The sequence below is a fragment of the Phodopus roborovskii genome, unplaced genomic scaffold (genome assembly GCF_943737965.1).
Source record: "Phodopus roborovskii unplaced genomic scaffold, PHOROB, whole genome shotgun sequence".
Lineage (NCBI taxonomy): Eukaryota > Metazoa > Chordata > Mammalia > Rodentia > Cricetidae > Phodopus > Phodopus roborovskii.
The window spans coordinates 25,067,681-25,179,105 of NW_026125295.1; the positions used below are offsets into that span (position 1 = coordinate 25,067,681).

Sequence of the window (111,425 nt, forward strand, 5' to 3'; positions counted from 1 at the left end):
TTTCCTCCTCCTCTTCTGTAGGGTTCTCTAAGCTCCCAGGGAGGGATTTGATGGAGACATCCCATTGAGACTTTCTCTCTGCATAATGTCTGGCTGAGGGTCTCTGCATCTGTTCCCATCTGCTGCCAGAGGAAGCTTCTCTGATGGTGTCCGGATAAGGTACTGATCCTTGAGAATAGCAGAATATCATTAGGAATCATTTTATTGCTTTTTTAAAAAGACCAGTTTTGTTTGGTTTCACCCACAAGTCTTTGGGCTATCTAAGTCTATGGTTCTCGGTCACCCTAGCGGTGTCAGGTATGGGTTCCTTCTCATGGAGTAGGCCTTCAGTCAAATCAGACATTGGTTGGTTACTCCCACAAGTACGGTGTCACCATTGCCCTAGCCTATTTTTCAGGCAGGACAGAATGTAGGTTGAAGGTTTTGTGGCTGGTTAAATCTCCACGTTTCTCTTTTGGTAGCCTGCAGAAGACCTTCCTGCACCAGAGACTAGAAAGGAGGAGTAAAGGCCCCATGTATACACCAGCTGCATTTCTCCAAGTTCAGGGAGTTGTGTGGGTGTGGTCCTCAGCAATGGGGCTCCACTATCAGTCTGTGGAGAGCAACCCTTTGTCTAGCATCAGCTTGGGTTGTTTGGGATTTCCATGGGACCCCCTTGGCCAACAACTCAAATGCATGCAATCCAGTCCCTGCACTGGTAGCCTTGCCTGGCTACAAGAGACGGCCAGTTGAGACTATCCCGTTACTAGCAGTCCTCATAGACTCACCTTCATAGATTCCACTAAGTTTCCACTGCACTTGGTTTCCACACCATCTCCCAAATGCCTCCTAATTCCAGCTGTCTCTCCCCACCCTCTCCCTCCATCCCATCTCCCCCGGCCCCTGCCTTAACCCTCTCCTGCTCCTGTTCCCACTTGTCCCCAGTTCACCCATAAAATCTATTTTACCTCCCCTTCCCAGGGAAAATCATAAGCTCCCTCCTAAACCCTCCTCTTTACCTAACCTCTCTGAGTCTAAGTAGACTGGTTATCATTTACTTAATGGCTAATATCCACTTATAAATAAATACATACTGTATTTGTCTTACTGGGTCTGTGTTACTTCACTCAGGCTGGGTTTTTCTAGTTCCATTCATCTGTCTTCAAATTTCATTTCACTTTTAAAAGATAATTTAATTTTATTAGCAGTGATTGGCGTTTTACCTTTATGTATGTCTATATGAGGATGTCAGATCCCCTGGAACTGGAGTTAGAGACAGTTGTGAGCTGCCATGTGGGTGCTGGGTATTGAACCTAGAAAAGCAGCCAGTGTGCTTAACCATTGAGAGCCATCAATATAGCCCTGCTTGTGTCATTTTTTAAAAAACAGCTGAGTAATACTCCATTGTGTAAAGGTACCACATTTTGTTTATCCATTCTTCTGTTGAGGGGTGTCTAGCTTGTTTCCAATTTCTGGCTATTATAAAGTCACAATGAACATGGTTGAACAAGTGTCCTTGTGGTAAGATAGAGTATCCATTAGTGATATGCCCAAGAGTGGTATAGCTGGGTTCTGATGGTAGATCGATTCCCAATTTTCTGAAAAACCATCATACTGATTTCCATAGTGGCTGTATAAGTCTGCACTCCAAACAGCAGTGGAGGAGTGTTTCCCTTGCTCCACATCCTCACCAGCATGAGCTGTCACTTGGGTTATTGATCTTAGTTATTCTGACAGATGTAAGATGGTATCTCAAAGCAGTTTTAATTTGTATTTCCCTGATGGCTAAGGAAGTTGAACATTTGTTTTTCAGCCATTTGGGATTCCTCTGTTGTGAACTCTCTGTTTAGATCTATACCTTAATTTTTGAGGTGGGGATTCTAAGACAGGGTTTGTCCTTGTAGCTTTGGCTGTCCTGGAACTCACTTTGTAGATCAGGCTGGCTTCAGACTTACTGAGATCCACCTGCCTTTGCTTCCCAAGTTCTGGGATTAAAGGTGTGCACACCACTACCCAGCTTCTGTTCCCTGTTTTAAAATTAGTTTGTTTTGTTTTTTGATATCTTTTCTTTTATTATTTATATATTTTGGATATTAGTCCTCTGTTGGATGTGGAGTTTGTTAATATCTTTTCCATTCTGAAAGCTGCCATTTTGTTCCAATGATGGTGTTCTTTGCCTTAAATAATCTTTTCAGTTTCATGAGGTCCTATTTATTGATTGTTGATCTTAGTGTCAGCACTATTGGTATTTGGTTCAAAGTCATCTCTTGTGCTAATGCATTCAAGGCTATTGCCTGCTTTTTCTTCTACCAGGTTCAGTGTATCTGTATTTATATTGAGGTCTTTGATCCACTTGGACTTGTGAGTTTTGTGCAGGGTGATAAGTATGGATCTATTTACATTCTTCTACATGCTGAAATCCAGTTAGATCAGCACCATTTGTTGACTGTGCTTTCTTCTTTCTGTTGTGTCTTTCTGGCTTCTTTATCAAAAATCAGTTGTCCATATGTGTGTGGATTTACCTCAGGTTCTTCAACTTGATTCCATTGATCAACATGTCTGTTTTTATGCCAATACTACACAGCTCCTACCTGAGGGAACTACCAAAGGAAAAGCAAATTAAGCTTAAAGCTAGCAGGAAGGAAGGAAGAACAAAAGAAATGTCAAGTTGAGAACATAAAAATCAGTGAAACCAAAAGGTGATTCTTGGATTAAAATGAAAAAAAATTATCTTCATAGGGCATAGACAGAAGGTCCCATCCATCCAGGAAAGACAGACAAAGCGAAGGCTAAGGCTGAAAGGATGAAGGTCCTGATCACAGAATCCAGACCTCAGAGGGATAGGAAGACAGCATGTGGTATTGAGCATGGAAAATTGCAATGCAGGACACAGAGGTATCTCTGCTGGAAGAGGGAAGTTGACTATTTTACAAGCATTGTGCACAATACACACACACACACACACACACACACACACACGTTCCATGTTTATATTAACAATGGGAGAGTTATGACTATGAAAACCAAATGGGTCCATTCCCCTTTGGCTACAACAGACAGCACAAGCCACTATGATAGCTGGACTGCTGCACTACTCTACACTTCAGGTGCAAAAGTTGTGTTGTATTATCAATTGGGATTGGACCTCATAATTCTGCATTTTGATTGGTTGTAGTTTTTTTTTTTTTTTTTTTTTTTTGTAATGGTCTCCATCTGTTGTGAAGTGTAATTTCCTTGATTAAGGGTGAAGGCTATACTTGGCTGTGTAAAGGCAGATATTTAGGATGTAGCTAGGAATTACATTGGCTTGGTAAAGTAGTGGTTGTAGGTTTTCCTCCAAGATTTGTGACTTCACTAGCCCTGCGTTTTTGACTAAGGTTTCTACTACTAGGAATGATTTTCCTCTTGTCGAGCACTTCATAAGTCCAGTTAGAAAAACAAGGCATTCAATCCACTATTGCACTCTTACGGTTATTGTGTCAGTCTTGATGTTGTGATTTATAGCTTGGTAGTACTGTTTGGTGGCTTCCCTCCTTTGGAAGCTTGCATGGAATCTTCTGGTACCACAAAAGCTAGTCCTCAGAGAGGTTTGAGGGGCCTCAGTCACAGTGAGTCATGTGCATGATGCTTCCAGCAATAAGGACTTACTTTCTACCTCTGGGGGAAAACCAAGGGCAACTGAATCAACATCTAATATTTGGGGAGTCTCTTGGACAGCCCTGACCAACAATTAACTCAAAATAGGGTTTCTCATGCCTGGTGTTGGGGTTCCACTAGATGACCTCTAGCTCTTAGAGGGAATACCATCAGCACAGATGAAGAGAATCTTGTTAAAAGCATGCACACACACACATGCGCAGACTTAATGCATATTATAGGTACCTTTCTAATGGGACCCCCCACTTCCTCAATGTCCTCTTCAGTTCGCTTGTATTCTGCTATTACCCTCTCTGTCTTTGCCCCCCACCCCACCCCATGCATGCACTGGTCCTTGGCTTCTGCAGTTACTCCAGGTTATGTACTCACATCTGGAGATTTGGAGCTAGGAGCCTCAGATGAGAGAACAAGAGACTTTTCAGTGTTTTGGGGTCTTTTCTTGTTCCATCATTTTACCCAGGTAGGCCCTGGGGAAGGATGTCTGTTTCCCTTTTTTAGGGGGTGTAGCGTCTGAAACAAAAACTTCACATTATTTGATGTACTTATAAATAATAAGACGTGAATAATACCATCTGATTCTGTAATTCAGATCTCAATCAGCCACAGTGACTCAATTTACAATAATGGAGCACTGGACTGAGAACTAAAAGGATATCCAAGTGAGGCATGTAGCACAGGAGTCAGACAGGAGAATTTCATGTTTTGAAAACAGCATGGGAAATGAGACCAACTCAAGACAAGAAATACTCCAACCCCATTACGTATGCTGAGATAGAGACTCCACTTCCAGCTTCGTATGAATGCACAGAACAGTAAACAAAAAGCACATTTGCTATCACTCAGTCTTTAATGCAAAACACAGCTCATTTAACATAAACGTATGTCCAGACTGTCAGTTACTTCTGTATGTAGAAATCCCTTTGCACAACACTTTGAGGCTAACTCTGTGCTATGAATTTTTAAATGTACAACATAAAAATACATTTGGAGTCCATTTCATGGAAGTTTAAAATACTTTAAATATAATTGACATACAATGCAAATATAGTTAAATAAAAATTACAAAATGAGCACAAAGAAGTCTTCCCTTTGTAATTTTTAATAAAATACTGCTCTGTCTAAGATCTAATGAAAAGTTCCAGTTACTTACAAAATAGTTACATAAGGAAGGAAATCAAGGTAGATGTGTATGAAATCACACCATTTAAATGAGAAAACTGGTAAACACTTTGATATACAGCATTCCAATTACTCAAATGCAAAATGAGAATACTCAAAGTAATTTGTTTAGAAAAAAAGAAATAGAAGATACTTGAATTCCCTCCCATCCCAAGTTAAAAAATAAAATCCAGCTGCATGTTGATGGTACACATCTTTAATTCCAGCACTCGGGAGGCAGAGGCAGGAGGATCTCTGAGTTTGGGGCCAGCCTGATCTACAGAGTGAGTTCCTGGACAGCCTGGCTACACAGAGAATTCCTGTGTTGGAACACAAAACAAAATGAATACACACATAATATATGTGCACATGCACACAGAAACACATACACCCGTAACTGTAAAGGAAAGGCAGGATTAACAGAGCCTAAAGCACACTGGTCATGGAGCCATACTCTGTAACTTCAGAACTTAGGAGGTGGAGGCAGGAGGACTGAAGGGGTTATAGCAAGGGGGGGGGGGAGGGTAGAGGAATGGAGTGGAGAGGGGAGGAGAGATTGAACTAGGGGGAGCACTTAAAGCGAGCCCTGGAGTAAATTCTCACCCCTATCATTGTGAAACAGAACAAGAACTTGGTTTCTAATCCCTAAGCAGCTACACAGACCATTACTTGCTGCAATAATCAGTAGTAATGGGCGAAATGGGAAAATTAACTTTGCAGGTCCCATCACCAGCTGCACTTGAGACAGGTCACTGAAGAGCAGGGAGATTTTGCCCATGGACACGTGGATTGTCAACATTCTTGACACTTGAACTTTTCTCCTGCCCTTTCTTTCAAAAAGAAGAACCAGTGCTATCTATCTATCGCAGCCTGCTTGTCTGCTTTTTCCGGTCACCTGAGAGCTGCCATCCCTCTCTAGCTGACTCTTAACTGTGCCTGGCAGGAAACCAGGATGTCTAATGAGAATACAAACTGCCAGCCTGAAAAACGCCATAAACTTAAGCTTTCTTTTTTGCCAGCAAAGGGAGTGTCTGCAAAAAAGACTACTTCACTGAAACAAACAAACAAACAAACAAATGCACACAGAGAACTGCAGTTTGAATCCTGTCACTATCTCTTAAAAAATAATAATTTTTGGTAACAAGGTTTTAAAAAAAAGACACATAGTAATTTCTGACAGATTCTGTTCTATAGTAAAAGAAAAGTCTGGAAGCAAGATGGCACAAAGAAATATAACAGAGAAGCGTGTGAGAGCTCCCTTCAGTGGAGAGCCACGGAGTTGTGTCGTGTAAGGTAGAAACTAAATAACCACTAGGGAAAAATACTTATTAATACAAACAGAACAGACACATACAGGGGGAACAAATAAAATGACCTTATTGTTTATTTCCTTAAGATAAGAAAGTACACTGAACTCTGCAAATACTATTGGATCTTACCCAGCTCCTCTCTTTGCCTCCTCCCCCAAGAACCAAGACTCTAGAACTGTCTAAATACAAAGGAATGGAAATAATACTGGGAAAAATGGCATCAACACTCTTCATTGTGCTCATCAGGGGAAGGAGGGGAATAGGCTCAGTCTTCTTTACTTACTGCTTTGAAAAGGAAGGAGAATCTTTTCTAGGTAGTATCTCCATAGCCTAGGCTTGCCTTGAATTCCCAGTGTTCCTGCTGTAGCTTCCAGAGTGCTGGCATTAGAGATGGGCAGTATCACTCCCAGCAGAGGAAAAATCTTAAATTGAAACTAAGATTCACAGGAAATAATTTTTTGGCACAATTGAGGTTTAGATATCTAAGCCTTCAGTCTATGAAGTGTTTAAGTCAATTAATGCATGAGACTTACGGCTACTTACTGCACTAATGAGGCACCTTATCTGCCAAATTTTAAAACGAAGGTAGTGACCAGGTAAATCACACAACCGTGAAGAGAAACAATGGCTGAAAGGATCCATCTTTAAATTAACTACACTTACTTACAAAAGAAAGGCTTGTTGAACAAGGACATTTGCAATAGTTCTCAGTGGAGAGAGGAAGGCTTAATCAAGTGACTTCTCTAGTTACATGAAAATGGACAGTCTGGGGGAATCCTGCCTTCCACAGCATATGTCAGAAGCTTGAGGGCCAGAGGGGAGAGCTGCATGGCTTGTACAGCACAGCCATGCTGCAGAGATGTGCTAGACCCCTCCAGATGTGCCAACACAGCCTGTGTCCTCACTGCTATCCAGCTGTTAAGATAGCCATGTTGCACATATTCCAAGGGTTGCATGTTTCCTAGATATCAGACCTACACTGAGAATAAGGCTATGGGGGCTGAGTCCTCTCCTATTTTATTTTCTCTACCATCTTGACCCTTAGAATTTTTGTTTTTGTTTTTAAAAGGAAGGTCAAATATTCTTACTGGCTCTCCATATAAATTACTAGCTTGTGCACAAATTGTAGAGAAATACCTTCACGGGTTCAATGACACCGTGTTTACTAAAATCTCTCAAGGGGTTCCCAAAAGGAGCCCTTCCTCTGTGTTCTACAGGGAACATGGTTGTACACCATGGCGGGACCATCACACAGGAGTGAGTGAATGGCAGAATAAGTATCAGTGAGGTTCTCTGAAGGAGTTACCACAACACTGTCATAACTGAACAGTCCCTTGTGTTTCCAATGGATGTTTCCCTTGAAAATAGAGTTTGTGAGCAAGAAGACAAACACTGAGAATGACCTGAGCCTTACCCCCGAGTCCCACTGCATGTGAGGAAGTGCTGGGCACTGACAAACAGATGAACTTCTATTAACAGAAAACAGAGTTACAGGAAGTCACGACCATAGAAATGAAGATAACAACCATTTACTTCTTATACTAAAGGCACTACTAGGCCATCATTTAGAGAAACACTGAAATCAGCCGAGAAAGGAATTCAGTCCCATACCAGCATTTTAAAAAACAGTAAAATGATTTTAAGACTTACGGCAGCATTTTCAATGAGCTAAGGAAATCACAAACAACAATAAGCAGCTCCGTATAAAGACTGGCTTCTACTTTTTAAAAAGTATGTTCATTTTACTCCTTAAAAATATAAACATATCACAAAACTAAAAGATAAATATATGTCCATATATAAATGCAGGCCCTGATGTCATTGAGAAGTTTTCATAAAACTGAAATCATTTCAACAGTGTGAACACAGACATCCATGACTGACATGCAGAGACAAATGCGCATCACTGAGTGGTTCAGCAAGTGCTAAAATGCACAACTACAACAGGCCAGGCAGGAAATAACATACACATAAACATCTTGGAAGTTTTAAAAAGTTAAAAACAAAACAAAACAAAACATTTAAAATGTTATTAGTCCCAGGAAGCTGTACACATGGACCCATGATGAGCTCTCACATCAGTGAAGTAAGCAGAGAAGGAGCCACACAAAGTGGGTGTGGTGATGCATTGGCTGGGTCCCAGAACTGGAGGCTTGCCATGAGTACTAGGCCAGCCAGGACTACACAGCAATACCCCGTCTCAAAACAAAACCCAAGAAGCCTAAGCAAGAATAAAGTAATTAACATTCTATACTGTACTCTATTTGAAGACTGATTTGTAATTATGGTACCCTGTAGATTTTGAAACTTAATTTTATTAGAAATTCTTAATGCTGGCTCTTGAATAATCTAAAAAAGAAAAAAAAAACCCCATCATTTCTCAAATCTAGATTGCTATTCCTAGTTGGAAGCAGTCAGATGAATGATCTGGAAGGTCTTCTAAAGCTGCTTTGGTACAAGATTCAGAACATAGCAACACTGGCAGCACTGGCCAGTGCACTGGCTCCTCGGCATCCGGGGACTGACTCTGGCAACAGACTGATGTGAAGACAGAGTAAGGGCCACTCTCCCAGCCACGTTGCTACATCATTAAAGAGAAATAAAACCCACATTTAGGAAATTATGAGGCCTAATTCATGCTGCATTTAATTATCCCTCAATAATAGTGTAAAAAAGCTTATTATTATGATAATATAATGACGAATTTATAGTTCAATGATGCTTCTAATGAGGAAGCCAATGGTTAGTGGCACATTTCAACATTTAGCCCACTGATAATTTACTTTATTTTTTTGGTTTTTGAAGCAAGGTCTCAGGCTGGCCAGGAACTCACTGTGTAGTCGTATCTCAATATATGGCAATCCTCCTGTCTCAGCCTCTCAAGCATGAGGGTTATAGGCATGAATTTCCATGCCCAGTATATTTATTTTAATACAAGATTTAATTTGATCTTTTTTTTTTTTACAGCTTTATTGAGGTATCACTGATGTACAACAAATTGCACATATTTAAAGTGCACAATTTGATATATAGTCTTAAATAGCATGAAAAGTGCCTGATAACTTAAAAATAAAAAATATCCAATCTAAACATATTCTAAAATAGTACATTTCTGACACATAGATATCAATTTATAAAAAGGTAGATGGAAATAAAAGAAATTAATTCCCAGGTATCAAATTTATTCAGAAGGTTTAGGAATGCTAAAATTGACAGCCAGTTTCCTTGATTTCCTCCTTGAGGAGCTAGGTGCGGGTTTCTGGTGGGTCACACCATGGCCTTGGGAGGCAGTGTCGACTTGAGAAGACACAGGTTGAGCAGCTGGAGAGGACTTCAAAGAGACTGATGGGCTTTCTTGTGGAGTTATTTTGGTGGCTTCAGAAGACCCTGGCTTGCTAGTCTGAAGTGGTGTGGCTTGAGAACTCTGGGCCTCCTTATTCTCAAAATTCTTTCTGTTTGCAACCCTTTTTTTTGTAACCTTTAAGGAAGAAAAGCATCATTAACTAACAATGAAGGTAGAAAAAAAAAAACCCAAAAAATAAAAAACACTTGTGTCAGAAAACACAGTGAATCAGGCTGCTAATATTTGCCAATTGCTCCTGATTTTTGACTTCTATTTATTAATAGCAGCAAAAATAATTATAATAGGGGCTGGAGCGATGGCTAATGGATGAATGTTTACCTCTTGTGGGGAATCTGAGTTTGGTTCTCAGTATCCATGTCGGCTGGCCTGTGACTCTGCTTCAGGGGATCCAACACCTCTGACCACCTCTTGTATACAGTATACCCTCTCTCATGTACATAATTAAACCAAAATAAAATTTTAAAAATATTTATATTATTTGCTACAATTAGTATTACTTATTAGAATATAAACTCAGACCAGAGATCAGCTGAAGTGTATCACTACTGTGAGCTTAGTACAAAGGACTTCCAGTTAGTACTGGGAAGTACTGCTACATAAATTTTTACCACATTTTGTTCTGAATATTTAAAAAAAAGTAACTGTTAAAAACCATAATTTTCTTTCTAGCTCTCACCTGCAGAGGTATGAACTGATTGTGCACTCCGCTTGGCATTCCTCCAGCCAAGGGCATGGTTCCAGGATATGAAGGATGATGGAAGGCTTTTCCACCAATTGGCACTGGTGGTCTCCATGGCACTGAGCCAAAGACATGAGACGGTGAAGGCATTATGTTAGCTGTTAAAAGCAAGATCCAGAGATTAAACTTCTGTCTGCTAGCCTTCCACCTCATTTGGTAATTGTTACTGTTCTTGTCTATTACATCACTCATCCTTGGGGTCCTTTCTTAGGGTCATAACACTACCTACAGAAATGCAGTTATTGTGAGGCCAACAGTACCAAATACTGACATGTGGGAATTTGAAGAAGCTGGATTTTCCTGTGGTATCATTTCAGTGGCTTCAGAAGACCTTGGCTTGCTAGTATGAAATGGTATGGATTGTGAAGAACTCTGGCTCTTCCTTATTCCCAAAACTGTGTGTGTTTGTTTTCATGACCATATAAATGATCATGAAGCTACTCCTTGAGGAAGGTCTGAGAACAAAGAAACCATAAGGCTCTCACTTGATCCAAATGCTAAGTTGCATCCACAGTGAGCTCACTCACATACAAAAAGCCAAAGCTCAAGTCCGAAATATGATCACTTTCATGGTACAGGACTCTTTGTTGCTTATTGGAAACTTGGAAACACACTCAACTGGTGATTCCTAAAACTGTTTGCCTCTCTGAGCCACTTGGAGAGCTTGAAATGCAGACCCGTAAGTAGAGTAACTAAAATCTAGGAAGTCAGATCCTTGAGTTCTCAGGAATCTTGGTGTGCAGATCAGAGGACAATTTGTGGGGATCAGTTTTTTCCTTCCACCATAAGAGACACAGGAATTTAACTCAGATCTTCAGGTTTTGCAGCAAGCACAATTACCTACTGAGCCATTTCTCTGGCCCTGGTCTTTTTAATTTCAAACCAACCTGTTTCTTTTTATTACAATGTTCCTTTCAATCTAGAGATGTGTCTAAGTCTAGAGATGTGTCTAACTCTAGACATCTAGAGATGTCTCTAGGTCTAAGAAAATTTTAATCTTCCTTCCTTCTTTCTTTCCTCCCTCCCTCCCTTCCTTCCTACTCATCTCTTTCTGTGGAGTGCCTATAACATGGGTTGCAGATTTGTGCATTGTTACTCCAGAGCCTCGATGAGGAAGTGCGTCCCTGGGAACTAGCTTTGAAGAGTTTATAGCCTCAACCCTGTTCTCTTTCTCTGCTGTTTGAATATGTGTTCTCTCAGCTTTTGGCTTCAGTTATCAGCTACCATGTCTCTGTTTCTATCATGCATTTCCCATCTGGTATTTTATCCCAGCAACAGAAGTTGGTACCAGGAGTAGGGTGTTTCTGTAGAGAACCTGACCATGTTGTACTTTGGAGGAATGTGGAAGACTTTGCAGGTTTGGACTATAAAAGTGGCTGAATGCTGTAACTAGAGCTTAATGGGCCATTCTAGAAGACAGCAGGGATGAGAGTAATGCAGAAGATAGAAGCCTAGCTTATGATATTTCAGAAGGGAGCAAGGACGGTATTAACACTACTGGAGTAGAGACAGTATGGTATTTTTGTAAACAATCTCACTATTTTCTGTCTATGACCTGAGAATTTACATGAGGCTGAACTAAGAAGGCCAATTTTTTTGGGCAGAAGAACTTTCAAGACAGCATAACATTGAGTCTATGGCATGGTTCATATTGATAATGTATATACAGGTCCATAATAAAAAAAAAGGGCAAGTGAGCCAGAGATTAAAATGGACAGTTTGGAGAAAAAGAAATGGGTATTTGGAGATAAAAGGGGATTTGTTCTTTAGAACAATAAGCTAAAATAAACTATTTATAAGTTGCTTTTGGTACATTTAGAAGGTTAATGTACAGTCAAGGCATGTGCTAAAAGCGGCTGCCATTATTAAGGAAAGACCTGCTCTGCACTGGAACAATGGGAAAAATGCCATGAGGGAAGATCCTACCTAGCTAAGCCTCCAACTTGTAAAAGGAAAAAACCTAAAGGGCAGCTTCCTTGTAGAAAGCAACTGCTTCAGCTCATGATAGCTGCTACTAAAGTGATTGAAGGGGGTGAGGATCCAATCCTAGATGGCAGTCAAATTTGTTATTCTACCATCTTTGGAGGCATGAAAGATCTGGGAAAGGGGGGGTCATGGATTCTATCTTCATGGTTTCAGAGAGCCCCCGAGGCCAGACAATGTGTGACAGAGGAATCCATGTAAGGAGCCTGTGAGAGGCCATTATATATAGCTATGAAAATTAAGTCTGGGTTGCGGTGGAGACCCCATGATGTTAAAGATCATAGTCATGAGATATCTGCCAAAGAGAGCTGCATACAGGGAGTGGAATCACTCTGAGAGAGGTGGGGGGAAGGAGGGAGGAGAAGAATGTTGTGGGCAGCAAAACTGGAGTCATCTAAGTCATGAAATTAAAGTCCCAGACATTGGACACAGAGCTACAGGATTTTGCGTTTGCCCTGCTGACCTTAGGTCTTATCCTGGTTCACTCCTTACTATACCCTCATTTCTCCCTTTTGGACTAGGATGCATATTCTTTTGCACTGTATGTTGGAAGTATGTAATTGGCTTTCAGATTTACAGGGGGTCACAGTTAAGAGATTGCCTTGGGTCTCAAAAGAGACTTGAGCTTTGGACTTCTGCACAATGTTGAGACTTATAAAGACTACTGGGACTTTTAGGGTTAGATTAAATACATTTTATGTTATGAGATGCCCATGAGCCTACTGAGGCCAGACCAGAATGTGGCAATTTAAAATGAGAAATATGCCTCATAGGCTCAGATGTTTGAACCCCTGTTCTCCAGCTGGTGGTGCTATTTGGGGACTTATGGAATCTTCAGGAGGTGCACTCTTGCTGGAGAAATACATTACTGGGGGCAGGCTTTCAGATATATAGCCTTGCTCCATGCCCAGTTTGTGTTCTTCATTTCATGCCTGAAGTTAAATAGGTCATCTTTCAGCTTCTGGCTGCAAGCTTGTCCTCCCATTAGGGGCTCTCCTCTGGAACAGTAAACCAAAATAAACCCTTCCTATTTTTGGTCAGGATGTTTTATCACAGTAACAGAAAGTAACATATAACCATAAATCATTTTTCAATTATTCTTTTTTCATACAATCTTGGTTTTATTTTACTAGCTCTACAGAGCTAGAGATTAAGCCCAGGGCTTTGCACATGCCAGGCAAATGTGGTCAGTGAGGAGGATGAGGAGCTTTGTAACTTCCACTGCAGGGACTGTGATTTGCAATTTAACCCTGCTCTCTAAACTGACTACTTCAATGTTTTGTTCCCTATAAACTTTCCAAATTTCTAGTCTGCTGATATTTCTTCTATTTATTTCCATAGGTTTTGTTTTCAAAACTCATTATTTAATAGACTTCAGGCAGGAAGAAAAGGTAAACACAAGTTATAACTTTTTTGATTTTTAGTAATAGTTTTCAACTCGGGTGGTGGGTATACCATAATCTCAGTACCCACCACCCAGGAGACAGAGGAGGAGAAACTGGAAATTCAAAGCTGGTCTAGGATACATGCAACACTGTCTCAAAAAGAAATCGAATCCCAAAACACCAAAAATGGGACATATTGATGTTATGTGTACATATACCAAATGTAAATAAAAACAAAACCACCCCCCAACCCCCAACAATTTTTTTTTTTTAAGAATCTAGAGAAAATAATAACTCAAGGACAGTACTTAGAAAAGCAAAATATCTTACCAGTAGGTTGGGGGAAAATGGGAGGAACAGTTCCGGACGGTACAGCAGGGGGAAAATTTGGAAATATTGGTGGAGGCAAAGGATAATTCACACCAAAGGAGCCCTGTGGAAGCATTTAAAAATTACAAGACATTTCTGTAGAGACTAATTAAAAATCTAACAGATGGCTTTGGCAGCTGAGAGAGCTGGCCCTGAGGTTATAAGAGAATGGGAGAAGAGGCCCTATACCTCACTTGGGCAACACAGTAGAGCTAACCCTGTTAGCATGAGTACAGGTGAGCCCATCCAGAGGGCATGAGAGTAGGAGAGCTGACCCTGGCCCTGCTCATCCGTCACATGGTGGCATGGGTGAGGGAAAGACTGCCCTCCCCCTATCCCTTGCCACCAGTGGTAGGAGGGAGAATTAACCTTGGGAGCACAAGAGTAGGAGAACGGGCCCTGCACCTTGCCTGAATAAAACAGTAGAGCTGGCCCTGGAGGTTGAGGGCAGGAGAACCGGCCCTGTTCCTTGCTGCCTGATGTACTGAGTGAGCTACCTGGGGCAATGCTGGAGAGCTCTCTCTGATGGTGTCAATGAGGCAAAACTGGCAGGCTGACCAACCCCGGTGCCACCCATACTAGACCCAGGGCTATGAGTTGGCTCATCCCAACATCCACCTCATCTATGAGCTGCTGAAGTATGTGTAGGGGCTGGACATGCAGATCCAAACATGTAGCATCTCCATGACACAAGGTAGCCACAAGATATCCAAGAGGAGTCTCAGTGAGGGTAAAGTATCAAGGATGTAGCAGAAGCCAGAGGTCTCAAACCAGACCAACGACTCATTGCAATGAATACTTACAAGTAAAGATATACAGACTAAAGGGTATATTCTGTGATTACTGTGTCAAATTACAGCTTCCATGCTGAGACTTTTTAAAATATTATTTCTTATGTGCTTTTTTTTCTTTTTAAGTTTTTTTTGGGGAGGAGGTGGCAAGAGCAGAGGGTGAATATGAAGGATGGAGAGAAGAATTCGATCAGGATGCATGATGTGAAACCCACACACAATCAATTTACAAAGGAAAAAACAAAAACTGACAGGCTGGAGAGATAGTTTAGTGTTTAAGAGCACTTGCTGGTCTCCGAGGATAGAAGTTGGAGTCCCAGCATGCATGTAGGGCAGCTCACAAACACCTGTAACTCTAGATGCAGGGGATCTGACTCCCCCCTCTTCTCATCTCCCTGGGTGCGCTCCCATACACATACACACAAATAAATTAATCTTAAAAACTTAGTAGGAAACCCATGAATGATTCTTACCAGTTGTTGTAAAGCAAAAAGTGCAGCTCTCTCCTTGGCTTCATTTTCAGAGTGGCACTGTGGCCCATGGACCAGCAAACCATTAGAGAGTTTTACCTGACAAACTGTCATTGTCTAAAACAAACAAACAAAAAAACAAACAAAAAATATAGATGTCCATAAGATTATCTAGCAGGCCTTTTTAAACCCACAGAGACAGCTGACCTGAACTAGGGGGAGCTCATAGACCCCCCCCCCAGACTGATAAGTGGGAAACCAGCATTGTACCAAATTGGACCCCTGAACATGGGTCTCAGTTAGAAGGCCTGGGAAGTCTAAGGGACCTCGGACAGTGGAACCAGGATATATCCCTGGTGCACAAAAGGACTTTGGGAGCATGCTCCCCATGGAGGGATACTCCCTTAACCTAGACGCAGGAGGGAGGGCCTAGTCCCTACTCCAAATGACTAGACAGATTTTGATGACCCCTCCAGGAAGGCATCACCCTCCTTGTGGAGTAGGGAGGGGATGGTATAGGAGGGGGGTTAGGGAGCATGGGAGGGAGGGAGGGGGAACTGGGATCGATAAAAAAAAAAAAATTAAAAAATTATCATCTTAAAAAAAAAAAGATTATCTGTCTAGGAGCCAACTTGTTCTCCTAAAGCTTTGCTCGTCAAAGAAGACTAGTCTCATTTCATTTTTAGGTTTTCAGGAAAACTTTTTAGAGATGTACTTCATCTTTCTTTCCTTAAAAGAATAAAATAAAATAAAAACCTAGGGTCTACATAGTCTGGCTGTCCTGGAACTCCATGTAGACCAGGCTAACCTTGAACTCAGAGATGTGCTTGCCTCTGCCTCCTGAGTGCTGCTCAGCTCAGAGCCTTACCTTTTAACATTTACAAGATAGAAGTTCTCTAGAGCAGGCACTGAAGTCCTAGCTCTTTGGAAGGCTGAAGGGGAAGACAGGATTGTTTGAACTTAGGAGTTAGAGACCAACTTGACTACATGGTAAACAAGTTTAAAACAATAAAAGAACGAGTTGTCAAAATAGACTAAGCATCAAGTATTTCAATGAAAATGAAGGCTAACAATGCTTTTCTCTTCTCTATTCTAAGAACTGGCAAACTAAGCCTTTTTTTTTTAACCTTTTGCTAACAAAGTTTTACATTAAAAACAACAATAACAACAACTGGGCTGTAGTGGTACACCCTAGAGGCCAGCCTGGTCTACAGAGCAAGTTCCAGGACAGCCAGGATTGTTACACAGAGAAATCCTGTTTTGAAAAATGGGGGGGGGGGGACCCAAATCCATACCAAACCAAACCCCAGAACTGCTTATGAAAAACTCCCCACTACAGCAGAGATGAGAAATCGTGACAAAGACTGCATGGTCCACAGTATGAAACACTGGCCACTGTCAGAACAACTTGCATACTTACGTTTCCTACCACCCTGAAGCAGCATTTGGAAATATAACTGCCCAAGTGTGAGAAACTCAGAGGTTCCGATTTGGTTGGAGCATCCAGCTCACTCCTGTATGGTCTGGAAAACTCCCTCCCCTTTCTCCTTCCCTCCCTCTCTCTTCTCCAAACTCTTACCCATCCCCAAGGAAAGGCACCAAAAAGCCTAGCTCTGCATTCTTGGTGTCTCTTGCAGCTTCTTCTGCTAAAATTGCCAGCGGCCCAAATTCCTGCCTAAGCACTCAGCTTTTGACTACACTAGCTGGGCACAAACCCAGCTAGTGTAGGACACATCATCAGCCCCTGCCTACAACCTAAATCTCCCTGCTTTAGTTTGGGCACGTGACATCTCTGGCCTTGATCTCTGGGATTGGAGAACCTGCCTGGAAGTTGCTTTGCTCAATATACTTGTTTTATGTTTCAACTAGGCTTGATCTGGTTTACTGCTTTGGCAGAGAAACATTATAGGTGGGGGGGGGGGCACAGAAAACCCATTACTGTCTTTGAGCTTTAGTAGTGACCTTACATAGTCTGTTGGTACAGTATGTGTATATGTGGCCTTGAGTTCAATTCCTAGTGCTGATGAAAAACAACTCCTCAGACTACAAACAAAAAGCTTCACACTCACACAAATAAAACAAACAACGTTCACAGTATTGTGTTTTTTTCTAGCTAAAGATTTTTCAGCTACTTCTCAGTTAAAGGTTTATATTCATGTAGACATCAAATAGCATACTATACCTGTGTTGTTCTTAGAAAAGAAAAATCTGGTTGTGGCATTCCAACAAGGGAACAAATTCGAGCAAGTTCAGTTACTGGTGTGGACACAGGAGGGATATGGCCAGGCCAACACACACTCTCCACAGATGGAGCATTTTGGTATTCGTTGGTACCACGGGGCTTGTTCATAAAGCATGCTGTCAGGAGAGAAAAGGGAATAGCTATATTACTTAAAATGTCTTGGACTATCTAGTTTTGGTGGTTTGAGTAAGAATGGCTCCCATAGACTCATATATTTGAATTTTTAGTCACCAGGGTGGGGAGCTGTTTGATAGGTTAGACAAATTCAGAAGTGTGGCCTTGTCACTCAGGGTGGGCTCTGAGGGGTCAAAATTCCTCTCTGTCAGCCACTGCTTTAGAGCCATGTATGTGACCATGATGATGATGCACTAAACTTCTGAAACTGTGAAGCAAGCCCACAATTAAATTCTTTTATAGAAGCTGCCTTGGTCATGGGGTGTTGTCACCGCAATAGGAAAATGTGACCAAGATATCAGTTATTACAGGTTTATAGTAAATCAAACAGAAAATTGTTGAATGGTTAAAAGATGACAGGCTGACATGGTGGCTTGCACCTGTGACCGTGAGGCAGATGCCACCAGTTTGAGTCCAGACAAAATGAGATTCTGCCCCCCCCAAAAAAAAGGAGGCAGGGGCTCTTCTTGAACCTGGGACCCAGCAATCTTCTTATTTTCCTAATAGCCGGAATTACAGGTGTTTATGGGCTATCTGGCTTGTTATATGAGTGCTATTTAGGTGAACTCTGGCCGATGTAAATATGTGGCAAGTATTCTTAACTGCTGATCCACCTCTCCAGCCCCCTACTTTTAAAAAGAACAAATGGAGTTGGTGAGATGCCTCCATGAGAAAGATGTTCGCTGTCAAGCCTGATGACCTGAGTCAATCTCTGGGACACACACAAGGGAAGGAGAGAACTGACTCCTCCAAGTTGTCCTCTGGTCTGCATATGTGTGCTCTCCACATAAACACACACCAAACAGACAGGCAGGCAGACAAACATAATCAATTGATTTGGAAGAAACCAAACGAAACAAACTTTTGGAAATACTATTCACTATTAGCAACTGTACTCAGTTAACTCACCCAGCTTCTTATTTTGTTCAGGATGTGATAACAGTCCATGCTCATCTCTTCTATTGGAAGAAGCTGTGACTTCATTATCAAATTGTTTCCCATCATTCTTACTGGCTGTTGTGTCAGGGCTATCGATTTTTAGAATTTCTTTAAGCATCCGTGTTCCTTTCTTTTTAGAAAATGATTCATAGGTAGATGTGGGGGTGAGAAGAAAGTAAGTATTAGGCCCATGTAGGTTGTTCCTTTTTCTTCTTGGTTTTCTGAGGTTATTTTTTCTTTTGTGGTGTTGTCCTTATACATGCTACACAGGGGCTCTACTATTGGTCTATCTGCCCAGTCTGTGCGCTTGCTTTTGAAGAATTCTTGCTGTTAAATTAAGATGCTAACTAAATTCATCTAAGACAAATAGATGGTCACAGGCTGAAAAACATTCACATTTCAAGATACACAGATAATATTTATCCTATTTAACTTTTATCCCAGTCAACAGCAATGTTTAAAAAGCAGGGATCTATGGTCTAATGGAAAAACAAAAATCAAACCTTACAAAAACATCAAAACATAAAAGGGATGGTTAAATTGTTGGAAGCATCCTGGTAACAATGCTTGCTGACGACGGTAATACAAGAGCCAGGTGTTGGTGGCTACGCCTTTAACCCAGCACTCAGGAGGAAGGGACAGGAGTTGGTGGCCATGCCTTTAACCCAGCACTAAGGAGGAAGAGCCAGGTGGATCTCTGTGAGTTCTAGGACAGTTAGAGATGTTACACTGAGAAATCCTGTCTCGAAAAACCAAAAAGCCAAACCAAACCAAACCAAAAGTGATACAAGATACCATCCAACATGAGACAGGGTTTGAGCAGACTCATGGGGTAGGCATGCATGGCATCTAAAGATGCTGAATATACTAACCATAGCAAATGACTGTGGAGACAGATGCTCCTCATCTGGAGGTTCTCTGTGATGAGGTGAATGTACTTCATTTTGTTTAGAGACAGCCAAGGACGCTAAAAGGTTCTCAATTCCAGAGTGAGGCTAAAAGAGTAAATATTTATAAATAAGATAGAAGAATCAAGTAGTAAAAACCTAGACTTTACTTTAAAAATTCAACTTTAACTCAATCCTTTTCCTAGATGTAAAAGTTTGGGAAGAGACACCAAATAAAGCATTTCATTTACTTACCATATCAATAGCATTTGGGTAAGCAGTCACAACCTTCTGGGTCTCTGAGGCTCCTGGGCTGTCATTTCTTTTCAATAGTTTAATATTACATCTGGCAGACCCCCCAGAAGTCTGAGTAAGAGAAGAAAGAGTAAGATTTTGTGCAAGTAAACTTGTAGTTACGATTTTAACAGTTTTCTAAATAAACTGAGTGAAGTATTTTGTACTGCATTCTTTCTCTAGAGATTTATTCATTTTTGTGCATGTTTTACCTGCATGTATGTCAGCACACCACTGTTTGTGTGAGCTGCTGTGTGGGTGCTAGGAATTGAACCCGGGTCCCATGGAAGAGCAAGCAATACTCTTAACTAGTGAGCCAACTCTCCAGCTCCAAGTACTGCTTTCTTTTAATGACACAAGAAAAAAGGGGGAGGGGAGGCTTTCTTTTAATGACACAAGAAAAAAGGGGGAGGGGAGGCTATTAACTTGAATGGGGGAAATTATCTTTATTTTCATTAGTCTGTTAATAAGATTTAGATTCATGTCAATCTTGAATATGGACAATAACCACTGACATGGACTGTGCTTTTGTGCTCCCCAGACTCAATCAGGAGATAATCAGCTTTGTGAGGTGGCATTCTCAACAAAGGGGTTAGCAGTCATAAAAGGAGGAAGAAAACAGCGAGCTCTCTCTAACAACTCGTCAGAATGTAAGACAGGAGCCTCTAACTAAAGGCCAGTAAGAAAGCCCCTAGAGGACACAGACACTTACCAGATCCTGACTGAATTCCAGTACTGTTGTTTCTCTCAAACTTATGTATTTTACTTTACTATTAAAACCATTATTTTGGCTGGGTGTAGAGGCACAAACTTCTAATCTCAGCACTCTTTGAAGGTAGAGGCAGAAGGATCATGAGTTCAAGGCTAGCCTTAGCTACTTACATAGTGAGTTAAGAGGTCAACTTGTGTTGTGAGAAAAAAATCAGCATTTACTCCCAAGCCTGTCCACTTTTTTTTTTTTTTTTAAATGGTAGAAACTGAACCAGGGCCTTCCACATAGTAGAGAAGCATTTATCATTGAGCTTTGTTCCCAACCCAAGGGATCCACTCAAAAATGTGTAGTAAATCATGATACACACACATAAAAGTATACATAATCATGTATACCAAATTCTTTGAATCTTAACAGTGTACATGTTCTTTACTAAACAGTAGAGATTTTGTAAAACAAAATAAAATGTATGAGCTCAGCTCCCCCATTCTAACTCTATACAATTTGACGTTTAAAATATTGCTACCATTGTATATACAAATAGACATTCCTGAATATTTCATAGTATGTGAGAAAAGCTTTAAGTGACCAATAGTTTATTTCCATCTTAAAGATAAAGAACTTGAGGCTGTTAAGATTTGCTCAAGAACACCTAACTCTTACGTGGTAAAATGAGGATGACAGATGTCTGTACTCTGAACTCTAGACTACTGCTGTGTAACCATCCATCCAAGTGACTGTGATAATAGCTTTTGCCACATTCCTTACAGATTGTTGAAAGGGCTGCAAAATTCACTTAGTTGCTATACAACAGCCAAGTGCATAAGAGCACCCAACTTTTAACAATTTTATTTAAAGAAAAATTACCTGTTTATTGGACAATTTTTGTGTCTGGCACTCAGCTTTAGGACTCTTATATTCTTCCTTAACTGGAGACAAGAAAACAGAAATTTTGGGAAGCAAATGAGTTTACTAACCACCAGTTAAATCCATCAAGTATTTACCACAGCAAAACACTGTTGAAAGTATTTCAAGGAGGTACATAGTTTCCTCCTGTGTCTGTGCTCCCCCTCCCCATGTTGTCAATGCTGGAGATCAAACCTAGGTGCTGGTCCATGCCAGGCAAGTGCTCTTCCACTGACCACAGCCCCAAATGAGAAGATGCATGAACTGAAGAAACTTATAACCCAGGTGAGACAGAGAAAGATAATTGCAGATAATCAGAAGGGAAAGGAAGGTGGCATCTGACTTGGGCTTTGAGGAGTGCTAGGTTCTCCAAGAGGCTCAGAATCCTAGGCAAAAAATAAAAAAGAGATTCGAGAAAAGCAGAAAGGACTGTACTTATGCATTTCTAATGGGTTAGTTCTGCAGGAGGTTAAGGAGTAATACTGAGTTAAAGAGACAGGTGAGTCATATTGTACACAATGGGCAAGCAATCACAGAAAGGTTCTGAGCAGGAAGTAATCTGATTAGAATTCTAATTTTGTAAGATTAAATTATGAGCAATACACTATTGGCTAGGTAAAAGTAAGAGACAAATAAGAAAATTCTCAAAAATTTTATTTTTGAAGCAAGGTGGTGGTGGTGAACACCTTTAATCACAGCACTGGGAGGCAGAGGGAGGAGGAGGACCTCAGAGTTTGAAGCCAGACTGGCTTCAGGGATACACAGAGAAACCCTGTCTCAAAAAACAAAAAGCAAAACCAAAACAAACAAATAACCATTTTTTTGAGTTTATGGTGTGTTTGTGTGTATGTATGCATTATACACACACACACATATGTGTGTACATATATATATATATGTACACACATACACACATACATACATACATACACACACACACACACACACACAGAGGCCAGATGTAAACAAGGGGTTTCTTTTTATCAATTCCCACTTTATTTTTCTGGATAGGGCTTCTCACTGAATCTGTAGTTTTCCCATCCAGCTATAATGGTAGGCCAATGAATTCCAAGGGTTTGCCTGTCTCCACCCCTAGCTCCTCTAAGTGCTGGAAATACAGATAGCAGTCTTGGTCTGTGAATCTGAATTCAGGTCCTCATGCCTGTGCTACAAACAACAGACACATTACTAACTGGAGCATCTCCCTAGCTCCTAATCACTTTATTTTGAGACAAGGTCTTACTGTGTACCTTAGTTTGGCCTGGAAATCACTATGTAGCCCAAGGCTGCCCTTGAACATGTGGCAGTCCTCCTGATTCATCTTTCATAATGCTGGGATTATAGGTGTTTGCCATCATGCCCATAAAAAGCAACTTTTACCAATCCTGTTAAGGGGAAGCTAAGAGACAATAGGGGAAATAAGAAATTGAGAGATTACCTTTGGAAGATTTAGGGAATGAAAGGATATAGAGATGAAGGAGATGAAGATAGGAAAAGGACAGCAGTTGACATGAAATCTTCTATTGTATTATTAAGCCAGCGTGGAAAGGAAAGAATAAAATACTGGGCATGGTGACACATGCCTGTGATCCCAGCATTTAGGCAGTGGGAGCAAGAGGATCAGCAGCTGAAAGTTATCCTCAGACACACAACTGAGGTCCCAGCCAGTCAGGGCTTTGGGAGTTTCTGTGTCAAACAACAATAATGAAAACATTCTCACTACAACCAGCAGCAATAGCAGGTGAGGAGAAAGGGAGGAAAGGAGATACCAAGGGAAGAGCATGAAGACAGTAGCAGGACAAAGAAGGCTGAATAGAAAAGGGAAAAATAAGGAAGACAGGAAAGGAAGAAAATGAAATCACGAAGACATGCATGACTAGAAGCTTTTGTTGAGGAGAATATCTGCTCCTTTTCTAAAAAACAAAAATTGGCTGAGTGGTGGTGGCTCACACCTTTAATCCCAGCACTCAAGAGACAGAGGCAGGTGGATATCTGTGAGTTCAAGGTCAGCCTGTCTCTACAGTTCAAGACAGCCAGGGCTACACCCTGTCTTGAAAACAAAAACAAAACCAGAAACAAAACAAAAATAGCTTCATTAATAACAGAATAAAAAAAAATAGAGGAATAAATTTAACAAAAGAAAAAGCTTAAGGTTTCTGCACTGTAAATGATAACACATTAATGGAAAAAAGTATAAATAAATAAATAAATAAATAAATAAATAAATAAATAAATATATAAAAAAGGCATTTGTGTTCACAGGCAGGGAAGTGTAAGACACTGTATTCACCAATGTGATCTCTGAAAATTCCAGGCATGGTGTTTGAGGAAATAGATAAGATTGTGGAAAATTTATATGAAAATGCAAAGACCCAGAATAAACGAAAGCATCTTGAAAAAGGCAAACAAAGCTGGGGAACTCAAAACTTATTTCTATAAGAAAGATACAGTAAGGAAGACAGCATGCTGTTTGTATAGATGTGTATAAATCAATGGGTTGGAAATGAGAACCCACAAAGACATATAGTCAGCTGATTTTTTAATACAGGTACCTAGATAATGCAATGGGGGAAAGAATAGTCTTTTTGACAACTGTGCTGCAACAACTAGGTATCTACATGCAAAAGCATTAATAACCTACCCCTTCCTCATTACTGAAGACTTTATAAAATGATTGTATTTTGTTATTCTGTTTCTGTGAGTTTGTTTGTGTGGCCACGTGCATGCCATGGCATACATGTAGATCAGAGGATAACTCTGGGAGCTGTTTTTCTCTTTCCACCATGGGTGTGATGGGTATTGAACTCAAGTTGCTAGGCTTGAACCACCTCACCTGCCTGATGAATTTATTTTAAAATGAGTTATATTTCAACAAAGTTGCTCAGCAAACAAACAACAAAGCAGATAGCACATCAACACTTTTCTACCTTAAAACTTACATTTTCGGTGGGGGTCATGTTTTCTTTGCTGAATTTTAACACTGCTGTCATTAAAGCCAGATTTATGTGGTTGAGTTAGTTGACTTATTTCTTGAGGTAGAACTGCAACCTGAAAGTTAAAATTCTCAGAAATCAAATAAACAAAACCATAATATTTTAACTTAAAAAATTTTAAATTTAATTTAATAAAAATTACAGTTTATTAGAAAAACACAGAAAACTATATAGAATTTTAAAAACTATCCCCAAACCACCCTGGAATTAAGAACCATTAATCTAATGGCCACCACATCAGGATTCCTTTATGCGTTAGGAAGCAAGATAAATTCCCTAAGTTCTCTTTTCAATAGAAATAATTCAATCTAACTTTGCTTCAAGTTAACAAATACAGAAATGAAAGGAGGTGCTAATCTTTGAATGTTTCTTCATAACAGAAACTTCTCTAAATCTCTTTTGCCTGCATGTATATTTGTGCACCATGTATGCGCTTGGTGGTTAAGGAGGTCAGAAGAATGCATCAGATCCTCTGGAACTGGAGTAACAGATGGTTGTGAGCCACCATTTGGACAATGGCAACCAAACCTAGGTCCTCTGCAAGAGTGTAAGTGTTCTTAACTGATGAGTCAACTCTCCAGTCCCTAGAAACTTGACTAAAGATCTCTCTGGGTTTGCTTTCAAACAAACCCACTTTTCGTGTAAGTGGGAATAAGGAGTGAGCTGGTGTAGAAGAACAGGGTTGACAGGAGGGGCATGTGGATTCACCTGACTGATTATCTGGAGTCATTAATGTTAAAGGTTTTTCATTAAAGTTTTCAGATTAATAATTTTCTTGCATTTTATGAAAGTTGAGGATATTAACCCATTTACATTCTTTTTTTATGTTCCCTCCTCAATAGCTGATTTAAAATTAGTATTTATACTGCCAAATGAAACACATCTTGTAGCAAGATTGATCATGAAACTCTAATAATTAAGACACTTTATAAATAGACACAATAGCAAAAGAATATGATTCTGTTTCACATAAACATTTAACAAGCTCATTTTTCTAGTGTGTGTGTGTGTGTGTGTGCACGCGCGCGCATGCACTCGTGTGCATACTATTGTATGAATGTACTTACACCCTCAATCACTTCTCCACCCAATTTCTTGACTAGGTCTCTCACTAAAATTGGAGTTCACCATTTCAGCTAGACTTGACTGGCCAGCAAACCCATAGGAGCTGCCTGTCTTTGCACCCACCTAGAGCTGTGGCTACAGACATGTGACATTATGCCTGGCTTTTACTTGAGTTCTGGGGATCCAAATTCACATCCAAGCACTCTTTCTACTCATTGAGCCAACTCGCTAATCTTAAGATCCTTTGTTTTTTGAAAGGAAAGGAAAGCCTGAGGGCAAAAAGAAATAACTTGCTATAGCTGAATCTGTAAGAGGAAATAAAAGTACTAAAGCAGAGAAGCTTTAGTACAAAGTAATTTTCATCATTTTGCTCTTCGCCAAATCTTATTTATTTTCAATTCTGAGCACATAGAAATTCACATTGGATACAAAGGCATATCATTTCCTAGCAAGCACTGATCTTGTCCTACAAAACACTTGTGATATAGGGTGGAGTTTGGGGGGGGGGGAACCCCAGTGAGCTCACATGCAGAGGATCAGCCAGGGCTCTTTATTCATTACTAGTCACATAGCATGAGATTCTACCATCACAGCAAGAAGGCTGGTAGAGCTTTTGGGAAAGTAGTACTTTCTGAGGGGTTTGGGTGTAAGAAAGGGAATGAGAACATAAGGACCAATAGATAGGTATGAACAAATAAATATGTGCCTGTTAACTTCCAGGCATGTTAAATATATTTTGCTTTTATTATTTGAGTATCAGTACAGTAATGCTACCATATGTTATGTCATATTTTTATTTTGTTCTACATATAAATAAAATGAAGTCCACAGTGATAATTTCATTGAAGAATTACTGACATTTGAGCTCAAACTCCAAAATTAAAGTTTAAAATACATTGAAAAACAAATATTTTTAATGGGAAGCAAGTATAATAGTAGTGAATAGTTCTTTGGGTCATTTTTTAATTAAAAAACAAAACAACAATAACAAAAAAAAGCCTTACTATTTATGTGTGTATGTGCATGTGCTGGAGTTAATGGTGGATGTGAGCTGCCTGACATGGTCTCTGAGAACCAAATTTCAGTCTTTGCAATTAGCAGTATCCACCACTCTTAACTGTGAGGCACCCTCTTTGAGTTCTTCTGTTCGATGTCTCTGTAAAGACATTTGTGTTGGGAACACTGCTATATATTGCAAAGGAATGCCTGGATTTTTTTTTTTTTTTTTAAACTCTTGGTGAGTTCTCTAGAATTTGCTTAACCTCAGTTTCTCCCTCCTCCTCGTCTTGTTTTTTTGAGACTGGGTTTCTCTGTGTAGCTTTGGCTGCCCTGAAACTAGCTATGCAGATCAGGCTGGCCTAGAACTTATATCAGCCTATCTCTGCTGGGATTAAAGGCGTGTGCCACTATACCTGATCAAGTTCAAGTTCTTAATACTTCATGAGTTTAAAAGTGTTGATTTAGGTAGCTTACAATTCTTGGAATATACAGGAGACAGACAAAACATGGCTGTATTCAACTGAAATAAGTTGTATCTGATAACAGAAATTAAATACAGATTATGAAACAATATCTCAAGGAAAGAACAGGCTTGAGCCAGATCTAGAAGGATTTAGCAGTAAAAGGAAGAAAGCGTATTCCGAGTAGATAGAACAAAAAGAACACACAATCCCAAATAGGATTCATTTGTGGAAAACAGAGAGTAAAGAGTGCTATCTGAAAACATTATTTTGTCCAAGAGCTGAGCATACTTTATGTGAATTAGTATGGTTCTTGGACTAGAGTCCCCATAGGCTTCTGGTCTGAGAGAAAGAATTCAAAGAAAGACAGAGAAGAGACTCAATGGCAGGTTTGTCACAGCAAAGCACCAGTGACTCTTAAGACAGAGTCAGGCCTCTGGAGCCTGGGTTTTTCTTAGGGTCTTGCCCATGTATCCTAGATCTTTCCATACATCTAGTAGGGGACTGTTTTTTATCTTGAATGGCCCCACAAGGACTGTCACATCACATGTTATGTGTACTGCAAAAAGTCACAGATACACTTTTCAAAGCCAAGTTCTATGCCATTGTTTTTGGCCAGTTATTTAATAAGTCCCTACCTGTGTTCCACATCATTTGTGGATCACAAAAGACCTTCTGAGTGGGAGGACTCATGCTGGAATCCAACGGTACTGAACAGGGAGCCTGATGCATTCAAAATTATTAGAGCGACACATTTTTAGGTGTGGCAAAGATATCAGCAGTCTCCAATGCCTTTCCCATATATATGTGATCACCGAAGTCCAACTTGTATTATGAAACATGAATTCCAGAACTTGTATTATGAAACTTGTATTATGAAACCCGAATTCCAGAACTTGAGGTACAGTACTTACTACAATCTTCTGCTACAGGGCACAAAGTGCTTTTCGACACAGAAGAACCCTTACCCAATTATGCCTTGAGGCCAATACAGGTGAAAGGATCTCAGCAAGATTAGGAACTTTTATATATAGAGAACTCTAAGTGAAAGAGATAACATATGGGAGAACATAGATTAGCACAAAGGTGAGGCCTATGGAAAAATTTCAAGTCTAACTGTGGGGACTGAGCTGTTCAAGGATTTAGGAAACAGAAAGAAGACAACAACTAAAAATTTCTTAGGTGTGACAGCATATCAAAGTAGCAGTAGAAAGCCCGTGTGGACAGAAGGAGGACAGACAGGGACTCAGTCATATCTGTGGGACAAACGTTCTTGATTCCAAGCTTTTTAGATCAACCACCTGGGCAACAATGGTGCTAGGATTAAGAGAAAAGGTTTAGATGGGGTTAATTTTGGGATATCTTGAGGTTGATGTGACAGTGGAGTATCCATATACTCTTTCTCTACAGGCTGGCAATACTGGATTAAATACTTGATTGAGTGGCCAGAACCAGAGATTGTAATTATTTATATTTAACAGACAGGAAAGAGTCAAAGCCATTAGTCAGATAATAAGGCAAAAGGGAAAAGAAAACCCATTTACTTCCGTGGAATTGTTTGTTTCCTAGTCAAATGTTGGAAAAGCATTTAGTTAGTAAAGAAGGTACACACAAGAATCAGGGAAATGTTTGCTCTCACTTACCCACCCAACTCATTCCTTTTATGAAGCTGTGTTATGTAGGCTGGCCTTGAACTCCTGACTCCTGGGTTAAGTGATTCTTCTGTCTTAGCCTTCTGAGATGCAGAGAGTAGTTGGGACTACAAGTATATGCTACTGTGTACAACATGCTAACACTTCCTTTTAAGAGCAGAATTCTTTGAGTACAGCATAGTGACACCTAAAATCCCAGCACTTCGGAGTAGAGACAGGGGTCAGTAGCTTAAAAATGCCTGTAAAAGTCACCTATATATGTCACTTCCAATTCTTCCTTTCTTTATTTTAAAAAAGATATTATTATTTTTGTTTATTTATATATGTATATAAATGTTTGCCACATGTGTCATGCCTGACCAGGCCAGAAGGAGGCATTAGCTCCCCCTTAGCAACTCTTAAAAGTGTCTTTAATTGGTGCTTCAGGTTGAGAGAGAGAAATATAAAAGATACCGGGACAGGTGTGGGCTTTTAAAAACTTCAAAGCTCATCCTTAGTGACACACTTCCTCCAACAAGGCCACATCTCTATATCCTAATCCTATCAGGGAGTTCCATTGGCTGGTGATTGAACATTCAAATATGTGAGCTTATGGAGGCCACTCTTATTCAAAACATCGCACCAACTGAGCCATTTACTCAGGCTAATAGATTTTTTCTGTTCCTGTTTTCGATTTTTCAATTTGAGATAAGATTGCAGAGCAGCCTAGTTTAACCTCAAATTCCCTATGTAAGTGATTTTACTGTCTCTTTAGCTTGAGTGTTGGGATAACAGGCATATAACACCATGAATGGTAGATTTTGTGTGTATGTATGTACAGTGTGTGTATGTGTGTGTGTGTGTATGTGAATGTGTGCTGATTCATGTGTATGTGTGTACTAGGTGTTTTACCCACCACTTGATTTTTTGAGACAGGGCCTTTTGTTGAACCTGAGTTCATTGATTCACCTGGCTTGGTTGACCAGTAAGCCTCAGGTATCCTCCTATATCTGGCTCTGCAGCACTGGGATTAAATATAGTTACTGGTGCCCTGCACCTAGCTTTTCCATGTGACTGCTGAGGGTTAATTAAGGTCTTCATGATTTCACAGCAAGCACTTTGTCAACCAAGCCAATTTCCCAGTGCCTCCTTTGTTTTCATTTTTCAGCTGATTCTTTGTTCTCTAGGTATTGCTTCTTTTGTCATGGGAGATAAGGAAGCTCTGAAACACTACCTACAATCTCAGAACTCTTTGTAATCTCTCTAAATGTTTGCTCACTACCAGCTAACACTGTATATTCAAGTGGAAAAATATAAGTTAATGAGTGTTACTATGGCCTTCATTAAATTCAAAATGTAATTATTATAATTTTGTGAAGAAATAAAAATTATGCCAAAACTGATTATTCCCATTTACTGGCTCAAGTTTATGTATGCCTAAAAGGAATTGAAACTGTCATTAAATTTAGAGAAATATATCATTGCAAATGAAAAGAAAAACTCTTTTCTTTAACTATCAAAGAATGCTAACCTTTTCTTGTACCGTTGGCTGAAGGGGTTGAATTTTTCCAGATCCCTGTAGAGATTGCCAAATGTTGCAAAATTCATCATCACCTTTTGTAGGTACCTAATTAAAAAAAATTACAAAAATATGATATTAAAATAAAACTATTTATTAAAATTATTGAGTGATAAACAGGATACTTAGCTTTCACTATTTGAACTTCCCAGTTTCCCTGCTGTAGAGCTGAGTGCAGTGACTGCTAAAGCACTGTACTGGAATGTAACTAGTCTTCATAAACATATGCTCTCAATGGTCCAAGCCAACCATACTAAAAAGATGATAACAGGTGGAGGTGGGAAGATCGTGAGTTTGAGGTCAGTCTCAGCTATGTAATAAGTCTAAAGCCAACCTGGGCTTATGTGCGACCCTGTATCAAACTTTCCTTCAAAAGATGATAAAAATATCCCCACCAACAGATTTATTTTTTGTTTTCTAATATGTTAACCTATTAACTTACTCAATCTTATACCTAGAGACTTTATTGAAGACCTTCACCTTTGCTGACCTGGTGGTACACACCTAGAATTTCAGTATTTGGGAAGGGTTGTCAAGAGCACGAACTCCAGGCCAGGGTGGGCTACCCAATAAGAACTTGCCTAAAAACAAACAAATCTACACCTTACACAGAAATAATCTAATAAATTTTAAAACTATCTAGAATAGGTAAATGGTTTCATGCAGATTAAGACTGGAAAGAACATGCACCAAAACTTAACACTGGGCCAGTAGAGGTAGTGCTTCCCTTTAGGCTCAGCACTTAGGAGGTAGAAGCAGAGGCAGGCTGAGCTTTCTGAGGTCAACCTGATCCAGTCTATATATAACAAGTTTCAGGCCAGCCATAGCTGCATAGTGAGACGCAGTTCAAAACCAACCAACCAACCCCCAAGAAGAAAAACTCAATGTGGTTACTTGTGCAATTAGAATCTTGTTTGCGTTTCTTTACATCTAATTACCTGGTTTGTTTTTTTTCAAAACGCTTTATATAAACATATATCAGTTTTGCAATGATAAATGACACACGACATTGTGCTAAAAAATATGGTTAAGCCTAAGACTTGTGACCATGGAATTAAAACTGTTTCACAGACAATAACCTCATTTTTATGCTCAGAAAGATGAAAAACATGATCATGAAATACTTGGCAGGAACGTGGTTTTCACAGGAGGGCCTCAATCTCATGTAGGGAAGGATGACCTTGACGCCTGAGCCCCATGCCTCCAACTTCCAAGTAATAGGACTATAGGTCTATGTCACCACATCTAAGTTTGGAACTTGTTATTTATGAATATGACATAATTATCTTCCTATTATGGCTCAAATTTAGTGGCACTCATAAGAGGTATCATAGGGCATTTAAATTATATAACAAATTTAAGTGTTGTGCTAGTCAGTTTTCTGTCAAATGCAAAAGATGGAGTCATCTGGGAAGAGAGGTTCTCAATTGGGGAAACCCCTGGAGGCATTTGCCTGGAGGCAAGCCTATAGTACATTTCCTGTTTGACAATGATTGATGTGGGAGGGCCCAGCTTACTGTGGGCAGTACCACCCTTGGACTGGTGATCCAGGATGCTATAAAAAAGCAATGTGAGCCAGTTGGTGGTGGCACACACCTTTAATCTCAAAGGTCTGGAGGCAGAGGCAGGGACATCTCTGTGAGCTGGTCTACAGAGTGAGTTCCAGGACAGCCAAGGCTACATAGAGAAACTCTGCCTTGAAAACCCAAAAATCCACAAAACAAAACAAACAAAAATCAAACAAATGAAAGAAAGAAATCAAGCAAGCAAACTGAGCAAGACATTAAAGTAGTACTCTTCCATAGCCTCTAAATCAGCTCCAACCTCCAGGTTCCAGCCCCGTGTCATTTCCTGTTCTGACTTCCCCTTCATGACGGATGAGACATGGAACTATAAGCTGAAATAAATCTTTTCCTCCCCAAGTTGCTTTTGGTCATGGTATTTTATCACAGCAATAGAAACCTTAACTAAAACAAGTATCAATTACAAAATAAATATATTAAGAGAAAACAAGAATATTCTGGAGCTTGTTATTTAGATAATATATTTCTTCTTTGCTATAAATGTCATTTTATAACAGAGGTAAGATACTATTAATAGCACCAAGATTATTCATTTTGTCATTGATATAGGACCTCAGTATTTAGCTGAGCAGGAACACAGCATATGTGGTCAGGACAGCATCCTACTTCATCCTTCCAAGTGCTGGAATTAAAGGTGTATTTATCTAGCAAGGCAGTGGTGGCACATGCCTTTAATCCCAGTACTCAGGAAGAGGAGGCAGGAGGATCTCTGAGTTCGAGACCAGACTAGTGTACAGTGCAATTTCCAGGAAGCTAGGGCTACACAGAGAAACCCTGTTTCAGAACAAAGCAAAACAAACAAACAAACAAACAAAAGGTGTATATCTTTACATCAGGCTCTGTACCAATTTTTTTTTTTAATAAAAAAAGAAAACTCAGTCAAATGAAGTTCCACTTAGGAGTTCTCTATGATTTTTGATTTGCAAAGAGAGTGGGAGAAATAGAATGAGAACCTTACTTGAGTAGGGACAAAAAGTGACTGGGGAGAATGGTTGAGGCCTCCCAAGTGCCCAGATGAAACTGATGAGTTTGAGCTGGAGTAATTCATGGCTGGTTGTGGTTTCACAATGGCTGTCAACTTCTGATTTCCAGTTTCAGATCGACTCCCATGAGAAAGGTTCACCAAGGCACTTGTTGGCAGTCGGTAACCCCTACCAGGTGAGCACCTACAATTAAAAAGTTAGTTTAGGGCTGGAGAGATGGCTCAGCAGTTAAGATCACTGGCTGTTTTTCCAGAGGTTCTGAGTTCAATTCCCAGCAACCATATGGTAGCTCACAACCATCTGTAAAGAGATCTGGTGCTCTTTTCTGGTGTGTAGTTGTACATGCAGGCAGAACACTGTATACATAATTAATAAATAAATCTTTAAAAATGTTAGTTTAGTGGTGGGTCTGGTTGTACTTGCCTATAATGCTAGAAGTTGACAGATAGTAGTAGGAAGATCATGGGCTCAAAGTCATCCTCAGATACATAGGCAGTTCAAGGCCACCTGTACTACAGAGTATAAGACCTTGCCTCAAAAACTGTGGAGGAAAACGCAACCCCCCCCTAAAATATTGCAAATGTAGTTCAGGGTTGGATCCCTGTACTTGAGAAAGAAGGGGGGGGGAGTCTTTTGTTAACTGTTTCAATTTTATTACCTAATACTTTTCTTCTTTCATAATACTATCTTCTTTTATTGAAGGACATTGGAAAAAGTAGAGTTCTTTTATGAGTTTCAGGTTGCTACGAAATATGTGTTTTCATGAAAACTTACTACTGATTGTGCATTATAAAAGTACTCACAGGCAGTAATCGCTCAAACAGCTCTCTATCAGATGCCTTTAACTAGGACTAGGAGAAAAAGATACCAATAAAATACCACCACCACTAAGCCAGGACTGATGGTGCATGCCTGTATCACAGCGGGTGGTGTACAAATTAAAACAATGAAAAAGAAAACAAAACCCAAAGCCTAAAACATACAGGTGCATTTTGACATTGTTCTGGTACATGGCTGTCTATCATTCCTGCATTTGGAATATAGAGGAAGGAAGATCTTGGGTTTAAGACCAAATCTGATCAAGACCTTGTCTCAAAACAAACACACATAAGAGAAAACAAATATATATGTAATATATAAATTAAATACATATGCAACTATTGTGCAAATGGGAGTTATAAGCAAACAACTGAATAAGAGATCCAAATTCTGTTGCCACATTTGAAGAGCACAAACGGAAAGGCCTTACAGGAAGAAGCATATTCAAGTTCCAAGTAATAAAAGTTTTCTATTATTGAGTATGCCATGAGCACAAGGTCAGAGGATAACTTATGCAATGGGTCCTTTCCTTTCCTCACCTTCAATTGTGTCCTGAGGATAGGACCCATTGCCAGGCTTGTGCAGCAATCCCCTATACCTGCTGTATCATCTAGCTGGCCCAATCATGACATCTTGTAGAAACCTCTCAGTATAGATAGGATTTTATATCGAAAGTAGTTTTAAAATTATAATTGCTCATTAAACAAAACACAGATGCAAAGGAAATTAAGTTCATGTCAGCTTTGCAGTGACATTTTAGAAAGAAAAGCTAGAAAAGGATCCAGTTTTTTCCTTCCAATATTCTAGTAACCTTTAATACAAAGTCTAAGTGAGATAACTCATCCTAACTAGTCTCTCCTGTAACTTGAAACTTTGTAATTTGTGAACTTAAACTTTAAATTAGAACTTCCTCAAAATGACATCAAACTTCATTTGTTTTTAAATACAAATGACTCAACTCCACTGCTTTAAACCTGGGAACTGCTGATGGGCAGTGGTGGTCGGACTGTACCTTTAATCCCAGCATTCGGGAGGCACAACAGATGAATGTCTGTGAGTTTGAAGCCAGCCTGGTCTACAGAGCGAGTTCTAGGACAGGTTCCAAATCTACAGAGAAACCCTGTCTCAAAAACAAACAAACAAACAAACAAACAAACAAAAAAAAAAAAAACAAAAGAAAAAACCCCAAATAATTGTTTGTTACAAAAAAATTAATCTAAATGTGGTAACTTCCAATGATTGTTTTTCTTCTTCAGAGTCAAATTTCCTGTCTCCATTACCAGATTGCCATTCCACTCCACAAGCCACTACACTCTGGCTAAGCACTATTAGACAACAAAGGCTTTGCCATTGAATTCAGCTGGCTCTATTCCTCAAGTCATTTAACCAGAAAATGATCTTTGTTGCATGTTCTAACCTGTCTTCCTGAGTACTTTTCACTCTATTCTTCACTCTTAGCTCAGTTAACCACACTATTCATGACCTTGTCAAGTTTTAATTAAACAATATAGTCAGTCGCTGAATCTCCTTTGGAAAATGAAAATTCCAGAGGGTAAACAGGTCTGTCACTGACTGTTATAATATTAGAAACAACTATGATATCAAATTGTGGCCAACCACATTTAAAAGAAATACAACATCAGAGAGATCTTGCATGGACTATTCACAAGGTACAGTTAATATTTGTAAATACAAACCTTATTGTTAAGCCTCCAGGAAATTCCTCATCAAATAATACTTCAAATAGGACATCAGCTTCTCTACTAGCTGTTGAAGATGAAGAGAGGGAGTCAGACCAATAACCGGTCAATGAGATGCCAGCATAAGGTTTAAGAGTGCCCAGAAATATTTGCTTTATTTTAAAAGTTTGCAAAAATCATTTTAAATATGATGGATGACGTAACAATACACACACTGTCATCCAAAGCAAGAAAGAACACAAATGCCTTAGAAGACCATTGTGTCCTTATTCCCTAAAAGGCAACCACAGCTTTTATCTTAGCAGTTTAGTTTCCTATCTACATCTTTAAACTTTTACTATCAATGTACATATCTGAAATGATGAATAACAGTGTTTTGCAAGTTCACTATACATATCTACACTATGTAATGTAATACATTTTACCGTATGTAATTAAAGAAGCAATAAATGAGACAGTTATTCTCAAATTGTGTCATTTTGTAATACACAACTTATTAATCAGAAAACTACTAAAACACTGTCATAGACTAGTGCATATATATCTAAAATTTTATTTAAGTAAGATTATATAGCTTATATCCTCTTTGGTCTGGCTTCTCTCAGCACAAGTAAGAGCCATCCATTTTGAATATATCATTTTTTTTTCTTTCTTCTTTTTTCTATTGTTGAGAAGCATTTCATTATATAGTGAATAGCATCCAGTGTATTCATTCACTTACTGGCAAGTTTTGGGTTTTTTCTAATTTTTGATTATCATACAAGGCTTGGTGTAAATTCAAGTCTTATTTTCTCCTGGATTGTTATCTAGGAATGGAATGACTGAGCCAGATGGTATATATTCACATTTTAAGAACTTATAGCTGGTGAAATGACCTGAGTACAATCCCCAGGACTCAAACTGTAGAAAGAGAAAATGATTCTTGCAAATTATCCTCTGACCTCCACACACACTTGGGGCACTCAACTGAGGAAATATCATCCCCCTCCACACACACACTGGGGCACTCATGTGAGCAAACACACATTATCCTACACACACACACTGGGGCACTCATTTGAGCAAACACACATTATCCTACACACACACACACACACACACACACACACACACACACACACACACACTGTGACACTCATGTGAGCAAACACCATCATCTTCTACACACACACTGGGGCACTCATGTGAGCAAGCACACATCATCCTCCACAGACACACTGGGGCACTCATGTGAGCAAACACATATCCCCTCATAGTGCTCATCAAAGCAATAGAAACCCTAACTAAGATAACCAAGTTTTTATGAATTTTGGGATGGAATTCGGGTCCATACACTTAACAGCAAGTACTTATAGACTATCTGCTTATTCCCATTTTCTTATTTTTCAGACAAAGTCTCACTCTGTAGCCTAGACCGGCCTGGAATTCTCCATGTATCCAATGTTAGCCTTGAACTTGTGGTAATCCTACTGCTTCAGCTTCCCTAGTGTTGTGATTGCAGGTGTAGACCACCACACCTGGGTATAATCTAGTTATATTCATAAAAGTCAAATTAATATGCACAAGTATCTAAAATCTTTTCACTATAAGTACCATAGTGTTTATTTTGAGAGCTTTCTAGATTACCAGGCATATTCAAACTACAGATTATAATGTAAATTGAGATAAAACTATGAGTAAGATTAGTTAAAAGTATAAGATGTGATGAAAATTTCCTTTTAGTTTTATAAAAATGTAAGTACACCCTCTAAGGCTTGTTTAATTTTAGTGATATATATATATATATATATATATATATATATATATATATATATATCCAAGTTATAAACAGGTCTTCTCAACCCCCCCCCAGTCATCTACTTCTCAGATGTTGTGTAAAGCAGAAAAAAAAAAAAGAGAATTTTCCCTACAAAGTACAATCAAAAGAATAAAAACACTGCAAACATAAACAGATTTAGTCCTTTCTCTAATTTATTTTCTGCTTAGATGCACACAACACACAAAACTACGTTCTACTTCACAATGTGAATGCAGTTGAAGGCATCAAGTACTGAAGTCTTACCCCCTTTAATTCCGATGACGGTGCCTCGGAGGCCGACTGGCACTGAGAAGTTCTCTCTCACGTTTACAACACGATCAAACAGACGGAACTCGGCATCCCGGTCAGGGATGACTCCATGCTGCTGCTCCAAAGGCTGAAAAGAAGAGAGCATGCTTTCTAAGGGAAGAGCCTCTTCGATACACTGGAACCCTCCTGTTTGTCTGTGGAGGCATGGTCTTATTATATAGGCCAGGCTAAGTGCAAACTTCAGCGTTAGCCATCTACAAGAACCAGCAGCCTTCTAACTCCTCCTGGTTGTTGGGATTACAGGCATGCCACCATGCAGGCTTGAGACAATTCTTGTTTCCTATACATTTCCAGGGTAAAAACAGCAACTTTGAATCCCTCTACAGATACTTACTCTGTACAGCAGATGGGGCTTCACTGTCACTCGCACTTTCTTATTATTCTTTCTTTGCTGAGTAAGAAAAAAAAAAAAAACAAAAACAAATGAAAATTACAAAACCATTTTCTAGTTCTAACATCTATAAATTTCATAAAGCCAAGTAAAGGTATTAATTTTAAGAATACTTGAAGTTTTGCACTCGCAGGAGTGAAATACAAATTCATGAGATGAATACAGCTTAAATTGTTAAGTCTTGTTATTTTAGTTATTATGTGTGGAGTTGGTTCTCTCTTTTACCTTTATGAAGAGCCCAGGGATCACACCCTGATCACTGGGTGGCAAGGGCCTTTTACCCGATAAGCCATCTTGCTGGCCCTAATTTTTTTTGAAGTAGGGTCTCATAATATAGACCTGGATGTGCTGGAACCTGCTATGTAAACCAGGCTGGCCTTGAATTCAGAGACATCCACTTGCCTCTGCCTCCCAAACGTTGGGATTAAAAATATACGTCATGGCCCTAAATTCTTACTTAAAAGTTTTAAAAGCAAAATATTTAAATAATGTTTATTTATATTTTGTGTGTGTGTGCACATGTACATATGTGTCACGGCCGAGAAATGGAGATATGAGGACAACTTGGAGGAGTCAGTCCTGTCCTCCCATGTGTCCTGGGGATTAAAACTCAGGTCACTGGGCTTGGTGGCAAGCACTTCTCCCCACTGAGCCATCTCACTGGCCCCAGTACACTGGTTTGAAGTACAACACAGAAAAATCCAAAGGTAGAAGTATACTGCGGATTGTTTTACACTATTCAAGTGTAGTAAGTAGTGAGAAGGGGATACCAGCTTACTCTTCCCAGCATGAGTAGGTAAGGAGCTTTGGGCAGTGTCCTCTGCCCAGTGCTGGCCCTTAGTGATGCTACACAAACACTGTCTTACATCTCATGTGTGGCTCTGCCCAATCCAAGAAAAAAGCTTACTATGTAAAATGTAACAGACTTACTTTTAATGTGGAAGATTATGTTTGTATTTTAAAGATGTATTGAATTATTATATATACAGTGTTCTGCCTGCAGGCCAGAAGAGGGCACCAGATCTCACTACAGATGATTGTGAGCTACCATGTGGATGCTGGGAATTGAAGAGCAGCCAGTGCTCTTAACCTCTGAGCTATTTCTACAGCCCAGAAGATTATACTTCTATAATGCATTTTTTTCTAAAAGAATTATAAAGAATATTTAACATAAGTTTTTTTTAAGATAAGGTTTCATTCTGTAAGCCAGGTATCCTCAAATTAATGATGATTGCCTGGCCTCAGCCCTCTGAGTGCTGGGATTACAGGCACCAATTAATCATCATGCTAAGGAAGATTTATACTAAAGAGAAAAAAAGTATGAAGTATTTATCTATAAAAACTTTATCTGGGGTGTGTGAGTGTATACTCAAGTCTTAGCCTTAGCCTAAATGACTCAGAACCAAGTGGTTGCTTTTTTTTTGTTTGTTTGTTTTGTTTTTTTCTGAAACAATTTATTGTTGTTTTAAAAGAAAATATAAACCCAAAACAAAAACAAACAAACATCAACAAAAACCCAACCAACCGACCAATAATACTCCATCCCCCAAACATTGAGAGGTAAGGAGGAAGGGAGAAAAGGATTGGACTCCTAGGTAAAATTATTGTGAAGTAAAGTCTTATCTTTCTAACCCTGTTAAACCCAAGTTCACAAGACAGACTAACATAGCTAACAAAGCCACCATTTCTCAGTTGAGTGTGGGGCCTTTCAGGGAACCATTCTGGGAGCTATCTGTAACTGTTCTGCTCCCAGGTTTCTGAGCAAAACTACATTTTTGTGGTCACACCTGGCCATGAGGAGGTTGAGAAGCAGAGCTTGGGAAATGTACACAGGTTAAAAACTTGTTATAAAACATATAAAAAAAAATAGGTTGATTTGGGCTATAAAATTGTGAGTACTCCACCTGTCCTTTGCTAGTCCCCAGTCACACATTCCTATTTCTATGTACATAGTGCATTTTACTTCTCAACCATGCTCTCTTTGACATACTCCTGAATTAGATCTGACAGCTCCAGCTCTTACAGGCAAGTTTATAGGCATCTTCTAAAGGTCTAGTTTTATTTATAATTATGACAACTTATAGTCAAAACTAATCTATTTCATACAGAAAAGAAAAATATATTAAATATTCTTTCTAAATATGATATCATGTATCTATGTAATCCTATTTTAAAATTTTATTTTAAAATTAATTTAAAATAAATTAAATTTTGAATTTAAAAATAAATGAATAAAAACGTTTCTAAGAGATGCAGAAAAATAAATAATAAACATTCCTGGCCAAGAATAGTTACATATAAGCAAATGTCACTTCCCTTAGAGTATAATTTCTCACATCGTCCTTTATGGCTGAGTCAGAACTGCAGATGGTGTACAATGCAGCCTCTCACTGGCTCAGGGCTCAGGAAACTAGGCATTGTTCTGAGGCTTTGCAAAGGCGATCCTCTGCATATGAGAACCCAACAGACCTAGCTTTTTTTTTTTTCTCCTTTCAATAGGGTCTTGCTATTGAGTCAAGGCTGGCCTGGAACTTGCTAAGAACAAGCTGAGCTTACTTAGAATTATAGCAGTCCTCCTGTAGCTGCTGCCTCCCAAGTGGTACCACCACACCTGGCTTTTCAGACCAGTTCTTATCAGGATTCCATGGTGGTTTATTTGCTCCTTAAAGTTTAAGAACCATTGCTCTTGAATAGAATGCAGAATGCTTAAAAATGTTCTTCCAGTATGAGAACTACTGTCTAATAAGAAAGCTCACTGTGTGTGTGTGTGTGATCTAATCCAAGTCTTAGACATGTAGGCAAGTGCTCTACTACTGAAGTATACCCTAGTCTAAAAGCCACTATACATTCACAGAATGATGGCTCTGCATTAGAAAGAAGTTTATTTCATTTTCAGAATGTTGTATTTAGGTTTTTCTTCTTTCCTTATTATTGTAATAACATACTAAACCCCCAATTATACTCCTTTCACACATAAATATGCCTTAAATTCTCATCTTATTTATATGTTATAATAAACTATAACTTTGTACATGTATTTTAGGTTTTCAAAATAAAGAAAAAATGGATAAAATACTTTTGTGCTGTATGTGAATATATAAATGAATGTGTCTGTAAGAGTGTGTGTGCCTGCAGACACACATGGGGAGGCCGGAGGAGGGTATCCGATCCCCTCCTCTAGCATGCTCTGCTTTAAGACTTTGAGACAGGGTCTCATCGATGAACCTGAAGCCTGTGGTTACCTTTCCAACTACCACCCCCCAATGAGATTAGCATATTCCAGAAAGCCTGTCTGCCTCCTAACCCTCTCTGTGACCCTGCATCCCATGTAATGCTGCGTTACCTTCTATAGGAGTATAGGGTTTCTGAACTCAGGCCCTCAGGCTTGCACAGCAAGCAAACCTATATAGTGAGCTATCTTCCTAGCCTTGTTTTTATTATTGAGACAGGGTTTTACTCTAGCTCTGTCTGTCCTGGAATGCACTAATACAGACAAAGTTGGCCTCAGACTAGTGCAACCCTCCTATGACAGACTCCTAAGTTCTGGAGTCACAGATGGGAGTGTCACAGAATCTTTTATGTCCAAATGAATTCACTGACCTGAAAAAAGTTCTAAAATATTTAATTTACTTATTTATTTGTTTGTTTGTTTTTCGAACCAGGATTTCTTTGTATTGCTTTGGAGTCTGTTTTTATTTTAAGTGTGTATAGATGTTTTTCTGCAGTGTCTGCAGAAGGCAGAATGGGGAGGTGGATCCTCTGGAATTGAAGTGATAGATGGTTTTGAGACACCATGGGGATGCTGGGATCTAAACTCAGGTCCTCTCCAGGAGCACCAAGTGCTCTTAACCATGGAACTACCTCTCAAGTCCATACTCTGAATAACTGAACTCTCAGGGCTGATGGTGTTACTCAGTGGCAATGTCATTGCCTAATTCACAGTACTGAAAATAAAGCAAAACATGGCTGTGAAAGACTTTAATTTGCAAAGAAAAAAAGGATAAGAAGTTTCTCACAGGTCTTGGCTCACAACAAGGAAATAGGCCCCAACCCTGGAACATATGGTTCCAGATGAACAGCCCTGTCTGGGTCACTCCTGGCCAATGGACAGTCTGGGGGCTTTCCAAGATACATTCTGTGGTTTCCTTTGAAGAAAAACAGGTTACACCTGGATGATCTCTCAAACATGAGATCATACTTTGTAATCAATCACCTTGTGCCCCATGCATATATGCTGATTTGCAGTTTTTCTCTATAAAAAGAGCCTGGACCCTTTGAGGGGTGTACAGCTTTCCCCAAGATTGCTGACACCCGAGTGCACACTCGCTCAACAAACACCCCTTGCTTGTTGCATCTCCTGGTTTGGTGTTTATGTCGTGGGGCTCTCCTATCGGCCCATCAGGACCCCGGAGTTAGGGTCTTACAGCTGTGAGTCTATTAATTTTTCTTCTAAGAGGAAAAGTCACGTAGTTGTGGTTTTCGTGCTTGAGTATATTCCATGGGAATCCAAATACCACTGCCACCAGCATTCATAGCAGCTGTGTACTGTGAGCCCTGGCGACCCTAGAATTCACTCTGTAGACCAAACTGGCTTTGACTCAGAGATCTGTCTCCTGAGTGCTGGGATTAAAGGTGTGTGCCACTAGTGCCAGCAGAGATAGGCTAATTTGTTTGTTTGTTTGTTTTCTGTAAAGGGCTTTCTATGTGTAGCCCTGGCTGTCCTGGAACTCACTCTGGCTCTCCTGCCTTTACTTCTAGAGCGTTGAGATAATGGGCATGTACCACCAAACTTGACTTGATGTGGTGCTGGGATAAGATCAGGGCTTTGTGTATGCCCAGTCCTGAGAAGAACATGTTCTATCCCAGCTGATCTTACTGATGATCAGAGTTTATAAGGTAGGCATTATTTTATTACCAATTTACCAATGATGAAATGGAGGCAGGAAAAAATATTGGAAAAGAATCTTGAGTCTAAGGGGTTAGGAATGGCTCTTAAGCCCAAGTCTTAACTGATTTTGCTATTAATTTAAAAAAGAAAGTATGTTATTAAGGCATCATTAAGAAAAAGGCAAATCAGGAGAAATTAAAGTTTAAAAAATATCAATATAACAATCTACTTCTATTGTACCACTTATTTAAAAAGGACAAAACAGGTTAAGTCAACCATGTAAGTTTGTTGCTTTGAAATAGCAGAGTAGAAAAACAAGAGATTAGCGTGTATGTACCTGTGTGTGCGTGCATATACCATGCACTCATGTGGAGGTTATAGGACAACTTTAGGGGAGCTGGTTTTCCCCTTCCACCATGTGTACCCAGGGACTGACTTAATGTCATCAGGCACCTGTACCCACTGAGCCATCTAACTAGCTCCGAACTGTGTCTTTAAAGAATGGAATTACATCATTATTTCTCACTCACAAGCTTTCTATTGTAACTAGAATTATAAAACTAGAAGTATTACAAAGAAACACATTTTAAAATTTATAGCTTTGGCACACTGAAGTATATTCACACGTACTGGTTTAAATTTCCTAATGGTTGCTGGAAATGCTACAGGATTATTCAGTATTAATGAGAATCATTAAGTACATATATGAGTTGGCCGAAACATAGATAAATGATAACATGTTGTCCATTTTAACTTCAGCTCTCATCAGTAACCATTGTTACAGAAAGTTAGTACCTTGCACTTCTCAACTTCTTCCTCTATTTTTTCAACAATGGCTGCATCCAGAATGTGTAAATCACAAGAGGAACGGGATAAAGTGCTCACAGGATGTCCTTTTAGCCAAGTAATAATTTCTTGAACTTTCTCAGCACTGCAATAAAAATAGTAGCATTTTTTTTTTTTCATATTGATTAAAACTTTCTGAGGGTTTTACTAAGGATCTGATTAAAAAAAAAAAACTTTCGGGGATCTGTAAATTATCAGATTTAAGAAATTTAAAGCAAAAATGAAACAATATTTAAAACAATATTTAAAAAAAGTAACATTAGTTGAACTTCCAAATGGAAACCTGGAATTGAACTACGTGGCAATAAGTACCACAAATCTTGCTTACCCATTCTCATTTTCTCCAGGCCAGATATCATCTTCATAGAATACATCCTCTTGGCTGTTTTTGGCTATATAACTAAACAGTTCCGGTGCTCTAGTCAAGAAAAAAAAATATTGCTTTAAAATATGCAATTATCTTCTCATAAACTTTCTATTAAGTGGTTCTGGATTTTAATGGGGACATGTGGAATATACTAAGGATTATTATAATATTATTAAGGGGTAGTATTAATAAGGAATGAGATAAGGTTTGATAGAGTATTCCTATAGCTCTAAGAAAATTCCTACTGGTTGAGAGAGAAATGGTTCAGTTACTTAAAAATTCAATTAAGACTCTGATTCTTCTTTGATTAAAAACACGAGGGATTAGATGCATGAAAATAGTATTTGTGCATTCATTTTTTTCCCCCTTATTTAAGACAGGGTTCCTATGTAACCCAGGGTAACTTCCTGTTCCAGCTTCCTCAGTGCTGGGATAATAACTGTGCAGCAATAATATATAAGTTTTAAAAGTTAATTTTCTAATTTTTGTAACAAAGCTGGAACATTTCATAATGTAGCAAATTAAAAGTTTACAAATTTCTTCTGATATTCTTAAAAATTATATTTCTTTTTGAATCATGTAGAACTGTCAGCATCCAAGCAGAGTAAACACATCTTTGGTCTTTCCCCAATTCATTAAAATAACAATAAAGTAGAAAACTGAACACAGGCCAAAAGAGAGAAATTAAAAGAAACGGGATATGTAATATCCTTTGATCGGGGAACAAACTTTTAGAAATTAGACACTGGAATGATGACATGAATTGATGGACAGGAATAAGAAGAATAAACAAATAGGGCAAGTCACCAGATGAAAGAGCAGCTGCCAATCACAAAAAGGTCACAATACTTCTGCCTAGGGTTTCATGAGCTGTACTAAAATCCAGTTTCTTACTCCCAGTTCAGTCTTTCACTTGTGGACTGCTCTTTAGCTATACACAATAAACTTATACAACTAAAAAGAAAAATAGGTAAACAAAAAAGTCTAGTTTTTTTGAATCTGTAAACACTAAGGAATTATAGGCTTCAGGCATATTTAACAGCATTTACACTGAAAATGTATATAGCAAGCAGTTGGAATAGCCCTGCATTAATACCTACAGCTATATTTTAGACAGGCCAGCCAAGAAAGACCCTAGCTTTGGTTATACCAGAGACATAGAGCTGTAGTGGGTAGGGATAGTGCAAGGGGCAAAGGATAGGTGCTGTACTGTAGTGGAGTTCATGCACATATAGATACTATACAGCATGTCAGGAGCATCACATCTCTAGGAAGCAGACTCTGAGGAGACAGACATGCAGAAATTTAGTGGGGAGACTTGTGAAATCAACAGTTGTAGGAAGGGAAAAGGAAACAAGCAGAAATGGGTAACAGAAACAGAAAGATGCTGCGCTGAGTTCTTCTCAGTGAATTTCCTGGCCAGTCCCACAAAGATCTCAAACTAGGAGAGCCCTTCACATTTGGCCTGGACAGGACAAGCAGATTGCCTTTACTTTTATATCTCCTATACCAAGCACTATTGTGGAAAGGGGACATGACTCTAGGTAAGGTAATTCTCTTTATCTACAAAATTCTAGAACAGAGTTTGCAGGTGGAAGGCTGCTAGCAGTATTGCCTCTACCAAGGGAAAAGATCCTTCAGCCTAAGAAAGATCTGGGGTGAGTGGGAAGTAATCACAGAATCCATGGGGCAACAAAACCCATTTTACCTGGTTAATTTCCAGAATACTAGCAGTCAGTTTTGTTCCTTACATCCATCATGCAAGGAAAAGGCTAGAAGATACCTCTCTAGGAAAAATTAGCCAGTTAGAAGATACACATACAGGGTAATGATATTAGAAGGTCGTTTTTAGAAATAGTAACGTCCCATGTGATAAGTCCCACCCAAATACACTAAATTCCCAATAGGCTTTTTGTAATCCTTGATAATTAAATACAGACACACCAAGAAGCACTAGAAAGTGGAGAAAAAAAATCTCTAACATAAAAGGTGTAATAAATCAAACAGAGGAGAAAAAATAATTTGGAGAAAAACTTTTCAGTGGCTCACAACTGTCTTTAATTCCAGCTCCAGTGGATCTGATGCTTTCTTCTGCCTCTGCAGGTATGAACAAACATGTACTATATGCAGACACATAAAAAAAAAGACCTCCCCTCTCTATATGAACATATATGATGGATGATTGCTGATGCATGCCTATAATGCCAGCACTCAGGAGGCTGAGGCAGGGGGATTACAAGTTTCAGGCTAGTCTGTGCTCTTTTTGAGTTTGAGGCCAGCCTGGTGGGAGGGGTGGGAGATCTTGTCCTTAAAAAGAAAAACAACACAAAACAAAACAAACTAACTAACTGACCAACCACCCAACCAACCAAAAACGAGGTAAAATTGAGGATGTCTCCTAGGGTGGCACAATATGCAAAAGGATTAGAAGAAGACAACAAAGAGACAAAAGGATCAATACAGGCGTTCCACAGAGAAAAAACAGAAAAAAGGTTGATTTTTATCAATTCTTAAAGAAGTATCTTAAGGCAGTCTCCCAGACTGTAAGCGTTATCAGTTCTAGGGGTTAACAGAGAGAAGAGATGGAGACAATATCAGCGCCAAAGCATGTATCATCAAAGTCAACAGAATTGATGTGTAAAGAGTCCAGAATATGAAAACAGGTCTCCAAAGGATGGAGATGGCTTATAGGACAAGAGCATTAACTGTTATTATAGAGGACCAGGGTTCAGTTTCGAGCACCCAAATGGTGACTCACACCTATCTGTAACTCTAGTTCCAGGGGGTCTAATGCCCTCTTCTGACCCTCTGTGGGTACTAGGCACACAAGTAGTGTACAGGCATACATGAAGACAAGACACTCTCACACACAAAATAATATGAAACAATAGTATCTTTAGAAAAAGCAGATAGATCACAATATAAAGATTCAGACAAGGACTCATAGGATTTATGAATGGGAATAAAGGACACAAGAAAAGAATGGAGCAATGCTTTCTAAGTCCTGAGTGAAAATAATCTCCCATCTAGGACTCTCTACACAACAAGCTACAATTAAGTTCAGGAGAAAGAAAAAGAGTATTTGCAGACACCAAGCCCTCCACCCCTAGAGGCTACTGGGGTTAATTTTACTATGTTACATGGGGATATAAAGATGAAGGGATGGGAACCAAAAAAATGAAAGAATTTGCAATGGGGACATAGAGACAGTGTCTTTGGACTGAAAGCTAAGCGATAAATTCAGAGTCACCAGTTTAAGTTGACGTGGAGAGCGAAGCTTTAGGACAGAGATGGAACTAAGACAACCCCTAATCTGTATGGCAGAATTCTCAGCTTAGTTAATATAAATATGTAGAAGTCATAATCAAGTAAAAAAAAAAGTGGACAGGGAAGAAAATGTAATCATTAATACATGATATGGTCTGTGAATATTTATTATAATCATGTAAACCTTATAAATTTAACCCATAATTGTAATAAAAACTGTATGAGATATGTTCGTGCCTGTAGGGAACTGAGAGAATGAGGAAGAGCTGAAACTCAGAGAGAACTCTTTCACAGTTTGAAATCAATGGGTATGTGACAACTAGAAAAATAAAAACTTTACTTTTTGTAGTACTGCAGACCAAACCCAGAGCCTTGAACATGCTAGGCAGGAGATCTTAAATCTCAAAGTCAAGAAAAAGAAGTCTGAACATAATCTTTGAAGGAAATATGGAAATGAGTACAGAAACAAGCTAGATTTTCATATGACAATATGGAACTAACTCAATGATCACCCCGTTTCCTTTAAAGGACACAGAGTGTTGAGCCAGGGAGATGGCTCAGTGTATAAAGGTATTTGTTTCCTGATGATGTAAACTTGACAACATCAGTTAAACTCTGGGAACCATGAAAAGGTAGGTGGGAACTCCCTCAACAAGGTTGTCTTCAGACTTTCCCACCCACATGGTGGGACATACACCTCCCTAAGTGTGTGTATGTGCACTCTGTTGTGCATGCACTAATAGTTGATTTAAAATAATATTTAAAAATATATATGAAATATGACTTTATTTGGAAATGGGGTCCTAATAGAGGCAACTATTAGAGAGGGCTCTAACTCAGTGACTGATACCACTGCAAAAAGGAAAAATGAAGACAGACACGGGAAAACTTAGGCAAAGACACTGTCACTTGAAGATAGAGGATTGGAATGATCAATCTACAAGCCAAGAAACGCATAAAGTTATAGGAAAGTAAGAGAGCTAGGGGACTGTAATCCTGTTGACACCCTGATTCTGGTTATCAGAACTGTGAGATAATTAAATTCACCCTTGTGAAACCAGCTAGTTTGTGGTGCTTTATTATGAGAGCTCTGTGAAACCAATACAGGGACACTCAATGACAAGGTAGACAGAAACATGTGCAATAGTAGAAAGAACATTAAGTTACAAATCAGAAGTGAGCATATTAACTATAACTCCTTCTAAGTAACTCACTTAACATTTACTAGTAAAAATGTTAATATATTTCCTATGGGATTATTAATGTGCACTTTTTTTTTTTTTTTTTTTTTAAAACGGTCTCACATAGCCAGGCTGGCCTTAAACACCCTACAAAAGTAAGAATGGCTTCCAAATCCTGACCCTTCTACCTTTACCCCCTTGCACTGGGGTTAGAGGTGTATGTCACCATGCCTAGATACTGCCATATATTTTTACTTTCACATGTGTTATGAGCCAGGCAAAATAAGTAGTGCCTGCCTGAGCTGAGAGGCTGGGAAGAAACCCGCTCACTGGGCGCTTACCTTTCTATGTACTCTGCAAGAAGCTGCTCCGCTGCCGAGGAGTACATCCACTCACTTCCAACTTTCTTTGTATATCCAGGGACTTCCTCATTCTTCTTGTTGAATTTGAGATTTAAACCCACATTTGCTTTATGATCTCCATGAGGGCTAAGTTTAAACCACATATACACACAAGTGTTTTAAAATTTGTTCAAAACTAAAAAGTTCTGCTTTAAAAAAAAAAAAAAAAAACCAGTGCTAGAGATTGAACCCAAAGTCCTGTGCATGCCAGACAAGCAGTACACCACTTTGCTATATCACCAACCCCAACAGCTATTCTCAACTTTTAGAAAAACTCAGTTCTGATTGTTTGACACTTTCGTTTGCATGGTACTACTAACTAGTAGTAATTTTAAAAACTACTGGACAGGTTTAAAATCCAAGTAACAAAAGCATATAAATAAATTATGTAATTAGAAAAAAGGAAAATAACAGAATTCACAGAAATATATTACTGAGGCTCACACACACCCTCTGATACCTTTTTTCAAGGTTAGCTGCTAAAAATACAAACTGTCTTTGAAAGCATTTAAAACATTAGCTGTTCATGTAAAGTATCACCAATGAAGTAATTTATGGGCAACTTAGTCCACAGTCACTAATTCGAGAAAATCAATACCAAGATAGTAAACATTTAATCTTTATCATTTAATTTTTCTGCCATTTTTAAGCAAATATCCCTAACACAAACTTACTTTCTCCTAGATCCTCTTCCAATAAAAATACTTCCTGTAAACCTTGAAACAAGGTATCCACTCACTCCAAGGCGACCGGCCAACACATATCCAGGGTTGTACTTTATAGAGTATTTCTTTAAATATAAAAATAAAGAGGTCAATTATGGAAACACATGTAGGTAATTAATACACCACTGACCACTGGATTTTTTGCAACATAAACATACATGGTTACTTGGCCCCCTCACCCCTGAAGGGTCTGAAAGCTCCTCTCTTTCTCTTTTCAAGGATAAATCAAGGAGTAGGAAGCACAGTTTGTAAATCTGTCTTAATAAATAAATTCTGTAAGCACTACAGAAAATTCTTTATACAACATTTTTTTAAACTAAATTAATTTAAACTAATATTGTAAGCAGGGCTAGCTAGCAAGTACATGGAATAGAACAAGGCTTCAAAAATTACTATAGTGAAGTCAGTCGTAAGTACATCGTCATCCAAACAGTTACAAGTGAGGGAAGTAAAAAGAATCCTATATATATGAAATAAGTAATCTTTTCCACTAATTTTTACTAGTATATGAAAGTCACAGTCAAATAAATGGAAAATTATTTGTGTAGTTAATGACTGTGAAATTAAGAAAAAGAAGGGAAACAGTGATCAGAATATACTGCATGAAAAAAAAATCTATTTTCAATTAGAAAAATAAAATACATCAAGTGGCAGGACAAAAGACAAAAAAAAAAAAAAGAAGTATCAGATGGAATAATTTTTAATAGGAAGAAAACAATTTGCAAATCTAATACCAACTAGTGCTAACAATCATATCCACTCCTAATATGATGTATAAAGACACTAATTTTTATTCACAGTCTAATAACTTGTAAGTATATGAATTTATACACACACACACACACACACACACACCATTTTATGTAGTTCAGGTTGGCCTTGAACTCACTATGTGCTTAAGGATAATCTTGAACTTCTGATCCTCTTGCCTGCACCTCTTAAGTGCTGGGATTATAGACTTGGGCCACTGCACTGGTTTATGCAGTGCTGGGGACTGAATGCTCATAGATGAATATGGGAATATTGTCATCAACATAAAATCAATTTCTTGGGGTTGGTAAGGAATTAAATCAGCCACCATTACTTTATTGATTATATGTATCTATAATGATGTCCAATAGGTTAACTTTTTTGGTGGGCTGGAATATCAAATTACTATTAAAATATATGAATATGTTAGTAGCCAAACGTGGTTGTACATATGCATAACCCTAATACTTGGAAGGCAATGGCAGGATAATCAGGAGTTCAAGATTATCTTTCGCTACTCAGTGAGTTTAAAGGCCAGCCTGGGCTACACAAAATATTGTCTAAACACTCATTCAGACACTGAACATGGTTGTTCAACAAGAATATCAACAGATTCAGTAATAATAAAATATAGAACAAGTAAGTTTGTAAAATAAATAAAAACAATTAAAGTGGTATTTCTTAACTATAAGAAGTATCACTTTATTAATAAGCATTTTGAAATGTGTAGAGGCAAACTCAGTTACAATGATTGGCACAGGTTACTAGCATTTAGAGCCCAGGGACAAAATGTCCTATTTACATATCTGCCATAAACACAGTGTCCTGTTTCAAATACTAATGGCACTCCATTTGAGAATTCTGAGCTGTGCTGTTATTAAAAGCTAATTAAAATCATCAGTAGTACTCTAGAAAACAAAAAGCATAGCTAAAATACTGGGGTTAAAGAAAGTGAGAGTAGCCAGGTGTTGGTGGGGCATAACTTTAATCCCAGCACTTGGGAGGCAGAGGCAGGCGGACCTCTGTGAGTTCAAGGCCAACCAGCCTGGTCTACAGAGTGAGTGCCAGGTTAGGCTCCAAAGCAATACAGAGAAACTCTGCCTTGGAAAAAAAAAAGAAAGTGAGAATAAAGGAACACCTTATGTACAGTTTCTTTATCTAACGGGACATTCTCATGCCTTCTGACCATGACGATTAAATTTTTTCTATAATAGAGAACCAATGTTAAGACTTTTAGGGACACCTCTGCCTTCTCTATTTAAAGTTCCTTCATGGGTATGGCGAACTTTAATGCCTTAAGCCATATCAATAACAATGCAAAATAAAAACCAATTAATAATGTAATTTCTGCAATTTTTTTTGCTAAAGATTTACATGGGCATATAGTTTCAATGCTAGGGATTAAACCTGGGTATTTAATATGTTATGCTAGTATACATGAATTTTGGGGAACAGATTCATACTTTTCCCTTGTATTTCAGTGTGGGTGTGTGTGTTTTTATAAGTGGGCATGCATGCCCACTTAGTGCATGTGTGGAGGATGACCTTGGTGTCATTCCTCAGATGCCACACACATGAGTTTTTTTCTTTTGTGAGGCAGGATCTCTTACTAAGCCTGGCATTCATCAATGAGGCTCAGCTGGCTGGTAAACTAGCCCCAGAGAGTAATCCTCCAGCATTCCCAATACAACATGTGCCATAAGCCCAGTGTTTGTTTTTGTTTGTTTTGTTTTTTAATTATTTACTTTTATTTTATGTGCATTGGTGTTTTGCCTTCAGGTATGTCTTTTGAGGGTGTCGGTTCCCCTGGAACTGGAGTTACATACAGACAGTTGTGAGCTGCCATGTGGGTGCTAGGAACTGAACCCAGGTCCTCTGGATGAGCAGTCGGTTGAACTCTTAACTGCTGAGCCATCTCTCCAGTCCCCTAAGCCTAGTTTTTAGCCATGGATATTGAGGATATAAACTAGGGTTCTCATGCTTCATTAAAAATACTTTACTGACAGAACTCTCTCTCTAGCCTCTTATGCTTAAATTAAATATTGAAATTAATTTTAAGGAGGCAGAAAAAATATCGTAGCATTTAAAAAGTTTATTCTAAACAATACCAACTATTGTACTTACATGCTGGTTCTGTATCAAAGCATCAAGATTTGGTTCACATGGAATGCTGAAAACCACACGAATCCTACCTTCTGTGATCACGTCACCTGAATCCTGAACCTGGGGGCAGAGCAATCACAGTTTCAATTTTCCATTACATTCATTTCTTTTTCTCCTTATTTGAATGATACTTTCTAAAATAGAATTTTATTGTCATAAAATTAGACAGTGGGGATTTTCTTGTAATTTGTAATAGGATTTTAAAATATCATAAGAGTGTCCCTTTATATTTGCTTCAATAGTTGTTAGTCACATATAAAAAATAACTTACTTGTACATAATTTCAAACTACCAAAATGCTGCAAATAATGTCTGAAAACATTGACATAGATTCACACATTGTTAATACTATAAAGAATATGTCTTAAACATTTGTATACAATATGCATATGTACATGCATACAACAACTGCTACTACTAGTATTTTGGAACAGGGTTTCAGTCTGTATTTCCAAGTTAGCTTTGAACTCATTGTGATGTCTAGGCAGGCCTCAAACTTGGGTGACCCCTGCTTCAGCCTTCTGAGTGTTGGGATTATAAGCATGAACTACAATTCCAAGGCCCTCTCAACCCTTCGATGATACCTTACAGACATTGTGTCCTTACCCATAAATATTTTAGTGTATGTCATTAAGAATGTTTTATTATAAAACCACAGTATTATTCTTAGGCAGGTAAATTTACACTGATACTTTAGTTTCAGCCATTATTCATATTACCATTTTATCAATGGACCCAATAATGTCCTATGCAGAATTATTACCCCCCTTTCCAAGCTAGCAAAAGATATTAAACTTAGCTGTCTATCTTCTTGTTATTGAGACAGGTAATGCTATGTAGTTCAGGCAGGCTTCAAATTCATCGTATTGCCCCAGCCAGGATGTAGGCACCCACATGCTCACTATTAAGTTATGTTCCCAGTCCCTAGTTGAATATTTAGTATCCTTCAATGTAGATTATATCCAGATCATTGTTTGGTGAGTATTCTGTAGGATGCAATCTATTTCTCACTTTTCATTTGCCTTTCTCCTCTGAGTAATCCTGGAGATCGAACCTAGTATGTTAAGCAAGCACTATACCACTGAGCTGCAGCACTATTCCCCTTAAAGTTCCTTCACTTTTTGTAGTAAAGTTATATGTCGTGGAATATTAGTTTAAGATGTATTACATTTGTTTATGCTGTGAACTATTTGATGTAAAGATATGTTGCATTTTTTTATGTTGCAACTGTTTAACCCTGTGAAGCTGTGTTACTTTGCCTGTCTACAACACCTAACTGGTCTAATAAAGAGCTGAAAAGTCAATAGATAGGAAGGAGAGAGGGATAGACAGGGCTGCCAGGACGATAGAGGAGAAGAGGGAGGAGTGAGGAAAAGAGAAGAGAACGTCATAGGCAAGCTACCCAGTCATATAGCCAGCCACAAAGCAGGAAAGAAAGATAATATAAAGCAAGGAAAAAGCCCTAAGGCAAAACGTAGTTAAAGAGCGATTCGATAATTTAAGTAAGAATTAAGTCTCTGTGCATTCATTTATTTGGGAGCTTGGTCGCAGGCCCCCAAAAGAGTTAAAAACAACAACAAAAACAACAACAAACAAACAAAAACCCAACTACAGTTAGACATTATCTGCTCTCAGGATAGCCCCTATGTGACATGTCCATGTTAGGGCATATCTGGAGGTATACAGCATCAATCACTTCCTAACTGTCAATATGCTGTTCAAATTCTCCATTGTATAATTATAGTTGTTTGTTTTCCATGTAACTAGTCAATAGTCTGTGAAAAGGCAGTCTTAAGACCATGAAAAACCTGCTTCAGATAAAATTTGCCCAGTCTGACTCATTCTTCCCCAACTCAATCACTACATTTACAAAGTGATTTTCCAATACTAGCATCCTCTCTATACTTACTTTTACATTTGTGGTCTAGGAATCAAACCTAGGGACTAGTGACTGGTGCATACTAGGTAGGTGCTAGCCTCACTTCCGACCTACACCCACAATAGAAGCTTGTTTTATCTTTTTATTATTAGCATGCAATGATGAATTCTTGATTTCTCTCAGTCACTTCTAATTTGTTACTGTACTTAATTATTCTGCTATTCAAACTACTAAGAGCTGACCAGTAGGAGCCCTTCTACCTTGTTCTTGTGCTTACTGACACAGGTCTTTCATTCTTTTGAGCACTTTTACTTTTTGGCATATGATGTATAAAGCTCATTTTGTAGCTCATCCGCTATAGACCTAGAATCAGATACTTTAGTGAGAAGGACTGTTGCTTTTAGGGAATTGCTATTTCTTAGAGGTCAAGACCTGAGTATTATGTGTGTCCACTGCTACTAGAGTGTCTTACTCTCCTGAAAAATAGAGCTAGAAGATATGCATGTATACACACACAAACATGTACTACCAATCTGTCCTCCAAAGACTCATTCTCTCTTATTCCATTTCTGTATGGACTTTTTAATGTGTGAGAAGTAAAATTATTAAACATATTAATACATTAAAAAATTCATTAACCCTGTACTTGAAATCTACTTCAAATAATTTTATGATTGCTTCAGATATAACCTATTAACAAGTATATTTAAAACACAAACAAGGTGGTGGTGCTGTACACCCTTATTCTTAGCATGAGGCAGAGGCAGATGAATCACTGAGTTCAAGGCCATTCTGGTCTACACAGTGAGTTCCAGGACAGCCAGGGCCACACAGAGAAACCCTCCCAGAAAACCAAAAACTTTTTCCCACTTTGTGATCACCTGCTTGTCATTATAACCCAATACTTTGTTTTTAAGTTATACAAATGAATTCTTTATGTTTTCCCTTTAGCATTACATTTTATTTTGCATTTAATGTGAATAACTGTATTAGTAAAAAGTTAATTAATAACAAAATTGAAACTAACTTCTCCAGTGCAGCCATAATAAGGAGTTCCCAGCATAAAGACCATACTTCTCAGAGGAAACAAATCACCCAATGTTTTGATACTGGAGAAACGAGAGTCAAAAGCTCGGATGTCCTATACAAAATGAAATATAAAAGTTAATTATCACTTTAGTATTTCTAAAGCCTGCATATCATCTTTTTCTTATGTGATTAAATCTGTTTTGTCTGAAAATATCAAATATGAAGATTTTCTATACAATAATACCAAAATCTAGGCAGAGGCAGGGGGATTTCTGTAAGTTCAAGACCAGCCTGGTCTAGAAGAGCTAGCTCCAGGAAAGCCTCCAAAAACCAAAATCAAACCAAAGCGCAAAAAAAAAAAAAAAAAAAAAAAACCCAAAACAAAACAAAAAACAAAACAAAAAAACAAAAAACAAAAAACAAAAAAAAAAACAAAACAAAAAACAAAACAAAAAAAAAACCAAAATCTAAAACATACTGACTTGTTACAACTTCTCTCTTCTAGACACTTCATACATGCATCTACTTCATTTACTTCTTATACAACCATTGGTGGCAGAAGTTTACTATTAACATCATTTTATGAAGACTGGCACAAAAGGTGATGAATGTTGTCCAAGGTTACATCATAAAGAAGCCACCTCAAGTAATCTGTGCTCTTAATGACTACACTTTAGTTTATTTCCCAGATTACAGGGTTGGTAGGTACACATAGCAGTATCCCCCTTATCCATGGGATAGGGTTATATTTCAAGTCCCCTCCACAAGGTGTATGTCTGAAACAACAGTCAGTAACAAAATGGACAAATACTTCTTTATACAAACACATTTATGACATTTACTTTATACACTATATAACGGTGAAAGATATCGGTAACAGAAGACTAGACTATGTGAATGTGGTCTCTTCCTTTCAAAGTGTCTTGCACTATATACACTTTTCCCCTTTATGTGACGATGTGACAAGACATGCCTCCATGATGAAATGTGGTGAACTACTGACAACTTAAGAAACATGGACATGTGACCCAAGCATGAAGTGCAGCAGCAACAACGTTGTAAACAAGTACTTTCCCTTACAATTTGACGAATGGAATATTCATTCTTACTATCTGTAACTGCACCATCCTCAGCATAAGACGAAAAGTTTCTTCTCACAGGAGGCTAATTATAACTGCCAGTGTCATCACTGGGGCACTTCTGAGTCATTTAGTAAAATAAATGATCCTGCGACAGTTGAGCTGGTGCTGAGATACCACTCAGTGTGTATATATAGCATGGATGCACTGAACGAAGATGATTTCCATATGTGCAACAGCACGAGATTTGTCTCAATACAGCTGACTTGAACAAGGGGGAACACATGGAACCCAGTCTGATAGCTGGGAGACCAGCATAGAACTGACCCAGACCCCCTGAATGTGGTGTTAGTTAGGAGGACTGTGTAGTCTATGGGGCCTCTGGTAGTAGGTCAGTATTTATCCCTAGTATACGAATGAATTTTGGGAGCCCATCCCACCCAGAGGGATACTCTCTTAGACTAGACACATGGGGGAGGGCCTAGGCTCTGCTCCAAATGGTATGACAAACTTTGAAGATCCTTCATGGAAGACCTCGCCCTCCCTGAGAAAGGGAGTGAGATAGGGGGTTGGTGAGGGGTAGGGGAGGAAGGGAGAGAGAGGGAACTGGGATTGACATGCAAAATAAACTTGTTTCTAATTTAAATTATTTTAAAAAAGGAAAAAAATAGTAAAATTTTAACTATATTTCCATGGCACACAATCATGAGAACACTGAACTTTTCTGTGTGGTTTTTAAATTTAAGAATAATATCTTAAAATGTATGAACTGCTTAGTTCTGGCCCCTTCCAGGTAACACTTTTAGACCTTTGTTGAATGAAGGTAACTGAACTGTCAAATGGCAACCCTCGGATAAAGAGTACCTACTATCCCCTTACAACGTTATCGATTACACACACAGGGAAAGCCTTTAATATTCATTAGTCTATTTCTGGGTAAAGAAATTTTCTTAAAGAAAGGGTCTTGAACCGGGCAGTGTGGTGGTCACACCTTTAATCCCAGCACTTGGGAGGCAGACTTTGAGGTGAGACTGGGCTACAGAGCCAGTTCCAGGACAGCCAAGGCTACACAGAGAAACCCTGTCTCCAAAAAAAAAAAAAGTCTTGATATGATGTCCACTATGGTCTTCAATAAACAATCTTCTTGCTGCAGCTTCCCAAGTGCTAGGACTACAGATGTTTATTATTATACCTGGCTAACGCCAGAATTTTTGAAGGATTAAAAAAAATGTCAATTTATTAAGAATGGTGTATTCTAGAAATTTATTCTAGAAAATAAGTTCTTAAAAACTACCACAAAATTGGCTGAGCATGGTGCCATACACCAATAATCCCAGGGCTTGGGAGGCAGATATCTGTGAGTTTGTGGCCAGCTTGGTCTATATGGTGAGTTCTAGAACAACCAGAGCAATATAACTGTCTCAAAAAAAAAAAAAAAAAAAAAAAAAAAAAAACAACTAATGAACCAACCAAAGCAACAAGAACAAAACTCTACTGCACAATCAAAAACATGTTCCCTACATGTACATGCTGAGTGGGCATGGAATAATCCTTATACAGAATAATATTTAAAAAATCAAACCAGAATAGAACCACTTATTTAGTGTGTGTGCTTGTGTCAGAGGCTGTGTGTAGGAGCTGGTGGTTCTTTCCTTCTACCACATGGGTTCCAAGGACTGAACTCAAATCCTCATGCTCGGCTGTTCCACAGATAGAATCCAGTTGTCAGACTTGGCTCAAGCACCTTGACTTGGGCAGCCCAAAATAATATATTCAGTTTAAAAAAAAAAAAAATATATATATATATATATATACATATATATCATGTAAACCTTACTATGCATTACTAAATTATTTTTCTATTCATAAATAAATATTAATTATTGTGAGTGGTTTTTTTTTTTTTTTTTTTTTTTTTTTTGCATTGCTGAGTCTTCAAACATCAAGGACTTCTTTAGTGCTAGGCAAGTACTCTTATCATTGAGCTGTATCTCTAGTCCTTAAAAAAAATTTGAGAAATGCTCTTGCTAGGTTGCCCAGCTGCCTACACTGGCCTTGAACTCACTATTTGGATTAGATAGACCTTGAACCTGTAATCTTCTCCTTCACCCTCCCAAACAGCTAGGATTACACAGGCCTGGGCCACCAGATACACCTGGCAGTTCGTCCCTTCCTTCCTTCCTTCCTTCCTTCTGTCCGTCCTTCTTTCTTTCTTTCTTTCTTTCTTTCTTTCTTTCTTTCTTTCTTTCTTTCTTTCTTTCTTTCTGTTTTTTCCAAGATAAGTTTTCTCGGTGTAACAGCTCTGGCTTCTGGAACTCATTCTATAGATCAAGGTGGCCTTGAACTCACAGAGAGCCACTTGCCTCTGCCTCCCAAGTGCTGGGATTAAAGGCATGCAGCACCACTGTCCAGCTGGCAGTATTTTTTTAAACAATGTTTAATAGTGTACATTAAGAAAGAACTGAGACTTGGGTGGGGAATCTTACCTTAACAATAGTTTGATAAACAAAAGGAAGAATTTGTTTTGACCACTGTTTTTCCAGATGAACTTCACCATTCTGATTGACTTGATATTTACGACCTGTGAGCAACTGAGCATACACAACAGCAGATGTTTCATTTATTATTATTCCCTTTCTTCTTAGGTATCTAAAGAAAAAAAAAAGATATACATGTGGCGATACAGGTGATAATCATCAATCAAACACATCACTGCAAATAAATTCATAGCAGTTCTCAGCACCCCAGAAAATAGTGGTTCTCAACATTCCTAATACTATGACCTTTTTAATACAGGTCCTGATGTATGTGCCCCAACCATAAAATTATTTTTGTTGCTACATCCTAACTGTAATTCTGTTACTGTTGTGAAATGCAATGAAAATATCTGTGTTTTATGATGGTCTTAGGTGACCCCTGTGAAAGATCGTTTGCTCTCCAAAGGGTCTCAAACCACAGGTTGAGAATCACCGCCATAAAACTTTGCTAGTATTGATTTTAGTCTGTGGATCATTTTCCCACTGTCTATTTGCCTGAATGAAAAAAAAAATTATCTATAAAAACTCTAGAACTTCACATTCAAGGAAACACACACACACACACCACACGATGTAATAAAAATTTTTTAAATTTAAGAGAAAGTGAAAAAAGGCACCATGGGACTCACCAGAGGAGTATTTTAAGTATGTTACTCACTGCAAAGACTCACCTGTTCCATTTATATGTGATATAAACTTTTCATTAAAAATTACCTTTGCCTTGTTGATTCTTTTGGTTTTCAATTTAAATTTGCATGCCTTTTAACACCCCACTCTTTCTTTTTAAATGACTTTAGGGATTGAACTCACGCTCTGAACATACTGAGATACAAGCCCCAGTCCCCTGTACTCTTTGTATCTGCATTTCATCGTCACTGTGCTAAGAAGAATGAATCAATCTTATAGTCCTCTTGCCCCAGTTTCCCGAGTGTGGTAATTAAAGTTGTGTGCCATCATGTTCAACTAATTATTTTTAAAAATGTATTTATTTAATGTCTGTGGGGTTTTGTCTGCATGTTTGTCTATGTACCATGTGTGTTCCTGTGTTCCTGGAAGAAGAGGGCACTGATGCTCTGAGATTGGAGTTAAAGAATATGTAAATCACTATATGGGATCTTAACTCCAGTTTTAAAAAGCCAGTGTTCTTAACCTCTGAGCCATTTCTCCAAGCCTCAACAAAATTCTCTATGACACTTACTGTTCTGAAATTCCTTGTATTTCTTTAGTCCAGTTCGACTGTTCTTTATCTGCAAGTTGGATGACTTTAGATGGTGGAGCAGTTTTCCCCAAATAAACCTTCTGTGTTCCTGGAGGCTCTTCCAAGTAAAACCTTAGAAATAAAAACAAAGTAGAAATTACATAAGCCCAAACTTTGTGCTTTCATGTAGAGCTTTTGCAGGGTACAACTGTAAAATCAAAAAACCCAAACACAAACTGTTTTTTGAATACAATAATATGAAGTGGAGAATAAAGATGTGTGGAAATTTCCTACATGGGCACATTGGCATATCCCTGGTTGTCCAGTTACTTGAGGAGCTGAGGGAAGAGGATGTCTTGAGCATGAATTTGAGACTAGCCCACACCACAAGCAAGACCCTGTCTCACCTTAAGAAAAGATGAACTATTCGGATATAAACATAACAAGATGATATATCATTAGTGTAATGAAAAGATAAAACACTAATAAAAGAAAAGATTCAAACAATGGAGAGGTATACTATGTTCATGGGTTAGACAACTCAATATAGTAAAAGTATCAAACCTTCCCAAATTCATCTATAGGTGTAAACATTTTCTTTTTCTTGTTTTTAAGTTTTTCTTCCTTTCTTATTCTCCTTCTCCTCCTCCTCCAATCTCTCTTTCAAAACAAGGGCTGGCTAGGTAGTACAGGCTACTCTGGAACCTCTACATAGCTTGGGGTAGTCTTGAATTTATAGAGATCTTTATGTCTCAACCCAGAATGCTATAATTATGAGTGTAAGCAATTATATCCTTAAGTTTAGTAAAATTTCTATAAAAATCCTTCAATAGTAATAGACACAGAACAATCTCTCTCTTAAGAATGCAACAAATTAGAATAGCTAAAACCATTTTTTAAAGAAAAGTCATAGCCTAGCATTGGTGGCACACACCTTTAATACCAGCACTCAGGAGGCAGAGGAAGGTGGAGCTTTGTGAGTTCAAGGCTAGCCTGGTCTACAGAGTGAGTTCCAGAACAGCCAGGCTAGACACAGAAACCTTTCTTGAAAAAGAAAGAAAAAAAAAAAAAAAAAAAAAAAAAAAAAAAAAAAAAAGAAAGAAAGAAAAGAAAAAAGTGATATGTATCATTCTGATGTTAAGACTTGGCATAAAGTTATAATCAAGAAATGGGCACAGGGTCTGGAGAGATGACTCAGCAGTAAGAGCACACTCTGTTCTTCCAGAGGACCTTTATTCAATTCTATGCACCCAGATGGTAGTTCACATCTGTCTGTAACTCCAGTTCCAGGGCTTCTGACACCCTCACACAGATACACATGCAGGCAAAACACCAATGGACACAAAATAAAAATAAACAACAACAACAAAAAAAAAGAAATGGGGCATAATAATAAGCACAAACAGACTACAGAGCCAGAAAAACACCCATACAAATATACTCAGCTTTAAAAAATGTTTTCTATTGTCACCGCAGGGCTTTGTGCATAGCAGATAAAAGCTCTAAAGCACTCCACCATTGAGGAAGATTCTCAGGCTGGAACTAACTTTTTTCTTAACTTTTAAAGATTTATTTATTTTTATATGGTTTTGAGATGTGCTGGTGCAGAGAATCAACTCCAGGTCCTCTGCAAGAGTGTCTGAACCATCTCTTCAGGCCTGTAACTACCTTTGACTTAAGCAATCCAACAAAGAAAAGATCTGTAACAAATGATGTTGTAGCAACTGAATGATTCATAGGCAAATTACATTAAACAATTCAAACCTGTAAAATTATGCAAAAATCATTTAAAATGGATCATGGCTTAATGTAAAAGATAGTAAAAGCACAAAATACTTCAGAGAAAATATTAGCAGTTTGGACTACATCCCAAAGGGAGAACTAAATTTTACTTTTCCAACAAAGAATCCTCAAGATTTCTCACAGAACAGAAATGTCAGCAACTACAATTTCAATACAATTACAATTGTGTTGAACAACAACATTTATGAAAAAACACACCCGGGAGATGTGTGCAGGGCTAAGAGAAAAGGAGAGCAGTCAAAGACTGGTTTTCTAAAATCATAATCCAATGTATTAATTAAAAACAAAAGGATATTTTGACATGTAATAACTCAGAGAATACCATTGTGACCCAATTTCTGAGAACAAATCTTAGTTTTAGCTACATGCAAGTAAAACAGAGAAAAAGCCTTATATGAAATTAAAGTTTAAATGATTAAGAAAGACCTGCCTAACCATTGATTAAAAAAGTATGAGCTTAAATAAAATGGCAAAAAGTTAATCTTAAAACTATTAAGATAGGGAGAGCTGGAAAGATGGCTTAGTTCCCAGCTCCCACATGACAACTAGCAACCGTTTATAACTACAGTCCAATACCCTCTTGTAGTCTTTGCAGGCAACAATCACACACACAGTACACAGACATATATGCAGGCAAAACACCCATATGCAGACATAGAATAAATGAACCCCCCCCAGTCAAAAAGGACAAGCATAGATACAGTGGCATACTTACACGCCCTCCACTTTTGGGGTGGAGTCAGGAAGATGTGTGTAAGTATGAAGTGAGCCTTGTTAATACAGTATGTTCCAGACATGCCAGGGCAACACAGTAAAGACCTGTCATGTTTATTTGTTTTAAAAATTATTTTACTATCTATTTTAGAAGGTAGAAGCAATTACTGCACGTACCTGACAACCCCAAAAATCTATGGTAGAAGAAAGAGAACAGACTTTTTTTCCTAACCTTATTAAAAATGGTTTAATAAATAAAGGTAATTATTAAATAAATGTTAAGACTTTAAATACTAACTCTAGGAAATACAAATTCAGTAAGACTTTTGCTCTAACAATAACAGTTTTCTAAAACTAACCAGCAAAAAGTACCCAGTGTTCTTATGAAGATTACTAATAATACATAGGATCAGTGTGCACATTTTAACAACACGCTGTTCTTTTGCAGGTAAAAGAGATAGCTATATCTAACATCCTGGGATCCAATATGTTTGACAAGCTATACCTAGGTCTTCCCTGATTTATTAAGACTGCACTTATGAATGCATCTGTTCCCGTAGAAGTGAATAGCAAGGAACTCATTTACAAAACCCCCTCTCTCAACATTTCAATGATTTTTCTGGAGAACAGACTTCTAAACGGTGTCCTCTGACTTTTATAGCATGTCCACACTCATACTCATCCATCACACTCACACTCACCCAACACACACACACACACACACACACACTAAATAGGGTATTAAAATCTGGGAAGACTATGGAAAAGTTAAGGTTATATATGTTGTTAAATCTTATCAGAAAGAAAAATATATTTTCTAAATAATACAATGGTTATCACTCAGAAAAGAATTGGGTGATAAAACTTTCAAGCTATTAAGAATATACACAATATAATGTATCTACAATATGACTTTCAAGGGTTGTGAGAATAGAGTATAAATGTTCTTACAATAGTTTTCTCAAAAATAAAGTTATCAAATAGCAAATAGAGAAACCATAAATGACATCTTACTTAGTTTCACCATCTGATACTGCCACAACTCTAGCTTCTTCCAGATGGGGCCAGTTAACAAAGATCGACTTTCCAAGCACCGATGATGCTATGTTTTCTATACTCTTAAAAGCAAAAACAGAAAACTTCATTCACAGTTTAGATCCAAGAGAACATTTTTCAGAGGAAAATTCTCCCATTGCATTGAAGCTTTATTTAACTTGTAAAGTAAATGAGGTGGAGCAGTTGTGTCACGCAGTCCCTTCCACTAGCTCTGGTTTTCCTGTAGATGCATATTGACCTTTCTTCCCGCTCTGATAGCGAAGAAAACTGAAAAGAACAGTACTGATTTCTCTTTAGTTTCATTTTCTCGGAAAGAAAATCTCATAAAGAAAAGAAGTAGTTCATTTCACTTGTGGAATTTTAGCAAAAAAGAATATTACATTTAAAGCCAGGGCACAGACACAGTTCCAAATTTTCATTTTACCCCTTTCAGAATCTAACCAAATTATGTTTGGTCTTCTATCCCTTGTTCAGGTCAGCTGATTCTGTGTGTTTCTCCAGCCTGGTCTTGACCCCTTTGCTCATCACTTCTCCCTCCCTGCAAATGGATTCCAGGAGTTTGGCTCAGTGTTTAGCTGTGGGTGTCTGCTTCTGCTTCTGTCAGCTACTAGATGAAGGCTCTAGGATGGCTGTAAGTTAGTCAGTCATCAATCTCATTATCATGGAAGGGCATTAAAGGTAGCCTCTCCATTACTGCTTAGTTAGTTGGGTTCATCCTTGTAGATCTCTGGGCATTTCCCTAGTGCCAGATTTCTCCTTAACTCTATAATGGCTCCCTCTATTATAGTACAGGGTTTCTCTGTATTCCTTTGGAGCCTGTCCTGGAACTAGCTCTGTAGACCAGGCTGGCCTCTGCCTCCCGAGGGCTGGGATTAAAGACACGTAACAGCTAAAAAAGTTCATTTTTATTTCATGTGTACATGTGTGTAAGTACATTTATGTGAGGTGCCCATGATGGCCAGAAGTGGGTGCCAGATCCCCAGGAGCTGGAGTTACAACAGTTTGAAATGGGTGCTGGAAACAGAACTTGTATTCCACAAGAACAGCAAGTACCGTTAACTGTGGGGCCATTGTGCCAGTCTCCATCACAGCTTTCTTGATCAAGAAAACAATGCCTGCCTCCTTTACTGTCTATCCACCTACTCTTCCTATTGCCTAGTCGTTAAGAACCGAACTTCTGCCTTCACCAATGTACTGGAATGAAATTCAGACTTTGTTTCGGTTTTTACTTTCCTTCAAAGTTTTTGCTTCAAGTCTTTGTGATACCACTTAGATATCACAAGTTGTGACACTAACTTGGGAATCACTCTGTTTTACTTCTGAGTCCCCAATGTCACTTTAATGACTCCTTTTGCAATCTTTATAATTGTGGATATTTCTTTTTTATTCCCCTTTTGATTTTCAAAAAGAGATTTATTTATGTGTATGAGGATTTTTTTTACATGTATGTATATATGTATGTACATCACACGCATGCCTGGTACCAACAGAAGCTAGAAGACGACATTAGATACCCTGGAACTAGACTAATAGACTGTTGTGGGTGCTGGGAACCAAATTCAGGTCTTTCTGGCAAGAGTGGCAATTCAAATCATCTTCCAGCTCTAATTGTGGAAATCTTAATGTTGAGATAATGACCATTCAGTGTAACTTTGTTTAGGGAAGTAAGACCTCAGCCTTTAGTTCTTGCTGGGAACTTACAGTACAATATCTGTCTCCAACCTCTTGAGGAATTTAACTGTATACCAGCAGCTCCCTCCCCCACAACCAGAACTCTTCTATAGACCAGGCTGGCCTTGAATTCACAGATATTCACCTGCCTCTGCTTCCCAAGTGCTAGGATTAAAGGCATGCACCACCAACGCCCAGCTTACCAGCAGCTTTTTAAATGGCGTTTTCTACTTGAACCACAGTACATAAAGTAATAACTGGGCTATTTTCTCAGTTTTCCTAAGACAGTATTATGCTAGTACATAATAAATATCCCAAATGCACAGTAGGTTTACTGTATACAATACAAGTTGTTATTTACAATGAACAATTGAGGGTATTAGAGTTTCTAGCTCTTGAAACTGTAGTTAAGAAAGGTTACTGGGACAGCTTTAGTTAAATATCTTAGTAACCACCTTATGATTTCATCATGATTAATTTCCCAAACCAACAACTTTCCTATTTTAACTTTTCTTGTCCATCAAACTACTATTACTAGCCCATTCCCTGGACAGCTCAGTTAGTAACTATTTCCTTGAAGAACTATTGCCACTTTGTTTATATCCTTATCATTTAAGACTACAAACTCTCAACTTGTTGGTTTTATTGTTTTCTTCAATTTGGTTTAGAATATTGCTGATAGATTAATCTTTATGAAGATATCAATTCAAAATGACAGTCAAAGGAGGAAAAAAATCCAAACTCTTTTGGCTGGTACTCAAGATCCCCCATAATCTGCCTCAGTTTATCTTCTAGCCTGATCTGTCACTACTCACAAATCCCTTTGCCAGTTAATTTTATCTGTTCCTTCCCCTCAAATACACAGCAACTCTTCAGGGACAAAAGTATTAAGAAATATTTCAAAAACAAAGGAAAAAAAAATTCCAGGCATTAGTGGTGCATGCCTTTAATCCCAGCACTAAGGAGGCAGACACAGGTGGATGTCTGTGAGTTTGAGGCCAGCCTGGTTTTATTCAGCGAGTTCTAAGACAGGCTCCAAATCAATACAGAGAGAAACCCTATGTCAGGAAAAAAAAAAAAAAAAAAAAAAAAGAGACAATGCATCCAAACTACTTATTTTGAAGTTGATATTCTCTTCTTGTCCTAATGCCTTTCAGCACCTAGCTCAAGCTCAAGCCTCTGCTCTACACCCTGGTCACTGTCCAGCAGAGTTCGTTTCCTCTTCATATCCCGTTATAGAAGCTCCTAGTGCCCCCTAATTCATGTGTCTGTGCTTCATCTTTAAAGCAGAATCTGAGCTACAGTTCATTAAATTTCTTTGTTAAACACCTTTGCAGGTATAAGTAGCTTTATGCATCACAAACAAAGTACTTACAAGTTCATCTGGTTCTGTGTTCACTGAGATTTCCAACATCATGTTCTCACCACGACTACTCTGCTGGAATACTTGAACACCACTTTTCTTCAAAAAAAACTTGAAAAGAATTCAAAGAATTTAGTTTAATTCTTAATGATCAGTTCAGTTTTAATAATGTGAAAAAAAATCTGAATTAAATAGCCACTGACTTTATGTTGGATGTGTTTCAAAGTAGGGAATCCACAGAAATATAATGCCTTCTGGTCAACTCTGGTTATTCTGTTCTTGTTTATGTCTACGTGCCAAGCATCTAATGATATTATTTTATACCTAGAAAATAAATCAAGGTATTTCACTTAAAATTCAAACATTACAAGCAATTACAATTTTCAGCTTTCTCCTGTTTCACAAGAATCATGGTTGCTTTAGAAAGGGGGATATATATAATGACATATGTCTGTAATTATAGCACTTGAGAAGGAGAAGCAGAATACAAGTTCAAGGCCATCATGAATTACATAATGACTAAGCAAGATACTGAGACCTAGAAACACACACACACACACACACACACACACACACACACACACACACACACACACACCCACCCAGAAGAGGAGAATTATTCTTTAAAGAAATCCAGGAATGGGCTGGAAAGATGGCTCAGAGGTCCTGAGTTCAATTCCCAGCAACTATATGGTATCTGACGACCATCTGTAATGAGATCTGGTGACCTTTTCTGGCCTGCAGGCATACATGCAGGCAAACCACTGTATACATAAGAAAGAAAGAAAGAAAGAAAGAAAGAAAGAAAGAAAGAAAGAAAGAAAGGAAGGAAGGAAGGAAGGAAGGAAGGAAGGAAGGAAGGAAGGAAGGAAGGAAGGAAGGAAGAAAGAAAAAAAGAAAGAAAGAAAGAAAGAAAGGAGGCATAGCGGTTTATATCTAAAATCCCAAACTAGAGATGCTGAGGCAGAAACACTGCTCTGAGCTCAGAGCTATCCTGGGCTATAGAATGAAATCCTTCCTCACAGGAAAAAACTGTGCTGACTCCCCTGGAGGCTTTAGAGCAGGCAAGGAAAATTGGTCCTCAAAGACAAAAATGAAACTCGGCTCAGACTGACTTTATTGTAACCAGGGCTTGACCACAGAATTTTACTTTAATCCTATTTAAGCACAGTACTATTTGGAAAAGAGTATTTGGATAACAATTAACTCAGTCCCAAGTGCACAAAAATTTAAGACATGTTTACACTGAGGTTCTTTATAAAGTACATCTAGATTCTTTCACAAGAATGGGTACTGTTGACTCAAACAGAGTCCCCAAGATTTAGGGTCTAGAGAGCTTGATTGAGGCAAAAATAACATCTGTGTGAGTCAGGATTGGTCTGGCTCTAAGATAACATAAGTCACTTTGTTTTTGAAATATTTTTAATACTTTTTTAATACTTTTAATACTTTTTTAATACTTTTGTCCCTGAACAGTTGCTGTGTATTTGAGGGGAAGGAACAGATAAAATTAACTAGATTTGTGAGTAGTGACAGATCAGGCTAGAAGATAAACTGTAAAACACAAGTGCATCTCTCATAAGAATGGTTTTAAGATCTAAAAGCAAACCTCAAGATTTAGGGGCAAAGGTCTTTAATAAGTAAAAACATAGATTCTGAGAGATATGGGCAGAGCCTGTCTCATCATCCTCAGCATCTCAGGAAGAGCAGCTTTCATTGAGGAAAGCTGTGCGTTGAACTTTCCTGGCTTATCCAGTGTTTGTCTGTGTGCACAGGCTACAGTTGATGTTTATTACTGTTTGGCTCTTTGGGGGGCCCACCATCCTGCTCCCAAATAAATCACATGGAAGCATCTTCTTTCTTATGAATGCCAGCCTTAGCTTGGATTATTTCTAGCCAGCTTTTCCTAAATTAAATTATCCCATTGACCTTTTGTCTCTGGGCTTTTACCTTTCTATATTCTATATATCTTTTTTCTTCTTGCTCTGTGGCTTGTTGTGTGGCTGGCCCCTGATGGTCTCCTTTCCTCCTTCTTTTCATGCTTTGTTCTTTTTCTACTTCTATTTATTCTCTCTGCCTGGCAGACCCACCTATTTCTCTCTCCTGCTTAGTTAGCTATTGGCGGTTCATCTCTTTATTAGATCAATCAGGTGTTTTAGGCAGGCAAAGTAACACAGCTTCACAGAGTTAAACAAATGCAACATCCAAGAATGTAACACATCTTTGCATCATTAACCAAATATTCCACAGTATAGATGAATGCAACACATCTTCAACTAATAATCTATAACACAAGATCTTTCTGTCTTCTACAAAAAACAAACAAAACAACAAAAACCAAATCAGGGGCGAAAGACAAAGACACAAAGATAAAGCCACTTGCTGCCAGTTTGATATCTTGAGTTTAATCCTTAGGGCCCATATTATAAAAAGAAAGAATTGACTCCCAAAAGTAGTCCTCTGATCTCCATATACTCATAGCATGCCCGTTTTCTCTCTCTCTCTCTCTTTCTCACACACACAGAGCGAGCGCGCGCGCGCGAGAGAGAGAGAGAGAGAGAGAGAGAGAGAGAGAGAGGGAGAGAGAGAGGTGGGAGGGAGATACAGGCACAAATGTAAAACAAAACATAAATTCTAAAATATCAAACAAAATAACCCTACAATAAAGCAAACAAAAACAAGGCAGAGCAGTCCAGCTTCTCTGTTGTTATCTAGTCTAGGTACAGCTAGGTCTGTAGATTACTAAGTAAAGGTTTTTATCCCACTAATTTAAAGCAAGCTACATATAATTTAATTTTTAAAAATTGAGGGGCTTGTCAATAGTGGTGCACACCTTTAATCCCAGCACTCAGGAGACAGAGGCAGGCAGATCTCTGACTTTGAGGGCAGCCTGGTCTACAAAGTGAGCTCCAGGACAGCCAAGGCTCCACAGAGAAATCCTGTCTCTAAACAAAGAAACAAAACAAAAACACAAATGAAAAAAATGAGGAGGAAGGAGATGGCTCAGGTAGTAAATTCTTGCCTCCCAAGCTTAAGGACTTAAGAAAAATCCCCAGCATCCAGTAAAAAGGTAGTTGTGGCAGCATGCCTCTGCAAGCCCAGTGCTAGGGAGGCAGAGGTAGGAGACTCCTGACTCCTGTACTTGCTGATCAGCCAGTTTAGACAATTTGGTGAGAGAACCAATCTCAAAAAAAAAAAAAAAAAAAAAAAAAAAAAGTACAGAATAATTGAGAGACATCAACCTCTGGTCTATACTCAAACACAAAAAGGGGAATATAAAGCATAATATAAATCTATATATCATGTTCTAAGAAAAGATTAACATCAGTTTAGTTTTCTTTGTATTTTTACAAAAAGCAATACCACAACTGAGAATTGTTCACTAAGTTGTCATTTACATACATGATTTTCAGAGAGGCAAGAGAAGAGAAAAAAACAGAGATGGCATTATATTGAGAAGAGAATGCAAAAATCAGATTCAAGGTAGGAAAATAGGGGTTCTCTCTCTCTCTCTCTCTCTCTCTCTCTCTCTCTCTCTCTCTCTCTCTCTCTCTCTCTCTCTCTCTCTCATCCCTAGCTGCTGGGTAGTTAGTTGATGGTTGTAAGAGGATAAGTTATCAAATAATGCTGGGAATAGAGAGTTGGACACTAAAAACAAAAATCACTAAACATTTAAAACAGAAATTGTCTAGACATAAAGTACAGGAAAAACCCCACAAAACTGTAGTAGAAGGAAAGAGAATTAGCACCTGCTCAAAGTAGGCAATGATATGATCCACGGGGAGAGACAATTTGATGCTTAGCAAGCTGGTGTCACTCACTAATTAATAATTTCGTTTTGGTACAAGGACTTGTTATGTTGCTGGTCTTGAAACCTGGGCTCATACAAGATTTTTCTACCCCAGCCTCCTAAGTAGCTGAACTATATGCTTGAACCACTATCTCAAGCTTACTGGATAGCAACTAATTATCACAAAATATTAATTCTTCATAGGTATTCAAACCTTTGTGTGTATATGGAAGTTCTTTTTTTTTATTGGGAAAAATTACATAATAACATTACCTTGTACAGCATCGTTCTATAGCAGGGAATTTTTCTGGCCATGGAGAGGAGTAGGTGAACTCTGTGTCTTTATCATACCAACACATTAGACATTCACTGTGTTGATTTCTTTTCCTTTCTTCCTTTTTGAGGGAGTGGTTACATGTTTCCATGGCTTCCAACAGTCGCTTCTGATGTAAAGAATATTAAAAGATTAAAAAATAAAATCTTGGGCTGATGGGGTGGCCCAACAGTTAAGGGCACTTGTTGCTGTCTGATGACTTGAGTTCAATCCCTGGGACACAATCGAGCAACATGTCAGGAATGAGAGCAAAACAAGAGTTCAGAGGCATTCTCAGGGACATAGCAAGTTCTCCACCAGCCTGACTTAAAACACAAAACAACAAAAAAGGTCTAGAGAGATGAAAGTTTGGAGTAAGAAGGTAATCTAGAAGCTGCCTCAGTGTAGAGGAGAAGATTCAGTATAAGAAGCAGACTTAAGAATCCAAAGACAGAGAGGAGAACTTGAAGGACAGGCTATGTATAACCATCATGTGGTGCCATCAGGATACCAAAGCACCAAAATGAAGAACCCATGGAATAAAAAAGTAAAAACTAAAAGCACAGACCAGCTATTCAATGAAATTATACCAGAGTATTTCCCAATTCTAGAGAAAGAAATGAACATCTAAACATAAGGGGCATTTAATTTTTACTTATTCACTGATGTACTGACTGGTGCACACACATGCAGGTATGCTTGCTTGTCTGAGAGATTAACATTGAGTGTGTCTTCTTCTATTGCTCTTCACCATATAACTGTTTTTATTTTATTTATTTTTAACCTACTCATTTTATGTGTGTAGGTGTTCTGCTCATATGTAAGTTTATGCACTATGCATGTGCCTATGGAGGCCAGAGGAAGGCAACAGATGCCCTAAAACTTGAGTTACAGATGATTGTAAGCAGCCACGTGGGTGCTGGAACCAAACCTAGGTCTCTTGGAAGAGCAGTCAGTGCTCCTCACTGCTAAACCATCTCTCCAGTCCCATTTTCGTTTTCAGAAATTAAACGTGTGTGTGTGTGTGTGTGTGTGTGTGTGTGTGTGTGTGTGTGTGTGTGTGTGTATGCATGGATGCCACAGCATATGTGTGGAAGAAAGACAAAAGAAAAGTAGGAAAGGAGCCAGGTGATGGTGATCCTAAATAAATTATCAAATAATATACCTCAAGGCTTTAGAAAAAGAATAAGGCATATAAAACAGTAGGTGACAAGAACTTCTTTAGAATTCAAGGAGATTGAGTGAAATTAAGAAATTTCTAACAGTAAAGAAAATATCTGCAAAGTTAAAAGATGGCCTATAAAGCCTATGAAAGCAGAAGAAAATCTTTGCTAGCCATTCTTCTGATAGGGGATTAACATCTAGAATCTATATTTGACCCTCAACAATTAAATAGAAGAAAATCATTTAATGAAGTAGACAAATGAACCAAATAGACAGTTCTCGAAAGAATAAATACAAAAGCTAATAAATGAAAAAATGCTCAACATTCTTTGCCATCAGGAAAATACAAATTAAAAGAACTCTATCTCACCCCAATTAGAATGACAATCATTAAAATAACAAATGATAGGGACTAGGAAGATAGCTCAGTTGGTAAAGTGATTAGATATAAAAACATCAAGATCTGGGTTTGATTCCTAGTTTGCCCATGTAAAAAGCTGGGCATGGTGGTGTACACTTGCAATCTAAGTGCTGGCTAGATGGAAACAAGTAGGTTTCCTATTAGACCAGTTGGATGGTGTCGGGAGAATGACATCTAAGATTATCTTTGGTCTATACACATATGCACATATAAAAAGACTATGTATTTATCCGTATTCATTTCATAAACTGACCTCATCAATAAAGGGTATTAATACCACAGCTTCCCATTCCTGTTGTTTCCCATTTAGATCAGTTTTAAAATCAGGTGGATAATATTCTATAATTGGTGAATCTTCACTGGTCATCAAATGCTGTGGAAATATAAACAGAAAAACAGATATTAGAGACACTATCAATGCAAATTTTCATTAACATACTTGGAATGTTTCCTTATCTTACTAGGTTGTAATATTGTATTTGGTACATTATAGTTTCCAACTAAATAAAACTTTATTTTGTTTTACTTTTGTTCTGAGACAGTGTCTCCCTAGTCTTGAAATTAGGACCACCTGGTGTCTGCCTCCCCAGTGTTGGGATTACAAGCTCATGTCAGCTTGTTCAGCAAACTGTTAAGAATTTCAATTTTACTGCCACACATTTCTTTTCTGTTTCTTTAACTTAGTTATGTACCAAAATTACTTTGTACTATGAATTCCTTCTCTTTCTCTCTCAATTCCTGTCTTGGGACAGAATTTAAGTAGTCCAGGCTGGCCTTGAACTCAAGGGCCTCCTGCCTCAGCCTCAAGAATGCTGGATTTATAGGTGTGCACCACCACACCCCTACTACTATTAGTTTTAATTCTGTATATTTGCTTAAAAACTTTTATTACATTTATGTATTTGTGTGTGCACATGCATCATCATGTACATGTTCATGGTGTGTATATGGAGGTCAGAGGACAACCTGTGGGAGTCTACTCTGTCCTCATAACACACAGACAGTGGGGATGGGAGTCACCAGGCATGCCAGAAAAGTACCTTTACTTGAGGAACTGCTTGCCAGCCCCATTTTTATTTTTCTATTGTCTTTTTACTCCATAACATCTATTACCTAAATTCTGTTTCGTTTTTTTTTTTACTTACAAGTTCAGTTCAATTACTTTCACTATTTCCAAGAGTTCTCCATTCCAACCTCAAATTAATAATTTATTTCCATGCCCTAATCGGTTGATTCTAGTAATATGATTACTAGCATCAAAGATCATCTAAAAAGGAAAAAAGGAAAATCCAAGACTCACAATACCATTAATAACAGTCTGATAACATAGGTTTTTATTACATTTTATAAAAAAGTAGACAAAGAAAGCATACCAATATCTTATGCAAAAATGAAAAGGGAAGATTATAAAATTAAAAAATGAGGAAGCATATTCCTAAAGTGACAATCTAAAATTTAATTGCTATTGCATGAACACTAAACAAATAAAACAAATGTGATTATAATATACTTATTGGCTAACAGTGGTAGGCTATCAAAGTTTAATGTAGCTGAAGGAGAAAACTAAAAAGACATCAGGGATATTTAAGAAAAAGTGGCTGAGGCCAGGGTCAAGCGCAGGCTTAGGCTCAGAAGAGGCAGACGGGAACATGGCAATGTTAAAGGAACAATGGGCTATGTGTTTGCATCTACTCCAAGTCATGGGACCAGACATGAAATGAGACCCTAGAAAAACTAAATTACTTTTATAATTTGTTTAGTATGCTTAGCGTGACTTTGGAAACCTGTCTTCCTTTTATTATATGAACTACATTAGTAAGAGAAAAGTCATTCAATTTGATAGAGTGGATGGGGGGATGGGAAGGGTGGGAGGTGGTGGGGTCGGGAGAAGGGGAGAGAGAGGGAACGGATTGATATGTAAAATGAAAAATAAACAGATAAATGAACGCTTAAAAATCTAAATATATGCTGGGGTGATACTGGTGTTAAGATAACAACTCATTAGAACCACCCTCATTTTAATAGTAGAGGATGATAGAAAACAGGAATTAATCTTCAAATATGTAGGAAAGGAGAAGTCATCTGATTTTCCTGTTTTAGCTTAACTTCTTCAGTGTAGAAATAAAGGTGTCCTTAAAGTGATAAAAATGAAGAAACTAGGTACTGAAAAGTTTATAGCGTTTGCATTTTTTAAAAAGTCAATTAAAAGTGAAGAAATGACTTGTCAAAGATTTGCTAAAAATGTAATGATGCATTTAACTCAAACACAAAATAAAACCAGGTGAGATGATGCACAACTCTGATCCCAGCACTTGGGAGGCAGACACAGGCAGATCTCTGTGATCAAGGCCAACCTGGCTTACAGTGAGTTCCAGGACAGCCAGAGCTACACACAGAAACACTGTCTCAAAAGGACAAAAGAAAAATAAAGAAACCTGAGCATAAGTATTGTCCAGGAGAAATATTTTTTTAATTAAATCAATATGGGCAGCAGTGTTTCTAGGTTTATATGAAGAATTAAATACAAAAAGATATTTAAGGAGTTGGCAAGGTGCTTTAGTGGTTAAAAGCCCTGTACAACTGTACATAACGCCAGTTCCAGGGAACCCAATGCCCTTATCTTTCGTCTGTGGGCACCAGAGGTGCATGTGGTACATACATAGATATACGTACATGCAAGCAAAACACCCACACTTATAAAAATAAATCCTTAAAAAAAGAATATTAAGAAAAATCATTCAATTCCAAAACCTACCTGGTAGCATGTAGGAAGCAAATTTTTACTAGCCGATGGAAGAACAGCAAGAAGCTGCTCAAATGGCTTGAAGGGTTTCCCTAATTCAAAATGGATTTTAAGCGTACTGATGTTGCGGATATCGGACAGGAAGGGTGCATAATGATAGGGATAATACCTATGAAAGAAAATGAGTTTTTAACTGAAAACTTTACACAAAATGGTCAACATTAAATTTTTCCTACATTTATTTAATAATATATAGGCATAATTAGAAACATAACTTCCATAATTCTATCACCTGAGTATAAGAAATTAGCATCTTTGTAAGCTTTGGCTCACAAGATAGCAATAAATATAGTATTTTCATATATACATTTTGATAGCTGGGGACCTAGAGATACGGTTTCACCTAGGAAGTCAGGACTGGCCTCAAATCACAATTTTCTTAAATGTGCATGGTGGCATTAGGGATGTTTCTTTTTAAATCCCCAATGTGGACCACAAATCTTTCAATCAATGTACTGGACAGTAATTAGGTAGTTAGAAGCTTCAGTCTAGACACTTGAACCTGGGACCTCAGAGCAAAGGGCTGGGCACTTAATATTCAGCAAATACTGGCACCAAAGCTATAATCACCTCTAAAGAAGAACAGTAGTAGGTGTGGGCTCATGCAGCCATATCAGTCAACTCTAAGAACCTCTGAGAACCTTTATCTTTGAATCAGTATACTGTAAATTAACCCCACACATTTTGTTTATAATATCTTCCTATTTTTTAACCACAGACATGTTTTAATAAGGCTTTGAACATAAAATTAAAGACATTTCACTAGACACATGGAGACAGAGACTTGGGATATATAGAGAGAAAGGAAAAGAGGGAGACTAAACTTTGTGTTTTTGTTTTTCTAGACAGGGTTTCTTTGTGTAGCTTTCGATCCTGTCCTGGAACTTGATTTGTAGACCAGGCTGGCCTCCCGAGTTATGGGATTAAAGACATGCATCACCAATGCCTGGCTGACTAAACATTTTTTAAGTGACATTTTATTTACTTTGTGTATGGGGATGTGCGTTCATGTGGAGGTCAGAAACTTGTGGGAGTCAGCTCTATCATATGGGTCCCAGGGCCTGAATTCAGGTTGTCAGGCTTGGTGGTAAGTGCCTTTCTTTACCTGCTTAGCCAACTTGCTTGCCTGAGAGACTCACATTCTGTAATCACAGAATATAGCTCTAACAGATGGGAAAGTTTAGAAGGCAGAATGGTATGGAATAGTGTAAAATATATTGACATTCTAAACAGATAGGCTTGATTTGATTAAAGTTTTCTGAGCTTAAATTTCATCCATAGCAAGTAGAAAATATTTACTCCAAGTATATGAAAATACAGTTTTGAAGTGCATGATTTTAGAGCTTGGCAATTAAACAGGAATTACTGGTATTTAGCTGTCATTGAAAATAACAAATAAGGATCTTTAAATTTAGATTATTCTTGAGAGAGGCCCAAGAATCTAAGAACTTCTTTTCAGAGCTGGCTAATAAGTGAATTAATACCTAACGCCACATTATTCTGCATTGTTTTGGGTTTCTTGACAATGTTCTGAAGAGAGCCTACCACACTGCTGTAAAGACAAATCAAACAGCTGTCATCACGATAGTCTTTATATATGCTGCTATACAATCTGGGCTTGGTTTTGGGCTGGGTTTTGTTTTTTCTCCCCCCACCTCTCTCTAGGCAAGTTTTTGGTATGCAATATAGTTGACCTTGAATTTGTGGTGTGTGTGCACCTCAGCCTCCCAAGTGATGGGATTACAGATACACGAGCTGCCACATCTGTTCTATTTTAGTGAATGAGTAGATGTAATTCACTAGGATCAGAAGTATTATGGATTTGATAATGAAGTATCACCCCCCTAAAATTCATGTACAGAAGCCTAGTTTCCACTTGTTATGCTATTTGGGGGGTTCTGGAAACTTTAGCAGGTGGGACTAATTTGGGTCACTGGGACATATCTTGAGCTTTCCTCTACCTTTCTCTCTACTTCCTGGTTACAATGAGGTATCAACTTTGCTCCTCCATGTCCACCCTGCCAGGACACTTTGTTTCACTAGAACCTAGAGAGGTGAGCACACGCCTTTAATCCCAGAACTCAGAAGGCAGAGTTCTTCGAGGTCAGCCTGATCTACAAAGTGAGTTCCAGGCAGGACAGCTTCCAAAGCTACAGAGAAACCCTGTCTCGAAAAAACCAGGGAGAGAGAGGGAGAGGGAGAGGGAGAGGGAGAGGGAGAGGGAGAGGGAGAGGGAGAGGGAGAGGGAGAGGGAGAGGGAGGGAGAGGGAGGGAGAGGGGGAGGGAGAGGGAGGGAGAGGGAGAGGGAAAGGGAGAGGGAGGGAGAGGGAGGGAGAGAGGGAGGGAGAGGGAGGGAGAGGGAGAGGGAGAGGGAGAGGGAGAGGGAGAGGGAGGGAGAGGGAGAGGGAGAGAGAGGGAAAGGGAGAGGGAGGGAGAGGGAGAGGGAGAGGGAGGGAGAGGGAGAGGGAGAGGGAGGGAGAGGGAGAGGGAGGGAGAGGGAGAGGGAGGGAGAGGGAGACTGGAGCTGGTTGGGCATAAACTGAACTCTGAGAGTCACAAAGATCTTTCTTCTTTTAAGTTGTTCAGTCAGGAAATTTGGCCAGTGAGAAAATCTGAGCAATATAGAAAAAGAGTAATGGTGAAGACTACTATTTTTAGTAACATAAATAAAGCCTTTTTTCAGCCACACATATAAGTAGTTTATGCTTCAGAAATTATTCATGTTAAAGAGTACTGTTTTTTGAGTATATAAAATATTACCAACACCCTCATGTAAACTATCACTCAGACTCAAACAGTTGTTAAGACACTGTCATTCATAATGGATTCTTTCATTTTTACTTTTCTGGTGGCAAAAAGAATCAAACCCCAGACTTCACGTATGCTAGATAAGTACTCTATTGTGGAATTATAACCATGATTTTCTCTCTCTCTGGTACTGGAGAACAAAGCTAGAGTTTCATTCAAGTACTTTATTGACAAGTAATACCTCAAGCCCATGTTGATTGGGAATGATAAAGTATTTTGCAACTTTAGATCAACAATGACTAGGTCTATAAATATCTTTCTTAGTCAAAAGTCTATAAAGTATTTTCATTTAAAAACAGACTATATTTAATTTAATATGAAAGTCATATAAAAGAGATGTGTAAATGAGACTTTACTAGTAGGAACCATTATAAAATGAGATGACTTTACCAGCTCCAGGATTGGACTCCATGATAGTAATAGTGTAAGATCCACTGTATAGCCTGAACATAACAAGCAGCTTGATCAGCCAGAAACTCACTGAAACACAAAGGAGTATTTTCATTATAACGCTGTTTTCTGAAGATAGGCCAATGTATTCAGTGTATTTTTAATACATAAAAATTATAAACAGAAAAATTCCAAAATATTTACAATTTCATCTTGTCACATGAAAGGATGTTTTATAGTTTTGTAAGCCAACTATCAATATAGTTAACCCTGATATGCATACTTAAGGTGTCAGTATGTCATATTTTTGCCTTAAGGTTGGAAGATTCATCTAATGAACTGTCTTCAAAGTGGTACTGTCACTCTCTTAAATAGTGGGAATGAGAATAAACCCAGAAGTTATTAGAAATCTGGTGATAGCATTTACAACACCTTTTAAAAAGTTTCTCAAAAGCCAAATGCAATTGTTAAGATTTGGGTTAAACAAACCTTCAAATCACCATAACAAAACAAGCAATAGTCTAAAGCCAAAATAATCACTTAGAAATATTTTATCTCTGTATTTCTGGTAGGTATGCGTATATCTTCAATTGTCTTATTATTAACTCAGTTGTGTGTGTGCATGCCATGTACTTGTGTGGAGGTCATGAGACAACTTTCAGGAGTTGGTTCTCTTTGTAGGTATGCTTTTAAACAGACACATAATACTTTCTTACTTTAAACAAGTATTTCCTGATTGCTAAAAATCTGGATAATGAAGAAAGTCATTCTTGTCATCTTCTAGAAATTACTCATTTCAGTCTGCTGCTTTTCAGTAACTGCTGAGATGGGCCACGCTATCTTATCCAGTGAATTTCTGGGATCCAGTGATCCTGTGGGCTCGGCTTCCCAAATAGCTCAGTCAGGCCATGTACTACTACCTGTGTTAGTTTTTCTCATTTATCCAATTTTTAAAAAGTACCAATAAATATGTGTATTATAAGTATGAATGACTGTGTTTCCTGTTTTTAGATTATAAGCATCTTTGTGAGTTGTGGGGAAGTTTTTGCAACCACCACTGATTCTAGAGATAGGGAGAGGAGAGATGGTGAGCCAGCAGTTACTGGGCCTTCCTTTTTTAAAGAGATCTTTCTATGGAGCTGAGCTGGCTTTCAACTTTCATCCTCCTGCTTTGGCCTCCTGACTGTACTCAAGTGTCACAAGTCCTGGCTCTATGATGGTGCTTCTTATTAGACTTTAAAAAAATTTATAAGGTAGCCATGACTAACCTGGAACTTGCTTATGTTAAGTTTTTCAATTTCAGACTTGTAGCAATCCTACTGCCTCTGCTTTCTGAGTACTTCCCAAGGGATCGCAGGTACTTGCTATTATGTTGAACCCTAGACATTTATTACTATTTTTTTCTGATATTGGAAAACAAACTTAGGGATTCACAGAGTCTAGGCAAGCACCCTTCCACTCAATCCACTTATTGAACATATAATAATTTTAATATTTTAGTATTTTAAATAACTTTATAATACATATAAGGACATCTCATTTGCTAATTAAATCTTTTAAAGTCATTTTTTATGCATGTGTAGTGTGCATGCTTGCATGTGTGGGTATACATGTGTGTATGAGGGTGCTTGTACACATGTGTACTTGTTTGTTGAGGCCAGAGATCAATGTTGGGTATTTTCTCAATTGCTCTCCACCTTATATATTGAGGAAGGGTCTTTTGCTGAACCCAGAGGTCACCAATTTGGCTATTCTAGTTAGCTGGATGATACTGGGGACATCTGCTTCTACATTCAGCACACTCTCCTGAGCTCTAGGACCGTAGGTGGGCTGCCACACCTACTTTGGCATTTACATTAGTGCTAGGGATGAGAACTTGGGTCCTCAGGTGGTGGGGAAAATGCTAGCCACAATGTCATCCCTACCCACCAAGCCATCTCTCTAGTTTATCTCATCAGCAATTGTTATCACAGAAATAGAACACATGTCAGGATGAAATGCTTAATTTAAGAAACCAATAAATCTTCACTACTTCATTAAAATCATGTTGTTTTCTGAAAAACTACGAAATCTACTTTTTCTACTGCAAAGTAAAACAAACATAAAAAGCATACTCAGATACTACATCAACCCCCATCTTCGTCATATAGTATGTTCTTTTATATTGTCTAAATTCAGTTTCAAACAGATCATCATCTTCAGTCTCATCTTCAAAATTATCTGTGAGAAAAAGCAGAAATATATGACTGATAAATATGAATATTGTTTTCTACCTAATGTTGCAATCAATGCATATCAAAATTGATACTTATAACCATCATAGGAATTTACCCAATACAATATTGCTGGGTTAGTTTTAATAAAGGGAATGTGTAAAACTATGTGTCAAGGAAATAACAGTAAAACACAGTATGGTCTCACCTTTAGAAGCCGCTCCTTCACCTTCACTTTTGTCTAAAGCAGCCAAACTTAAAGAATTTTCCTGGCCCTATAAAAATGATAAATTATCATAAGATAAACAATAAGATATGTTTCCAAGTCAGACATGTAAAAAGGAAATTAGAAAAATACTAAATACAACTGAAATGATCTTTAAGAGATACTCTGTAGCAGCTTACTTTAAAAATAAGATTTAAAAAAAGCCTTGAAACTATGTTTTTTTGGTTATCAATTGTTTTCTAAATTATACATTTTTATTAGACAGAACTGATATATAATAAATGATTATCAATAACATAAAAGCATATGTAATTATATATACCAAGACCAAGAATATCTAAAAATTTATCAATTACAATATAATCAAAAACAAAAGTAATTTTACAGCTTATCAATTGAACATCATTAGACACCAAATTTTGAGCTGCTGCTAATACAACGTATCTGTTTAAGCTTGACTTCAATGAGCACTTTCTGAATCTCAGAATCTTGTCTTTCTTAAGACTATTCTTCTGACCTACTACTGTGTCATTCATGTTCTGCCCATCTGTTTTTATTTTTATGATCTTAACCTTTCCTCTCATGTTTCTGATAGCCTAGCCATCAGCAGCGACTTCCATTAGCTTTTCTTTATACACATCTGGCTTCTACCAGCTTCATGATCATGGGATCATGTATGCATGTATTTTTAATATAACTCACATATTCCTTGAAGACTGGTAAAGTTAATGAAGTTTAAGGACTGAGCTAAAGTAAAGGGGCTAGGAGTTATTAACATGTAGGTTTTGTGAATACAAGTTTCTGCCATAGTTACAAAGTTTCTTCTTTCTTTCCCTTCCCTTTCTTTCTATTTAAGATAGCCTTACTATGTGGTCTAGGCCTGACCTGAAATTCAAGATCCTCAAGTCTCTGCATTTCAAGTGAGATTTATAGGTATGTACCATCACACCTAGCACAAAGCCTGTTTTCTTAGGAGAAATAAATGTGGTGGAATCAAACAGATTCTTGCTAAGTTCCACTAAAAAAGAGCTATGCACATATGTCAGTTGGGGAGATAGCTTGGTGGATGAAGCACCTGATGCCAAATGTGAGGACTGGAGCTAGATCTCCAGCACCCATGTAGAAAGCCAGACAGCTGTGTTGGCTGCATGGAATCCCAGCACTCATGAGCAGTCACAGGAGATACCCTGAGTTAGGTGGGTAGCACACTAGCTGGGATTTGAAAGCTATAAGTCAGCTATGGTTCACCTGCTTCAATAAACAAAGTGAAGAACAACTGAGAATGACAATTTTAGGTCTCCACATGCACCAATGCACACATGCACTCACAAATACAAATATACACAAACACCACACACATAAATGTGAAACAAATGAAAAAGAAATAGAAAACTGTGCCAGAGAAAATCAGGATATTGACATTTCCTAGGGGAAAACTTACTAGTCTTGAGCCTAAATAGAGCCAGGATCCCATCATTATGGAGAGGCTCAAGAAAAGTTGACATCTCTTATACAAACTAACACAAGCAAGACAATATTCAATTAGATATGTTCTGTAGACACTAAAATATTCTAAGGGAGTCTATCATTCATTATTAATCAGAAACATTACTAAATATTGTACTATTTTAAAAAGATTGATTTATTTATATTTTGTGTATCTAAGTGTTCTGTTTCAAGTATCTAAGTGTACTGCAAAGCATGCCTGATACCTGTGGAGGCCAGCAGAGGGTGATGGATACCTTGGAACTGAGTTACAAATGGTTGTAAGATGACACATTCATGCTGGAATAAAACCTGGGTCCTTTGCAAGAGTAGCAAGTCCTCTTAACCACTGAGCCATATTGCTAGCTCAGTGGTTATTGTTTTATTTATCTATTCTTTTTTTTAAAAGTAATTTATTTATTTTATTTCATGTGCATTGGAACTGGAGCTGTGAGCTGCCATATGGGTGTTGAGAATCGAACTTAGGTCCTCTGGAAGAGCAGTCAATGCTCTTAACCACTGAGCCTTATTTAACTATTCTTAATCAGTCTACTGCTGACTTAGTATCACAAAATTAAATGCTATAAATATTCACATTTAACAAACTAGTTTAAGACCACCACGTACTTATTATAAATCCCAATATTTAGATGGAGGCAGGAGATCAGGACCACCCTAAAGTACATGACACTTGATCTCAAATAAACAAACAAATAAAAAGAAACCTCAAATGTCTCAAGTAAACATAAACTAATCCAGTGGTCTGCTGTTTTCAAATAATGCAACTTAAATAACTGATTTTAAAAGTTAACTTACTGACTTCTTAAATTTTTACACACACACGTGCGCGCGCACACACACACACACACACACACACTGTCTGAATGTATGTATTTGCACCACCCACATGCATTACTGGTATCCAGGGAGGTCAGAAGAGGATGGGAGATCCCCTGAAACTGGAGTTACGGGAACTGAACTTGGGTCCACTGCAAGTGCTCTTAACTGCTGAGCCATTCTCACTAGCCCTATTTATTGGCTTCTTGAGAGAGGAAATCTAATGCTATTCCTTAGAGGTAAAAACAAAAAAACTCATATTTATGATATGAGAGAAACTCAGAGTGACAGAAATCAAAACAATTTTAGATGCTCATGGAGAAGAAGAAATGAAAATGAAACAATCCCCTGAAACCTAAGGAAAATAAAAAACAAGGAATATTAGTTTTTACCATTACAGTTGATAAAGAAAACAGTAACACAAGAAATTGGTCACCTTTGATTTTCTCTTTTCCTTGCAGTTCTTGGCTTCTTCGGCGGCCACACCTGCTGCTTCATTGAGATATTTATTACCAACTTTGCTTTCAAACCACTTGAGGTCCACAAAAACTTCACTGAAGTGCTCGCGATCAAACTGAACAAAAATAATGCTATCTTAAGACAATTTAAACACATGTGGGAGAGTTAAAAAACTAAATTTCTAACAGAAACTATTTCTGGGGCATACAAAATAGAAGAATGTTTACACAAACACACACAAAATATCATTAACTTGGATAAATAATGTTTATGTACACACACACACATACAATATCTTTAACTCTGAATATTAAACATAAGTAACTAAAGTAAAATAATTCAAGTAAAATTATACAGAATGAACAATCAGAACAAAGATACAAAACAGTTTTTTTTTCTGATATTAACTAAATGATTCATGACAACTTACAGCTGTTATAGAAAAGGGGGGGAACCTTGTAGTTACTTACATCTGACAGTTTCACAAGGTATCTCTCAAATCGAGGTAAGTTGAGATGTCCACTTTCATTAATATAACCTAAAATGAACCAAATCTAAATTTGTAGTATAAACTGACATTATTTTAGCTGTATAAAATTCTTTCCCAAACTGTTGAATAATTCTTTTAATGAAGAAAACCTTTGTTTTAGCTGTCTATAACCTTTATATTATTGTATTTTTAGGTACTGAAGTAAAATATTAGAAATTCCAGGTTACATAATGATAATGCTTCCATACTTCCAACCATATTTCTAACAACCTCATATGTATTACAGTCTATCTGGATCATTTAACTTGACATATTAACGTAAAAACAGGTGTAGCTAGCTGGCTGTGGAGGCACACACCTGTATCATATCATATTTAGGTTACATAGGCTGTGGCAGAAGGATTTTGAGTTTGAGGTCAACCTGGGAATATACAGTATGATTTTGCTTCAAAACGAAAAAGAAAAGAAAGGAATAATTTCCTACAATTTAGAGGAATTGCTTACCAAAAAAAAAAAAAAAAAAAAAAAAAAAGTGGCTCATATTAAATACTTTTATGTACATTTAGAACAAATGGATTTCTACAATGAAATATGAATGGAATGAAATGAAAATAACGAGGTTTGCGTGTTTTCTTAAGGAATTAGAGGTTAATCAGAGGTTATTTACCTGTAGTCAGGTCTGTCCATCCATCCATACATCCATCTATCCATCCACCCACCCACCCATCTACTTATTTATGGTTTTTCAAGACAGGATTTCTCTGTGTAGCCCTGGCTGTCCTGAAACTCTGAGATCCACCTGCTTCTGTCTCCCAAGTGCTGGGATTACATGTGTGTGCCACCACCACCCAGCCCTGTAGTCAGTTTTAGTGACCACTGAAAATGACAACCTCAGTGCCTGTCACTTAGACTAAAAGAAACCCATAATGTTTTCCTAATTAGGACATGCATGCAATCATCTAATAAGCAGAGGTAAATCTCTAGGGTGAGATAGCACTATATTAGCAATAAAGTGTGGTCTTACCTCCAAGTTCTGGCAGGATGGCAATGTATGTTCCGTAAAGAAGAGGCAGTGCATCATGATTAATATGCAAATGAGGTAGATGAGGGATAAAATCATTGCCAACAAGAAATCCCATCAAAATCCAATCATCTATAATTTTTTCAATATCATACTTAAATGTGATCTTTTCCTAAGGCAAAATGGAGAATAAATTGAAATCCTATAGAGATTTCTGTATGCAAAAAACTGTGTCCATGGCTATTTTAATACTTACTTTTAATGCTGAAAATTCATAATCAATATATTCTCTCATTAAAGACAAGTGTAGGAGGTGAAACGTCGTTTCTTCTGGTGCACAAACCCTGTAATTAGTCAAGTGATCAAAACAGAGTGGTCCAACTTGAAAAATGTAGCAATGGCTAAGTAAAAGTTATCATTAAGAGATAATTCTTATATTTAAAGTAAGTAATTTACATAAAATTATATGAGAATTCCATTATAATAGGTGAAACATGATAAAGTTCAAAATAATTGGTTTACATTATACTCTTGGTGGAAGGATTTAAATATACAATACATATAAGAAACTATTGTGATCTGGCCCACTTACTACTGCTCACTGTAGGAAGTGTACAAATTAGTGAGGGGGTGTGTATAGATATACACTTAAATTTATGCAATATAGTTTATCTATTGCATTGGATAGGATGCTATATTGGCATTCCAAGTTTAGCAATTAAAAAATAATATTATCTAAATAGATAATACATAAGCAATATTTATGAGAATAATCTAAGGGCAGTTCAACATAAGGAAACCAACATCTTATAGCACACGAATAGAGTGAAGGGGAAAAATTTCCATGATCATTTTGCAGAAAAAGCATTAAACATTCTCCTGTGATAACATTGAAATGCAAGTACTCAGGAGGCAGAAGCTGAAGGAAAACGAGTGTGAGGCCAGCCTGGTCTACATGGAATTTTGGCTAGGTTGGCCTATAGAAAGAAACTGTGTTAAAATTAGAGAGAGTGGGCTAGCAAGAGGCTCATTGGGCAAAGATACTTGCCATTAGGTCAGATGGCCTGAATTTGATCTCCAGAGGCTGACAGACAGGCTGTCCTCTGACCTCCACACATGGCATTACATGTGTGTGCACACATACACATTCATTCTCTCTCTCTCTCTGTCACACACACCCACACCCACACACAATGTAAAATATACTCTCAAGAAAAGAGAAAAAGAGCTATATAGATAAATTTCCTTAATATGACAAAGGACATTTATGAAATCACATAATTAACATTATAGGGTGAAAACATTACCCCTAAGATCAGGAATAAGACAAGGATACCTACTTTACCACAGCTATTCAACACACCATAGCTATTCAACACTGTTCTTTAACTTCTAGCCAGGACAATGAGGCAGGAAAGATAAAGAAATGGAATTAAAATTGGAAAGGGATAAGTACAATTTTATCTGTTTTCAGATGGTGTGATTCTACACACAGAAAACTCCATAGAATATATAAAAACATATTAGTGCTAATAAACAAATAACACATCTATAGGGAACAAGATAGGTAGTATTTCTGTACACCATCAAAGGACAAACCAAAGGGAAATTAAGAAAATTGTTTCAGGGACTGGACAGATGGCTCAGGAGTTAAGAGGACTTGGGTTCAGTTCCCAGAACCCACATGGTGTTACACAACCATCTGTAACTCTAGTTATGGGATCTGGTTTGGTGGGTACCACACATGCATGTGGTGCATATACATATGTGCAAGCAAAACATTCATGCACCTAAAATAAAATAAAAAAATCTGAAAATATAATTCCATATGCAAATGGCATCCAGAAGATTTAAATACTTAGAATAAACTTAACCAAAAAGTATTATCAGGGAAACTACAAAGTTTTGCTGAAAGAAATGGAGACACAAAATGAGTGTGCATGGATTAAAAGGCTCAACATCAAGATCTTTTAAAAGATCTACAGATTTCTTAGATCTTTCTTAAAGCTATTCCTATCAAAAAATCCCAGTGATATTTTTCACAAAAATAGGGGAAAAAAAAATCTATCCTTAAAAAACAAAAAAAGAAAACAAACACACCATGCTTTCAAGAGACCCTAAACATGCAAAATAATCTTGGAAAAAGAATAAATTTGGGTTTAATTTTTCTTGATTTCAATGTTAACTACATTAAAATCTACATGAATACACCAGTAAGGTTATAAAGACAGGTATATTAGACCAAGGAATAAAGAGTTAAACATAAGAAATAAAACTATGCATACACGAGCAAATGATTTTCAACAAGAAACCAAAACGTTCAATAGGGAATGGACAATTTTCTCAACAAATAGTGATATAGGAAGGAAAATTTAGTTTCCACATACAAAGAATGAAATTGGATTTTTACCTTATACTATACACAAATACTAATTCAAAATGGATCGATGACTGCGTAAGCTAAAACTATAGATCTTGGAGTGGAGCATAACTCAGCAGCTGAGTGCTTACCACTGAGTGCAAGCTCAGCATTACAAAATAACCAAAGCCCCAAAAAACAAAATAAACCCTCTATTGAACTTTTAGAATAAAACATAGGGGTAACCTTTATGACATTCGATTTGACCATGTTTTCTTGGACACTACAGACATTAAAAGCATAGGCAATAAAAGAAAAAGATAAACTGGACTACATCAAAATAAGCATCTGTGAATTAAGAGAAAATATATATCTATAAAGGAGTAATTACTAGCCATGCTTAATTTTTGTTCCATCCTCCAACATATGATTTACCTTTGTGTTTTTTTTCCACCAAACCGAACTTCTTCTCTTAAGAGAGAAAAATGTGCCTCGTGACTTGTTAATCCAAGCATGATCTATTGAAAAATAATTATGAAATATTTTTATTCTACCTTTCTTCATAACATTAGATTTACAAAAGCTACTTAATAAAATTTCTAAGTCAAAATGTGAATATTAAAATCAAATATGCAGATATCACAACCAATCACAGGACATGGATGGAATCAAGTAAGTACACTTATCTATGTTCACCTTGGAGCCCATGAGCTTTTTAACTGACACCACATCCCCCATTTTTCCTCCCTAAATCACAAAACTTTCTCTGGATTTTCAAAAATTCCTACATCTTATGAGGATTAGAAGTAAGAAGCAGCAACTATCCCATGCTACAAAAATATAAAGGATGCTTAGAGTTCATTCATTCCAAATGGAAAACAGCACTTTAATTTTCTCGTATGTCCCACTTCCTCAAGCGAACCCAAAAGTCTAGTGAACATGTGAATCAAATGGCAATTGTTTATTTTACTTAAATTCTTATTCAAACAACAAAACAAAATGAAACATTTATGAAACAATTAGGAGATGTGCTTATTTATGTTAAGTAATTATTATTGTATGTGTGATAATTGTAGTTAAATACCTTAAAAACTTGTTTATAGAAACATTATGAAAATATATATTTATTAAGTGAAAACAGTATATGGAACTTGCTTCAATAACCCATCCTGATAGAAAAGAGGCAGAAGACATTAAATTAAAAAAAAAATTAATACTTAAGGAAACTTGCCTGGTGTGGTGGCACATGCCTTAATTCCAGCACTTGGGAGGCAGTGGCAGGCGGATCTCCGAGTCTGAGGCCAGCCTGGTTTACAGAGCAAGTTCCAGGACAGCCAGGGCTGTAATACAGAGAACCCCTGACTCAAAAAAAAAAAAAAAAAAAAAAAAAAAAAAAAAAAAGAAAGAAAGAAAAAGAAAAAGAAAAGAAAAGAGAGAGAGAGAGAGAGAGAGAGAGAGAGAGAGAGAGAGAGAAAAGAAGGTACAAGGAAGGTAGATTGCTTGTCTAGTTCTAGTTAGTATGAAAACTTCTCTGATAGGGGCCTGGAGAGATGGCTCTCAGCAATTAAAAAGAGTGCATTGCTCTTGCAGAGGACCTGGGTTCAGTTCCAGGTACCTACAGGGCAGCTCATAGCTATCCCTAACACCACTTCTAGGGGATCCAGTGCCCTCCTTACGCGCAGGCACACAATTGGTACACATACATACATGCAGGCAAAATTCTCGTACATATAAAAGGCATTTGAGGCACGCAGCTGTGAATTAGGAGGTTTTCATGACTTAAGTAAAACAGTCCTTCTTGGTTTCAGCATTCCCTTTTCAGCATAATACTCAGAGAACTAGGGATACTCACTTCTCTAGACTAGACTGACATCAGTCATTCATAACCTATGACAAACAAACAAAACTTATTTCCCCAATTCTTTTAGGACTTAAATAATGGCAAATGTAGCAATCATTGCCTTCTGTATTCATTGCTACAGCCACTGAACTTTAAAACTCCATCTCTTAGATATTTTGCTCTATAATACAAGCTTATAATGACAAAAGGGTTATACCTACCAAGTCAGCATCTAGGCCATAAAGACAATGTCTGGTGTTTGGATCATGATCTGGCTTTGCTTTCTCGGATCTGATAAATTCCATGATTTTATGCTCTCCTTCTCCAGGAGTCTAAACATTGTTTAAAAAAAAAAAAAAAAAAAAAAAAAAAGAAGAAGAAGAAGGTGGTAATAGGCTATACTTCAAACTTTTAAAAAATTTTAAACTTTTAAAAATTCTTTAGATTAAAGGAAAGATGATAACCTCATGGCCTGAGAAGTAGATGGTAACGCCTTGCCATGATTTGTCAGTGGAAATTTTCATATTTACAAAATATTTCAGATGTTCATGCAACCTGGCCATGAATTCAGTCCCTATAAGTAAAAAGATTTAAGAAGGTTAATTTGAGAAAGATAAAAATAGCAAAACCAGTTAAGTCCCCAGTAACAACATATAACCTGTACTCTCAAAGAAAGCTGAAACTGTCTGGCTTATCTTGCAAGCAAATAAATATAATGTGTCCCCTAGCAGGTATCTCCAATGCTTTAAATGTCACTAGCAATCTTAAATGAAGTCAGTGCAACAAAGGTCATCATAAATTTTACACCATCTATAGATTGTGCTTTAAGATTTTACTTAAGAGCAGTTTGAACTCTAACTCCACTTTTCTACATTTTTGATGGATTCCTAAGCATATTATTAATTTTGTTTATTTATTATTATTATTATGATGATGATGACTGTATATGCTGTGTAATGTGTGAGGGTAAGTATATGCATGCTATGACATATATGTGCAGTTTAGAGGACAGTTGTTGAAGTCCATTCTATCCTTCAATCATGGGTTCTGGACTTTGAACACAAGTCAACTTGTGTGGAAAGTGCTTTTACCTAGTGAATTATTTTTCTAGATCCTGAAGTATTTTTATAAGACATGTAGTTTTAATTAGATTGTTAATAATAACTATTACTGTTAATTTGTATTTGCTTTATTTTTAAGAAAAGAACTCACTATGAACTATGGATAATCCTAAACTATGGACCCTCTGTCTCTATTTCCCAAATTCTAAGACTGCAGGCATGCACAACTACACCTGATTTATGCTGTGCTAGGGACTGAATCTAGGAGCTCATGCATGCAAAGGATGGACCATACCAAAACAAAACAAAGCAAAACAAAAAACCCCTATATTCCTACTTCAGCACCTACTAGTATGTGTATACACAGGTCCATGCAGAAGCACGTGTTTATATGGAGCCCAAAGGACAACCTATGATTTGTTGGTTCTTCCTTAGATAACATCCACCTTGTTTTCTTATTTTTTTGGTCAGCGTCTCTATGTATCCCTGGCTGCCCTAGAACTTGCTACGCAGATCAGGCTGGTCTCAAACTCATACTGATCCTCCTACCTCTGCCTCCCAAGCATTGGAATTAAAGGTGTGTGCCATCATGCCTAGCCACCTTGTCTTTTGAGACACAAATTCTCACTGAAATCTGGAACTCAATAAGCAGGCAAAACAGGTTGACCAGTAAACTCCAGGAATCCGTCCATCTCATCTCCCCACCAAGATTACAAATGTGCACCACTATTTGTACTTCTTATGTGGGTGCTGGGGATTAAACTCAGGTCCTTATGTTTATGTGATTAAGTATACTATGGGCTAAGTTAGCTCCCCAATAACTGCTATGCTTTAACTTTTAAAGTATTTATTTTATATATGTAGTGTTTTGCCTGCACATATGTATGTGAACCACACACATGCAGTGCCCTTGGAGGCCAAAAGAGGGTATCTGGTCCTCTAGAACTGGAGTTACAGGTTGTGAGCCACCATGTGTGTGCTGGGAATTGAACCCAGGTCCTATGCAAGAGCAACCAGTGCTTTTAACCAATGAGCCACAAGAAAAATTGTTTTAATTTGGAAAGTGAGTATACAATGATTATGCCATAGGAAATCACAAATGATCAACAGCCAAAGGCAATATATCTTAAATTATAACCAGGAGAACCTGGTTGAGCAATGTGTATCTCAAAACAACAACAATAAAGTCACTAGTTCGTATGGAATTTAAAAAGGTGCATTTAAGATTTTTGTTCAAAATAAAGGACTATAAAGACTCCAGTCAACCTCCTCAAGTGTATCAAGTAGGGTGATAAAATTAAGTTAAACAAATTACTAATAAATTACTATTTTTTTTACGTTTACATTTATGTATTTATTCTATTTGTGTGTGTGTGTGTGTGTGTGTGTGTGTGTGTGTGTGTGTGTGTGTGTGTATGTCAGAGGACAACCTGCAGGAGTTGGTTCTCTCCTCCAGCATGTAGGTCCTGGGAATTGAACTCAGGTCATCAGGATGGGCAGCAACTACCTTTATCTGCTGAGCCAGTTCACTCGCCCTATTTAAGTCATAGAAATCCTAGATTTCTTTGGGAGATATGAATAAACTCTCTGAACTGAAAGAATGGGTTTCTCATTCTGAAACCACAAGGTAGGTACAGCAACTTGTCTATTTGATATCGGTAACTGACGGAAAAACTGAAAGCCCCTGTAAGGTCCTTCCAAGTCTAGAACTCTATGTAGCTGGACAGGGCTTCTCCATGTCTGCTCATCAACACCTGAAAATATACAGTGGGTCTTTAAAGGAACCTTCACAACCAACAAGAGATCAACTCATGAGTAGACACAAATGGGAAATATGGCTAATGAAGGTAAGAACAAATAGGGTCTAAAAACAAAAATGCATTAGAAAAATGTTCAATTTCTACCTTAATTAAGTCTTTCAGAATGCCACTCAGTCACTTTACCTGGCGTGATACAATTAGAATCAAATCTGGCTTCTGTAGGAAGTGTTTCTCCCTTTTCTATTGCTTTCTTAATTTTGTCTTCTGCCTCCTTGGCTGACCTTAAAAGTCAAAAAGAAAAAATATCTTACATTTTCTAGAAAATAACCATTTTTTAATGAAACTTTTAGAAACTTTTTTATATAAAACACCAATTTGTCAATCTTAAGGTTCAAAACTATATAATTTTTAAAAATAATTATAATGGAAATGAGTAAGTTTAGGAATTCTTTGCTTTTATTTACAGAATTGAGTTATTTTTAAAATACAAAAACTATAGAAGCCAGACAGTAAAATAGTAAAAAGCACACAAATCATTATAAACACATAAATAATTCTAATATAAATATATAGCAAATTTATTCCAGAAACAAGGTCAAAGGCTTTTTAAATGTTAATTGTGTTTGCTATACTTAATTATATAATTTAATGATTTTAGTAATTTTACTAATTATCAATAGAGTACGTAAAATATAACAAAAAATGATTCCAGGCTTTAAAGTACTGTACAGGGGAGGGAATATTGAGTAGCCATGTTTAATCTACCTGCAACATAGAAATGACTATTAAAATAATCTAATTAAAGATAGTCACAGCCTATTCTGAGATACTAGATTTAAAAAGATGACAAAAAGAAGTATAACTAGGTTGTAGATGTGAGGGATGAAGACAGAGAAGGAGTCCAAATTACTCTTGGTCTTTGGGTGAGGCAGCTAATCACACTGGATGGATACAGGAAAGAGAAAAAAGCTGCTTTGGGAGGGTGAATTCAGTTCTGAACACAGTAAGCCTTATGGTATCTAGGCTATCTAAAAGGAGACGTTCAACAAGTGAAAAGGAACTTGGGAGTGAGAAAAACACCATCGAGATAATTTGGGAGTCATTAGTAGAGGCATAGGAAGATAGAGGAGTGACAAGAGGAGACCCCAGTACTTAGTAACAGTTTAGGTAGCAAGAAGCAAGGAGTAGGGTATTTATTTGGCTAATGTGGATCTAGTAGACAGAGCTAAGATACACTGAAACCTTCTGATGGCTGAATTCTATGGAAGCCAAGCTCCCTGCACTCAGGGAGATCTCCCTATCTGTGCTCACAAATTCTGGGATAAAAGGCCTGCATCATCAGCATCTTAATATGAGTTTTTAGGCTTGTGGCTCCTTAAAACTAGTTTAATAAATACCCAGTGTATGTACCTAGTATAAATAGTTTTCCAATACGTAGAGAGTCTGATTAAGTCTTAGAAATCTAAATTTTTATTTAAAAAAGCCATTGCATTTAAGGATCCTAGTATCTTTAATAGTTAAACCAACACTCTGACATCCTCTCATTAGTCTCACTGGAAGGTTTCTTTAAGACACTGTCCCAACTTTCTTGACAACTTCAACATCTGACGAATGAACATCATTCTTTATCCTGCCATTATGACTAAAGGAGCCTTTCATTTCGCTGATACCTCATCAAACACTGTACTTAGGATACCTCCAAATAGGCATAGAGCTTGACTTCACTGTTATTTAGATATACTCGACACACCCAGTATTTTAAGACTTTTTTTTTTTATCTCTAACCCCTTTACTTCTACATAATGGTGCCAATAATGCCAAGTTTCTAACTGAGCTCTGTTCCCATATCCCATCAGTCACTGTCTAATCTCACTTGCCTTAGTGCCCAGTTAGGTCTCATATTTACTCAGAATCAGTCTGGAGACTAAGGTCGAGTCATTCAACAGGGCTGTAGAAGAATCACTGCCATTAGAATAACTTCCTGGTACATTCTGCAATGACTAAACCAGGGTGGATCACAGAGTGACTATATATGAAACCCAACACAAGACATAATTCATCATAATTACTAGTTTATTACTTGACTAGTCAAATATGATAATTAGTATGGAGTATACCAACTACTTTGAGGATTTAAACATAAAATGCACTGTATTATGTCAATTGTTTTAAATGATTTACCTAAAACGCCTCCCACGTTGCTGGTTCATTTTTGCTCGAGGAGCCACACCATCAACAGCCATAAAGAACACTTTCCTAGGTTTAATAATTCGAAACAACACCTCCAAGTAGTGAAAAATATCAGTAAAAATTTTGTCATCTGAAATTCTGAAGTGAACATCATCATCATTAGGATGGGAACACTGATGTATAATTCCATTCATATCCAGGTACAAGTTATCAAATTCTGGAATCTAAAAGACAAAAATAAAAAAAAGATTATAATTATAATGCCTGGCAAAAGCGATTCTTCAATGGTTCAAAACAAAACACAAAACAAAAAACCCAAACAGGATTTAATGCATTCTGATTATAAAAACTCAAGTTTGGATCCTAGCACTTACAATCACAAGCTATGCACAAGCAAAGCACCTGTATCTCTAGTCTTAGGGGATCCAATGCACTCTGCTGGCCTCCACAGGCACTGCATGTATGTATACAAACATGCAGGCACATATACCATAAACATACAAATCTCTAAGAACCAATTCTTTAAAAGTGAATAAAAATCACAGTTGAATAAAGTAAAGAAAGGAAAGCAATAGGAATGCAGAAAGGAATTATGTAGTTAGCTAGACCTAACTTATGAGGAAATAATTTATTCAAAACAGGAAAATACCAGAGGAAGCATTTAGTTAATATAGTACTCAAAATATTAGTTTCCTCCATGTTTGCTACTTGGCCTCTCAAAGTCTCAATTTTATAAATGGGAAAATAGCTTAAAAAAAGTTTTATAAAAGAGGATTAGAGGTTTTACAAGTTATTAATACCTTTTACATCTGGTTCACTCAAACAGAGCCACTTACCAGTTACATTAGTTTTTAAAAGCTTAGATTATCTGAAAATGGAGGCAAAACATATGAGCTGACTTAATGGGAGTCAGACTCTAGGCTATCATTGTGGGGCTTAGTAGGGGTAGGTGGGGCATGGGCTTTTTTATAGAAGGTCTTCATGACTCTGGTTTTGTTATCTTTTGTCTAAGCAAGCACAGTATTGACATAAATGTACACTAACAGAGAACGAAACTGAAATGGCTGCAACTATCCAGTATAATCAATGAAATTTTTATTAGTCTCCTTTATACATTAACGAAAATTAGCAATAGTGAAATTTATTTTTTTTTTAAGGGCATTCAAGACTTCGTATATGCTGGGCGTTGGTGCAATACAGAGAAACCCTGTCTCAAAAAAAAAAAAAAAAAAAAAAAAAAAAAAAAAAAAGAAAGAAAAAAGAAAGAAAGAAAAGAAAAGACAGTATTTGTTCAAGAATCTGAAAACCCCAACTGAAACCTCACTATAAGTTCTTGAGAGTGCAATCATTTATACAAAATGATTCAATTTCTTTAGGAGAATAAATGTGTTTCGACAGCAAGGAATGGTATTAAAGGCAGAGTAATGAAGGGAAATCAACCTTCAATGACTCACTCCTGCTCTCTAATCTCCTAGACATGATTAGAAGCTAGAGAGTAAACAGGCTCAGTGATAGAAATCATCAGTGTATCTTTTGCATCCTCAGACAGGGTAGAAAAATGATAGCCTAGTAACTATATCTGTTGAACCAGAGACTAACCAGCACACATACAAGTCAAGACCTATAATGGTTTTATAATCAAAATGCTATATTCATATACAGTTAGATAAACCAGTAGAACAGAACAAATTTATAACCAAACAGGTTATAAATTATCATAGAGTACTAAAAAATAAATCTCAAGACATGGTGCTGTGTCAATTAGATGTTTTACAGGGAGGAAATTGATCCCTTCTATACATCAGAAACAAGTCAGTTGATAGTATAAGCTAGGACTTCTTTTTCGTGGTTCGATGAGTAGTTGAAATAATTTCTTGCCTTGTACCTCTGACTCACCTGATAGTAAGTGCAGCTCACACTAGCTTCAAACACATGGCACTTTTGCCTCAGTAACCTCAGTGCAACATGGTGAGACATGTTTATAAACAAACCAGTAACCATAGGAAAAACTGTAATTTCATATGAATATAATCTGACCTAGCATGCCTACATAGATTATGTGCAAGTAATAGATCGAAGCAAAACAGTTGGAACAGTGCAAGTGTATTTGAAATTTCAGTATAGAAGAAATATTTCTAACCACTGAAATAAGGGTAGAAGACATTTGCCCAACCACCATAAAACAAGACAAGACTAACAAAAGCTCCAAAGGCATAGTGGTACATGTCTCTTGTTAACTACTCAGAACATGGAAGCAGGAGACTTGCTTGAGCCCAATAGTTCAAGGTCAGCTTGAGCTATTCAAAGGTGGAAAGTGTGTGTGTGTGTGTGTGTGTGTGTGTGTGTGTGTGTGTGTGTGTGTGTGTGTGTAAGTATTTTGATGATCTAGGCAAGGAAAACCCCAATCACAAACAAATAAATACTAAAATGGGTGTGGTGCAGCTGGTGGTACAAACCACTAATGGCAGTACTTGAGAGGTGGAGGCAGGATTAAGAGCTTAAGGTCAGGCAGAGGCAGGGGAAATCAACAGTAGGAGCCAGAGGGGTTAAGGACACCATGAGAACAGGGCCCATAGACTCAACTGATCAGTGTTCACGGGGGCTCACAGAGACTGGAGACACTCATGGACCATGTGAACCTGAGCTAGGTCCTCTGTACATACCTATGGTTGTGCAGCTTGGCATTCCTGTGGACTCCTAACAGTGGGAGTGGGGGTTATCTCTGACTTTTTTGCCTGCACTTGGGACTCTTTTCCTCTTACTGAGTCCAGCCTTGATGAGGGTTTATGCCGTCTCATTGCATCTTGTTAAGCTATATTTGGTGTATATCCCTAGGAGGCCTGTTTTTTTTTTTTTTTTTTTTTTTTTTTTTTAAAAGGGAAACAGGAGTAGCTCTGAGAAGGGAGGTAGGGGAGGGACTGGAAGTAGTGGAAGGAGGGGAAACTGGTCAGAATGTAACGTATGAGAGAAGAATAAAAGTGTTAAAAAGAGTTAAGGCTACGTGGTAATTTCAAGGCCAGTCTGTATTACATGAGACCATGTCTCAAACCCCAAAATACCATGATTACTATGTTAAATAAATGAATGCATGTAACCGATTTAATTTTTTTAGTCCATAGTAAGTACTTAAAATTTAGTTATTATTTAAAATATTTATATAAAATTAATTTTTAAGACTTAAAATAATTAAAAGTGTGTGTGTGTGTGTGTGTGTGTGTGTGTGTGTGTGTGTGTGTGTGTGTGTTTAAGTGCTCATGGAAGCCAGAAGAGAGTGTCAGGTCATCTGGAGCTGGAGTTATAGGTGTTGTAAGCTTCCCTAGGACCTGGGTGCTGGAAATTAAATGCCAGTCCTCTACAAGAACAGCAAGTATTTTTCACTACAGAATCTCCTCCCTAGTCACAACTTTTAGATATTTCAGTATTGATAGCATTGTGCTAGATCAAAGAGGTGTATAGCTCTAATAATTTATGATGCTAGTGGTATGATTTCTTGTAAAGAATACAGGTCAAGAATATGTGTTTACCTTTTTTCCTTTCTGAACATCCTATGGGAAGCCTCAGACAAGCAGTTTTCTGCGCTTGTACTAATAGGTTTTTGAAAAGGAAGGCTTCCTGCAATTAGGCAATGGCTGTACCCAGGGGCTTCATGCATATTAGACAAGTGCTGTGCCATGGAACTAACCCTCACTACAATTGTTATCTCCTCCCTTCTCGGGGGTAGTGCTACCGACTCTAAAGCCAAAGCAGCAGACCATCTACAATGAAATGAAATGTTACTAGCAGCAGGACAGGTCGGCAGTGTGGCCTCTGTCAGCAGTGCAACTTGAGGAGTTCTATGAATCTTGGAGACATCTGGGTCCTTGCTGTCCACCACAGTAAAGAATTTCATGATGAGGGAGACTGAAGCAAAGTTAGCAAACTACTTTATCAATCAGAAAGACAACAAGTACATGAAGAGAGTCTCAAGTGTGGGTATTGTGAGAAAAAATGTATGTAGGGTATATGTAGAAGCAATATATTTGGTTTGAGTTTGAAGGTACTAACCTGAAACTAAGTTTAAATATTAAGAGAAGGTGAGTAATGGCATATTTTTCCTTGTAGAATTCTGCCCTTGAAAAGATGTTTTCTAAGTACACTGTGCAGGATGCTAAGTGAAATGAGTACAATCAGAGATAAAACACTGAATAAAATGATTATTTATCCATTAAGATCACACAGAAGCAGGATTTACAGAATAGTTCATTAGCTATTTTAAACATTCCAACAGTGATGCTTCCTAGAAGGGGAGTAGAGTTATAGTTGGACTCCCTTCTTGGCTGCCAGCCCCAAATAATGACATGAAGATTTATTATTAATTATAAAAGCTTGTCTTTTAGCTTAGGCTTGTTCCAATCTAGCTCTTACAACTTAAATTAACCTGCTTCTATTAATCTACATTCTAACATGTGACTTTTACCTCTCTATATGTGTAGACAGATTTTTCCTTGAATCACCAGCTCATAAAAAAAATGACATGGAGACTTATTACTAATTATGAGAGCTCAGTCTATAGCTTAGGCTTGTCCCACTAGTTCTTCTACCTTAAATTAACCCATTTCTATTTATCTTCATGATACCATGTGACTCATGCTTTTTCCTCTCCTCCTGCATCTTGCTCTCTATTTTCATCTGGCTGTGGATTCTGCTTTTCTTCTTCCCAGCAGTCTCTTTGCCTGGAAATCCTGCCTACCTATTGGCCATTCAGCTTTTTATTAAACCAATCACAATGACACATCTTCATAGTGTACAAAAAAGATTATTCCACAACATTTCCCCCTTTTTGTCTAAATAAAAAGTAAAGGTTTTAACTCTTAACACAGTAAAACTAATTATAATAAGAACAATTATCAGGTAAGAATTACATTTACAATACCTAATCCATTTGTATTTGGCAAATTCAGAGAAAGTACTGTATTATCTAGCCTATCTTGGTGATTTACTTTTTATTATAGCTCATACTGCCAAACTAAAATATCTTTTTATACCTTAAAACATTTTCTTAGATAAGCAACTTAAGCTTTTATGTCTCTCAATCTTATATACTTTACACCTCTCTAAATTTTTTTTTAATTTGGTAACAAAGAAAACTATAACTATAATCATCTTGTCTTCAACTCTATCAGAGATCCAAGAAGGATAAAATATTACTTGAGTAAACAGGAAGTACAGAGCAAACATCTTCCAAAATTAATAAACGACAGAGAGATCTGGTTTCCTGGACAGTCACTCAAGGTCCCTCTGTAACATTGGCACATCCATCTATGGCCTACAGGCCTAGAATATCTGATAGACTTTTTTAGGTGAAGCAGGAATTTTGAAGGACTATCCTACCTTGTCTTGGCAAAGTATGGCAACCATTCTCTTTTGTGTCCTGCTTGTCCAGTTTGGACAGCATACTGTTAGCAGTGGAGGCAAGGGCATGATAGGATAATGCAAAGCTTATCTAAAGTCTTGTCTAGAATAGTTTGTGAGGTTGGACCATCTCAGCCAGCAGCCTTGAAGCTGTTGTGGATGCAGAACGCTGAGGAAACTGCAACAGAGGCATTGAGAAAGGCTGGACACCTGGGCCACCAATTTTCATTGCTATCTGGTCCCTTTGCTCTGATAACACACAAACTTTCAAAGGTAACATATATATCTGCATTAACACAAGTATGGACTATGTGTCATACATAAACGAGTCAAAGATTAATTTTTCTTTTATGTTTGAGTAGTCTTGTAGTTTTTTTTTTTTTTAAGATTTATTTCTTTATGTCTGTAGCCAGGATTTTCAGGGGGTCTCCCTTGATCAAATCTGATCTATATCAACCTTGTGTGAATCTACAGTCTTTTACTTTTTGTGGAAACAAAAGCATAACAGCTTTTCATTAAATGCAACATATTTTTGGCTTCCATTTTGAATTTAAGATATTTTTAAAATAGGTTGGTTTGATTCAGCAGTTTTCATAATCAATGTCTCTCAGCATCTATTGTTTGTTCATCAGAATAAAAAAAAATTCAAATTCAGTAAGATAGCATATAGGATCTAGACTGTATTTTCCATCTTTATGTAGCTTATTCTTTTTATATTATTTTACCTCTCTTTAAACACTTTATATCTATTTTTTTCTATGACTGTCTATATCCATTTTCCCTTTTTTTAAAAGCCTATGCATATTTTTAAAATACCTATTTAGAGTTTTGGTTTTTTTTTTGTTTGTTTGTTTTTGTTTTTTTTGGTCTGAATATGTCCTTACTGAGCATCTGTTGTGTTCCCTGATCACATGAGGCAAATCTTAAATGCTATGTCAGCTGCGGTATGGCTCAACTTAGATTAGAGCATGGCACTGGTACATGGTACTGGAGGCTGCCTGCAGCCCACTGGCAGCAGCTAGTAGTCGCGCCTCTGTATGCTGTCCAGCCTACCCAAGAGACCACGCTCACTAGGAAGCCAGCACAGTCATCAGGAGGACAGCCATATATGACTCTGGGTTCCTAACCTTCCTTCCTTCCTTCCTTCCTTCCTTCCTTCCTTCCTTCCTTCCTGGGTTCCTAATCTTCCTTCCTTCCTTCCTTCCTTCCTTCCTTCCTTCCTTCCTTCCTTCCTTCTTCTTTCTTTTTTCCAAGACAGGGTTTCTCTGTTGTGCTTTGAAGCCTGTCCTGGAACTAGCTTTGCAGACCAGGCTGGCCTCTAGTCACCTGCCTCTGCCTCCCGAGTGCTGGAATTAAAGGTGTGTGCCACCAACGCCCGGCTCTGACCTTATTTTTTTTTTTAAAGCCACTTCAGGCCTTATGTGGTCACATGTTGAGTGCCATATGTAGAAAGATTTTTCTTTGGGCTGCTAGCTCACCAAAAATGACATGGAAACTTATTATTAATTATGAGAGCTCAGTCTATAGCTTAGGCTTGTCCCATTAGCTCTTCTAACTTAAATTAACCCATTTCTATTTATCCATGTGTTACCACGTAACTCGTGTCTTTTACCTCTCCTGTATGCTCTCTCTCTCTCTCACAGACACACACAGACACACTGTGTGTGTGTGTTGTGTGTGTGTGTAGCTGTGGACTTTGCCTTTCTTCTTCCCAGTGTTCTCTGTGCCTGTAAATCCTGCTTAGCTATTGGGTATTTAGGTTTTTATTAGGCCAACCAGAGCGACTCATCTTTACAGTATACAAAAAGATTATTATAGTATTCTTCTTGCTTGCTGTTTTGCTGGCATCTTTCCACCTCTCTTTTCCCCAGAAACCCTGCTTATTCTCTGCTGCCTAGCTAATGGCCATTCAGCTCTTTATTAACCCAATTAGAAGGCATCTTAGGCAGAGACACATTTTTACAGTGTACAAAATGATTATCCCACAACACACAGCATTTGTATATGGTCTGGTCAGTTATGTCAAAATTCCTGAGTGTCAGACAGAAAAGATATACATTAGAACCAAAAGACTAAGAGGGAATCCTTCTGTTTATCCCCTTTATTTCCTAACTCACTACCCTGCCTCAGAATAATATGGGTGAAAACTGTTACTAATTTTTTTTTTTCCTTCTCCGAGACAGGGTTTCTCTGTGTAACAGCTCTGGTTGTCCTGTAATTCACTTTGTAGACCAGGATGGCCTAGACCCACTTGCTTCTGCCTCCCAAGTGCCACCACAACATGGCTCCTGTTTCTAATTTATAAATCTACTTTCATTTGTCTCCTTCTGTCCTTCTACTGTTGAAGGGAACAGATCTGTTATTTCCCATTTAGGAAATCTCAAGCTAAAGCTACCTACCATTCTTTTCTATGAAGGCTGGTAATTTTAACGAGACTGTTTGGCATTGGTCAACTGAATAAATAGTCTCAGGTATATATATTTTTAGTATGTGTTTCTAACTTTTTTTAATATATAGAAAGTTTTTAGAATTTGCTTTGCTGCCTTTTCTTTTTCAGGAATATTTGTTATTTACTTTGTTAGCCCTTATGTTACCTTATCTCTTCTATTTGTTGCTTTTTCCTATTTGCTTCTACTTGTGTTCTCTGGTGCTGGGAATCAAACCAAGGCCTCCGGCATGACAGGCAAATATTATATTCCTCCCTTAAATCCTTTTAACTCTTTTTAAGTTTTAAAATTTCTTCTTCCCACCTTGCATTAACTAGAGTTCTCTAGAGGAACAGAATTGATAGAAAGAATCTCTATGATATTACAATGGGACTTACTAGAGTGGCTTATAGGCTGTGGCCCAGGTAGTTCAACAATGGTTGTCTCCTGGCACAAAGTCCACAGATCTAACAGTTGTTCAGTCCACAAAGCTGGGTGTCTGAGCTGGTCTTCAATTACACTGGAATCCTGGAGTAGGTTCTAATCCCAGAGAAGGAATGCCTCAGCAGCAGGACAGATGACCTTGCTTGCTGGGATGAAGATAGGCAGGCAAAAGGCAAAACCTGCCTTCTTTTATGTCCTTTATATAGTCTGCCACCAGAAAGTGTCCTAGATCTACAGAAGGTCTTCCTACCTCAAATGATCCAATCAAGAAATATCTCTCACAGGTGTGCCAGGCTGTTTGGTTTTTGGTTCCAGATGTGGTCAAGTTGACAACTAAGATTAGCCATCATGTACCTCTTTTATTTTTTTCCCTGTGTGTCTGCATATATGTATTATGTGCTATCTGGTGTCCACACAACAAGGTCAAAAGTTGGTACTAGATCTTTGGAAGCGTAATTACAGATGGTTTCGAGTCACTGTGTTGGTGCTGGGGACCAAACCAAGGCCTTTTGCAATAGCAACAAGTGCTCATAACCACTAAGCCATCTCTCTAGTCTCTCCAACTCTTTTAAAAAATTCTCACAGCACTATCTGTCCTTGCTTTTTTCTATCTTAGGCATATTTTATTGAATAATTTTTTTCATTTAATTTTAGTAATCTTTAGGTTCTGTTTTCACAGCTGGTAAGTATAGTTCTTTCATGGTTTATTTAATTGTTTTAGTGCATACATTTACAAGTTTTAAATGTATGTAGGGAAATTTTTGTGCTTTTTTTTTTTTAATCCCATTACAATTTATTTGACTTTTTTCTCTGTTGTTATCTACCATAATGTACTGACACTTCTGAAAGGTTCTCTTCTTCCACATACTCCCAACTGCCCCAGTGTTTTGCCTAAGTGCATGGGAAGTAATGTGAACTCTGTGAAATGGACCATTTGAGAATAAAGGTCCAAGGCCTGGACAGCAGAGGAGAAAAGCAGGTGACTGTTGAGTGAACTTCTGGGTTCAAGAATTGTCAAGAACAATTCATGAGACATAACCTCTTTACCTCCTTGGAGCCTAGAACTCATATTTAATTGCTTGAGTGACTTTAGGGTCATTTCTCTAAGGTATGTAAAAAAAAAAAAAAAGTACCCAAATCCTCAGTATGCAAGGGAGGACATAAATTGAGCAGAGTTCAGGACTGTGTCCAAGTGCCTCATTTGAGGAAGGGTAGTACTGCCTTCCAGAGCATTCCCAAGCCAAGTGCAATCAATTGTATTGCTTATAACACGGAGTCAGTTTTCTTTCCACTGAAGTCAGGTAAAAATTAATAGTTGTTGGCAAAAATAAATAAATAAAATTTAAAAAAAGTAGTAGTAGGAGGAAGGTAGACAAAGATTCAAAACTCAAATGATTTGGCTTCTAAGATGGCTTATGCCTGACAACCCAAGTTAGATCCCTGGAATCCATAGTAGGAGAAAGGCTGACTCCTGAGTGTTATCTCACCTCTACAATATGCCATGCCATGCCACACTCATACACATGTATCATTCATAACAAACACACACCAATAAAAAGATTTTTTTCCCTCTGCAGTTTTGGGACATTAAACTCTGGACCTTCATGCTATGCAAAGCTGTATCATTGAGCCACAATCTCAGCCTCTGCTTCTCTCTACCCTTTCTGTGGCTCTGGGAGATTAAACCTCTGAGCTTCATGTAGGCTAGACAAGTGTTCAACACTGAACTAGCTATACCTCCAATGCTGTTTTCAAAAGTTTTTACTTTGAGATGGTCTCACTAAGTTACCCAAATTGTCCTTGAACTCATTTTGTAACCCAGTCTCTTGAGTAGCTGGGATTTCAGGTCTAGGTCTTGGGGTGGGGGTGACACACATAACATGACATTCAGTCTTTGCTTTTCTTTTTGAGATAGTGTCTTACTTTGCAGTTCATGCTAGCCTTGAAATGTCCATCTACCTGCCTCGGTTCCCCTGTGCTGGGATTACACTTTGGATCACCACTGCTGAGCAGGGAAGTAAACAAAAACTTTGTATTCATATATACAGGGATGGCTCAATGGTTAAGAGCAATTGTTACAGAGACTTAGCTTCAGTTCCCAGAAGCTACATGGTGGCTCACAACCATCTATACCTCCAGTTCCAAGTATCTACAACTCTTTTGTGATCTCTAAGGAAACCAGGCATGCATGTGGCACATAGACATACACATAGGCAACACACTTATACACAAAAAAGAAAGAAAACTATCTGACTGAATATAAATAAATAAATAAATAAATAAATAAATAAATGTGGCCAGGTAGTGGTGGCACACCTTTAATCTAATCCAATCCCAGCACTTGGGAGGCAGAGACAGTCGGATCTTTGTGAATCCAGCCTGGTCTACAAATCAAGTTCCAGGATAGGCTCTAAAACAATACAGAGACACCCCGCCTTGAAAAACTAACTAACTAACTAACTAACTAACTAACTAACTAACTAACTAACTAACATGTGTGCCATTTGGCCTCAATCCTTTTCTGATGTCTTTTATTATTATTATTATTATTATTATTATTATTATTATTATTTGGTTTTTCTCTATATTGTTTTGGAGCCTGTCCTGAAACTTGCTCTGTAGACCAGGCTGGTCTTGAACTCACAGAGATCCACCTGCCTCTGCCTCCTGAGTGCTGAGATTAAATGTGTGCGCCACCAACGCCTATCTACTGTTGTTTATTCTTTATTTGAACTGAATTTTCTTGAGCTTCAGAATGAGTAGGGGTTCAGATAAGCTTTAACTTAGCTTTCTTTAGTAGTTCTTTTATAAGTTTTAAAACATGGTAGCTTGTTCTGAAAGATTCCTTGACTCTAATTCTTCCTGATTTTCATCTGACCATCTTCTATTTCTAACGTCCCTTCCATGATAACATTTACTTTATTCTGTGACAACATGCACTTTACTCTCAGCTGTTTCTCCTTAGGATATACTGTATTCCATGAATGTCACTTGGTAGATCAGCTTTGAGTATACAGGTGGGTTACTGCTTGTCCTTCTGATGACCCTTCACTCAGCCTCAAAAAGAATATCCCTGCTCCCCAGTTTTAAAGACTGTTGTCTAATTGGCTGGCATAGTCTTTTGAAACTAACAGGGTATGTTTCTGGAGTTCTGTTGACAAGTTCCTCAGATATTTCTTCCTCTTTCCTCCTCTAACCCTGTCTAGAGTCTATTGGTCATTTGCCACCATCCAGTAGTATTTTGAACCAGTAACATGGGGATACTGTATCACATGACTTGTTATAATTGTCTTATGGACTTTAAACTTTGTTATGTAAGTTTCCCTTTTTATTTTCATTCCAGGATTCAAAGACTGTGCTGATACCAATCCTCTCTCTGGTCTCCTATTCCACTCCATCGTGTCCCTCCAGGTACTCTCCTGCTCACCCTACCACCCACACAGCAGGCCAGAGTCAATGCTGGGGTTTTCCTTAATTGCTTCTTCACTTTATTTTTTGAGATAGGATCTCTCAGTGAGCCCAGAGCTCACTAATTCATTTGGACTAGCTAGCCAGTGAGCCCTCAGGATCCACCTGTCCAGTGCTGCTCTCCAGTGCTGGTGTTACTGGTACCCTATTGCACCCCCAACTTTTAGTGGGTGCTGGGGATTCCAACGCTGGTCCTTCTTTCTTAGTGCGCTTTTTGATCTCCTTTTAATAAAATATTTGTGAAAGGCATCACCTTGATAAACCAAGCCACTATCTGTTTGCTTACTTATATGTGTATGGGTGTTTTGCCTGCATGTATGTCTGTGCATCAGGCTCTGGAACTGGAGTTACAGTTGTGGGTACCAGAATCAAACCGAGGTCCTCTTAACCATGGCTCTTAATTACTGAGCCATCTCTCGGTCTCCTATTTATTTATTTTGAGTTAGGATCTCACTATGTAACTCTGGTTGGCCTTAAACTCGGAGATCTGCAAGCCTCTGCCTCCTGAGTGCTGGGATTAAAGGCATATGCCACCACTACCGGCATGATGTTGCTTTTAATGATTGTTTTGTTTTTGCAACAAAATTCCTCAGGATAGAAAATCCAAGATATTTTAACCAAATAAATTATTGTGGCCAAAGAGCACAGAATATAAATGTTATTGAACACATTACATGCTATCAAATATTTATTGATCAAAGATGCAGAAAAAGAAAAACAACTTAATTGTCTCCTTTTTCACTCTTCTCCCTGGATATAAATGCCCTCTATCTAAATCTAACTCAACCTATGTTTCAAATAAATGAATGACAAGTTAGCACTTTGAAACTTTATACAAGTTAGCACTTTGAAACTTTTTATAAGCTTTTTTTTTTTCATATGCCTTGAAAAAACAAATAACCCAGAGACTGATATTGGGGCTCAAACTTCATGCTGAATATCAAAAAAGCAAAGCAGCTGGCTACTAGCTTCTTACCTCTACCTCAGACTGAATGGGCTAATCCTGTCTCCAAGAGTTCTCACCATGCCTCACACTGAATCCTTGATCCTGTCTTTTACACCCCTCTAGTATTGGTATTAAAGGTGTGATCTAGAATTCTCTTTTAGACTGATTCACTTGTGTGTAGATCTGGGTGGCCTTGAATTCATAGAGATCTGTCTACTCTTAATCCTCAATACTAGGGTTAAAGGTGTATACACCACTAGCTAGGAGCTAGCTTCTGGCTATTGGGATTAAAGGCATGTATCACCACTGTCTGATCTCTATAGCTTGAAGCTGACCTTGCCTTTTTGAATTCTAAGTCAAGCTTTAATAAATCACAAATAATATGTCACTACATATGCCAAGTTTCATTAGAACTTAATAACTTGGGAGACTGGACTCCCAAGTTATCCTTCCAAGTACCTTAACAAACAAAACAAACCCCATATAATTGACAGCTCCCAGTATTAATACAGTGCTACTTATCACAAATAATTCAATTAGCTATACAAATTTTAAAAACGAGTATTTTTCTGTAAACCAAACAAAGTCGTTATCAAAGTCATTCGATGTGACATACTAAATTATCATTCTAAGTCTAGTTTACCTATTAGAACATTTGATTTCTCTTCTCTACTACTTAAACATGCAAATATATTCCAATACATAGATACACAAACACACACTTTTAGAACTCACACAAACGCTGCTGTGGGGTCGTTACACAACAACTATTAGTAATAATGTTTCAGGCTTTTTCTGCCATATCAAAGACGCTAAGCACCATCCACCCACCTCCCCATCCCTGCGATCTATCTAAACGTTTTGTTTGTTTAGACAAAGGGGGGTGGGGAGGGTGGGTATTGTTGGGGAGCTAACAAGAGTATCAAAAGGTATCACAAATACAGTCACTGGCTACATCAATCGGTTCAGTCGTCGGGGTTAGATCCAGCTCTTTACAGCTGGAATACTAGGCGATTCCACAGCGGGGACGTCTGTTAGTGCTTGTACACAGTCTGTTGCTTTGCGTGGGACGAGAGACCCGGGAAGGCATCCCACTCAGCCTTGCAGCCTAAAAGCCAGTTGCAGCTCCCAGGAGGGCAGAGGGCTCACTAAAAGCCTCCTCACTAAGGGTTCCTTTGCAAGTCGCCGGAGGCTCTCTCTCCCAGGGGGAGCTCACACCTGCCGCAAGCACCTAGCGCGGCCACACCGAACGTACCTGCCTCTACCGGGTGCGGTTCACCGGGAGGCAGCCAACCCTGTCCTCCCCATCCTCGTCCTGTCCGGCTGCTGACCAGCACCGCAGGCAGCTGGAAGGCCCGGGTCCCACCGCGCAGAGGGCCGCGGGCCCGCCTTAAGCGCCGCGGCCTGTGCTCACCCACCTGATGCTCCTTCACCACTTCGCTGAGGCAGGGATACCGCTCCGAGATCCATCGGTAAAACTTGGGGACTCCCATTTTGACCGTCGACACTAATTCCAGTCAGTGCAGAAACGAAACCAAACGCCCCGCCCGGGCCTACGCCACCACCTCCGGCCGTCGCTCGGAGGATGACAACACAAGGTCCGCCAGACCATAGAGCAAGCTGCGGGCCTAGAGGGGCAGGACGGTGCCGGTGGGCGGGGCGTCCTGTCTACCTCGCTGCATTTCCGTACTCGTTGGTGGAGGCGCAAGAAGCAGGATGGCTACTGTAAGCTCAGTTTTGGAAATGCCAATTGGTAGAGGTGTGGACTTGCAGATGGAATGAAAAAGTTAAAGGACAGTTGGGAGAATGGATTGGTTAGTTTTATGTCAACTTGACGCATGGCGGAGTCATTGGGAAGAGGAACCTCAGCTGAGAGAGATGGTGCCTCCAGATTGGCCTTTGGGAATATTTTGATTAATGATCCATGTGGAGGGCCCAGCTCATTGTGGTCCTGGGGTATATGAGAAAGCCAACTGAGTGAATAATCCAGAAAGCAGCGTTCCTTCACGGCTTGATTCTGCTGCAAGTTACTTTGATGATGTGATGGGAAAGTGTAAGCCAAATAAACCCTTTCCTATTGCTTTTGGCCATGATGTTTATCACAGCAGTAGAAATCTAAGTAAGATTTTTGTGGATTTTGTACTGCGCGCTTGCCCTCCTGGAATCGCTAAACTATTTTTCAACACGGACTGGAAGAGGTCTGGTTCTTTTGTGAGGGGAGTTATTTTCTGAATAATGTAAACCTACATTAGAATTTCTTTTAAAGAGTAGTTTTCTAGAGTTTCAAGACCCCCAATTTTTGGTACCATGTTTCAAAACAAACCAATAAAACCAAAACAAACAAACAAACAAACAAACAAAAAAACAAACCTGGCGTGGCCTAGCACACCTATAAATCCTAGCATTTAGGAGGCACGGGAGAGGCCATCCTCAGGGTATATAGCAAGTTCAGGGAGATCCTGGGCAATATGAAACCCTATCTCAAACCAAAACCTCAAAAAGCCTGGGGTGGCATGCAAGTCTTAACATCAGCACTTGAAGGATGGAGGCAGGAGGATCAGGAGTTCAAGGTCATCTTCATCTACATGACAAGTTCCAGACTACTCTGTCTTATATGAGAAATTGCATCAACCAAACAGGACAGTAGCTACCATAAATATCTCTCTACTGGTCTCTATCATTATGTGACTAATTACAGTAAGTACTTCTGAAGTCACTGAATTCCCTTTGGTACTACTGCCTGTCTTCCATGATTAGGATTTGGACAGCGTCCTTCTTTAGTCAAGAGAGCCTTCCTTGTATGTGACTTCAGTCTCCATGCAAGGACTGTATAGAGAAGACTCATTCTCATGCACTTTCTCATCTTAATGTCTACAAACTCACACAACATTGTGTGTCTACAAACACACAACAGTGTTTTAGCACAAAGGAATTGTTTTATTCCTTTGTTGAGCCTATGCAGTCCTGGCAGTCCTCATTATGTAAACCAGATAAGTCTCAAACTCAGAGATCCACCTATAACACCCAAGTACTGAGATCAAAGGTGTGCGCCACTACATCCAGTTTGTTTCAAAATGCTTCCAAATCTCATGGTTCTTACTAGGTTAGATTTGTAAAAATAAATAAATAAATATATGTGTGTATATATACATATATATGTGATTTTGCTTTGGGAAATGAAAATAAGTTTGAATTATTTAGATTTAAAGCATTAAATATTGACTTTTACCTTCTAAGAGATTAGATTGGCATTATATTTAGAAAATGATTCTTAAAAATGAATGCAGTTATATATCATTTCTAAGAAGATAGATGAAGTGGTGGTGTTCTTTTGTTATAGTTAAGAGGATAAAGCTGGAGAAGGGGGGGTGTCCCGAGGTAAGGGACAATGTGGAAGAGCACAGTAGGTTTCATAGCAGGAGAGGGTGACCAAGGCAGAGGAAATAACATGACAGGCAGATAGAGCTTAAGTGAGAAATTTATTTAGAAAGGGGAATAGGGGGACAGGAAAAGAGACATAGAGACACCGGGAGCAGAAGAGAGGAGAGAGAGAGAGAGAGGTGAGGGGAAGAGCAAGAGCAAGAGAGCAAAGAAAGCAATGAGCAAAAAAGATTGTAAGTGGGCGGGGTCTGACTTTTAAAAGGGTCCTTTACACCTGCAGACTAGCACTCATGGAACCCTGGGCTGACCAGAGTACTGCCTGAGTGCTTTCTGCCAGGTGACAGGGACAGGCCAGTGTGATACCTGAATCCTTACAAGTGGAGATAATTAAGTCAGTCTCAGAAAGACATTTTCTTTCACTTATGGTTCCTAGATTTTATATAGCTACTTAAAATCATGTATGTATATGTGACATGAAAGCAGAAACAACACTGTGGAAGGGAATAAAAGGGATTGAGGCAGGGACTAGCAGGAAGAATGGGAGGAAGTTTTCAATGTATATTATATTTTTGTACGAAATGACCCTTATGTAATCCAGTATTATATATAACTAATATACATCAGTGCAAATTACCTAATTAGTTTAAACATTTCTATATGAACAAACCACCAAAATCATATTAAAGTGTATAAAAAGCACACATATGCCCCCCCTCAGAGTATTGAAAACAAGATTGCCTAACTATCCTGTCCTTAACTGTTAGCATCAAGTTCTGAGTAGTAAATTGTATGTTCAGTTTTCACATTCATGCCTTCTGGCTTATTATGTTTTACCTCATTATACTTTTACTTATAGGGGAAAAAGGCAGAGTTCTATTTAACAGTTTTCCATTTATCTGTAATACATGTATTATTTTGCAGTTCTTTTCACTTTAAACTATAAGAAAATGTACAAAAAACCCCAAATACATTAAAAAGGGTAGATTTTAAAATCTTACAAAATTTTATATGTTGTGTTATCCATGACCACTGTACTGTATTATGGCACACCAACAGCATGGTAGTGTCTTCAAAATTACAGAATGTTAGGGTTGAGCTGTGGCTCAAAGGTAGCACATCTACCTAGCATGG

The 111,425-nt window shown here is 38.1% G+C and overlaps 1 protein-coding gene across 3 annotated transcripts; it reads right to left on the minus strand.

Annotated features, from left to right (window-relative positions):
• Nucleotides 1-8,399: 8,399 nt before the first annotated feature.
• Xrn1 (5'-3' exoribonuclease 1) lies at nucleotides 8,400-108,519 on the minus strand. Of its 3 annotated transcripts, none has more exons than XM_051206923.1 (42): nucleotides 108,332-108,519; nucleotides 94,230-94,462; nucleotides 92,232-92,329; nucleotides 89,692-89,801; nucleotides 89,449-89,559; nucleotides 87,823-87,905; nucleotides 85,285-85,372; nucleotides 85,032-85,200; nucleotides 83,988-84,055; nucleotides 83,495-83,632; nucleotides 80,719-80,785; nucleotides 80,412-80,517; nucleotides 78,298-78,387; nucleotides 75,052-75,208; nucleotides 72,550-72,669; nucleotides 70,672-70,841; nucleotides 66,812-66,932; nucleotides 66,621-66,719; nucleotides 63,533-63,636; nucleotides 60,002-60,133; nucleotides 58,753-58,915; nucleotides 55,186-55,299; nucleotides 52,241-52,339; nucleotides 49,316-49,431; nucleotides 48,582-48,728; nucleotides 43,754-43,843; nucleotides 43,375-43,510; nucleotides 37,635-37,691; nucleotides 37,235-37,367; nucleotides 35,170-35,239; nucleotides 32,629-32,836; nucleotides 30,040-30,135; nucleotides 24,299-24,407; nucleotides 21,321-21,382; nucleotides 19,703-19,813; nucleotides 19,433-19,555; nucleotides 18,531-18,690; nucleotides 17,388-17,563; nucleotides 15,209-15,322; nucleotides 13,906-14,008; nucleotides 10,145-10,266; nucleotides 8,400-9,582 (listed from the first exon to the last, which is right to left on the minus strand). In XM_051206923.1, the coding sequence occupies exons 1-42, from the start codon at nucleotides 108,404-108,406 to the stop codon at nucleotides 9,286-9,288; spliced, it is 5,145 nt and encodes a 1,714-aa protein (XP_051062880.1). In that variant the 5' UTR covers nucleotides 108,407-108,519; the 3' UTR covers nucleotides 8,400-9,285. The 3 variants fall into 3 exon arrangements, with proteins under 3 accessions (XP_051062880.1, XP_051062871.1, XP_051062888.1); XM_051206914.1 differs by having other exon boundaries at nucleotides 10,145-10,305; XM_051206931.1 differs by lacking the exons at nucleotides 94,230-94,462; nucleotides 108,332-108,519 and having other exon boundaries at nucleotides 10,145-10,305; nucleotides 92,193-92,329.
• Nucleotides 108,520-111,425: the final 2,906 nt, after the last annotated feature.

Excerpts from the sequence above, each read along its gene's own strand:
- Xrn1 (XM_051206914.1), bottom strand. The coding sequence starts at position 108,406 with ATGGGAGTCCCCAAGTTTTACCGATGGATCTCGGAGCGGTATCCCTGC. Across the intron at positions 94,463-108,331 it reads AAGTGGTGAAGGAGCATCAG|ATTCCAGAATTTGATAACTT; the intron begins GTGGGTGAGCAC and ends TTTGTCTTTTAG. Across the intron at positions 75,209-78,297 it reads GGAGTCCAATCCTGGAGCTG|GTATTATCCCTATCATTATG; the intron begins GTAAAGTCATCT and ends TTTCTTTCATAG.